Source organism: Nycticebus coucang, chromosome 18 (assembly GCF_027406575.1).
Source record: "Nycticebus coucang isolate mNycCou1 chromosome 18, mNycCou1.pri, whole genome shotgun sequence".
NCBI classification, from domain to species: domain Eukaryota; kingdom Metazoa; phylum Chordata; class Mammalia; order Primates; family Lorisidae; genus Nycticebus; species Nycticebus coucang.
In genome coordinates, this window is record NC_069797.1 from 12,751,690 (window position 1) to 12,857,602 (window position 105,913).

General features: G+C 39.9%; 1 protein-coding gene and 1 pseudogene across 4 annotated transcripts; both read left to right on the forward strand.

Moving 5' to 3' along the window:
* The first annotated feature begins 14,218 nt into the window (after nt 1-14,218).
* COPS3 (COP9 signalosome subunit 3) lies at nt 14,219-57,877 on the forward strand. Of its 4 annotated transcripts, XM_053568431.1 has the most exons (12): nt 14,219-14,373; nt 17,747-17,876; nt 21,378-21,490; nt 21,577-21,626; nt 23,546-23,638; nt 26,957-27,136; nt 30,764-30,904; nt 33,017-33,190; nt 51,793-51,879; nt 55,994-56,107; nt 57,150-57,230; nt 57,556-57,877. In XM_053568431.1, the coding sequence occupies exons 1-12, from the start codon at nt 14,319-14,321 to the stop codon at nt 57,607-57,609; spliced, it is 1,272 nt and encodes a 423-aa protein (XP_053424406.1). In that variant the 5' UTR covers nt 14,219-14,318; the 3' UTR covers nt 57,610-57,877. The 4 variants fall into 4 exon arrangements, 3 of the variants coding, with proteins under 3 accessions (XP_053424406.1, XP_053424407.1, XP_053424408.1); XR_008375472.1 differs by lacking the exon at nt 57,556-57,877 and having other exon boundaries at nt 14,222-14,373; nt 51,793-51,883; XM_053568432.1 differs by lacking the exon at nt 17,747-17,876 and having other exon boundaries at nt 14,241-14,373.
* Nucleotides 57,878-82,908: 25,031 nt separating this feature from the next.
* On the forward strand, nt 82,909-83,438 carry LOC128571014 (delta-sarcoglycan-like; annotated as a pseudogene).
* Nucleotides 83,439-105,913: the final 22,475 nt, after the last annotated feature.

Genomic DNA, 105,913 nt, shown 5'->3' on the forward strand with positions numbered 1-105,913 from the left:
CAAAACAAATCCAAAGCAAACAGAAGGGAAGAATAACAAAGAGTAGAGCAAAAATACATGAAATAGAGGCTTAGTGCCTGTGGCTCAAGCAGCTAAGGTGCCAGCCACATACACCTGAGCTGGCGGGTTCGAATCCACCCGGCCGCCAAACAACAATGATGGCTGCAACCAAAAAATAGCCAGGCCTTGTGGGCAGGCGCCTGTAGTCTCAGCTACTTGGGAGGCGGAGGCAGAAGAATCGCTTGAGCCCAGGAGTTGAAGGTTGCTGTGAGCTGTGATGCCACAGCATTCTACCCAGGGCGACAGCTTGAGGCTCTGTCTCAAAAAAAAAAAAAAAAAATATATATATATATATATGTATATATACACATAAAATAGAGACTAGAAAATCGATGACACCAAAAGTTGGTTCTTTAAAGAGGTCATAAAAATTGGCAAACATTTAGCTAGACTTACCAAGAAACAAAGAGCCCAGGTACATTGGTTCACACCTATAATCCCAGCTACTGAGGAGGCTGAGGTGGGACGATAGCTTAAGGCCAAGAATTCGAGAGTAGCTTGGGCTATATCATGAAACCCCATCTCTAAAAATAAAAATAAATTAACCGGGAATGTGGTGTGCACCTATAGTCCCAGCTACTAAGAAGGATGAGGCAGGTGTATTGCTTGAGCCCAGAAGTTAATGGCTGCAGTGAGCTGTGATCATGCCACTGCATTTCAGCCTGAGCAACACAGCAAGACTATCTCAAAAACAAAAACTGAAAAACAAGGAGCATTCTCAAATTACTAAAATTAGGAATTAGAAATGAAAGAGGAAACAACATTACCTACTTTTTGGAAACAAAAAAAGACCAGAAGAGAATATTATGAGCAATTGTATGCCAAAAATTATATAACTTAGATGAAAAAAATTGAATCAATAATTTTAAAACTTCTCTAAAGGAAATGTTCAAAAAGGAGAGCTTCACTGTAAATTCTACCAAATATTCAAAGAAGAAATAATAGCAGGCCTTCGCAAGCTCTCCCAAAAACATTCAAAAAGAAGCTAACACTTCTCAACCCATCCTATGAAGCCAATTTACTCTGACACCAAACCGGACAAAAGACGTCATAACAACAACAACAACAACAACAACAACAACAAAAAAGACCATTATCTCTTAAAAATATACATGGAAAAATTATTAACAAATACTAGCAAACCAAATCTAGCAATATATATAAAGGATTATACATTGCACCCAAGTGGGGTTTATTGCAGGAATGCAAGTTTGCTTTAACATTCAAAGATCAATCAATGTAATACAGCAAGCAGCAAGGCATGGTGCTGTGCACCTATAATCCCAGCTACATAGGTGGGAGGATATCTCAAGTCCAGGGGTTCAAGACCAGCCTGGGTAACATAGTGAGACCCCCATCTCAAAAAAGAAAAAAAAAATACATCAAGAATTTGGCAAAATCTAATAGTCTTCAGTGATAAAATATAAAAAAACTAGGAATAAAGCAAAACATCTTCAACTTGACAAAGGGCATGTATGCAAAAGCCACAACTAAGATCATAATTAATAGTGAAAGATTAAATGCTTTACTCCTAAGATCAAGAACAACACAAGAATGCTTAATTTCATCACTCATGTTCAACCGGAGTGTACTGGAAATTCTAGTTGGGTAATTAGGCAAGAAAAAAATGTATCCCAGAGAGAAAAGAAGTAAAACTATTTCTATTCACAGATAAAGTAATTTTTTTTTTGGCCGGAGCTGGGTCTGAACCCGCCACCTCCGGCATATGGGACCGGCGCCCTACTCCTTGAGCCACAGGCACCGCCAGATAAAGTAATTTTTATATAGAAAATCCTAAGAAAATCCACTAAAAAAATATAATTAATAAACATGTTCAGCAAGGTTGCAGGATATAAGAACTATTATACAGGGGCGGCGCCTGTGGCTCAGTCGATAAGGCGCCGGCCCCATATAACGAGGGGGGCGGGTTCAAACCCAGCCCCGGCTGAACTGCAACAAAAAAATAGCCGGGTGTTGTGGTGGGTGCCTGTAGTCCCAGCTACTCGGGAGGCTGAGGCAAGAGAATCGCTTAAGCCCAGGAGTTGGAGGTTGCTGTGAGCTGTGTGATGCCATGGCACTCTACCGAGGGCCATAAAGTGAGACTCTGTCTCTACAAAAAAAAAAAAAAAAAGAACTATTATACAAAAATCTATTATATTTCTACACATTAGCAACGAATAGTCAAAAAATACAATTAACAAAATAATTTCATTTATAATAGCAGAAAATAGTACAGTAAATTAGGAATAAATTTAATAAAACATATGCAATCTGTGCACAGTGACAACCATAAGACATCATTGAAAAAAATTAAGGAAGATCTAAATCAATGGAAACACATTCAATGTTCACTGATGGGAAGACTTAATATTTTAAAACATCATTACTTCCCCAACTTGGTCTAGGGACTCAAAATAATCCCAATCAGGATCACAGTTGGGTTCCTTGTAGAAATTGAGAAGTTTATTCTGAAATTCATATTTAAATTTAAGAAATCCAGACAAAACAATCTGAAAAAGAACAAATTTGAAGGACTCAGATGTTCTGATTTCAAAACTTACCACAAGCCTATAGCAAGCAAGACAGTGTGGTACTGGCATAAGGACAGATATAGAGATTAATGGAACAGAATTGAGAGTTCAGAAATAAACCTGCGTATTTATGAGCAAGAAATTTGACAAGTTTTCCAATAAGGAAAGAATAGTCTTTAAACAAACAGTGCTGGGACAACTGGATATCCACATGCAAAAGAATGAAATTAGATGCCTATCTTGGAGTATAAATAGTACATAGGTGCAACTGTTAAAATAGATAAAGATTTAAGTGTAAGAGCTAAAACTATAAAACTTGTAGAAAAGAAAACATAGGGGTAAATCTTGTGACTTTGGAGAAGGCAACAATTTCTTAGACCTAACACCAAAGCACAGGCAACTATACAAATACAGTGGGTGCCAAAAATATATATACTTTTTAAGAAAGAAAAAAACTGCATCAAAATTGTAATATTCAATATATACCAATAACATTTGTGGTCTTTATATTGTGCCTTTGTATCTCCTGTAATTTCAAATGTTAAACGTGACTTGGGTATTACAATTGTTAAAACAGGAAAATTATCTTAATAGACACTTCTGTGAAGATATACAAATGGCCAATTAACACATGAAAAGGAGCTCGGTACCACCAATCATTAGAGAAATCCAAATCTACTTTACAACACCAGTTAAGATTGATATTTTACAAAAAGACAAAATGAAACACCAAGCAAATGATCAAACATAAAATAACTGCTGATAAAGTAAAATAAAATGCTGATGAAAGTGATTGAAACCCATGTATACTACTGGTCAGAATGTAAAATGGCGTAGTTGCTATGGAAATGGCATAGTGGCGACTCAAAAAATTAAAAATAAAATTAACATATAATCCAGCAATTCCACTTCTAGCTATAAACCTAGAAGAACTGACCCAAACAGATAATCTGTACAACCATGTTCATAGTAGCATTAGAACAGCTAGATGCAACCTAAGTCTCCACTGACAAAGTGGATAAATGAAATATAGTGCATACATGCAATGGAATGTTATTCACCCTTGAAAAAGAAGGAAATTCTGACACATGACATAAGGGTGAAACTTGAAGATGTTTTACTAAGTGAAAGAAGCCAGTTAAAAAGGCCACAAATTATAGGATTTCATTTATACAAAATGTCCAGAATATAAGCAAATCTATAGAGATAGGAAGTAAATAAGTTGTTGTTCAGAGTTATAGGCAGGGTGAAATTGAGAATAACTGCTAATAGATGCAGAGTTTCTTTGTGGGGTGATACAAATACTCTGGAATTAGATGGTGGTGATGGTTGTACCGTGAAATTAACACAGTGAATTTTATATTAATGAATATAGATTAATAAAATTAATTTTCAGCAAGGTTGCAGGATGTAAGAACTATCGTACAAAAATCTATTGTATTTATATACACTAGGAATGAATAGTCCAAAAATTAAATTAATAAAATAATTTTATTTATAATGGCATAAAATGCTAAAGCAAATTAGGAATAAATTTAACAAAACATATGCAATATGTGCACATATTTATAATATTTAATGTAAATTTTATCAACATATTTATATTATTATACAATATATTCTTTTATAGTCACTTTAATATGTTATATAAATGAATATATTAACATATTAAAAGTGACTATAAAGGTGGAATAAAAGGAAACAACTTACATAATATATAAAACTGTAAAGGGGAATAGACAAATTCATAATTATTATCAACAATTTCAGTATCCTTGTCTTTTTTTTTTTTTCAGCATATGGGGCCGGCGCCCTAGTCACTGAGCCACAGGCGCCGCCCTCAGTATCCTTGTCTTAATAATAGAACAAGTAGACAGAATATAGGAGCCTTGAAGAACACTGTCAACCAACTTGACCTAATTGACATTTATATAACATCCACACAACAACAGAGCAGACATTCTTTTCCTGTGCACATGGAGCTTTTTCTTTTTTTTGAGGCAGAGTCTCACTATGTCACCCTCAGTAGAGTGCTGTGGCTTCAGCTCACAGTAACCTCAAACTCTCGGGCTTAAGCAATTCTCTTGCCTCAGCTTAATTCTCTTAATTCTCTTGCCTCAGTCCCCAAGGAGCTGGGACTACAGGCACCCGCCACAATGCCCGGCTATTTTTTGGTTGTTGTTGTCACTGTTGTTTGGCAGGCCGGGCCTGAATTTGAACATGCCAGCTCTGGTGTATGTGGCTTGCACCCTAGGTTCTGAGCTACAGGCGCCAAGGCACACATGGAACTTTTTAAAAGATAGGCTGTATCCTGGCTCTTAAACAAGCCTCAACACATTTGAATTCAGAGCATTCAAAGTATGTTCTCTAATCACAATGGAAATACATTAGAAATCAGTAACAGAAAGGTGTCTGAAAATTTTTGAATATTTATAAACTAAAAACACACATTTAAACAACTGATAGATTGACGAAGAAATCAAAAAAATTTAGTATTTTGACTAGAATGAAAATGGAAACACAGCACGTTGAAATTTGTGAGATATTGTTAAAGTAGCTACAGTTATTTAAATAGACAAAGAAGATATACACATGGACAGATGCTCAGCATCATTAGTCATCAAAGGAATGCAAATTATGAATGTGAGAGCACTTCACACCTACTGTAATAGGAGAACGAAAGTTAAAGAGACTACAGCAAATGTTGGCAAAGATTTGGGAGAACTAGAACTCTCACACTTACCTGGTAGGTATGAAAAATTAACTGGGCAAAACACTTTAGAAAACATGGGCAATTTCTTAAAAACTGAAAGCATATACTTGCTGTATGATCTGGCTATTCCACTCCTGGCTATGTACCCCTGAGAGAGGATACCTGAGAAGGGTGAGGTCTAGAAGAACAGGTCTTCTCAAGGAGACCACAAGGATACACATGCAGGGTTCTCTGCATGGTGACTCAGCTCTTGCGAATTTGTAAACTTAACTTCCTGAAACTTGGAAATTTCCAAGTTCTGTGAAATCCTGTAGTTCTGTAGGGGTGGGAATGGCATCTCCCGCTTGATTCAAACTGGCCAATGAGAAGGGTACCTGTGGGGTGGAACTTTTTGACTGTCAATAAAAAGGGAAAGACCAAGGCAGTTGGGGAGTGCGGCCATTTGGAATTCTTCTATGCCATAAGCTCCCGGTTGGTGAATAAAGCCCTTCCTCTTATAAACGTGGTGTTTGGGTGCTCTTTCTCTCCCTTGGGCCTTGCCTTCCTGCAACACCCACAAGAAAAGAAACTATGTTTATATAAAGAAAATGTTTATATAAAGACGTATACACAAATGTTCTTAAGAGCTTCATTTGTTGTGGGTAGAGGGAAGGGGATTGGTGGGATTACAACAGCGGTGCATCTTACAAGGGTATATGTGAAACTTGGTAAACGGTCTGTGAAGCTAATGAATGATGCCCCATGATTATATCAATGTACACAGCTATGATTTAATAAAGAAAAAAAAAGAGCTTCATTTGTAATAGCTAAAAAGTGGAAAAAACCCAAATATCCGTCAGTATGTGATTGGATAAGCAGAATATGATACATCATATAATAGGAACAAGTTAATGACAGACGCTAAACATGCATGGGCCTTAAACTAATAATGGTTAATGAAACCAGACAAAAAAGAATGTATGTAGGATGATTCCCTTTATATAAATTTGTAGAGAATACAAACTAATTTATAGTGACAGAAAGCAGAAGGGTAGTTGACAGGCAATTGGGGATGTGAGGGGAGGAGAAGGATTTACGAAAAGGCACAAGGTGAAACTTTTAGATTGATGGATATATCCACTATTGTGATTAAGGAAGTGTTTCCATAGCATGTATGTATGTCAAAATGTATCATATTTTATCAAAAATCTATCAAATTTCTATCAAGTTTCAAATGTGTATATTTTTTGCATGTCAATTATACCTCAATTTAAAAACAACAGTTTTAGCCAGGAAATGGAAAGAGGAAAATACATAAGTGAAATGGAAGCAATATTCAGATTGCTACATTAACAAATCTTAACTTTTCCTGAATCCACAGTCTGTTCATCTTTTTTTTTTTTTTATTGTTTCAGGTTAATTTGAGGGTACAAAGAATTAGGTTACAATTTTTGCCTTTGTTAGGTAGAGTCCCTAACATTGTGCCCATTAAGTGGGAGCACACCCATTCCTCCTCCCCTCTCCTCGCTCCCTTGTTCCCCTGCCCCCCACCTTGAATTGATTTGTTTTTCTCTTATGTGAGTGTGTATTAGATTGTCTGCTGGCTTTATATTAGTGTGGAGTACACTGGATTCCTGCTTCTCCATTCTTGTGATACATTACTAAGAACAATGTGTTTCAACTCCATCCAGGTTAATACAAAAGATATAAAGTCTCCATCTTTTTTAGTGGCTGAATAGTATTTCACGGCATACATACACCAAATGTCATTGAGATAAAATGATTTTTTTTTTTTTATTCTGGGTAGATGCCCGGTAATGGGACTGCAGGATCAAATAGGAGGTCTAATTTGAGTTCTTTGAGGATTCTTCATACTTCCTTCCAAAAAGGTTGTATTAGTTTGCAGTCCCGCCAGCCGTGTAAACGTGTTCCCTTCTCTCCACATCCATGCCAGCATCTGCAGCTTTGAGACTTTGTAATGTGGGCCATTCTCACTGGTGATATCTCAGGGTTGTTTTGATTTGCATTTCTCTGATGATCAGGGACAATGAGCATTTTTTCAAATGTTCGAAGACAGCCATTCGCCTGTCTTCATCAGAGAAGGTTCTGTTCACATCTATTGCCCAGTGGTAGATATGATTGTTTGTGTTGTGACCAGGAGTTCCACAAAGACCACATTGCCAAACAAGCCAAATTTATAGCAGAGTCCTTTTATTGAAGAGCCAGACAGTGAATGCCTCTGTGTCCCAACATGGGATTTCTGAGAGCAGCCCCTAGTGCTTAAGGGGTCGGGTTTGCATCCTGGTTGGCACACAGGCTGTCCAGGCACATTTGGGTGGGGTAGCAAGTAAGCATTGTATAGAAGCAGAATTTTGCAGTTAGTCAGTCATACATCATACATTTTTATTTTAATATTTCCCCCTATATATCTTTGTCACAGTATTCTTTCCACCTGCTATTGTTTAAAGGTCAGTCCAGGCACAGTTGGTTCATTTTCCAGGGAGTTAGTCAAGCAAGAAGTTAGTGAGTACTTTCCCATCTATCCTGGGAATGAACCAGACTTATTCCATTTTCTTCAGGGCTTGTAGCCCAGGAATTTATCAGGAGTTAACTGGTATTTTTCCATTATAGCCTAAGCCTAACATTTGCTCTTTTTTTTATTGATTAATTTGAGTTCTCTGTAGATTCTAATTATCAACCCTTTGTCAGATTCATATCAAGCAAATATCTTTTCCCATTCTGGACCCACACCTTTCACCACATGCAAAAATTGACTCAAGATGAATAGAAGATTTAAATCTAAGACATGAAATGATAAAAATCTCAGAAGAAAGTCTGGGAAACATGATGTCAGACTGGAGAAAGATTTTATGAGGGAGACTTTAGCTGCAATTGCAACAACAACAAAAATAAACAAATGGGACTTAATTAATCTGAAAAGCTTCTGCACAGCTAAGGAAGGAGGACACAACAAGTAAAGCAAAGACAGCCTTCAGAATGGGAAAAGATACTATTCTGCTGACATGGGTTGAGACTGATAAATTCCTTTTTTTTTGACAGAGTCTCACTCTGTTACCCAGACTAGAGTGCTGTGACATCATAGTTCACAGCAACCTGAAACTCCTGGGCCCAAGTGATCCTCCTGCCTCAATTTCCAGAGTAGCTGGGACTGTGGGCATGTGCCACCATGCCTAGCTAAGTTTTCTATTTTAAGTAGGGATAGGTCTTGCTTTTGCTTAGGCTGGTCTCTAACTTCTGAGCTTAAGCAATTCACTAGCCTCAGCCACCCGAAGTATGAGGATTACAAGCATGAGTTCTTCACCCTAAATTCCCTTTTGGAATTAAAACAGTTTAAACTGTGTTTTCGTCCATTTGCAACTCAGTGTCCTGGGAATTATAATCTTTACCTCTGAGTGGTCGAGATGGAGCCTAGAATGGAAGTAGTGTATGAGTGTGAGTAGTCAGAGGCTTCAAAGGCTTTTAGGCATTTTAAAGGCAGAAATAGTGGGAAAGGATAGCAGACTCTCTAAAAAACAAGCCCTTGACCGGCCTTTTAGCTCTGGACTATGTACTGCTTGTTTGGATGAGTGTCTTTTGTTGACAAATTAAGGACATTGATACCTTACAGGATGATTATGAAGCTGCCACGTGCTATCATGAAAAGACGCTTGGATGGTGATTGTAGCAGTATGGGTGACAGTCCTATCTCTGCCCCTAGATACCGTGTGACCTTGGGTAAGTCACAGTCTCTCAGTGTGGGTGACAGTCCTATCTCTGCTTTAGTTACTGTGTGACCTCAAGTAAGTGACAGTCTCTCAGTGTGGGTGGTGTCCTATCTCTGCCCCTGGTTACCATGTGACCTTGGTAAGTCTCAGTCCCTCTGGATTTCAGGTACTCAGCAGAAATAGGAGAGGGCTGATGAAGGGCCTCAGACACATTGCCAATAGAGTGTGTCCATCCTCCCAAGAAACAAATTCTGCATGCAGCTGTGGATGGAAACTCGAACCTGCTAAGTGGATAGAAGAAAGATCATGACTCCAAGAATATGAGGTGCTTGAAAGCTAGCAAAGTAGACCACTGTATGTCAGAAAGTGATTGCAAGATGATAAGGCATGTCTTTAGGTTATCCTCCTCACACATAGGCTGAACTGCTATGGAGGACTACTACTGGGCCCACATTTTCCACTCACCCAGTGTATATTATATAGTGAATACTATTGGAGTCAAGTGGATAGAAGCTCAAATCCTTGTTCTGCCAGTAACTAGCTATGTATCTTTGGCTAAATCCCTTAATCCTTCTGAGCATCAGTTTCCTCTTTGGAAAAATGGGAAATAGATATTGTATCAGATAAGAATAGGCTAGGGTTGCCAAAACACTTCCCCACCCCCGGAAAAAATAATCTCAGGGTTTAACAAACTTTCACGTCTCACTCCTTCTGGCAAACAGCCTCTAAAAAGGCTCTGATGAACCCTGTCTCCTGGGTGGTCCTGCTTTTGAAAAAATCCTTGACCTTGAGATTCAGCTGGACAGACCATGGCAAAAGGGATGAGATGTTAATCCTAAAATTAGGTTTAAAATACTGTGACTTCAGCATTCGTTCTCTTCCTCTTCCCCCTTTTCCCTCTCCCTTTCTCTCTCCTACACACTCTTTCTAGAATCCATCTGCCATGTTCCCAGCTGTCTTATGGAGAGGCCTGTGTGGCAAGAAATGAGGGAGGTCTCTGGCCAACAGCTTGGAAACAGACCATTTCCCCATCAAGCCTTCTGATGAGATCACAGCCCCAGACAACACCTTGATTGCAACCTTGGGTGAGACCTTGAGGCAGGGGCTAAGCCAGGACAGAATTCCTGATTCATAGAAACTGTGAGATAATAAATGTTTATGAAATGATAAATGTTAAGCCTCTATGTTTTGGGGTGATTTATTACATATCTACATTTCTAATGTGGACTGGGAGCAGGGGGTTCAACCTGTCTGAGTCAGGGACCTGAGCTGAGGGACAGACTCTATCTCAACACCTGCTTCCATGGTCACCCTGAAAGGGCAGATACTGTACCCTGACACTAACACTGTCACCCAAAAGTGAAATATGCCAGTTCTACTTGTGTTTCTGTGGCCAATTGAAGTCACACTGTCATATCAAATGTCAGGGGAGTGAAAGAGAAAGATATGGAATATTTGTGAAATGCTGGAATGATTCTCATTACAATAGCACCTTTCTGTAAGGACCATTATGGGGATAATGCCTTTAAACTGCTTTACGGGTATCAGGACCTTTCAGCTATGCATCAGAAACAATGCAGACATAAAGGATACAAGCTTAAACAATAAAGGGAATTTGTTGTCTCATATTTTTTGGCCAAAAGGTCCAAAAGTAGTGTTGCTTCAGGTAAGACTGGATCCAGTGACTCAGTGGTGTCACAGGCCTGGTTTCTTTCTCTCCCTCTTTTCTGTAATTTGAGATATTAGCTTCATCCAAAACAGTGCTCCCCTATGGGCCCCAAGGTGGTTAGCAGAAACCTCTCAGGTCCCATGCTTCCTTGATCAACCCAGCAGGGAAAAGAGAGAATATTATTGTTCACAGAAGTGCTGAGCTCTCCTCTGACTGGATCAGCCTAAGTCACATGCTCACTGTGGCCTGAGGGGGATGGTAGAAAGTGGGCATGGTTTCACATACATTATGACATCTTCAGACCTTCAAGTCAGGTTCCCTGGAAGCCACAGGTCTCCAGATGGAAGTGGAATGTGTTGAACATATTCACGGTAGTGCCTGACACTACTCCTGCCCCTCCCTTGGTATTATCTACTATTCTTTTTTTTATTTTTTTTTTGAGAGAGAGTCTCAAGCTGTCACCCTGGGTAGAGTGCCATGGCACCATAGTTCACAGCAACCTCCAACTCTTGGGCTCAAGTGATCCTTTTGCTTCAATTTTTCTATTTTACTAGAGACAGGGTATCGTTTTTGCTCAGGCTGGTCTCGAACTCCTGAGCTCAAGCTATCCATCTGCCTTGGCCTCTCAGAGTGCTGGATTATAGGTGAGAGCCACCGTGCCTGACCTTACTATTTTTTATTTCACCTCACCCTTGCAGAAAAAATTTCAGTGATGAATTTGCAAACCTTTCTGGATCTTCAAATGGTTTGGATTCAAAAAGCTGGACAAATCTAAGAGATTGTTAACACTGCTATAGACAAGCAGTTCTCAACTGAAACAAGCCAGGATCCTCCTCATTTTCTATATTCTAGTCACACTGGCTTTTTTTTTTTTTTCCTTTTCCTGACATACACCAAGCTTCCTTGGGTTTCACCCACTTTGCACTGTTTGTCCACCATGCACCTCCCTCTGTCTCAAATTCTCTGGCCCTAAATCTCTGGTTGTCTCCTTCTCCTCCTTCAGTTCTCAGAGATGTTTTATTTTCGTCATAACATGTAATGCTACCTGAAATTATTTTGTTTATTTGCTTGCTTAATGTCTTACTCCTCCAGCTAGAACTTCAAGTCAGCAAGACTTTCTGTCTTGTTCACAGATACATCCTCAGCATCTGGCACAGGGCTTGAAGCATATTTGATACAAAGTAAATATGTGTTCAAAGAATAAAAGAACAGATGATAAAATATATCTCCTTCATTCACTGCTGTGTCTCAGTTTATCATGAAGTATGTCTCAAGTAATTGCCAGATTTTACAAAACAATGGCTTAAAAATACAAGTTAGAATAATTCAAGGTTATCCCTGTAATCACTTCTCTTTCAGTTACTTTATTCTTGAAAGAAAGCAGGAAAGGTGGAATTACTTTTAGCTGTTTTGAAATGAGTGTAATTTGTGCGTGGGTTCATCTATAGGCCACAATCCAGATACTCTCAAATTCTAGTGTGCATCAGAATTACCCACAGGGCTTGTGAAACTCACATTGCTCAGAACCACCCTCACAGTTTGGGTATAGGAAATCTACAATGGAGTCCAAGAATTACCATTTGTAAGAGGTTCTTAGGTGATAATGATGCTGCTGGTCAGGAGAGCCATACTTTGAGAACAGCTATTACATCTAAATAGGAAACCAATTTTAAAGTATTATTTAGAAGCTGTGGTTAATCCTTTACTTCCCTGAAACATTTTGGCTTTCATTAAAATCCAAGTATATCCATGGTAGTGTACCCTATAAGTCAAAATCCAATTCCTTCCATAGAACATTCAGGAGCATTTACATCTCAGAGCACAGATATTAACATTATTCATCTAAACATCTCATATTAACCAACTGATTTTCATGTTTACTTTTTTTTATTTATTTATTTATTTATTTATTTATTTTTTTTGTAGAGACAGAGTCTCACTCTATGGCCCTCGGTAGAGTGCCGTGGCCTCACACAGCTCACAGCAACCTCCAACTCCTGGGCTTAAGCAATTCTCTTGCCTCAGCCTCCCGAGTAGCTGGGACTACAGGCGCCCGCCACAACGCCCGGCTATTTTTTGGTTGCAGTTTGGCTGGGGCCGGGTTTGAACCTGCCACCCTCGGTATATGGGGCCCGCGCCTTACCGACTGAGCCACAGGCGCCGCCCCATGTTTACTTTTAAGAGTACAATTATTACTATTTGAGGTAAAATGATTCAAGGTTCGATTATTATGTTTACATTTCATGTTAACTACTGCAATAGATTCTCAATTTGCTACTGCAACAGACTTTTAATTGGCTTTCTGAAGTTATCCATGTGAAATCAGACCAATCTTTTTAAAGTCCAAATCTGATCACACTGAGTGCTTACATAAAACTCTCCACTGTCTCCCAATCTTCTCAGAAAAATGTCCAGTATCATTAACATAGCTCACCTGATGTGGCCCCCGTCCACTTTACAGCTTCATTTCACTTTCCCCTCCAACAAAGAATGATCTCTCAGCTCCTCAATTTCAGCTAGCACAGCTCCTTCCCAAAACAGGGTCTGAGCACCATGCTGTGCCCTCACTTAACAAAAATTTCTTCTTCTCTTATGTTATTAACTTCTTGTTTTCATCAGAGCTCAATTTGTGCCATTTCCTCAAGAAAACCTTTCCTATTGTTCCCAGGTTAGGTCAAGTTCCTTGTGGCATGATTTTATAGAATCATATTCCATTCCTTTAGAGTACTAGCCCATTACTTCTATTGTCTTTAGGTGTTCTCTACCTGCAAGTGAGAAGGCCCAAGACTGTTTTACTCACCAGTGTATTTCACAAGGCATTGCTGGTGCTCAATAAACACGTGTTGGATGAAACTGTAGAATGCCTGCTTATTGTCTCAGTCCCTACTGTGTACCAAATCCTATGCAGGACCCTAAAAGAGAACTGAGAATATTTACAGAGATGCTTGACCTTAAGGAACTGCATGCCTGTTAAGAGAAAGAGATATGGTATCGACTATAGAGATGCACGTCTGTAGCAGTTAGAAGTGGCTATGTGAGTGAAGACATAGTCCCACGTGTTAGGTGCTGTCCCAAGTGGTGTATGTGGCTGAGGGACTGGGAAACCTTTACAGATGGGGAAAACTGCACAGCCACGAAACATGCTCAAAGTCACACTGATACTAAGTGGTAGAAAAAGTCAGGCTACTTGGCTCCAGAGTCTATTCCACCGCCTCGCTGGAAAAATGTCGTGGAAGGCATGGCAAGAAAGCTGTGTTTAACTGAAGGATTTGTCCAGGTGGAAAACCCCACAGCCATACCTAGCAAAATCCAGACAGGAAAATATGTGCTTAATTACCACTGTTCCTTCCTTTGCCACCATCCCCATTAAAAAGGGGAGGAATTTCACAAGAGCACGGAATAAAAACCAGGAGTAGGGGAGAAGGGGGAACTAAGTTCCGGCCACTGTGAGAGGAGGAACAGTTTCCATGGAAACAGGACCGGGTTCCCTACTAGGTGAGATCTCGCGGTGCTTGAGCCGGCGGAAGTGACGTCTCCGCTCGCGAGGCCCTCAGGTGGATAGCCGCGGCCCCTCCTCCCACAGCCGCCGACTTTTCCCGCGCGAGCTGTTTGTGCTCCTCTGGCCGTCTAGGGGGGAAAACATGGCGTCTGCCCTGGAACAGTTTGTGAACAGTGTCCGACAGCTCTCAGCTCAAGGTGAGGCTCTGGGCCGCCGGGTTGGGCCTGGGGCGGGTACCGAGGACAGGCCTGCATGCCCAGGTGCCAACGCGGACGGCTGAGATCGCCCTCTTAGTCCCGAGCCTCTTCTCCGCGGCTGGGCTTGGGATTGCGACGCATAGATCCGGGCGGGAGCGAGCGCGCTGAGTTGAGTAGCCCCTTCGCGCTCTTGGGCTCCGTTATCCCTGCCCACAGTCCTCCCCTCCTTCGAGATACCAGGAACCCCCTCCCCCCGGTCCCGGCCCCTTCCACTGGGGCTTGACAATTTGGGGGCGTGAATTCCGGGGACGCTTTCTGGAGTGGCCGTTGGCCACTTCTCTTCTCCTGCCTTTGGTGATTGGTGCAGCCCCCTGTCAGTCCCGCCGCCGCTCGGCCACCTCCACACTAGGCGGCTGGGAGCGGGCGAGAGGCTAGTTCTTTCTAGGCGTCCTCTCTCCCAGGCTTACCTGGGCCCGACTCCCCTGCCAGCAGGCTCACGTTCGGGAACCACTGCGCCTATTTTGGTCCTACGGAATGCCCAGGGAGCTCTCACCCATAGAGTACAGTTGTTAGTTACCATGGTGGTTTTGCCCTTACTTTTCCCGCTGTTCGTTTCATTCATCTCATTTGGATATACAGAATAATGGACTCGAAATTACAGTAATTAATTGCTGGTTGTGAAAGCCTTTTTATCTTGTGATTCAGTTTCTACGTCAGCAAAATAAAAGAAGTCCCTAGTTTATTACAGAGTTGTTGGGAAGATTGAATGAGATTACCATGTAAAAGTACTTGGAACAGTGCCTGTCATGCGGGGTGCAATACAGTTACATTTATCGTTGACGGCCATTAATTGTAAAGTTCTGGAAGCTTCATGACCTTGGACAAATCACCTTTAATCTCTTGAGTTGTTTTTTTTTTAAGAGACAGGGTTTCACTATGTCGTCCTCAGTAGACATGGCGTCATAGCTCACAGCAACCTCCAACTCTTGGGCTTAGGTGATTCTCTTGCCTCAGCCTCCCGAGTAGCTGGGACTACAGGCGCCTGCCATAACGCCCGGCTATTTTTTTGTTGCAGTTTGGCCGGGGCCGGGTTTAAACCCGCCACCCTCAGCATATGGGGCGGGCGTCCCACCCACTGAGCCACAGGCGCTGACCTCTCTTGAGTTTTCATTTCTTAAAATAGAGGGGTGCTGTCTACCTCACTTTTGTAAGTTTAAATGATCTTGTACGCAGTTCTGTATAATAAATATTTCTCTCTCTTTCCTTATGATCAGTAGAAATTAGGTTCATGGATAAGGCCCAGACTTGCATTTTCTGTGCATGAAGAAACCATTTGTTTGTTTTTGCCACAGTTTATACTTTTGGGTTGTAGTGTGGTTAGATTCGGGTTGGAAACGTGTGTTTAATTTTCCTGGGTCAGTTTTCCTCATTTATAAAACAAGTTGAATCATGTACCTGCTCTCTGTAAGACACTGCTTTAGAAACAGTCTGCTAGGCAGAAATATGACAGCTTTCACTGCCTTCAGCACCTGTGCCTCACATTCACTGCATCATAAATATTTCTGAGTTTCTGTTTACTTTTTTGTTCTGAGACCGGGTCTTGCTCTGTGGTGCAGGCCTCCTGCTTCAGCCTCCTGAGTAGCTGGGCCTCCAGAACGTCACCCACGCCTGTCTAATTTTTAAATTTGTTTTGTAGAGACAGTGTCTTGCTCTTGCTCAGCCTGGTCTCCAACTCCTGACCTCATGCAGTCCATCTGCCTCAGCTTCCGAGAGTGCTGGGATTATACACATGAGCCAGAATGCCCAGTCCCTTCCCACTTCTTGATTTCCGATGACTTTTACTTCTCTCTGTGCCCATTGGTTTAGTTCCAAATTATTAGGGAGTATGGGATGTTTTTGTTTTTCCATTCTTGAGACACTTCACTTAGGAAAATGGTCTCCAGTTTCATTCAAATTGCTGCAGAAGACATTAATTCATTCCTTTTTATGGCTGAGTAGTACTCCAATGGTGTGTGTGTGTATATATATATATGTATATATATACACACACACAAGTTTTGTTAATCCACTCATGAATTGATGGATTACATCAATTGATTGTACATCTTTGCGATTGTGAATTGTGTAGCAATAAACATTTGAGTACTAGTTTTTTTTTTTTTTTTATTAAAATGATTTGTTTTCCTTTGTGTTCTTTTACTAAGGAAAAAATTATGCAGTTGCTGATAGAACTATAACAGGGAAACAATTGAGGTTAATGCCTCTGGACTTAGATATACCCCCACCCGCATTACCAGAAAGAGTGTGGCCATTTTATCTGTCATAAGAATAACCGTCAAAATCAATGAGTCTACTTTGAAGTACTGAATCAGTCCTAATTGATTCTGTACCTTGGTTATTAAAACGTAGTGGTAAAGGGGAAAGACAGATGGATCAATTAGGAGATTAATTCAACAAGATGCTGGTTAATTGACTGTTAAGCTAGCACTGTATTCTGAAGCTAGACAAACAGTCCCTCTATCTGAGGATACTTTGAATTACCTGAGTACTACAATCGCATGCCATGCAAAAAGGGCCCAGAGAAGGCAGATACCCAACTTAGTCATAGGGAAGGGTCCAAAGAAGGCCTAAGCTAGTTTTTGAATGTTAAGTACGAGTCAGGTAGTAGAGGATGTGAGGAAGAGGGATTGAGAACAGCACATGTAGAAGCATAGAATGGAGAGAACATAGAATGTTGGTTTTCTGAGTTTAGTGCTGTACAGTGTGAGAGGATATAGCAGGAAGTGAGGCTGGAGAGGCTGCAGGGAGCCCTTACTGAAGGGCCTCAGTAAGCCATGCTGAGACATTGGACTTCTTAAAGTCATTGGAGTAATTTGAGTGAATTTGCATTTTAGAAAGATCAGATAGAACTAATGTGGTTGGAGGAGAGAAAGATCAAAGTAGGCAAATCATTTAGAAGATTTCCAGGCAAGAAATGATGATGATCTAAATTAATGCAGGGAGGAGAGAAAGAACGGAATGAAGCTGAGAGACTTAGGATGTAAAATTAAATCCTATTTGGTGACCTTTTGGACACAGGGAGGGAGATACAAGGGGTGGTGCTAGTAAAGTACATTTTTGGTTTGGGATATTGGAAAAGGGAATGGAGGAAAAGGAGAAACTTTAAGGGCCCAGAGGGAGATAGGAAGTCTGGTGTACAGGGAGGTTGTTTCACTTCATTGGTCTTTCTGGGTCCTCATCTGAAATGGAGGAGATTAAAAAAAAATTATCTTTACACAGTTGAAGCTCTGAAGTACAAAGTCTCAAAGTCTATGGTTAGAGTTACTTTAGTTTGGTTAGTCCTATAACTGAATGATAGTGTTTATGTTTCCAGGGCAAATGACACAGCTTTGTGAACTGATCAACAAGAGTGGGGAACTCCTTGCAAAGAACTTATCCCATCTGGACACTGTGCTTGGGGCTCTGGATGTACAAGAACACTCCTTGGGCGTCCTTGCTGTTTTGTAAGGGGCATCTTCTTTTATAGCTTTGTGCTTGTTAAAACTGAACACTGCACTTTCTGGCTTTATTTATTTTGGTGTAAAAAGTAAACTGTAAAACAATGAGCTTTTTTGCAAAACTAACATCATAATAGTTACATTTTACTCATTTTAACTAATCATTGCTTGTTATATTTTTTCAGTTTTAGCTTTTTTAAACTCTGTATATACAAACTTGAAATTTTTTTTTTTTTTTTTTCTAGAGACAAGAGTCTCACCTTATCGCCTTCGGTAGAGTGCCGTGGCATCACACAGCTCACAGCAACCTCCAAATCCTTGGGCTTAGGCGATTCTCTTGACTCAGCCTCCCAAGTAGCTGGGACTACAGGCGCCCGCCACAACACCTGGCTATTTTTTTTTTGTTGTTGTTGTTGCAGTTTGGCCGGGGCTGGGTTTGAACCCGCCTCCCTTGGCATATGGGGCCAGCGCCCTACCTGCTGAGCCACAGGTGCCGCCCACAAACTTGAAATGTTTTTAAAAATGAATGGCCATCTCAGTTGTGGTGCTATAGTTTGCATTTATTTGAATACTTTTATTGTTGTAATCCATAGGATTGTCCCTGTTTTCTAAATTGGAAAATAGAAGAATGGTGGGACAGGACATGGTGGAACATACTGAATGAAAATATCATTGATGCAAAGCAACATTGTTTAAAATTCCCTTCAAACAAGTTTAAGCTGTTTAAAACCAAATTAAATAGACTTTATTTTAATTGGGGTTCCTTGTAACTCTGTGTACTTGACAGTAGAATCTTTTTTCTCTTGATGTTTTAGTATTTTAAATTGGGATATTATGGTTGTTGTGAAATTTGAAATAATATAAATAAACAGAGTAAGAAATAGACTTTAAACGAGGGTCTGGCTTCACTCATTCTAGGATTCCTGAGACAAAAATATGTGTCAGGAACAGAGTTTAAAAAAGAAACTTTGTCAGAATGAAAGGATCTTGGCTCGGTGCCTGTGGCTTAAGCGACTAAGATGCCAGCCACATACACCTGAGCTGGCAGGTTTGAATCCAGCCCGGGCGGCCAAACAACAATGATGGCTGAAACCAAAAAAAAAAAAAAAAAAAAGTAGCCGAGTGTTGTGGCAGGTGCCTGTAGTCCCAGCTACTTGGGAGGCGGAGGCAGGAGAATCTCTTGAGCCCAGGAGTTGGAGGTTGCTGTGAGCTGTAATGCCACAGCACTCTACCCAGGGTGACAGCTTGAGGTTCTGTCTCAAAAAAAAAAAAAGAAAAGAAAAGGAAGGGTCTAGAGCTGTAATAGAATAGCCACTAGCCATATGCAGATATTTAAAGCAAAAGTAATTAGAGGCTCTGTGCCTGTAGCTCAGTGGTTAGGGCACTGGCCACAACACCGGGGCTGACAGATTCCCTGCCCAGGCCTGCCAAACAACAACGACAACTACAAAAAAAAAAAAAAAAAAATAGCTGGGCATTGTGGTGGGTGCCTGTAGTCCCAGCTACTTGGGAGACGGAGGCAAGAGAATCTCTTAAGCCCAGACTTTGAGGTTCCTGTGAGCTGTGACGCCATAGCACTCTACTGAGGGCGACTTAGTGAGACTGTCTCAAAATAAATAAATAAATAAATACATAAAATTAATTAAAGATTCAGGTGCACTTGCCAAGTTTTAAGTGCTCAGAAGCTACATGGAGCTTCATGATCTTGTCTTGGGCAGGACAAATGTAGGACATGTCCACCATTGTAGACAGTCCTACTCAGCAGTGCTGGTAAAGATTTCCACCACTGTTTTCTTATTTATGTAAAAGAATAGATGGCGTGCATGTTTTATATACACATATGCTCACATACATGTATATCAGGAGAGATAATGTACCTGAAAGCATTTTGAAGCTACAAGGTGTTTATCATTGTTAATCAGTTAGATAATGTATGGAAAACCCTGAGCTACTAGCTGATTGCCTTGGGTTTAAATCTATATTCTTCTAATTACAAGGTGTGGGGCCCTGAGATTCATATTTTTATTTATAAAGTGGAAATCACAATGCCTTCCTGACCTGTTGTGAACCCCAAATGAAATTGTTTCTAACACATTTTAATAAGCACAATGTTATTATAGATGTTAGGTGACATTGTTAAGTCAAATAATACTATAACTATATAGATGGAAGTAGACAAACTAAAAGATGTAGGAAAAAATTGCAAATGATAATATCCATTTCATTTTTCTTGAAATTAGTTTCAATAGTTTCTTTCTTTTTTTTTTTTTTTTTTGCAGAGACAGAGTTTCACTTTATGGCCCTCGGTAGAGTGCCGTGGCCTCACACAGCTCACAGCAACCTCCAACTCCTGGGCTTAAGCGATTCTCTTGCCTCAGCCTCCCGAGTAGCTGGGACTACAGGTGCCCACCACAACGCCCGGCTATTTTTTGGTTGCAGTTTGGCTGGGGCCGGGTTTGAACCCACCACCCTCGGCATATGGGGCCGGCGCCCTACTCACTGAGCCACAGGCGCGCCTTTCAATAGTTTCATTGAAGTTTATTATAGGCAATGCCTAGTGGTGGTGGCATGTATGATTTCTCCCCTAGAATCTCAAATGCCCTCTCAGAGTATTTCCTCATGGCACTTGATGGCACCATCTGCTGAATTTCTTGGGGTGGACCATCTGAGTCCTCCTCCTTTGTACCCCCGTGTTCTTCTTGTCCTGTTCTTCAGCTAGTTCTGGCAGCCTCTCCCCTACCCCGTTTCCCCGAAAATAAGACAGTGTCTTATTTTAGGTGTGCTCCCAAAGATGTGCTAGGTCTTATTTTCAGGGGACGTCTTATCTTTCCTGTAAGTAGGTCTTATTTTCGGAGGATGTCTTATTTTTGGGGAAACAGGGTAGATAGGCCACACAGCTGGCAGCAGTGTTGTCAGCCTGAGCCACTGCAATAGTCTCCAGCAGTGCATAACTCTCATTCCTGGTCCCCTTAGTACATTCTCAGAGCAGGAAAAGCAACAGCTGATTTTTTTTTTTTTTTTTTTTGTTTAAAGAGTTGGGAGTCTTGCTTTGTTGCCCAGGTTGGGGTGCAATGGTGTGAGCATAGCTCACTGTAACCTTAAAGTCCTGGGCTTAAGTGGTCCCCCTGACTCAGCCTCCGAAGTAGCTAGGACTACAAGTGCACACCAGCATGCCTGGCTAATTTTTTTTTTATTTTTGTTAGAGACGGGGGTCTTGCTCTTGCCTCGGCTGATCTTGAACTCCTGGCCTCAAGGGATCTTCCCAACTCAGCCTCCCAACGTGCTAGGATTGCAGGCCTAAGCCACTGCACCCTAGGTTCTGTATCTTGATGTGCAGAAGAACCAGGCCAGGAGAATCTCATGAACTCTGGTTCTTCATTTTTAAAAATACTACTGCTCATTTAATTTCATAGAGTATTATAGGCAGGAGAGACTTCTTGCATGAGTTGCTTCTACATTTTACTCCATGAAATATCGGGTAACTCAATTCTTTTCTCCTTATTGTAGGTTTGTGAAGTTTTCTATGCCCAGTGTTCCTGACTTCGAAACATTATTCTCACAGGTTCAGCTGTTCATCAGTACTTGTAATGGGGAGCACATTCGATATGCAACAGACACTTGTAAGCTAAATAATATTTTATTTTCCATTGAATATGGTTTTCCTTGTAGCTCTTATATTTTCAATATTTTATTATTGTTTATCTAGTTGCTGGACTTTGCCATCAGCTAACAAATGCACTTGTGGAAAGAAAACAGGTAAGAAATATTATTTAAGTATTCATAGTTCTGTTACAACATGTATCTGACTTACACAATTAAGCAGTTTGTTAAGATTTTGGGTTAGTGTTAAGTATCCCAACACTTAGATATTTGTGGTCATTTGAGAGTACTCAAAGCCTTTGTTATAAGGACAGCTGGTCCATCTGTCAAGTGAATGAATGAGTTGGTGGCACAGGATATAGTGCCCCAAGGAAGGCTACTTGTGGTGGTAGTGGTTGGTTTTGGAAACTATCAACCTAGGACTTTTTATGTTGTATTTAGGTTTTTTGTTAATTTTTTTCTGTTAACTTTTAATTATGACATAAGTTTAGTATTACAAGGAACTGTAAGAATAAGACAAACAGTTTTTATGTACTCATCACCCAGATTCTCCAAATGTTAACATTTACCACTTTTTCTTATTTTCTTTCTCTTCTTGTTTTCTGAGCTTTTGGAAAGTAGATTGCAGATAAGTTGTCCTATATCCCTAAATACTTCATTGGTGCTTACTAAATAGTCTTTTACATACCACAGTTCACGTCCATCAACATAGACGTGAACACTGATATCTATAGACTCTATTTAGATTTTGCCAGCTGTTCAGCCAATGTTTGTTATAGCAAAAGAAAACCTTTGATTGTGGGTTGCCTTATCTTACTGTGTGTTGTTAGTCTCTTTTAGTCTGAAACAGTTCTTCAGTCTTTATCTTTTTGACGTTGCCACGAAAGTTATACTTTGGGTGTTTCTTTCTTTCTTTTTTTTTTGTAGAGACAGTCTCACTTTATGGCCCTCAGTAGAGTACTGTGGCCTCACACAGCTCACAGCAACCTCCAACTCCTGGGCTTAGGCGATTCCCTTGCCTCAGCCTCCCGAGTAGCTGGGACTACAGGCGCCTGCTACAACGCTCGGCTAGGGTGTTTCTTTTTGATTTGAAATTGAACCTTAAGATTAGTAATTTGAAGGAAGCTAGAAAAAAACAGTTGGTATTTTATAAGAGTACTAAATGAACTCTTTGAAAGTGATGGTAAAAAACAATTAACAAGTCTTTGTTGAAAAAGCTATATAAATTTGTCAGCTATTTTAGTCTCCTCTGCTGTCCGGAGACTGATTATGCCTCACTTGACATTCAGTCTTTTATTTTTTGAGCCAGTATCTCACTTTGTTGCCCAGGCTAGAGTGCCATTGCCTTAGTCTAGCTCACAGCAACCTCAAACTCCCGGGTTCAAAATTCTCTTGGCTCAGCTTCCCGTGTAGGTGGGACTATGGATGCTGCCACAATGCCTAGTTAATTCTTCTGTTTTTAGTAGAGGCAGGGTCTCACTTTTGCTTGGGCTGGTCTCAAACTCCTGAGCTCAAGGGATTCTTCTGCCTCAGCCTCCCAAAGTGCTAGGATTATAGGTGTGCCACCTGCGTCTGGCCAATCCTCAGGTTTGTTATTTGTAATTAGTCCAGGAAGCAGTTTGTAACTTGTGGGATTAGTTTCAACAGTAATTTACTACTAGGTAAGGACTAGGCTGCTTTATAGGAGAATACCAACATCCTCTATGCGCAATCAAGTTTTCAAAGCACAAGCTTGTATCTATTGTAAAAAATTTGGAAAATTTTTATGTGTTTAGATGTAAATATAATGAACTGTTGAGAAAATGATGTTTTTGCTTGCCAATTATAATAAAAAAAAAGCTCATGATTTTTAAAATGGTGCTGAATTACCTAAAAATTCTAAGAAAAGTATAAGAAATGTTATGTTTTCTGACTGAATAGGGACAGAAATCCTCCTGTAAGAGTATGGAAACCTCATATTGCTATTTAAAGGAACCTATCAATTAGTGTTATTTTTTGTTTGTAAGTGACAACATAAGATTCCAATGTGCTGCCATCTTTGAGAACTTATCTGAAAGAGATGTCATTTCTGACAGCCCCTGCGAGGAATTGGCATCCTTAAGCAAGCCATAGACAAGATGCAGATGAACACAAACCAGCTGACCTCAATCCATGCTGACCTCTGCCAGGTGAGCAGCCATGGTGTATGACTCACACCAATCTCAAGTCAGAGCTGTGAGATTGTTTTGGGATTTGCTCAACATTGTATTAGACAAATGAAGGCAATTTGGTGGATTTTGTGAGATGTTTTAAAAGTTGCAACATGTAGGTACATCTATTATATTTAATAAGTCCTAGATGCAAACTGGATGAGGCTCACCTAGTAAGCTTGTAAGACGGGGTAATTAATGATTTTAACATTTAAAAAAACCCAAGTGTTTCATCTGAAGAAATCGTAAAACCTGGGAATAAACACAGGTAGCTTCTTACACCTTAAAATTTATTCATTTGTTTATCTTAAAATGTTCCAAAGATATTTTATGCACACACAGGCAGGTATGAATATATAATTTCTAATTTTTATACAGATTTTAATCTGTGTAAACTTTTTTGTGTACCTTGCTTTTTATCTATAATCTTGGAGATTATGTATAGCAGTTTTTTATAGTTTCAAAGTATTCTATAATGTGGGTAGATCATAGTTTTAACAAGTTGCATAGGGCGGCGCCTGTGGCTCAGTCGGTAAGGCGCCGGCCCCATATACCGAGGGTGGCGGGTTCAAACCTGGCTCCGGCTGAACTGCAACCAAAAAATAGCTGGGCGTTGTGGCGGGCGCCTGTAGTCCCAGCTACTCGGGAGGCTGAGGCAAGAGAATCGCTTAAGCGCAGGAGTTGGAGGTTGCTGTGAGCTTGTGTGATGCCATGGCACTCTACTGAGGGCCATAAAGTGAGACTCTGTCTCTACAAAAAACAAAAACAAACAAGTTGCATAGGGTATTTACATTGTTTCTTTTCTCGCTCTTTTTTTTGGAGACAAAGAGTCTCTTTTTGTTGCCCTAGGTAGAGTGCTGTGGCATCACAGCTCACAGCAACCTTCAATTCTTGGGCTTAGGTGATTCTCTTGCCTCAGCCTCCCAAGTAGCTAGGACTATAAGCGTCTGCCACAATGCCCAGCTATTTTTGTTGCAGTTGTCACTGCTGTTTTAGCTGGCTCAGGCCGGGTTTGAACCAGCCACCTTTGGTATATGGGGCCAGCGCCCTACCCACTGGGCCATAGGTGCTGCCCTTTACATTGTTTCTTTAATAAATAATATGGATGTGGAATATTTCAGACACATGTTCTATATATCTTTTTTTTTTTTTTTGCAGTTTTTGGCTGAGGCCAGGCTTGAACCCACCACCTGCAGTATATGGGGCCAGCGCCCTACTCCTTGAGCCACAGGTGCCGCCCCCAGACACATGGTCTAGTTTCTCATGATGATGTGCATTCTTTTTTTTTTTAATCTCTTAAAGATTTGTGGTTGAGATATAAAGTACTTTAGTAAAGTGCTAAAGTGTATAGCTTGATGAGTTTGTATTTATGTCTACACCATGTCACTATTATCTAGATCAGTGGTTCTCAATCTTTCTGATGCCTTCTAATGCCGTGACCCTTTAATACAGTTCCTTATGTTGTGGTGATCCCCAACCATAAAATTATTTTCGTTGCTACGCAACAACTATAATTTTGGTACTGTTATGAATTGTAATGTAAGTATCTGATATGCAAGATGTATTTACATTTGTTACAAAGGGGTCGCAACCCACAGGTTGAGAACCGCTGGTGTAGATAGAGAACTTTTTTTAAGTGCTTGCTTTCTTGAAAGCTTGTTTGGAGGTTCTAGCAGAGGAGTGCAGCTACTCATATACCCTTGACTAAAGAATGGTCCTCTAGGCTGGGCGCCTGTGGCTCAATTGGCTAAGGCGCCAGCCACATACACCTGACCTGGCAAGTTCGAATCCAGCCCGGGCCCACCAAACAACAATGACGGCTGCAACCAAAAAATAGCCGGGCGTTGTAGCGGGTGCCTGTAGTCCCAGCTGCTTGGGAGGTGGAGGCAGGAGAATCGCTTGAGCCCAGGAGTTGGAGGTTGCTGTGAGCTGTGATGCCATGGCACTCTACCCAGGGTGACAGCTTGAGGCTCTGTCTCAAAAAAAAAGAGAGAGAATGGTCCTCTATCCAGGAAGATTGTCGTCTTCCACCAAGCACACAGCTTCAGGAGGGACGCACATGGAGCAGTGAGGGAGGAAGGGGACACCTGCCTAGCCAGCCAGATCAGCCAAATCAACCCTGGTGATCAATGAGGTGACAGATGTCGCAGCCAGATCACTCTCACATCCAAGTGCTTCCTTTCTTGAGTTATATAAGACAAATGTAGGGTACTACACTTGCCTAAAGGATTCAAAACAGAAAAAGATTAATTAAAGAAAAGACTTATATTTTTATCACATCATGCTGGTCTACTTGTATTCCACAAGTTCAATAAGGAGAAAAAGGACATGTTTTTACCCATCTGTCAACAGATGGGTGGTGGGTGGGTTAAGTGATAACTGAGCTTTGTCTGTGGAGTTCCGTTTATTCTCAGTTCATCTGTTGTGTACTCCATCTTATAGTGGGTTAATTATTATTTTTTTTAATAAAGAAATGCTCTTTGGGCGGTGCCTGTGGTTCAAAGGAGTAGGGCGCTGGTCCCATATGCCAGAGGTGGTGGGTTCAAACCCAGCCCGGACCAAAAAAAACAAAACAGAAAGAAGTGCTCTTTTATTCTCAGTAGTTAAGAAAATGGAGTAGGCTCCTTTTCTCCTGGAGGGTTAAAAGAAAAAAGATAATGGAATAGAGATTGAAGATTCCTGATCTGAAATCCAAAATGCTCTAAAATTTGAAACTTTGGGGGTCTTGATATGACCACCAAAGGAAATGCTTATTGGAGCATTTTAGATTTCAGGTTTTTGGATTAGGGACATTCAGCTGGTTTGGATTATGCAAATATTTCAAAATCTAAAATACTTTTGGTCCCAAGTGTTTCAGATAAGAGATACTAACCTATGATGTGTTGAAATTTAATCAAGATCCTTTTAATTAATAAAATGTAAGATAGGGTGGCACCTGTGGCTCAGTGAGTAGGGTGCCGGCCCTATATGCTGAGGGTGGCGGGTTCAAACTGCAACAACAAAAAAAATAGCCCGGCATTGTGGTGGGCGCCTATATTCCCAGATGCTCGGGAGGCTGAGACAAGAGAACCGCCTAAGCCCAAGAGTTAGAGGTTGCTGTGAGCCATGTGACGCCAGGGCACTCTACCGAGGGTGGTACAGTGAGACTCTGTCTCTACAAAAAAAAAAAAGAAAGAAAAAAAAATAAAATGTAAGATAAAATTACATGTTTTTGAAATTTCTGGAATCCATGAATTTTTCTGCTCATACCTCGTAGGCTAAAATTAAAGCGATGATTTGATTTCCATTTGCTCACAGCTTTGTTTGCTGGCCAAATGCTTTAAGCCTGCTCTGCCGTATCTTGATGTGGACATGATGGACATCTGTAAAGAGAATGGAGCCTATGATGCGAAGCACTTTTTATGTTACTACTATTATGGGGGAATGATCTATACTGGGCTGAAGAACTTTGAAAGAGCACTCTACTTTTATGAACAGGTAGGTAATGATCTCTCTCCCCTTGAGATTGTCTTGAACTCTAGTGATGAAAAACATGTTCCCTTAGGTTTAGAGCTGGAGTGGATTAATCCCAGAGCCTTTGAGTGTCTTCACTCAGAGGTCCTTTCAAAGACTGATTTTCTGTGATCATGTAAGTGGTAGTAACTTGCTTCTGAAGTTGAAGAGAAGAGCAGTAATGGATAGCTTCTAATCTAGGCTTTGCCACTTACACCCTATTTTGGGGTAAGTTATGACATCTCTTAACCTTTTTAGGGAGGATTGAACTGAATGAACTTTGATGTGTCTTCTTATTCTAAAACTGTGTTTTGTGTTTTGTTAAGTCTTATATATTTTGATCAGTATAACATTCTCATGATTTAAAATTCAAAGGATATTAAGTAGTACATAGTGAAAAGTCCCTGACACCCTTGTCTGTGTCTGTGTAATGGTCACTGATCACATAGTTTGGTATAATATTTTGGAGGCTTACTGTCTGGAAAAGAGATATATAATACTGATTAATACCAGTGTTTAATTTGTAGCATGTATTAAGTAAAGGATTCTAAGCATTGGAAGAGCTCTCAGTTTGGTTGTAATTCTGACACACGACACACATACGTATATGTGGCAGTGCCACAGTGAGTAGTCGATGAGCTTTGCTGAGGGCACCTGTGGAGGGCCGCTATTTGTGCTATTAGGCAGGCGCAGTGTCATTAAAGGACGTGTCCCCAGTCAGGTAAAAATCTTCAAAGTACTTCTCTTTAAGATTGCACATTCAGAAAAACAGTACAACCATACTTGATAGCCACTGAATGCATTATCATAGCAAAGTATTGATCTTGAAATACAAAGGTGATGTGGGCATTAAAGAGGCAGGAAGGTATATAGTACGCTCAGGAAATATTTCTATGACAAATAGTTACAATATTCAAAACATTTTTTTTTTTGTAGAGACAGTCTCACTTTATGGCCCTCGGTAGAGTGCCGTGGCCTCACACAGCTCACAGCTGGGCTCCAACTCCTGGGCTTAAGCGATTCTCTTGCCTCAGCCTCCTGAGTAGCTGGGACTACAGGCGCCCACCACAACGCCCGGCTATGTTTTGGTTGCAGTTTGGCCGGGGCCGGGCTTGAACCCGCCACCCTCGGTATATGGGGCCGGTGCTCTACCGACTGAGCCACAGGCGCTGCCACATTTTTGATGTCTATAGGTATAATCCTTTTGTCTGAAAATATACTTATTCCCTAATTTTGACCTAATGACAGCATTGTCTAGTATTAGTCTCCTTCATACAGCTGTGTTTTTTATTTTTTGGTGGGGAGATTTTGAGAGACATTGTCTCAGTCTGGTCACCGGCTGGAGTGCAATGGCATGACCATAGCTCACTGACCGTGAACTCCTGGGCTCAAATGATCCTCTCTCCCTAGCTTCCTGAGCAACTGGTGGTGTACACCACCATTCCCAGCTAATTTTTTAATTTTTGTAGAGACGCGGTTTTAATGCATTGCCCACGTTGGTCTTGAACTCCTCCTCGTCTCAAGTGATCCTCCCACCTTGGCCTCCCAACGTGCTAGGAGTATAGACATGAGCCACCACATTCAGCTACAACTGTGTTTTAATGGTATCATTGCAGTTGCAGATGATTGTTAATATCTTAATTTCAGAAAGTGATTTTTTTTTTTACAGCTTTAAGAAGAAATTCCAAAAGAAGGAATATAGAGAAAAATTCAGATCATATAGCACTGTATAAAACAAAAACTAAAAATAGCTTCATTTTCTCAGATCAACATTCTTAGTTTACTAGTTCTTAGTTAATGGGAATTCAAGTTGATTATAGTATTTAAAAATTAAAAGTGTTGCAGTGGGAATCTTTTTTTTTTTTTTTGAGACAGTCTCACTATATTGCCCTCAGTAGAGTGCCATGGCGTCACTGCTCACAGCAACCTCAAACTCTTGGGCTTAAGTGATTCTCTTGCCTGAGCTTCCCACGTAGCTGGGACCATAGGTGCCCACCACAATGCCTAGCTATTTTTTGTTGTAGTGTCATTGTTTAGCTGGTCCAGGCTGGGTTCGAACCCGCCAGCCTTGGTGTATGTGACTGGTGCCATAACCACTGTGCTATCGGCACTGAGTCTGCAGTGGGAATCATTGTACATGTGCTTTGATGCACGTACATGAGTGGTTCTGTAGCTCAAAGGAGTGCCTCATAGGCTCAGTGATTTGGGTTTTGATATGTAAGACGTAGGCTGATATGAATGAGTATGGTAGTTTTCAATTCTTTTATAAATCTGATGAAAGGAAGTGAAAAGGTACCCACAAAATGAGATATTTGTGGATCATATTTCTGATGAGGAACTTGTATCCAGACTATATAAAGCCCTCTTACAATTCAACAATAAAAATACCAAAATTTAAAAGTGGACAAGAGATTTGAATAGATACTTCTCTGAGGAAGATATACAAACCCTAACCTTATTGTGGCCAATAAGCACATGAAAAGATGCTTATTATCATTAGTTATTAAGGAAATACCAGTTAAAACCACAGTGTGATATGGTTCATACATACCTTATATGGCTAAGATTTAAGAAGATAGCCAATAACAGGTGTTGAGAATCTGGAGAAGTTAGAACCCTTATAATTGTTGATGGAGTTGTAAAATGGTGCAGTCACAATTTGATAGTTCTTCACAATGTTAAACATAGTCACTATATGACCAAACAATTTCACTTCTAGGAATATACCCAAGAGAAATGAAGACATATCCACACAAAAACATAATACACCAGTGTTCATAGCAGTATTCAAAATAGCCAGAAGGTAAAAACAATACAAATGTGCATCAGTGGAGGACTGGATAAACAGTGGGGCGGCGCCTGTGGCTCAGTTGGTAGGGCGCCGGCCCCATATGCCGAGGGTGACAGGTTCAAGCCCGGCCCCGGCCAAACTGCAACCAAAAAATAGCCAGGCGTTGTGGCGGGCGCCTATAGTCCCAGCTACTTGGGAGGCTGAGGCAGGAGAATCGCTTAAGCCCAGGAGTTGGAGGTTGCTGTGGGCTGTGTGAGGCCATAGCACTCTACCGAGGGCCATGGGGTGAGACTCTGTCTCTATAAAAAAAAACAAAAACAAAGTGTGATATATACACACAGTGAAGTGTTATTCAACCGTAAAAAGGAATGAAGTATCCATATATACTACAACATGGATGAACTTTGAAAACACTAGATTGAATTAAAGAAGCCAATCAACAAAAGACCACATATTTGTATGAAGAGTCTATAGAGACAGAAAGTAGATTTGTGCTTGTCTGGTCCTGGAGACGAGGAGACAATGGGAAATGACTGCTAAGGTAGGAGCTTCTCTTTGGGGCAGGGGTCAGGTGAAAATTAGGTATTGGTGATTGTTTTGCAACATAATGAATATACTAGAATCCACAGACTTATATAATTGAATATACTATGTGAATTATATAGCTGCTATAAAAATAATGGGCTGTTTAATGTCAGTACTATTGCTTTATAATTAAAGTGACACATGTGGTTAATGGTTATCATTAGTTATTAAGGTTAATGGCCTTTTGTTCCTGCAGCATGTTCTGTCTTCACACTAAATATTCTTCTCTTGCTCAGGCTATAACTACTCCTGCCATGGCAGTCAGTCATATCATGTTGGAATCATATAAGAAGTATATTTTAGTGTCTTTGATATTACTGGGAAAAGTACAACAGCTACCAAAATATACATCTCAAATTGTGGGTAGATTCATTAAGGTAAGTTTTTAAAATAAAATGATAGCAATTTCTTATATGAGCATGTTCAGTACATAAAGAAATTATAATGATATAGTTCTTTAATTTTATTGTATAGTGAGTTTGCTCTCTTTGTAGTTTCAAATTAGTAGATATTTCTTAAATGTCCTCTGGGAGCTGCAGTCAAGTCAGAATCACTTAACTCCATTCCAGTCCATATTAATCTGGTCACCTGATTGACATAGATTATTACTCAGGAACCTGTTTTCCAACTTCTGCTCTAGGTACTTAACAGCTCTTGTAGCTGTGCTTGTTTAAGCTCCTGTAAGTGTTGACTTTTTTTTTTTTTTAATTTCTTCATTATGTTTTAGCCAAAATATAGGAAAAACAGTGCTGCTTTGATTGAACTCTCAGTTTGCACAAGTATTTGAAATCTTATTAGAGCTCTTGAATGAAGGTCTCTGCTCATTAAACTTTTACTTCACTTCTCACTGACAACTCTACTTTGAAACCATTTTTAAAAATATAACTCTTGGCTCGGTGCCAGTAGCTCAAGCGGCTACGGCGCCAGCCACATACACCTGAGCTGGCGGGTTTGAATCCAGCCCAGGCCCGCCAAACAATAATGACGGCTGCAACCAAAAAATAGCTGGGCATTGTGGCGGGTGCCTATAGTCCCAGCTACTTGGGAAGCAGAGGCAGGAGAATTGCTTGAGCCAAGGAGTTGGAGGTTCCTGGGAGCTGTGAAGCCATGGCACTCTACCTAGGATGACAGCTTGAGGCTCTGTCTCAAAAAACGAAACAAAACAAAAGTATAACTCTTGCTTTACAATTTTTTAAATACAAGCTCAGGATTTAACACAAATTTAGCAGTACAAAAGTGTTAGGGGGTCATATTCATTTTGATAACAATTTTACCCTTATTGTCTTTGTCCAGAACTCAGAATTTTAAGATACCAATCAGAGCTTCTTCCTAAAGAGAAGATTTTCATGTTTACTTACAGAAGCTAGTGTCCGTAAGGTTAAGAGCCTTGTTGTGGTTCTAAGGGATATAGGCTGCTTAGTCATAGTCAGGGAAGAGGGGAAAAGGATTCTCACAGAAAAGTGAGGGGGAAGGCAGGGCAGGCTTAGGGCAGCCTAACTCAGATCATTTTAGAGAACTCCCATGAGTCCTTCTGGTGAGCCCTGAGCTGGCCTGTTTTATGCTTTTATAAAGTAGTATTTTCATGGCTTAAGGACATCATTAATAAGATTGATGATTTATTTATGATACTGTAAATGTCAAAGAGAACCCGAGACTTAGAGGTGGGTTTAGATTCAGTTTCTACCTGTTGGTGGTTCTCCTCAGGACCCCTCCATATTCCCTTGGGCCGCTGCCCTAATTTCTTAATATTTAACTTAGAGGATAATGTATATAAAATGTCTAAAGCACTTAGGCTCTTAGTAGGTCTGCAGCCACTGCTAGTCTTTCTTCTTGGTAATGGAAGTATGAGATTGTACCATTGAATCAGGTGAGAAGGGGGTATGTGAGTGAGAGTTAGGAATAATGGACATTTTGCCTTCTTTTTTCCGCAGTATAATTTATCAGTAGAAAAAGATAGAACCACTGATAAAGACTTGCATGCCTTCATTAAATTCAGTGGGCTTTCACCCGCTGTACCATCATTTACTCTGCAGTCCAAAATTTTGTTGACAGTTACTCCATAGTGAAGTCTTAAAACCTAGGTATTTGCTTTGGGTAAATTATAATTTGTTAGGTAATAATATGTTGTTACTTACAACAATATCATAGCTCATATAGCAACCTCCAACTCCTGGGCTTAAGCGAGTCTCTTGCTTCCACCTCTCAAGTAGCTGGGACTACAGGTGCCCACCACAATGCCCAGCTATTTTTTTTGGTTGTAGCCATTATTGTTGTTCAGCAGGCCCAGGCTGGATTCGAACCTGCTAGCTCAGGTGTATGTGGCTGGCGCCTTAGCCGCTTGAGCCACAGGTGCTGAGCTGGAATGTACTTTCTTAAAATACATTATTTTTTAAAAATTATTATTATTTTTTTGCTTCTTGTGAAAATCTGAGTCTTCTGAAATTTTAATCTTTCTTTCTTTTTTTTTTTTGCCTCCTTCAAACTGTTAGCCTCTTAGCAATGCATACCATGAGTTAGCACAAGTTTATTCAACCAATAACCCTTCAGAGCTTCGAAACTTGGTGAACAAGCACAGTGAAACTTTCACTCGTGATAACAACATGGGACTGGTGAAGCAATGCTTGTCATCTCTTTATAAGAAGAATATTCAGAGGCTAACAAAGGTAAGGAAAGTGCCACACTTAGATGGCATCTCCTGACTCCCCACGGCCTTATTTCTCTTCTCTCTTTTCAGTGCAGAGGAAGGAGATATAGGGATGAAGTATAGCAGAATGTCAGTACTAAGAAGAGCTCCCTCTTGTAATTGGTTTCTTAAAAAGAGGATAATTTATACCTTTTGGTATTTTAAGGGCGAGGGCAGGGTATTTGAGAAGAGGAGCAGGGAAAGGGGACAGAAAGGTAGAAAACAGGACTACCCTGCACAACAGAGAAAGGTGACCTTAGAGAGCCAGCCTGCTCCAGACTGGTAGGTGTGGCACACTGGTGACATGACCTTAACCAGGCTGGGAATATCTCAGGCTATGCTGATCTCTATTTGAACTTCTTATTTGAGTATAGTACTGTTCTGACATTACCATTTAGGCCATGGTTTTACAAGCTATTGTTTTCAAGATGAAAATAACCTGCTGGTTTTTGATTATAGAAAATATGCTTATTATCAAGTGTTTAAGCAGCATAGAAAAATGCAAAAAAAAAAATGAAATCTTGTCTGTGTTAAGAAGGCACATACTGTCACCTCTCTGCCTTTTGGCTGAGATGAGGTGTAAGAAGGCATATGCTGCAAGTAATAGGAATCCTACTACAGCAACTTAAACAGAGGATTACTTAGATCTAGTAGTTTACAGCTGGTGAGATCATGGTGAACCTCTTTCTGTGCATATCCTCTGCCCTGTGTCAGCAGTGATAGTGTTGGGCAAAGAAACCTAGGAACCAGAATAGGTGCTGTTTATTGTAAGGTTACCTGGCAGTGGGAAAGGATGGTGGATTTGCTGGTGTGGAGACCTAGGGCTAGGGGAAGGTGACCCCTAGCATGCTGGAGAAGCTAGAGAAGAAGAGTGGTGAGTCAGGGTAGTTGTGGAGACAGGTAAACCACATAAGGATAGTATAAATGCTTCTAAGGAGAAGAAGAAGGAAGATGAGGAGAGGATCACTAAATGAAAGAAGGAATTCCTTACAAATATTCTAGTGAAAGTAACTATAACTTCCTGACTGAGGAAATTAACAATGAATTTATGAAAAGTTAATTTATGAGAAGAAAATGAAGGATATGAAAGAGAAAGCAATTCAAGAGACATCAAAAACAAGTGTAATCTGGCCAGGAGTATGGTGGCATATTCCTATAGTGTTAGCTACTTAGGAGATGGGAAGATCACTTCAGCACAGGAGTTCAGGTCCAGTTTGAGCAACATAGTGAGATGCCCTATCTCTTAAAAAAAAAAAAAAAACAAAAAAAACAAATAGAAAGTGTAACCTATCAGCCAGAGAAAAACCAACTTGGCCTGCAATTTATTTTATTTTTTAAATTTTATTTTATTATTAAATCATAGTTGTGTACATTAATGCTATCATGGGGCACCATACACTGGTTTTATAGACCATTTGACATATTTTCATCACACAGGTTAACATAGCCTTCCTGGCATTTTCTTAGTTATTGTGTTAAGACATTTATATTTTATATTTACTACGTTTCACATGTACCATTGTAAGATGCATTGTAGGTGTAATCCCACCAATCACCCTCCCTCTGCACATGCTCCCCCCTCCCTCTCCTCCCTCTTCCCCTTCCTCATATTCTTAGGTTATAACTGGGTTATAGCTTTCATATGAAAGCCATAAATTAGTTTCATAGTAGGGCTGAGTACATTGGATACTTTTTCTTCCTTTCTTGAGATACTAAGAAGAATATGTTCCAGCTCCATCCATGTAAACATGAAAGAGGTAAAGTCTCCATCTTTCTTTAAGGCTGCATAATATTCTATGGTGTACATATTCCACAATTATTAATCCATTCATGGATTGATGGACACTTGGGCTTTTTCCATGACTTAGCAATTATGAATTGGGCTGCAAGAAACATTCTGGTACAAATATCCTTGTTATAATGTGACTTTTTTGGTCTTTTGGGTATATACCTATTAGAGGAATTATAGGATTGAATGGCAGATCTATTTTTAGATCTCTAAGTGTTCTCCAAACATCTTTTCAAAAGGAATGTATTAATTTGCATTCCCACCAGCAGTATAGAAGTGTTCCCTTTTCCCACATCTATGCCAACATCTCTAGTCTTGGGATTTTGTGATATGGGCTAATCTTACTGGAGTTAGATGGTATCTCAAAGTAGTTTTGATTTGCATTTCTCTGATGATTAAGGATGATGAGCATTTTTTCATATGTCTGTAGGCCATACGCTTGTCTTCTTCAGAGAAGTTTCTCTTCAAGTCCCTTGCCCAGCCTGTGATGGGATCACTTGTTCTTTTCTTGCTTATACGTTTGAGTTCTCTGTGGATTCTGGTTATTAAACCTTTGTCGGAGACATAACCTGCAAATATCTTCTCCCATTCTGAGGGCTGTCTGCTTGCTTTACTTACTGTGTTCTTGGCTGTGCAGAAGCTTTTTAGTTTGATCATGTCCCAGTAGTGTATTTTTGAAGCTGTTTCAATTGCCTGGGGGGTCCTCTTCTTAAAATATTCGCCCAGACCAATTTCTTCAACAGTTTTCCCTGCACTTTCTTCTAGTATTTTTATAGTTTCATGTCTTAAGTTTAAATCTTTAATCCAATGTGAGTCTATCTTAGTTAATGGTGAAAGGTGTGGGTCAAGTTTCGGTCTTCTTCAGGTTGCCAGCCAGTTCACACAGCACCATTTGTTAAATAGGGAATCTTTTCCCCACTGAATGTTTTTAATTGGCTTATCAAAGATTAAATAATGGTAAGTAGCTGGGTTCATCTCTTGGTTCTCTATTCTGTTTCATAGATCTACCTCTCTGTTTTTGTGCCAGTACCATGCTGTTTTGATCACTATCGATTTATAGTATAGCCTGAGGTCCGGTAGCGTGCTTCCCTCTGCTTTGTTTTTATTTTTGAGTAATGTCTTGGCTATTCGAGGTTTTTTTCTGATTCCATATAAAACCAAGTATTATTTTTTCAAGATCTTTAAAGTATGACACTGGAGCTTTAATGGAGATTGCATTAAAATTGTATATTGCTTGGGTAGTATGGACATTTTGACAATGTTGATTCATAGTTCTCTTTATAGAGATCTTTCACGTCCTTTGTTAGGTAAACTCCAAAATATTTTATCTTCTTTGACACTACTGTGAATGCAATAGAGTCCTTAACTTTTTTCAGCTTGACTATTGTTGGTATATATAAAGGCTACCGATTTATGAATGCTGATTTTGTAACCTGAGATGCTGCTGTATTCCTTGATCACTTCTAAGAGTTTTGTAGTAGAATCCCTGGTGTTTTCCAGATATACAATCATATCATCTGCAAAGAGCGAAAGTTTGATCTCTTCTGACCCTATATGGATACCCTTGATCGCCTTTTTTTCCCTAATTGCGATGGCTAAAACTTCCATTATAATGTTAAAGAGTAGTGGAGAGAATGGGCAACACTGTCTGGTTCCTGATCTGAGTGGAAAGGATTTCAATTTAACTCCATTCAATACAATATTGGCTGTGGGTTTGCTGTAGATGGCCTCTATCAGTTTAAGAAATGTCCCATTCATACAAATTTTCGTAAGTGTTCTGATCATGAAGGGATGCTGGATATTATCAAAAGCTTTTTCTGCATCGATTGAGAGAATCATATGGTCTTTGTTTTTTAATTTGTTTATGTACTGGATTACATTTATAGATTTACGTATATTGAACCAGCCTTGAGACTCTGGGATAAAACCGACTTGGTCATGATATATAATTTGTTTGATGTGTTGCTGGATCCTGTTTGTTAGGATCTTGTTGAATATTTTTGCATCTATATTCATCAGTGATATCGGTCTATAATTTTCTTTTCTTGTTGGGTCTTTCCCTGGTTTGGGGATCCGGGTGATGTTTGCTTCATAGAACGTGTTGCGTAGTCTTCCTTCTTTTTCTACCTTTTGGAGCAGGTTAAGTAATATAGGTACTAATTCCTCTTTAAAGGTTTGATAGAATTCAGACGTGAAACCATCTGGTCCCGGGCTTTTCTTTTTAGGGAGGTTTTGTATGGTTGATGCTATTTCCGAATTTGATATGGGCCTGTTCAACATTTCCACTTGATTCTGGCTAAGTCTTGGAAGGTGACGTGCTTCCAAGTATTGGTCAATTTCCTTCAGATTTTCATATTTCTGAGAATAAAGTTTCTTGTAATATTCATTAAGGATTTTTTGAATTTCTGAGGAGTCTGTTGTTATTTCGTCTTTGTCATTTCTGATTGATGAAATTAGAGATTTTACTTGTTTTTTCCTGGTTAGGTTAGCCAAACGTTTATCTATTTAATTGACCTTTTCAAAAAACCAACTTTTTGATTTATTGATCTGTTGTATAATTCTTTTGTTTTCAATTTCATTTAATTCTGCTCTAATTTTTGTTATTTCTTCTACTGGGTTTGGGGTTGGAATGTTCTTCCTTTTCCAGTTGCTTGAGTTGTCCCATTAAGTTGTTAACTTCCTCTCTTTCTGTTCTCTTTAGGAAGGCTTGCAGTGATATGAATTTCCCTCTTAGGACTGCCTTTGTGGTATCCCAGAGGTTCTGATAATTCATGTCTTCATTGTTCTTTTGTTCCAAAAATTTGGTAGTTTCTTTCTTAATCTCATCTATGACCCAGCTATCATCCAGCATAAGGTTATTTAACTTCCATGTTTTTGTATGAGTATGCAGATTACTGATGTTACTGAGTTCAACTTTTATTCCATGGTGGTCCGAGAAGATGCAAGAAATAAATCTATTCCTTTAAATTTACTGAGGTCAGACTTGTGACCTAAGATGTGATCGATTTTGGAGTATGTTCCATGGGCTGATGAGAAGTATGTGTATTCATTTGTGTTGGGATGGAATGTTCTGTAGATGTCTGCTAAATCCAAATGTTGGATGTTTTGGTTTAAATCTAAAATTTCTTTGCTCAGCTTCTTCTTGGAGGATCTATCCAACACTGCGAAAGGAGTATTGAAATCTCTGACTATTATGGAGCTGGAGGAAATCAATTTGCTCATGTCTGTTAGAGTTTCTCTTATAAATTGAGGCACATTCTGGTTGGGTCCATAAATATTAATAATTGAAATCTTATCATATTGAGTATTACCCTTAACAAATATGAAGTGACCATTCTTGTCCTTCCTTACTTTTGTTGGTTTAAAGCCTATTGTATCTGCAAATAGAATCGCAACACCTGCTTTTTTCTGATTACCATTTGCCTGAAATATGGACAATTATCCTTTCACCCTGAGTCTATATTTATCTTTTAAGGTAAGATGTGATTCTTGTATGTAGCAAATATCTGGCCTGAGTTTTTGTATCCATGCAGCCAACCTGTTCCTCTTTAGAGGGCGGTTTCAGCCGTTCACATTAATGGAGAATATTCATAAGTCTGGTAAAATGTTGAGTATCGAGCTTTTCGAAAGTCTAGTGGACATTGTTAATCCTTTCACCACTGTGGAAGTTGGAGTTTGATCAAAAGTTTCTTGGTGAGTTTACTTTTGTGGTAGAGGATTGGGCTGGTCATTATGGAGGATAGGTCTGAGAATATCCTGAAGAGCTGGTTTGGTTATGGCAAATTTTGTCAACATGTGAATGTCATTAAAGTATTTAATTTCTCCATCACAAATGAAACTCAGTTTAGCTGGATACAGAATCCGGGATTGAAAGTTATTTTGTTTTAGGAGATTAAAAGTTGATGAGCACCCTCTTCTGGTTTGAAAAGTTTCAGCAGAGAGATCTGCAGTCATTCTAATATTCTTCCCTTTGTAGGTAATGGATTTCTTACATCTTGCTGCTTTCAGAATTTTCTCCTTCATATTAACTTTAGTGAAGTTAATATGAATGATTAACTTCATGTTAATGATATGCCTGGAGGATGTCTTATTCGGGTTGAGTCATGCTGGGGTTCTGAAACTGTCTGCTGTCTGAATTTCAGACTCTCCTGGCATGTCTGGAAAATTCTCTTTCATAATTTCATGGAGATAGGCCTCTGTGCCTTGCAAAGCTATTTCATTGCTTTCAGGGATTCCAATGAGGCAGATATTAGCCTTCTTCGAATTATCCCAGGGCTCTCTGAGATAATGATCCATTTTTGCTCTCCATTTGTCTTCTTTTTTGAAAGTTTGGGAGCATTCAAAACCTTTGTCTTCAATGTCAGAAATCCTTTCTTCTGCTTGCTCCACTCTTACGGAGGGATTCAACTGTATTTTTCAGATCTTTGAGGACTGCAAATTCTTGCTTCAATGTGTCAAAATCTTTGGTGGTTTTGTCTTTTTTTTTTTTTTGTAGAGACAGAGTCTCATTGTACTGCCCTCGGGTAGAGTGCTGTGGCGTCACACGGCTCACAGCAACCTCTAACTCTTGGGCTTAATGCGATTCTCTTGCCTCAGCCTCCCGAGCAGCTGGGACTATAGGCATGCGCCACAATGCCTGGCTAGGTTTTGTCTTTAAATTCGTTGAATTCTTGAGACAACTTTTGAATTTCTCCTCGAATTTCCAATTGCATCTTTTGAATTGGTCCTCGAATTTCTAATTCCAAATTTTCCTCCATTCTATTAATCTTGTTTGCAATAGAAATTCTAATTTGATTTCTGACATCTTGGCCATATGTTTACGAATGGGATCTTCAGTTACATCTGCCATATCTTTCCTTGCGGGGGTTGATGTACTCTGATTATTCATGTTACCAGAGTTTTTCCGCTGATAGCACCCCGTGATTATTTTACACCATTTGACTTTTCCCCTGGAGCTTTGCCGAGGAGCTATATAGTGCTACGGCCTGAGAAACTGGGGACCTGTTTGGTGTGGTGGGGCTAAGTGGTTCTGTTTTGTTTTCAGCTGGTCTCTCTCTGTCCGACCCCAGTGAAACATTAGTTAGTCTGGTTTGAAGTCTCAGCTGTGGTGCAATACCAGCAATTAAGTCACCCTGCCCCCCGCAGGCAACAATTGTAAAGGAAAATCAAACCTTCTTACAACCATACACCCAGGGCACCACTTGGATAGTCGTCCGGTGATTGGTTCAGTTCAAAAGGTCCAAATCAATTGTCTCAGTCACCACCTGTGTCAGGTGGAAGAGTTTAAAAGGTCTCCAGCAGAAAGGAAAAAAAAAAGGTCTCTGGCAACTAGATCACAGGGGTCTGGTGACAACTCAAATATGACTTGGTCCGGTGCTCTTTGAGGTCAGGAGGACCCACCCAGCAAATAGATTAGTCTGGGAAGGTTGATGCCTCCTTCCACACTTTGCACCTCTGTCATACCCAGTCACTGATAACCCCGTAGGGCTGTGACCCAGTTGCTTCCAATGAGCAAATACTCCAGGGGTTTGCACCTGCCCGAATCACAAGGAAATCTATGTCTCCTCAGCCAATTGGCCCACAATTTAGACCAGAATCTAAGAGACTGAAGGTAATGAGCAGTATAATTTTCTCCATAAAGTGTTCTTTCTGGCTAGGAGCTCATAGTACTTTTCTAAGTGAATTTCTGTTTTTAACCATGAAGAGATAGCCACTTAAAAGTAGCTGCACTCTGTGCTTAGGCTTGGAAGTAAGGACTGGATAGTCTTTCTCCACTTTGCACACCACGGAACATATACCCACTGGAGGCTGGAATGGACAAGCCAGAAGGTTGTCTGTTTAGGGTTGAGAGAAGCTACTGCAACCCCAATGGTGGCATGGTCTCTGTGCTTCAGCCTACAGGTTAGGGTCCCTTGTCCCCTCTGCCTGGTGCTGCATTTCTGGGGCTGTGTGTAGTAACCCCAAAACTTCGAACCCCAGTGCACAAACTTGGGACCCAGGTTATCCTGACACTGCTATTGCCATAACCCGTACGGCCTTGGCTGCCCAGGGACCTAAGAAGCCACTGAACCATCCAGTCTGAGCTCATGGCCCAAGAAAGAAATCACTTGGTCTTGCTACCACTGGCACCAGCATACACTGCCTGCGGGGACATCAAGAACGGGCACACTCATCCCACTGTGCCACACTGAGGCCTGAAAATTGGCCCAGGTGGTGTCTATTCCCAGCAAAACCTTGCCATAGCTTCCATTTATAACCACACCCTAAACCACCAAGGCAAGCACAGATATCACTGATGCAGTTTATAGCCAAAGAAATCAAATAGAGACTAATTGTACATTTACCCAAAATAAAAACCAAAGGGCCCTACCAAACTGCTGCATATCAGGAGGAAGTTTTCCCCTACAAAACTAAATTAAAACATTGGGAAAAGGGTTTTCTACCACCAGATACACAGATATCTATGTAAGGACACAGGAAATATGATAAAGCAAGGAAATTTGACACTTCCAACGGGACACAGTTCCCCACTAGCATCTCTGTTAAGAAGAAATTTATGAAATCTGGGAAAAGAGTTCAAAGTTATGATATTGAAGAAGCTCAGGAAGATACAATTAAATTCTAAAACAAAATATTATAGCGTGACCCCTGTGGCTCAAAGGAGTAGGGTGCTGGCCGCATTTACCAGAGGTGGTGGGTTCAAACCCAGCCCTGGCCAAAAACTGCCAAGCCAAAGGAGAAAAAAAAAGAAAAAAAAAAATATATATCTATATAAAACAAATCAGAAAAACATTTCAGGCTATGAATGAGAACTTTATCAAAGAGATGTATATCATTAAAAAAGAAAACGAAACAAATTCTGTAACTGAAGAACTCCTTGAATATTTTTATGCAAAATGCACTTGAAAGCTTCAACAATAGATTAGATAAGGCAGAAGAAAACCATCTCAGAACTTGGAGACAGGTATTTCTGAAATAACCTAGTCAGATAGAAATAAAGATGAATGAACAAAGCCTCATAATATATGGTACACTGTAAAGAGAACAAATACATAAATTGTCAGTATTCCCAAAGGTGAAGAGAGAACAAAAGGGTTTGAAAGCCTATTTAACAAAATAATAGATGATAACTTCCCAAGTCTACCAGGAGATTTAGACATCTAGATACAGGAGGCCAAGTGATCCTCAAACAGATACAAGACAAAAATGTTTTCTTTGTGGTACATTGTAGTCCTGCAAACTGTCTAAAGTCAGCAATAAAGAGGAAATTCTAAAAACAAGAGAAAATAATCACTTAAAGGATCCTCCATCAAACTAATAGGGACCTTCTCAACAGAGAGAGTGCTCCTGAATGGCCATTGAATCAATGAATTAATTTCTCAAAGAAACCTTACAGGACAAGAGAGAATGGGATACTAGATTCAAAGTGCTGAAAGAAAGGAAACTGCCACCCCTGGATACATTATTTAGCAAAATTATACTTCATAAATGAAGGGGAAATAACCTCTTTCCCATATGAACAAACACTGAGAGAATTCATCACCACTAGACTGGCTTCATACAAAGTGCTCAAGGAAGTCCTAAACCTGGAAGTGAAAGGCTATCAGTTACGGTCATGAAAACACACGTAAGAAAACAAGGTACAACTATATGCTGTCTGCAAGACATGTACTTTATCTGTAAGGGCATGTAGACTGAAAGTAATGTAATGAGAAAAGATATTACAAACAAATGGAAACCAAGAGCTGCTTGCTGCTCATATCGAATAAAATAGACAAAACAGTTTTTGAGTTCTTCAAAAACAGTGAAGAAAAAGGGAAAAGATTGTTATATAATGATAAAGGAATCGATCAGCAAGAGGATATAACAATTATAAATATGTATGTACCCACCACTGGAGCACCCAAATTCATAAAGCAAATATTACTAGATCCATTATTATATTGGGAGAGATAGACTCTTAAAATAATCTCTCTAATACAATAATACAGGGGTACTTTAAACTGAGCTCTCAGCATTACACATATCTAGACAGTCAACAAACAGTAGAAACAGGGTGGCACCTATGGCTCAAAGGAGTAGGGCACTGGCCCCATATACCGGAGGTGGTGGGTTCAAACCCAGCCCCCGCCAAAAACTGCAAAAAGAAAGAAAAGAAAAAAGAAACAGACAAATGCAGCATGTTCTCACTTATAAATAGGAGCTAAATATGTACACATGGGTATAAAGTATAGAATGATAGACAATGGGGAGTTTAAAGAGTGTTTGAGTAGGAGGGGGTAAAAGATGAGAAATTGCTTAATGTATACAAAGTAGATTATTTGGATGATAGATACACTAAAAGCCTTGATTTCATCTCTACACAATATATGCATGTAACAGAATTATACTCTTACCCATAAATTTATATAAACAGTAGACACTGGACTTAAACTGGACTTTAGAGCATATGGACCAGATACTTAGAGAATAGTTTATCCATTAGTGGCAGCATATACGTTACTCTCTTGAGCACATGGAATGTTCTCTGGGATTGACCATATGTTAATCCATGAAACAAGTTGGAAGAAATTTTTAAAAATTGAAATCATATCAAGTATTTTCTTGGACTATAATGGACTAAAGCTAGAAGTTAACACCAATAGGAACTTTGGAAACTATACTGATATATGGGCATTAAACAACATGCTCCTGAATGGCCATTCAATCAATGAATTAATAAGGGAATTAGAAGAAATTCTCGAAACAGAATGGAAATACAAATATGTTGAAACAAATATGGGACACAGCAAAAAGAGTGCTAAGAGGAATGTTTATAGTAATAAACACCTATGTCAACAAAAATCAACACACAAATTTCAAGCTATAATGAAGCGTCTCAAGGTCCTAGAAAAGCGTGCACAAATCCAACCCAAATTAGCAGAAGAAAATAAAGATCAGAGCAGAACTAAATGAGACAGAGACTAAAAAAACTCAAAGGATTAATGAAATAAATAGTTGGTTCTTCAAAAAGATAAACAAAATTAATAAACCACTAACAGGGAAAGAAGACCTAAATAAGTATGATCAGAAATGAAAAAGGGGACATTACAACTGATACTACAGGTATATAAAAACAACTATATGCTGACAAATGGCAAAACCATGAGGAAAAATAATATTTCTACAGACAACCCATCAAGATCAAATCAAGAAGTAGTAGAAAACCTGAACAGACCAACTATGAGTGATATTAAATCAGTAATAACATGTGTCCCAAAAAGGGAGAGCCCAAGATCCGATGGATGCACTGCCAAATTCTACCAAATATGTGAAAAAGAAGTAATACCCGTGCTCTTCAAACTATTCCAAAAAATAAAATAAAATAATGAAAGAGGAAAGAATTTCTCAGTAACTCTCACTCTATAAGACCAGCATTACTCTAGTATCAAAACCAGACAAGGATACAATAAAAAAAACCTGGGCCAGTATCCCTGCTGAATATAGATACTAAAATACTCAACAAAATACCAGCAAACACAGAAAGATAATAAACCATGATCAAATTGAATTTAACCATCCATGAAAGGATGGTTCAACATATACAAAACAATAAGCACAACATACCACATCAGTAGAATGAAGGACGAAGTTCATATGATCATCTCAATACACACAGAAAATAACACTTGACTAAATTCACACCCCTCACACTAGGCATAGAAGGAAGGTACTTCAAAATAAAGGCTATATACAACAAACCCACAGCTAACATACTAAGTGGGGGAAATTTGGAAGCTTTTGCTCTAAGATCTTAAGACCAAGATGCTCACTTTCACCACTTTTAATCAAAATAGTACTACAAGTCCTAGCCAGAGCAATCAGCAACAAGAATAAAAGGAATCCAGCTTTGAAAAGAGGAAGTCAAAATGTTCCTCTTTGCACACTATCTGATCTTACATCTAGAAATAAGATATAAATCAAAAAACTCCCCCAAGCACTCTTAGAACTAATAAATTCAGTAAAGTTGCAGGATACAAAATGTACAAAAAACAATAGTGTTTCTATACTGCCATAATGAAATAGCTGAAAAAGAAATAGGGAGGCTCCTTTGCAATAACTAATGAAAATGCCTAGAAATAAATTTAACCCAGGAAATAAAAGATCTCTACAAGGGAAATTACAAAACACTGCTGAAAGAAATTGAAGAGGAAATGGAAAGACATCCATGCTTATGGATTGGTGAATTTAATATTATTATAATGACCTTACTGCCAAAAATAATCTACAGATTCATTGCAGTTTTTACTGAAATACTAATGTCACTTTTTCATAGAAATAGAAAAAAATATCCTAAAATTTGTGTGAAGCCAAGAAAGAGCCCAAATAGTTAAAGCTTTCCTAAGAATAATGAACAAAGAAGGAGGCATCATGTTACCTGACTTTAAAACATATTACAAGAATGTTACAAGACTATAGTAACCCAAACCACATGATATTGGTATAAAAATAGACACGTAGACCAATGGAACAGCATAGAGAATGCAGAACTAAATCCACATATTAACTGAGCTTCAACAAAGCTACCAAGAGCATACATTGGGGGAAGGACATTTTCTTCAATAAATGGTGCTGGGTATACTGGATAACCATATGCAAAAGAATGAAGCCAGAATCCCATCTCTCACCATATATAAAAGTCAACTCAAGATGGATTATAGATTTAAACATAGGACTTGAAGCTATAGGACTACTAGAAGAAAACATGAGGAAAACCCTTTAGGACATTGGTCCAGGCAAAGATTTTATGGCTAAGACCTTAAAAGTGCAGACAACAAAAACAAAAGTAGACAAATGACATTGTTAAACTAAAAAGCTGCACAGCAAAAGAAATAGTTGATAGAGGTAAGAGATGCCTCTTGAATGGGAGAAAATTTTTGAAAATTACTCATCCAACAGGGGTCTAATATCCAGAATATATATAAGGAACTCAAATAATTCAACGGTTATTAAAAGCAAGTAATCTCATTAAAAATGGGCAAACTTATTTGGTGGGCTGAAGCAGGAGGATCACTTAAGCCAAAGAGCTCATGGGTATAGTAAGCTGTGATCACATCACTGCATTCTAGCCTGGGTGACAGACCCTGTCTCTTAAAAAAAAAAAAAAAACCTAATCGGGCGTTACGCAATTGCCTGTCGTCCCAGCTACTTGGGAGGCTGAGGCAGAGAATTGTTTGAGCCCAGGAGTTGGAGGTTGCTGTGAACTATGATGCCAGAGCACTCTACTGAGGGCAACATAATAAGACTCTGTCTCCAAAAAAAAAAAGAAACCTAGAGTTCAGTTTCTTGCAGAACAAAATATTAAAAAAAAGGCAAAGCACATGCATGAATAGACATTTCTCAAAGAAGACATACAAGTGTCCTACCCGTTTATGAAAAAATGCTAAGCATCACTAATGGTCAGAAAAAGGCAAATGAAAACAATGGTATATTATCTCACCCTAGTTATAATGGCTAGTATTAAAAAGGCAAAAAATAGGATGTGGAGGGAAGGGAACTCTTAACATACTGTTGGCAATGTAAATTAGTACAGCTGCTATGGAAAACAGTATGGAGATTTCTCAAAAAATTAAAAATAAAGCCAGTATATAATCCAGCAAACCTACTATTGGATATCTGTCCAAAGGGGAAAAAATCAGTATGTCAAAGGGATGCCTGAACTTGAATGTTTATTGCAGCACTGTTTACTGTAGCAAAGATGTAGAATCAATGTAGGGTGCATAAACGGAAGAATGGGAAAAGAAAACGAAGTATGTGTACATAATGGACTACTATTTGGCCATAAAAAATAATGAAATCTTGTCATTTGCAACAAGATGGATGGAACTGGAGGTCCTTATGTTAATTGAAATAAACTATACACAGAAAGACAAGTACTGTATGTTCTTATATGTGAGTGCTTAATAATTTGAGTTTGTGGACATAGAGAAGAGAGTTATCCATACCAGAGATTATGAAGGGTGGGTGTGGGAAAGGAAAATGAAGAGATGTTGGTTAGAGTGACTATACTTAGCAACACTATGTATGTTTCAAAGTAACTAAAATGACCAACAATAGTCAAGTTGAAAAAACAATTAAGGACTCTATCCCATTCACAGTAGTGCCAAAGAAGATGAAATACTTGGGAGTTTATCTAACAAAGGATGTGAAAGATCTATATAAAGAGAACTATGAAACTCTAAGAAAGGAGATAGCTGAGAATGTTAACAAATGGAAAAATATACCATGCTCATGGTTGGGAAGAATCAACATTGTTAAAATGCCTATACTACCCAAAGCAATATATAATTTCAACGCAATCCCCATTAAAGCTCCACTGTCATACTTTAAAGATCTTGAAAAAATAATTCTTCGTTTTATATGGAATCAGAAAAAACCTCGAATAGCCAAGACATTACTCAAAAATAAAAACAAAGCAGGAGGAATCACGCTACCAGACCTCAGACTATACTACAAATCTATGGTGATCAAAACAGTATGGTACTGGCACAAAAACAGAGAAGTAGATGTCTGGAACAGAATAGAGAACCAAGAGATGAATCCAGCTACTTACCATTATTTAATCTTTGACAAGCCAATTAAAAACATTCAGTGGGGAAAAGATTCCCTATTTAACAAATGGTGCTGTGTGAACTGGCTGGCAACCTGTAGAAGACTGAAACTGGACCCACACCTCTCACCATTAACCAAGATAGACTCTCACTGGATTAAAGATTTAAACCTAAGACATGAAACTATAAAAATACTAGAAGAGAGTGTAGGGAAAACCCTTGAACAAATTGGGTTGGGCGAGTTTTTTATGAGAAAGACCCCCCGGGCAATTGAAGCTGCTTCAAAAATACACTATTGGGACTTGATCAAACTAAAAAGCTTCTGCACAGCCAAGAACACAGTAAGTAAAGCAAGCAAACAGCCTTCAGAATGGGAGAAGATATTTGCAGGTTATGTCTCTGACAAAGGTTTAATAACCAGAATCCACAGAGAACTCAAACGCATTAGCAAGAAAAGAACAAGGGATCCCATTGCAGGCTGGGCAAGGGACTTGAAGAGAAACTTCTCTGAAGAAGACAGGTGCATGGCCTTCAGACATATGAAAAAATGCTCATCATCTTTAATCATCAGAGAAATGCAAATCAAAACTACTTTGAGATATCATCTGACTCCAGTGAGACTAGCCTATATCACAAAATCCCAAGACCAGAGATGTTGGCGTGGATGCGGAGAAAAGGGAACACTTCTGCACTGCTGGTGGGAATGCAAATTAATACATTCCTTTTGGAAAGATATATGGAGAACACTCAGAGATCTAAAAATAGATCTGCCATTCAATCCTGTAATTCCTCTGCTGGGCATATACCCAGAAGACCAAAAATCACAACATAACAAGGATATTTGTACCAGAATGTTTATTGCAGCCCAATTCATAATAGCTAAGTCATGGAAAAAGCCCAAGTGCCCATCGATCCACGAATGGATTAATAAATTGTGGTATATGTATACCATGGAATACTATGCAGCCTTAAAGAAAGATAGAGACTTTACCTCTTTCATGTTTACATGGATGGAGCTGGAACATATTCTTCTTAGTAAAGTATCTCAAGAATGGAAGAAAAAGTACCCAATGTACACAGCCCTACTATGAAACTAATTTGGGACTCTCACATGAAAGCTATAACCCAGCTACAACTTAACAATAGGGGGAAGTGGGAAAGGGAGGGTGGTGGGTAGAGGGAGGGGGATCAGTGGGATCACACCTGTGGTGCATATTACAGGGGTATTTGCGAAACTTGGTAAAGGTAGAATGTAAATGTTTTGGCACAGTAACTGAGATAACGCCGGAAAGGCTGTGTTAACCACTGTGATAAAAATGTGTCAAATGGTTTATGAAGCGAGTGTATGATACCCCTTGATCATATCAATGTATACAGTTATGATTTAATAAAAAAAAAAAAAGATCTAAAAATAGATCTGCCATTCAATCCTGTAATCCCCCTACTGGGCATATACCCAGAAGACCAAAAATCACACCATAACAAAGATATCTGTATCAGAATATTTATTGCAGCCCTATTCATAATTGCTAAGTCATGGAAAAAGCCCAAGTGCCCATCGATCCACGAATGGATCAATAAATTGTGGTATATGTACACCATGGAATATTATGCAGCCTTAAGGAAAGATGGAGACTTTACCTCTTTCATGTTTACATGGATGGAGCTGGAACACATTCTTCTTAGTAAAGTGTCTCAAGAATGGAAGAAAAAGTACCCAATGTACTCACCCTTATTATGAAACTAATGTAGGACCTTCACATGAAAGCTATATCCCAGTTATAACCTAAGAATAGGGAGAAAGGTGAAAGGGAGGGGAGGGAGAAGAAGGGGGATTAATGGGATTACACCTGCGGTGCATCTTACAAGGGTATATGTGAATCCTAGTAAATGTGGAATGTAAATGTCTTAGCAAAATAACTAAGAAAATGCTACAAAAGCTATGTTAACTAATGTGATGAAAATGTGTCAAACGATATATGAACCAAGTGTATGGTGCCCCATGATCATACTAATGTACACTGCTATGGTTTAATAAAAAAAATAAAAAAAAAATACAAAGTAACTAAAATGGAGGACTTGAAATAAAATACCAAGAACATAAAAATCACAAACACTTAAGTTACCGCAAATACCCTGATGTGATCATTATACGTTCTCGTATGTAATACTCACACATACCCTATTAATATGAAAAGTATTTATCCATAAAAAAGTTAATAGCTTTTGTGACTCGTAATTGGGGTTTAGGTAAAAGAATGCAAATGTTTAACAAGGATAAAAGATGGTACATATTCAAACAGTTAAAATGCAAATTGACAAATGAAAATTAAATCAAGAATTAGAACTTAAGAAATCTAATAGGTAGACATCACTACAAATCAGTTAACTATCTTTTTTTTTTTTTTTTTCTGTAGAGACAGTCTCACTTTACTGCCCTCGGTAGAGTGCCGTGGTGTCACACGGCTCACAGCAACCTCCAGCTCTTAGGCTTATGTGATTCTCTTGCCTCAGCCTCCCGAGCAGCTGGGACTACAGGCGCCCGCCACAACGCCCGGCTATTTTTTTGTTGTTGCGGTTTGGCGGGGGCTGGGTTTGAACCCACCACCCTCGGCATATGGGGCCGGCGCCCTACTCACTGAGCCACAGGCGCCGCCCTCAGTTAACTATCTTATGAAATACCTATAGTTCATCACTTTGGAATAAGTTGGTAGCTTACGCTTTGAGATGTCAGTATAGTAAAATGCATTTTTCTGTTTGGGATAGGATAAATCAGAGCAAGAGTTTGACCAAACAAACAGGAAGGGTCTCAAGGTGATTGTTCCAGGGCTGAGGCCTTGGCTCAGAAAGCCATCAGGTTCCTAGGTCCTTTGTGTGCTGACTCGTTTAATATTCTGGTACAATGAACATAAGCACTGCCAAAGGGAGCTGGGGAGGGCCACCATAAGGTGTAATAGGCAGGGAGAATGTCATTGAAAGGTGTGCTAGTTAAATTTTTGATGATGGCTGCTAACATTTTGGGCGTCTTGTCATACTGCCAGAACATTGGAAAGGGGGAAATATCAAAAGATTTTCCAGCTAAGTTAGTCTCCCTTGCTAGAAAATCATAAGCTTTTCAAGAAATCTCAACAGGCAGACTGTGTATTGGTGTCAGTGACAGGAACTGTGTTCCATGTCATTGCTGTCTGGAAGGCAGCTAGGAATACATGTTCAATCTGCCTGTTTGAATGCTGAAAGATTTCTCTATTAATGATGTTGTGGGTCTTTTTCTAGGTTCCTCTGGCTACTCTGTCTCTATATATATGTGTAGACACTCCCAAATGTATGTAATGGGGGTCATAATCTGCGCTAGTCTCACCCCTGCTGTTTTTGTTGATTACAGCATGAACTCTTCTATGGCAACATAAGCCTCTATCACAATTACCTTATAGAGTAGTTCTTCAATGAGTGGACTGTTATTTATTCAGACAGTCCTCTACTCATGACCTTAGGTAGCAGTTTCTATTTATTTTGATAGGAAAAAATGATAACTTTATGTATTTAGAAATGTTCACATTTGAATCCTTGTATTAAACTATGTACTTCTAAAAATTAGCAATAATTTTTATTTCTTAGGTGCTATTCTGTGAACTAAAGTATATGTAGGCTTTTTAATCATCGACTTATCAAAGGTTTTCAAGATCAGAGTTCTAATATGCCCAGCTATGAAAATGCCATTGCTATAAATATTGCCAGCTGCCGTTAAAAAAGAACTCCTTTAATTTGTCCTGAAAGGGGGCATTTTCATCAGATCCTAAGCAGAGCAGTAGCAAACGGGTTTCTCTTGTGCACAAGTGTATAGCCTCTTTTGTTTAACTCTCATTTGTTTAAAAATCTTAACTTTGAATTTTGAAGAATGAATATGAATCGTTTCAATTTTATATAATAGTACATTTACAGTATTGAAGTTAAAAAGATAAAAATGTCCATAATAATGTATATATCTTGGATTTCTTTTCAGTTCATATACTATATATGGAAAATTAACCCTTTGTTATTACTGTAGGAGACTGATAACTACAACCTCTGGGTTTATTAATTTCAAGTCATCTTTGCAAACTTCAAACAGCAATGGCAAGAACCCTGTACACGTCTACTAAAATGTCTTTCCTCTGTTGTTTTTGCCTGTGATTAATTGTGATTAATTCTACTTTTGACTTTCAGACTTTTTTAACTCTATCATTACAAGATATGGCAAGTCGTGTGCAGTTATCTGGACCTCAAGAGGCAGAAAAATACGTTCTGCACATGGTAGGTATGTTTTCGTTTAAAAACAAATTAGTGGATTTTTGTCCTTATAAAAGTTACAGATGTTTATTGTGTAAAATATCAAAAATGAGAAAGTCAAGGGGGAACTTTCAAGGGCAAAAACTATTAACATATTGGTCTATTTCATCAGTCCGTGCGGTTTTCTAGTTGTAGTGTACTTGCGTGATACACATCACGGTTATGTCCTATTCGTGTTCCTTTTTCATTATATTTACGTATTTTCATTATCAGAGTTTTTGTAAACCTCATTTAACACCCAGAAAATATTTTGGATATACAGAGCCATAAAGGAAGTAGTATGACCCTCTGCTGACCTGTGATGTGACCCCAGGCTGTGCCTGTGTATACATCAGGGGACCACAGGCCTTGCTCCACTGCATAGTGTGCTCAATTGCTTAGTGATGTCATTGATTTATGTTCTTGCTTAGCCCTTACCTCCTCGAGAGCTGGTGTTGGTCATTGATTATACTGAGAAGCATTGACATAAAGGAGGCTAGAGCACCCACCCACCCACATATTCAGCACCCAGCTTAAGAAATAAAATATTACCAGCATGCTCACCCTCATCTTCATCACTTCCCAGTTGTGTCTCCTGCTTTTAGCTCCACCCTAACCAGGCTGTTTGGATAAGCATCATTTAAATGACCAGATAATAGCCCACTAAACTAAAAAATTAAAATCTACCTACATATTCAGTTATGTAAATATATAGCTCTGATCTGGTTTCAGTCCACTGAAAACAAATGTGTTCTCAGCCCATGGCATATACGACTTCATCTGATATCCCCTATGATTTCAGGATTAGGAGTAATAAAACTAGTTTTCCACATGATAATGAGGTATTTTATTTTGATAGATAGTTTACAAATGTTCTGAAGGGTTTTTTTTTTTGGTCCCTCAACATACTCCTCAAAACATGCACATACACACCAAACAAGACCATACCTATCTGACTTCATTAGTCTTGGAGTGTCTGCTGAGAGCACCTTGCTACTCACACAGGGCTTGCACAGAGTGAGTGAGTTAGCTACAAACTCTTTCCCCAAGAAATTCGCTCACTCTTCAGTGGTGAATAAGAAGAAACACATGAGAGATTATGATACTACTCAGGACATACAAGCTAGCAAAATGCTTTGAAGGAGTCAAGGGGTGAGGGAATACATTTTGAATGCCGTGTGACCAGTCCAGGCACCCTGACAGGCTCTGAAGCTGTGGTTCTCAGCTGGGGTGAGTGTGTCTGCCAAGAGACATTAGACAATGTCTGTGGAGACATTTTTGGTGGTTACAGCTTAGAGTGATACTGGCATCTAATGGATACAGGCCAGGGGTGCTGCTTAATGTCCTGCAGTGCTCAGGGTAGCCCCACATAACAGAATTGTCTGGCCCAAGATGTCAGTGCTGCCAGGCTTGAGGAAACCGTGCTGTGGAGAGAAAGGTCTGTAAGGGCAGAGATTTTTTTTTCCTAAGTAAACCTTTGGAAAGTACACTAAGTGTGCAGTTAACCACATTTTCACTTTGGAAAGTACACTTAAGTGTGCAGCTAACCACACTTTCACTTTCACATCTTTTACTTAAAATTTAAAGTAAAGATGTTGGTGCCACCAACGTGCCTGTGCCTCCTTCCAGCCCGGTCTCTGGCTGGAAAGGTTGTTATTATTCTGGCTTCAGACGTCCTAGTTTAGTTGTTTTTGAGCTTTTTGTAAACAGAAACATTTTAGTCTGTATTTTGGGGAATCTGACTTTTTTGCTCAGCATTGTGAGGGTCATAGTAGCTGTAGTCCACTGGTTTTTCAGGACTATTATATTTCACTGTATGAGTATACCTCTCCCTTCTACTTTGGTGGATGTTTCGGTTTCCAATCCTTCCTTCCCTTTCTTCCTTCCTTACCTTCCTTCCTTCCTCCCTTCCTCCCTTCCCCTTCCCCTCCCTTCCTTTTCCTTCATTCCGTTCCCTTCCCTTCTTTCCTTTTCTTCTCTCTTTCTTTTTTTTTTAAGAGGTCTTGCTCCTGTCACCCAGGCTAAAGTGCAGTAGTGAGATAGTAGCTCACTGTAATCTCACCTCAACCTCCCGATAAGCAAGGACTATAGGCACATACCACCGTGCTTGTCTAATTTTTTAATTTTTTTGTAGAGATGGGGGGTCTTGCTATGTTGCCCAGGCTGGTATTGAACCTCAGGCCTCAAGCAATCCTCCTGCTTCAGCCTCCTGAAGTACTGAGGTTATAAGTGTGAGCCACTATGCCTGGCCGATTTTCTTTTTGGTATATTCCATCTGATTTATAGAGGCATCTCTGCGTGGTCACATAGAGAATATGCATTCTTTTTTATATGTGTTGGGCTTGTTGGAATTTTATTAAATAGTATCTGTCCCTGCTACAGCTAGAGGAGGCCAGTTTAGAAAGCTCAGTTCCACTTCTAACCAATGGATGAATCATTATTGTACCATGGAACCTTTTGTTAGGAATAAAAAATACCTGTTTGAGACTTTTGTTGCCATCTCACTTTTTAACTTCAGGACAGGATTGACTTTATGGACAGGATTTGGCTTTGAGGATCCTTCAAATAAATCCTGAGTCATTGATATAAAGAACATATGTCTTGAAACTACCATGGAATCAGTGGTAGTTTTCTCAAAGCATCAGAAGAGAGTTTCCACAGGGGTGAAATGAAAATGTGTTAGGTTTCATTCTTTAAAACGTAATGGCGGCTCAGCGGCTAGGGGGCCAGCCATTTACACCAGAGTTGGTGGGTTCAGATACAGTCTGGGCCTGCCAAATAACAGTGACAACTACAACAAAAAAATAGCCGGGTGTTGTGATGGGCACCTGTATTTACAGCTGCTTGGGAGGCTGAGGCAAGAGAATCGCTTACACCCAAGAGTTTGAGGTTGCTGTGAGCTGTGATGCCATGGCACTTTACTGTCGGTGGCATAGTGACACTGTCTCAAGAAAAAGTAATGGCAATGTAAGTTATATCTCAATGAAGTTGATGTGTAAAAATGCAAGGGAGTGGCGCCTATAGCTCAAAGGAGTAGGGTGCTGGCCCCATATGCTGGAGGAAGTGGGTTCAAACCCAGCCTCAGCCAAAAACTGGAAAAAAAAAAAAAAAATGCAAGGGCACCTAAAAATTGTGCTTAGTGAAGCCAGACACAAAAGTATATGACTCCACTTATTCAGAAAAGGCAAATCAATAGAGGCAGAAGGTACATGAGGTTGTCTTAGCCCAATAGGGGATTATGGGATTAATCAGAACCTTTAATAGCTCCGTGCTTCTGTTCAGAAGGAGAATGCTGGTATTTTTAAGACAGGAGTTTGCCCACCTGCTTGCTGGCAAATTAATAAACCTCCCTTTCTTTCTGGAAAAAAAAAAAAAAAAAAGGCAGATTAGTGGTTTCCAGGGGTTGGAGGAGGAGGGAATGGGTAGTGACTGCTAATGGATATGGGGTTTTCTTTTGGGATGATGAAAATGTCCTAGAGTAGATGAAGATGGTTGTACAACATTGTGAGTGTATTAAATGTCAATGAATTGCTCAGTTTAAAATGGGTAATTATGTTATATGGATTTTACCTCAATAAAAAATGTAAAGATTTGGCTCAGTGCCTGTAGCTCAAGTGGCTAAGGCGCCAGCCACATACACTGGAGCTGATGGGTTTGATTCCAGCTCGGGCCCACCAAACAACAGTGACAGCTACAACCAAAAAATAGCCGGGCATTGTGGAGGGTGCCTGTAGTCCCATTTACTTGGGAGGCTGAGGCAAGAGGATTGCTTAAGCCCAAGAGTTTGAGGTTGCTGTGAGCTGTGACAGCACAGCACTCTACTGAGGGCGACAACTTAAAACTGTCGTAAAAAAAAGAAAATGTAAAGTTTGTGTATATCAGTTTTGTACCTCTTAGCATCTATAACGGTGCCTAGGAAATAGGAGATGTTCAGTTAATACTTGTTGAATAAACAGTGATTAAAACTACATGTTAATTTATGAACATGTTATTTTCTCTGCTTTTCCCTGATTATATTAAGTGACTAGATATTCACATAGTGTTTGAGTCTAAGCTACTTTCCTGGTTTCTTTTTTCTTTTCTTTCTTTTTTTTTGTAGATAGAAGATGGCGAGATTTTTGCAAGTATTAATCAGAAGGATGGTATGGTCAGTTTTCATGATAACCCTGAAAAATATAATAACCCAGCTATGCTTCATAACATTGATCAGGAGGTAAACATGAATGCCAAGTTGTGACTTTTTTGTTGTATTTGTAATAATCCTATGCTCCAGGATCATTTTAGTTTTAAGTACAGGTAGTTTCCAATTAATGAACAGCTTAGTTCCTGGGACGTTAATTTCAAAATGGGCTGCTTAAAACTCTTCTAGATTGTATGGCTGTAAAGAAATGGTAGATTAGATATCGCCACAAGCACACCAAAATCTACTTTAACTCCAAAAACACTTGAAGGTTCTAGTATAATTTTATCTATACCCTATCAATACTTCCAACATAAGAGCCTTGTTTCTGTGGTGAAATGTCTGCAGAGGTACAGGTGAGGAGGCCAGGAAATGTCTCCTATATCAGGAGCTGTGGGAGGTGGCTAGAGAAGTTAAGGAGAAAGCCCTCCTCAGAGGCTCCCATCAGGCAGCAGCACAGGCCATAGGAGTGTCTCTGAGGGCGAGCTGCTCTGAGTGCTGGGCTGGGTCCTTGTTTCTTAACTTTGAGAAGGGAATACTACCCCGTTTCCCCGAAAATAAGACAGTGTCTTATTTTAAGGTGTGCTCCCAAAGATGTGCAAGGTCTTATTTTCAGGGGACATGTTATCTTTCCTGTAAGTAGGTCTTATTTTCGGGGAAACGGTAAATCTCAGAATCCTTAAAGCAATACACAGTAACATATTTCCATAATACTTTTGCAATTTTTAAATGAAAAAACAAACCCTGAAAACTAAGTTGTTTTGGTAACTCATTTGATGGCAAAATGTCACCTGAAACAATGTATAGTCTTCATTTTCCTCATTTAATATGAATATGCTTCAGTTTCACTGCAAAAGGTACCAACGTGTGTTTGATTATGGGCTGCTGCCTAGAACTTGCTGGGATGTTAGGGAATGTACCACACTTGTTCTGTATTAACTTCCTCATTCCAGAACCCATCTAGCCCCAAGGGATTTGTGAACCTCCACAGCATTTACGTTAATAGTCTAGGTTAAAAAAGATTCATCTGACCAAAACCTACTGCTCACCACATGCCAATGTGCCTGTCGTTCAGATGCTGAAGTGCATAGAGCTGGATGAGCGGCTGAAGGCCATGGACCAGGAGATCACAGTGAACCCTCAGTTTGTGCAAAAGGTGACTATGGTTCCCCTCAATATAAGAAGTGGGCTGGGTGGAAAAGGAGGGGTGTTGCCACACCAGACACGGGAACTTGGCTTCAGGTTATTAAATATTCCTTGAAAAGTTTTATCAACAAGTTCTCAGAAAAATACTCATTTTCAAATGAAGGCTTGGAAGTGTGCTTAGGGATGTTTAGTGTGGTGTCTGCTTTCATTTTTCACAGGGTGGCTTTCCCCTGGGAGGGATAGGGACAGTATATGATGTGCTTGTTTGGGGCTGGGGTGGCAGGTCCTTGGCAAGGGCAAACATGAATACATTGCCTCACTCATCCCCTTTACAGAGTATGGGCTCGCAAGAAGATGATTCAGGAAACAAACCATCCAGTTACTCCTGAAACTGACATCTATCTTGAGTTAAGCAAGAGAAACTATCACCTTGGCCGGTGGCAAGTGTTAGGAGGGCAGCAGGGAAGACCATGCCTATATCACCTGGACACCAATAAATAAAATTTTGTTTTGACATCGTCAGTCCTATGTGCTTTCAGAAAACCATTTTCTCTGCAAAGAAGGAAAAAAAAAATTCAAACTTTAAAGTCTGTTGTGGATTTATTTATCCTCAGATTATTGTTGTTCTCTGCATTAAATCTACTTTTTTGTTTTAAATTGCTTGAACATTGATGTGTTTTTTGTATCACTTTTTTCCCTCTGAAAACTTTTTAATGAACACATTTATTATGGACAGAAATAGTTGGGTTTTAGGAATTTGGGGGAGATTTGAATCTAAAATTTATTATCAGCATCCTGAAAAAAAAAATCAACCTGGGAGAGTCCAAAGAGACCTGAGCTAATTTTTTAAATTAAATGTGTATTTTACTGAATGTAAACTTCCAGTATACGTAACAGTTCTAACAATTATAACTTTACAGTATGAATTGTGCATTATGAGATGCTTTTGGCTCTAAATACTTTCTAACCTTTGGTATGTGCATTTGTGGTTTTGAATGTCTTTTTCCTTCTCCATTTCTGTTTTTAAGAGGCGAATGGGTCCAACTTTTCCTTCTCAAAACTTTTCAGGTAAGTTGCAGAGGTGCATTTTGATGATGTCCAGGGCCACATGCCAATGGCCTCCCCCCATAGGATTGGGATTCACTGGTTTAGCCTTGGAGTGCAGTAGAACAGATTAAAGTGTGGTCAGATTAAAACACATCAAATTTGGTTTTTAAAAAACAACACTCACTTTTTTTTTTTTTTTTTTTTTTGTGGAGAGACAGAGTTTCACTTTATGGCCCTTGGTAGAGTGCCATGGCATCATACAGCTCACAGCAACCTCCAACTCCTGGGCTTAAGCGATTCTCTTGCCTCAGCCTCCTGAGTAGCTGGGACTATAGGTGCCTGCCACAGCGCCCGGCTATTTTTTGGTTGCAGTTCAGCTGGGGCCAGGTTTGAACCCGCCACCCTCGGTATATGGGGCTGGCGCCTTACCAAATGAGCCACAGGAGCCGCCCAACACTCACTTTTTAAAATATTGCAAGCGGTGTAGTAAATCACATTTTCATTATTCAAAAAAGAAATTCTTAAATCTCATGAGTCATTTGAAAAGCCCTAATAGAGACCAAATCTAGGCCTTCCAGGCTATATGTTCTATTGTAAGTACTCTGCATAGCTGCACGGAAGTGTAAACCCATAAGTAAGTGGATATGGCTGTGTTCCAATAAAATTTTGTTTATACAAAAGTAAGTAGTGAGCTGGATATGACCTGAAGCCTGTAGCTTGCTGACCCCTCACTCTCCAATTCCCTAGCTCTCGAGTTAGTGCTGCTTGTGGGCTGCATTGTTTTGACTTGTTCACGTGTACCTGCGCTTAGGAAAGTGAAAATAGGTAATGGGATTTTATCTTTTATTTGGGTAGTGAATTATGAACCCTGTTTTGTCTTTTAAAAGCCAAAGTCATCTGAAATGTGTTTGAGAACTCAGTAGCTGACAATTACAACTTTATGAGTAATTTGCCTGAGCTTCTAATGATATGGACACTGTTAGGATTTTTTCCCAGAGTGGATTCATTAAAATACCACCTTGTTTGGAAACTTTGAACTCAGCAGAGGTATGGTGTTTGGAGCCTTGTCCTACTACTGCAAACCACTGATCTCACCCCTCTGTCTCAGAGTTTGAGGGGAAGTGCTGGTCATTGTCTCTCAGCTTACCCCCTTCCATGTTCTGTTTTTGTGATTCTCTGGCTAGTTCTTTACAAACCAGCAGGAAGGGGACTGGACTTTGGAAGGAGAAAGAGGCAGCACCTGGTTTCTGCTTCTGTTTAGCAGAGTGGTCCAGGAAGGATGATTCTGGTGGCAACAGTTGTTTATAGTTTCCCCCAAGCTCCTGGAATTAGCCTCAAGACAGCACCTTAGAGATACAAAATTCTATTAATCCCAGTCTGTTCCCTGAGAGATGGTATTTGCTTACTTGCAGTTATTGCCTCAAGAAGACTCTTTTTCTAATACCTGGTTGATGCCTGTTAAGTCAGTGGTTTCTCTCCTGACCAGTTAATTTTGAAAATCTTACCAGGTGAAGGAGATACATGGCCTCATTTGTTAAAAAGAATAGAGTATTTTGGGACTTCACACCTGCTGCCCACCAGAAACATGTCTGGGCTTTGTCTTGTTTCTGGAAAGTTACCAGACTCTTGTTTTCTGCACACATAGTTAAGATAGCCATAGCTGTTCCTTTGAGTTAATTCTCAGCAGCAAATTACTTTGTTAAAATGCTTGTTTATGAATAAACCTGTGCCTTTTTGATGGTGCTAGAAGATGGTAAGTTTGCACTCTGGGAATTACGGAAGTTTCTGTGCTCCAAAGATCTAATTTTGTGTTGGTTCATTAGTGGACCTACCAATTCTCTGAGGATTTTTCAAGTTTGTCTTTTTATGGTACTCTCAAATGTTAGTACTCTGGATTAAGAAGAATAACTAATGCTCTCAGAATCCAATACTTGCATTATATTTGTGTTTCTACTTAGATTGCTGCCAAGTGAACCCTGAAAGTGACAATTGAGAGGTTTAGGGGTAGAGTTTGGGTGAGGGTCCACAAGAAGGAGAGGAGATTAGTCTAGGGATTAAAGAAAGGCAGAGTGGAGCCTAACCAGCATTATAGCACCCCACTCCTTAAAAAGTGTGGAGTTGTGGAGAAGAGATTCTCACAACCCTGATGAGATTAAAGCCATTTTGGGAAACAGTGAGAGAAAGCAGATCAGAACCCAAATGGCATGACCACAGTAACCTCCTCTTTGCATTCCTAGAATGCTTCAGGGGCCAGTGTCCCTGGGAAGCATCAGAAAGCAACCTCCTGCCCTGGTCCGAGTTAACACCCCTGTGGAAGGGAGTGGTTCTAAGATTGGTCCCTAAAATAGCATCATTTACTCTGAAGAAAAAAGATGACTTCCCTCACCTCTCATAACCCCCACCCGCATTCCAACTACACAAATGAAGGTCTCTTGAAACTGTGAGCTGGGAGCTGATTCCCGGTCAGACTGCACTAGGCCTTTTCTAATAAAGCCTTTTCTTGAGTGTAGGACTGGCCTGTCCTTGCAGACTCTTATCGAGATTCTACCCCCAAACCTCTCAAAAATGTTTAGGGTTTTTTTTTTTGTTTGTTTTTTTTTGTTTTTCAATTTTGGAAACAAAGTCTCACTATGTTGCCCAGGCTGGAGTGCAGTGGTATAACTACAGCTCGCTGCAAATTCAAATTGGCCTCAAGCAATCCCAATTTAGCATCCAAGTGGCTGGGATTATAGATATGTGCTGCCACATCTGGGTAATTTTTATCGATTTTTCTTTTTGGAGAGATGGACTCTTGCTACATTGCCCTGGCTGGTCTCAAACTCCTAGCCTCATGTGATCCACTTGCCCGTGCCTTCCTAAGTGCTGTCGCTCATGTGTGTAATCCCAGCACTTGGCTTTAACTTTTAATTTAAATTCCTAAATGGGTATTCTTGGTCTGAGAAACCTCCAATATGGAATATTTTGGTATAAATTCTTCTTTAAAGAAATATTTGGTTGCACGCTTTTGAAATGACAGTAGATCTTTTATAAACCAAAGACTGGTACCAAGGAGCAATAAAGTAGTGGAATTTTTCTGCTGTGTAGATGGGAACTTTACTTTGTTTAGTTAAGTCAAAATCACAGGCAAAGTAAGAGCATTACTGTGAAAGAAACCAACTAGTCTCAGTAGCAGAACAATGCCCAGGTAGTTCAATCAAAGACAAATACTTGTACTTTTCAAATGTAGTGATTTGTTGGTTTTCATTGGTAAACCTACCTTGTTCAGGTTCCCTCCTCTGTCTATGCCAGTGGTCAAGTTATATTCCAAGTCTCTCCTACTGGTGCTTTTTCAAAGATGAAGTTTTGAGTTTGTTACTTCAAAGTTTCTAGGTTGCAACTTGAAATAGTAGACAATTTGTGAGAGATGTTATCTGCATGTAAGTCTGAGCAGTTGAAAAGGGATCCCAAAAAACTGGGTAAATCAGATATTTGTGAATGAGAAAATGTAATGGCTTTCGTTTCAGGTAGTTGAATTACTTAATGATGGTGAATAAAGACAAATCCTGTTTTCATCCTTTCCTAAAATCAAAGCTGAAACCAGAGAACTTTCACTATTTGCAAAAGGCATTTAATAAGTCTGAATTCATAGATTGGATTCATAGTTGATTATTAGACTAAAAAGAAATCACTTGACATTTCACATGTAGCCAATAGTAGATTCAAACACAAACGGCCCAGCAGTTCAATTCTAATTGGTAGAGGGAGGTTAATGTTTAAAAGCTTACTAAAATTGCTATGGTTAAAAAGGGCTAAATTAATCTTAGTGGCCTTTTTAAAAAAAAAATTACTGGACTACTTGCAACTGGCTGGACACTTTATATGCAGAGCGATTGTCTAATTACCTAAGATCTCAACTTAGAAATTGTGTATGAGTTTCATTTTTCATTACTACTATTGCTTGCTGCCTTTTAGCACTTGGCCAGACTTCTAAACTATTAAACACATCTGAAATCACAGAGAATGTTTTCTTCGTTGTTGGAAGAAATTAAAGCTTTTAGTTATTTTTATAATGGGGAATCTATTGTAATAACCTTACACTAATGAGATGTGATTAAAAATACTAGATTCAATTGCTTACAAATGAAACATCCCTTCTTCCTGAATCTGAAAACTGTGAGTAAGCAACATGGTAGTTTGGCTTAAAGATAAAGCCCAACTGTATCCTACAGCCACATGAGAGCATATGGTAAGGTCATATCTAAAAAACTTTAAGAGAAATTTCAGAGTGAGTTTTTTTTTTTAAATTAAATCATAGGTGTGTACATTAATGCAATCACAGGGTACAATGTGCTGGTTTATATACAATTTGAAATATTTTCATCAAACTGGTTAACATAGCCTTCACAGCATTTTCTTAGTTATTGTGTTAAGACATTTATATTCTACTTTTAGTAAATTTCACATGTACCCTTGTAAGATGTACCGTAGATGTGATCCCACCAATTACCCTCCCTCCACCCATCCTCCCTTCCCTCTCCTCTTTCCCTTTTCCCATATTCTTGGGCTATAATTGGGTTATAGCTTTCATATGAAAGCTATAAATTGGTTTCATAGTAGGACTGAGTACATTGGATACTTTTTCTTCTATTCTTGAGATACTTTGCTAAGAATATGTTCCAGCTCCATCCATGTAAACATGAAAGAGGTAAGTCTCCATCTTTCTTTAAGGCTGCATAATATTCCATGGTGTACATATACCACAATTTATTGATCCAAGTGAGTTTTGACTTATCTTTACCACTTGGCTCTAGGTCCTGGCAACTGATATGCCAGAGTAATCAGTCAGTCTGGAAGCTCAGCGGTAGTTCAGCCTCTTGGTTTTAGCATTAGTAGGAAGAAGCCAGAAATGCATCTTCAATTCTGATGGAGCCTGTTTCAGTAGGGGAAAAATATTTTGGACTCTGTAAGTGCCAGGCAGTAATCTAGCCAATGCTTTTGGTAACATTTCACATAGTTCCCATTACTTGATAAGCACTGAATGTCATTTGATGGCAATTTTTGGACATTATTGTCAACTTCACTTTCTGACCATCGCTGTTGAGTTTCAATTGGGTTTCCCACTGATAATGTGGGGCACACATTCTGGCTTCCAAGATGTCCCATTTGTTGAATGTCCTTGAAAGTTTATACCCTGTGGGAGCCCAGTTTAATTATCCTTTGGTACAATTCACTGGTGCAAAGATGATTTGGCAATAGGTTTATAGGTTAATTTGTGAAAACAACTCCAAAAGGTAAGTGGCTGAAGCCAGTTGTATTGGGAAGGCTATTAATGGCATAAATTGAGCCCAACTGTGGTGAATGCGCATTGAATTTTGGTGAAAATGCAGGGGTTGAAAAACCTTCATGTGAGAACGTCATTAGCCTCTCACCATGGAAATAAAGATAATCTGAGCAAGGTGTTGGCTTCCATTAACAAACTAAGAGAATTCCTGGAATTAAAGTACCAAATGAAAAATAATCTTGTTCTTGGCTTAAACCCTAACAAATATTAGGTTATTTTTTTTTGAGACAGAGCCTCAAGCTGTTGCCCTGGGTAGTGTACTGTGGCATCACAGCTCACAGCAACCTCCAACTCCTGGGCTTATGCGATTCTCCTGCCCGTGCCTCCCAAGTAGCTGGGACTACAGGTGCCCGCCACAATGCCCGGCTATTTTTTTGGTTGCAGGCATCGTTGTTTGGCCAACCTGGGCTGGATTTGAACCTGCTAGCTCAGATGTATGTGGCTGGCGCCTTAGCCGCTTAAGCCACAGGCGCCAAGCCACAAATTGGTTTCAGTAAGGCCTACCACTAAGAAAAAATGGGGAAAAGCAGGGTTATAAAAAAGAAAAGAGAAATAAAACTGTCCTCCTGATTGAAGCAGTGGAATGTCTTAACACAATAAGAAAATGCCATGAAGGCTTATGTTAACCAGTTTGATGAAAATATTTCAAATTGTATATAAACCAGCACATTGTACCCCGTGATTGCGTTAATGTATACAGCTATGATTTAATTTAAAAAAAAAAAAACTCACTCTGAAATTTCTCTTAAAGGTTTTTAGATATGACCTTACCAACATATGCTCTCATGTGGCTGTAGGGTACAGTTAGGCTTTATCTTTAAGCCAAACTACCATGTTGCTTACTCACAGTTTTCAGATTCAGGAAGAAGGGATGTGTTACATTTGTAAGCAATTGAATCTAGTATTTTTAATCACATCTCATTAGTGTAAGGTTATTACAATAGATTCCCCATTATAAAAATAACTAATAATCTAAGCTTTAATTTCTTCCAACAATGAAGAAAACATTCTCTGTGATTTCAGATGTGTTTAATAGTTTAGAAGTCTGGCCAAGTGCTAAAAGGCAGCAAGCAATAGTAGTAATGAAAAATGAAACTCATACACAATTTCTAAGTTGAGATCTTAGGTAATTAGACGATCAGCTCTGCATATAAAGTGTCCAGCCAGTTGCAAGACATGAACTATTAGTCTAATAATTTGCTCCAATGAAAGAATCAATTATTAAGCAGTATAGTAGATTAATTATTGGAAAGGAAAAGTTATAATTGATTTGGTTAGAAGACCAAGTATAATATTTCTACCAGCCTAGGAATTAAAGAATACAATAGTTTCTATAACTTTTTATTACAATAGAGGGGTATTATCATGTTATACTGTATTATTGTTACCACATATTAGCCATTATAGTATTATTATTACCATACATGCGCTGTTAATCAAAGATCCAAGTTGCATACAAATCTGATTTAAAAGACATTCTCAGGAATGTATCTCGTCTGTAACCCAGAGCCCATATATATATGTACACACACATTTTTCTAGTGACATATGCTTGCCTAGGTATATACTGGGCCTTATAGTAACTATATTTATTGAGAAGGCTTAATTGCTGGGCCTTATAGTAACTATATTTATTGAGAAGCTGACAGACTATTTTCCAAAGCCCTCATTCCATGGACAGCCTAGATTTAAAGACTAGAAATAAGACAGCTAAAAGGAAATGAATACATGTTATACCTGAGAACAATAACTGTATGCTGGGTAAGCTTTGAGGCATGAGATAACTTGAATTTTAAGGAGCTGAGCTGAGATGCAATTATTCCAGGAGATCTTAAAATAGTCCTGTTTTCAAGCCAAGGAGACTTTTGAAAATTCACCATGTTACATAGTTTCTTTAATCTGGAAAAAGATGAAATTGATGAGCTCTCATTGATAGTTCTGAAGCCTGGCTTGGCAAGGCCCCTGAGTCTCAAATGATAAAACAAATTAGTATCTCACTCATGGTTTCTGCCTTTTCTCCCCTTAATATTTAGGAAATATTTTCCTATTGCAAGGTTACATGAATGTCTATATTGTCTTCTTATATTTCTAGGGCTTTGTTTTGAAAATACAATCTTTTAAAATTTTATTTTATTTTTATGTATTTATTTTTTTGAGACAGAGTCTCATTATGTCATCCTCGGTAGAGTGCTGTGGCGTCACAGCTCACAGCTACCTTGAACTGTTTGGCTTAATCAATTCTCTTGCCTTAGCCTCCCAAGTAGCTGGGACTACAGGCACCCACCACACTGCCTGGCTAGTTTTTTGTTTGTTTGTTTGTTTTTGGTTGCAGTTGTCATTGTTGTTTAGCAGGCCTGACCTGGGCTTAAACCTGCCAGCTTCAGTGTATGTGGCCAGTGCCCTATTCATTGAGCATATAATGTTTAGTCATGTGGAATTTGTTTCGTAGGAAATTTTTTTGAATTTATTTTTTCATTGTTCAGCAAGTTGTCCCAATTTTTTCATTGAGTAATTCACGTTTTCCTGTTGATTTAAAGTGCCAACTAGTTCATCCCCATCTTAAGGACTGCTACCCAGAGAAGACCCTTGCTCTCTTTTTCTTACTGTTACTTCTCTCTGTCATATTATATGGAATATAAAATTAAAGGAATTTTGAACATCACCTACTTCCTTGGCTGTGGAAACTGAGACACTGGTCTCTCCAGTAGTGGTATTATGGATACTCAGTTCTTCATGCTATATTTGTATTTTTAAATATAATTTTGTATGAGTCAAAAACTTACAAAATATAGTGACAGTCTTTATGTCATTATAAAAGTATCAACAGGAACATATAATAATTATGAAGATGTATGAACTCGGCATAAAACACCTAAATGTATAAAGCAAACATTGACAGATGTGAAGGAAAAAAGCACACAGCAATATAATAATAGTAGAAGGTTCAGTTTCCCACATTTAGTAACGGATAGATCATCCAGGTGAAAAAATCAGTATGGCAACCAGTAGACATGAACAACATTACAGACCAAATGAACCTAATAGACATTCAAAACTTCTTACTTTGGGTGGCACTTGTGGCTCAGTGGATAGGGCATCGGCCCCATAAACTGAGGGTGGCGGGTTCAAACCCAGCCCTGGCCAGCTCAAATAGTAGTGACAACTGCAACAAAAAATAGCTAGGTGTTGTGGCAGGCGCCTGTACTACTTGGGAGGCTGAGGCAAGAGAATCACCTAAGTCCAGAAGTTGGAGGTTGCTATGAGCTGTGATGTCACAGCACTCTACCAAGGGTAACAAAGTGAGGTTCTGCATAAGAACAATTATTTTCAAATACATACAGAATATTCTAAGATCACATGCTGGGTCACAGAACAACTCAACAAATTAAAAATGCTTAAAGCATCCCAAGAATCTTTTCCAACCACAACGAAACAAAACTAGGAAGCAATAACAAATAATAGAAGGAAAACTCACAAATACGTAGAAATTAAACAACACACACATGAACAAACCATGAAATCAAAAACGAAATAAAAAACTTACAAAATATCTCAAAAAACTGAAAAAAAAAAACAAATCACAAAGCACCAAAACCTATGAAATAGAGCAAAAGCAGTATTAAGAGGGAATTGATGGGCGGCACCTGTGGCTCAAGGAGTAGGGCGCCGGTCCCATATGCCGGAGGTGGCCGGTTCAAACCTAGCCCCGGCAAAAAAAAAACCACAAAAAAAAAAAAAAAAAGGGAATTGATAGTGATAAATACGTACAACAGGTGAAAAGAAAGATCTCAAAAGCACAACCTAACTATACATCTCAAGTAGAAAAAAAAGAACAAACGAAGTCTAAAGTTAGCAGAAGGAAGAAAATAATAACGATTAAAACAGAAATAAAGACTAGAAAAACAATAGAAAAAGTCCATTGGCTCAGCGCCCATAGCACAGTGGTTACCATGCTGGCCACGTGCACCAAACGTGGTGGGTTCAAACGCGGCACAGGCCAGCTAAACGACAAGTGCAACAAAAAAATAGCAGGGCGTTGTGGCTGGTGCCTGTAATCCCCGCTACTTGGGAGGCTGACGCAAGAGAATTGCTTAAGCCCAAGAGTTTGAGGTTGCTGTGAGCTGTGACACCACAGCACTTTACCGAGGGTGAGATAACGAAACTCTGTCTCAAAAAAAAAAGAAAGAAAGAAAGAAAAAAATCAATGAAACTAAGAATTTATGGACTGCAAATCACACTTTTATCTGGCAAAAATTCTTAAATGTATCTGATTTCTTAATTTTGTATTTCTTTAAACATTTGTTTCCTTTTTTCATGGTTACTCTAAAACTTAAAAAAAGAAAACCTTATAGTTTTATGATCTATCTAGTGGTGGTTAGGTTTCTATGATTTTTAGAAAGTATCTATTTTTAGAAGTTTTAGAATTTTATAATGGCAGTGTAGAGTGAAAGTTTTCTATTTCAAAGATAATGAATTAAAAATTTTCTTAGGCTCAATGACTATAGCTCAAGTGCCTAAGGTGCCAGCCACATACACCAGACCTGGTGGGTTTGAATCCAGCCCGGGCCTGCCAAACAACAATGACAACTACAACCAAAAAAAAAATAGCTGGGCGTTGTGGCAGGTGCCTGTAGGTCCCAGCTACTTGGGAGGCTGAGGCAAGAGAATCTTAAACCTAGGAGTTGGAGGTTGCTGTGAGCTGTGATGGCACAGCACTCTACCCAGGGCAACAGCTTGAGGCCCTGTCTCAAAAAAATAAATAAATAAAATAAATAGATGAATAAATAAATTAAAATTTTTCTTAAAATTGAACAAGTCCCATAATTTTTCAGTTTCCTGGTCTGAAATGATGTAATAGTAATCGGGTTTAGGTGGTCCTAATAATTTTTCAAGTATCTTTCAGTATTTATCCTGTTCTTTCCATTTTCATTATGATTAAGGCTCTATGTAGATCCTTTAAAAATATTTAAGTGAGATTAAAACTATTAGTATACATTGTAGAATTACTGTTTTAATTTGCTCTCCTAACTACTATGTTTTTGTTTTTGATGTCTTTAGCATTTTTCTTAACCCTGTGTTATTATCCAGTCACTTTTTTTTACTTCTACATTTTAGTCTATCTTAATAACAACATTTTAGGATTTTTCTGAAGAAATGAGAAATTGCTTTTTACTCATTTACAACTGGTCTGGTTTGGAAGTTTTTACCCAATGAATAATTATTTAAGAAATCCTTGTTAACAGTTCCTCAAAGGGAATCTCAAATATTTCACTATCCTATAAACCTTTCTTCCTTCTTATGCTTAATGAAGTTATTAGATCATCAGTTCAGGGCAAGTACTTACAATTGTTACAGGAGGAAAATTACACAAAAAGTGAAATAACTTATTAAGCCTCATATTTTTTAAAATTACTGTGCCAGTTTTTAAGTATACATTTAAGGCAATGCATTTCAAAATATATACATGTAAGCAGTTGCATAAGAACAATCAAGGGTGCTTGTTAAAAATGCAAACTCATCTATGCCCTTTCTCAAATCTAACCATAGCCTGAGCCATGGGCTGGAATTCTGTATTCCAATAGATTTCTAAAGTGACTTTTATTCACACTGAAGTTTGAGAACTATTAATGTATGATTTCTATCATTAGTTAGAAGGAGAACAAGAAAATAATTCTGAATTTTAACTGGAAAGAATAAACACCTTTTTTTTTTGTGTGTGTGTGTAGAGACAGAGTCTCACTTTACTGCCCTCGGTAGAGTGCCATGGCGTCACACGGCTCACAGCAACCTCCAGCTCTTGGGCTTATGTGATTCTCTTGCCTCAGCCTCCCGAGCAGCTGGGACTACAGGCGCCCGCAACAACGCCCAGCTATTTTTTTGTTGTTGCAGTTTGGCCGGGGCTGGGTTTGAACCCACCACCCTCGGCATATGGGGCCGGCGCCCTACTCACTGAACCACAGGCGCCGCCCAACACATAATTCTTGCTCCATGAACATAATTTTAGAAGTCCAGAAGACATAGTTTGTACTCCTTGTTCTGATTTAATATGTGAACTTTGATCTCTCGGCCATTTTTTCCTAGGTTCTGCTTCTAAGAGATTAGGTTGTTGGAATGTTATCATTCTATCAAATATAAACATTTCTTCATTTTGGAAGAAGACTGTATATTTCTTGAAAGGATAAATGCTAGTTTATAGACTATTTGTTTAACAAATATTTAATAGTATCTACTAAGTGGTAGGCCATGTTTTAAGTGCTGGGATGGAACAAATAAATATCTGCCCTCATAGAGTTGAAATTCTTTTTTTTTTTTTGTGATTTTTGGCCGGAGCTAGGTTTGAACCCACCACCTCTGGCATATGGGACTGGCGCCCTACTCTTTGAGCCACAGGCGCCGCCTAGAGTTGAAATTCTAAAAGTAGGAATTGGACACTGATATAAGGAAATAATAGAGTATGTTAAAAGGTATTATAATAAAAGTGTTATGGAGAAAAAAGTACAACAGGGTAAAAAGGATTTGGAGTTTTAGGAGAAGGACTGCAATTATAAATTTCAGAGTATGATTGAGAAGGGAACAATCTAGGGAAGATTTAAATAGCAGGGGGTAAATCAAGAGCATTATCTAATGAAAGAACATTTCTGGTCAAAAGAACAGATTTAGTAAAGGCCCAGAGGTGTGTCTTACGTGTTTACTGAACAATGAAAACATCACTTTTGTATGGAATGTGGTAAATAGAAATAGTAGGAGATGAGATCCAGGAACTATAGAGGACAAGATAGTGGAGAGTTTTGTAAGAGATTATGAAGACTTTGTTTTTTTTTTTTTTTTTTTTTTTTTTTTTAGAGACAGAGTTTCACTTTATTGCCCTCGGTAGAGTGCCGTGGTGTCACACAGCTCACAGCAACCTCCAACTCCTGGGCTTAGGCGATTCTCCTGCCTCAGCCTCCCAAGTAGCTGGGACTACAGGCGCCCGCCACAATGCCCGGCTATTTTTTTGTTCAGTTTGGCCGGGGCCGGGTTTGAACCCGCCACCCTCGGTATATGGGGCCGACGCCCTACTCACTGAGCCACAGGCGCCGCCCTAAATTTTTTTTTTTTTTTGTAGAGACAGAGTCTCACTTTATGGCCCTCGGTAGAGTGCCGTGGCCTCACACAGCTCACAGCAACCTCCAGCTCCTAGGCTTAAGCGGTTCTCCTGCCTCAGCCTCCCGAGTAGCTGGGACTACAGGCGCCCGCCACAACGCCCAGCTATTTTTTGGTTGCAGTTTGGCCAGGGCCGGGTTTGAACCTGCCATCCTCGGTATATGGGGCCGGCGCCCTACCGACTGAGCTACAGGCGCCGCCCTCGAGATTATGAAGACTTTGGCTTTGACTCTGAGAAAGTACAAGAGATTGAAGGATTCTGAGCAGAGTAAAGGTATGGTTTGAAAATTTAATGACAACAATCTGCTCTGTTTATACACTCTTGAGGGAACATACTAGGCTATTATAAAAGTATAGACAAAAGAGGATGTAGATCAACATGGTTGCAGTAAAGTTGGTGAAACAAAGTTAGATTCCAAATACATATCTTGAAGATGGAACCAACAGAAATTCCTGACTGAAATTTATGCTATAAGAGGTGCAGTGCTTGTGGCTCAGTGAGTAGGGCACCGACCCCATATCCTGAGGGTGGCGGGTTTGAACCTGGCCCCAGCCAAACTGCAACAAAAAATAGCCGGGCCTTGTGTGGGTGCCTGTAGTCCCAGCTACTCTGGAGGCTGAGGCAAGAGAATTGCCTCAACCCAGGAGTTGGAGGTTGCTATGAGCTGTCACGCCACAGCACTCTACTAAGGGCAACAAAGTGAGACTGTCTCTTAAAAAAAAAAGAGAGATTCAGATTGTATATGAAACCCACACATTGTACCCCTTGATTGCACTAATGTACACAGCTATGATTTAACAATAATAAATAAATAAATAAATAAATAAATAAATAAATAAATAAAGAGAAAGAGGATTCAGCACTGACCACAAGATTTTTGGTCTGAACACTTAAAGGAAGGAATTGCTATCTTAATATTAAAAAAAAGTGGCTTGGCGCCTGTGGCTCAAGGGGCTAAGGCGCCAGCCATATACACCTGAACTGGTGGGTTTGAATCCAGCCCAGGGCCGCCAAACAACGATAGCTGCAACCAAAAAAATAGCTGGGCGTTGTGGCAGGCGCCTGTAGTCCCAGCTACTTGGGAGGTGGAGGCAGAAGAATTGCTTCAGCCCAGGAGTTAGAGGTTCCTGTGAGCTGTAATGCCATGGCACTCTACCAGGGTGACAGCTTGAGGCTCTGGTCTCAAAAAAGAAAAAAAAAAAAGAAAAAAAAGTCTGACTGCATCAGATACTAGAAATTCAGTTTTTGGTATGTTAAGTGTGAGAGATTCAAATGGAAGTGTTGAGTAATGTAGACATACCATTTTGGAGGCAAAGGGAAAAGTCTGAGTTAGAAAAAAAATTCAAAGATTTTAATTACATATATTAAATTTATGCGATCAGCAAGGGAGTGAATGTAACCATAAAACAGAAGAAGACTAAATACTGAGCTATTGAGCACTACAAGATTCACAGCACAGAGAAGAAAAGCCAGGAACAAGATTGAGAAGGAGCAGCCAGTGATGTCAGTGAGAATATCCTGCTTCTACAATGAAGCAGTCACTAGCAAAATGCTATGATATTGATGGAACGAGTGAGATTTAAATATTTAGCAGTGGGAGGTCAGCAGTGACAAAGAGCAACTTCAGTGGAGTGACAGGGGTTACATCGTGACTGTAATAGGTTTACAAGAGATGACAGAATATTGTAAGCAATTCTTGAATTTTTTTAACAGCCGAGTAGAGACAATTCATCTCATAACAGGAAAGAAAACTGAGATATTGGGTAGCCTTGTTGGTGGGAGGTTTTGGAAATATTATACACTGATTGTGAAGTCAGAATCAAAGTCATCAGTTGAGAGATTACAGATGGAAGAGGAGGAATGAGTGGTTTATGGAGGTGAGGTATGAACTTGTGTAGGAAGAAGAGAATGAATGGAAATGGGAAATAGGACTGTTGAGCGTGCTTAAAGTTTGGGATCGTGAATTTATATCAAGATTAGTCAAGATTAAATGTTTTCTTCTACTGATTTATATTTCTTTCATCTCTTTCAAATATTGTGAATAGATTCCCTGTTGGGTGGTAGAAGTCTGTGTCCAGCTGGTAGGGACTCCTCTTCAGAGAAGTTGTTTTTTCAGATTCATTGGCCCGGATGTATTCCAAAACCAACCAGCTTGGCTGTGACTTATCTCCCTCCTTTCCCTGGCTATTGCTGGGGCCAGTATACATCTTATAGGTAAGGTGGGATTCCCTCCAACCACCATAACACAGCATTTTCTGAACCCCCATTCAAATATGTTAATTTATCAAGCTTTGCTGGCCTGTCCTCATCATCATACTCAGGAATGAACAACTTCTGATTTCTCCTAAAGTATGTCCCATCCAGGCATTAGCTTCTGCAGGTGGGGCAAAGAATTCAGTGAGAATGTGGAGATCATCATGGAGGTGGGAGTACTCCACTTCTCCGCTTTTCCTCAACTCCTCTTTTGCCTTGTCTTTCATAGAAAGTTTTTACAAGGATGGGAATTGTTACCCAGGTTTCTTCTTGTAATATCTTCAGAGATTTACTATGTGGACGGAAAAGTTTTCCCACAAAGTTGAACTTAGGGAACTTTCACAGGAATTAAAACTTTCTGTCCCAGCTTCATGTTCTTATTAATTACCACACCGATACACTCTCCCCCATTTTCGCCTTCTTGTTGACAGCAGCCTCACAGCGTGCATGAAACAGGGGTCTAGGACGTCTTTCTCCCCTATAACCTTCCACAGGAATTTCTCCATGCTAGCTGGCTATCCTGGCTGCACACTCTAGGTGGGTACAATGGCGGCTCTGCAGCTTCGGTCCACACTGTGCCAACAGCAGCACAACCCCAGAGCGAGATGCCACAGCTACGGCCAAGCCGTGCATCTATCTGGGTGGTAGCTGGGCACCAGGGTGGAAAGCCCAGCACTAGCACCCTGTGTGTTGAGGAGGAACAGGCACAGGGTGGCGTGGTCAGGCGGGCCCTTAGGCTGGGTGTGTGTGTGTGTGTGGTGGGGGGCGCTCTGCGAACCTGAGGCAGTCCAGAGCGAGCCCGACAGCTCTGGGAGGCGCCTGAGCCGCAACTGCCACACCTCAGCTGCAACCGCCACAAACAGATCGCGTGAACCTCTGGCTCCGCCGAGGACACCCTTCCTGCAGGCTGTAGAGGCCTGGGTGCACACGCGCAGTGAGGCCTCAGTGAGGTGCGCACGCGCACTGGTGGTAACAGCTTGGCTCTGCCTGGTGTGTTGGTTGGTCTGAGGTGGAGACCGCGGGTTTTCTTTTCTGGTGATGGAGGTTGTGGCCAGACTGGTGTCGCTTGCTGCTGTTGGGACCCGGAGGCACTGAAAAGCCCAGGTATCTTCATTTCTGAAGCCTATGGCAGCTTCCATGAGAAAGATGTTTTGCTTTAGAAGGAGGGGGGCCTTCGGGTTCCTCTTCCAGCTGGCTGGGACCAGTTCGGCTTCGGCAGTGAGAGCTGTGCCCCTGTCTTCTGTCTGTGTAGGTATCACATCCGGCATGGGGATCTCATGGGGATCCACAGAGCTGCCTGTCTGAGCGAGGTAGGGAGAGTGCAGCAGATCCTTTCTCTCTTGAAGAACGGCTTGGAAGATAGAGACAAGAGGAACAGGTAACAGGAGCTGGGCTCGACCTAGGGGCAGCGACCCTTTCCTGCTCCAGGGATCCCGCGCCCTCCTTGTCTCTCTGAGCGCCTGGCTTAGGCCCAGCCTATGGCCCGAGCCCTCCTGTCAGTGAGGTTATTTGGCTTTCCCCTCTCCGCAGGCTCTACCGTGCCTGGGACGTAGAAACCTTGTAGAGGTCCAGTGCCCAGGCCACCTTTTTGAGCAGCAACACACAAAAAGCTTAGTTGTTCTCCAATCCACTAGTAATTTCATTTCTAGAGTGATTTGCTTGCAATTTTAAAGTGATTTAACTGTCAAAACCAGGTATATATGGCTTCTTATGTCTAATGTACACATTTTAAAACATCGTGTTGTATGGCCAGGTGCAGTGGCTCACGTGTGTAAATCCCTAGCACCTTGGGAGGTGGAAGTGGATAGATCCTTTGAGTTCAGGAGTTTGAGACCAACATGAGCAAGAGCAACACCCCAGCTCTACTAAAAATAGAAAAACTAGCCAGGCTTTTGTAGCGGGAGCCTGTAGTTCCAGCTACTGGGGAGGCTGAGAGGCGAGATCCCAAGAGTTTGAGGTTGCCACCTCACTGTACCTACTGTGACAGAGATGCTCTCAAAACACCCCCCAACTCCATAAAGTTATATATATTATAGAAACATGTATAATGAAAAAAGCAATTCCTATAATATTGTATACCAACATCTGGGCTAAAACTTCAAATAAAATGCAATCCATTTCATATCAATGTGTATGTATTCTTTACTGAAGGACCTTAGGAAGAAACTTTGAAGTGAAGAGGTAGTTCTGTGTTCTTGAATAGGAAGACTCATTTTTCCTCAAACGGGGAGCTCTTTCTATGTTTATCAACTTTACATATACGAAAAATTTTAAGTTATTCATGCCATTTTGTCTTTTACTGTTGTGATGATGTCATTAAGAATATTTTTTGTAATGGAATGAACAAAGGTTTGCCCTTCTAGATATCAAAATGTGCTATTAATTTGCATACATTAATCATTTACAGCTGAAGGATAAGTAAATAGAACAGAGTAGAAAATCCAGAAATGCCCAAATATAGGGAAGAACTTAGAAATTGATAATTGTGACTTTTTATATTGGTAGGAAAAGATGAACTTATTAACAAACCCAAGGCTCAGTTGCTTACTTTATAGGACCAGTTGCTGAGACAATGATGATTGTCAAGGAAGAAAATTTATTGTGGAAAATACCAGCCAGGAAGTAGGAAGACTACCTTAAATCCTCCTGGATTGAGGGGGTCAGAGGTTTTTTAGAAGTGAAATGCATAATGCATGAGGTAAATGAGCATTATTACATCTTTTGGGTGGAGTGCAGGCTATGCAATTGCAGTGAGAAGTCATACAGGCACACCTCATGATTTGAAAAAAATCATTAAGCCACTTTCAGGGCAAAGATTTTAGTAGTATAAAGAGCTAAGGGTTAGTAATATCAGTCATCTTTTCAGTCTTGTGTGTATGTCAGTGGTAGGGAGTATGTCGTTTAGTGGGTCCTTTGGCAAGATTTATGGTAGAATGCTGCTTATCCAAAATTGCATAATGTAATTGATTATCTCATTACTACAAAGAGGGACCACCATTTCTGAGAAAGAAATGACTCAAAAAGAAGGGAACAGTGAAACAGAAAATTACAAAGTTCTGGTCAAAAAATATTACAATGTAGTAGATGTCATGTGGGTGGGGTTGTCTCTTTACGCATGCTTCAGTCTTTGGCAATCATGATGTCAATCAATCTGATTACTTTCTGCTAAAATGGGCATAGTTGGGGTGTGAGGAACTTCGGAATGAAAGAATTTGATATGGTGCAATACACTTTCTAGCTTTCTCTTTTTATGCTGGGGAGCTTGTATTTTTTCTTCGGTCTATCAGATTTCCCAGATCTTTTAGCCCATACTTTTGTAATATTGCTGAAGGGGAAATGAAGGGACATTATAGCTATGATTTTTATGTTGACTTATATATTTTTGGTAGTAACCCAGTCTATAATATAGGCAATAGCAACAAAATTAAGTATTAAATTTGACTACTATGTTAATTAGTAAAATATAGTTCCAATGCATAGGCAAAAGATGTAACCATTTAGAAAAAGAATAAAGACCCCTAATTATTTTAAGTTATTGATCTGAGCATCTTAATATAAAGCATCAGTAACATTATCTTTTTCACTTGGAACATGTATATGCACAACAGGTGGTTCCTATTAGGGTGAAGATTCTACCGAGCTGTGGTGAGTGTTTCCAGAGCCATTCTGTTTTGTATAACTATTTTTTAAATTTGGCTAGTTTCTTGCTACACAGCAGTTTTTGTATGGTTCAGTACTTTGGTTGTAAATTCAGGATACTTAGGGGCCATTCTGACAAGTCAAAGACTTAGGGAAATGAGCTCTCAAGGCCTTTATATTATTTAGTACCATAGGCTGAGTTTCATGTATTCCTGGCAGGAAAGGCCATCCTATGCATGGTCTATTGCCCAGTCCAATTGTGGGGGAAGTATGGCCACAAGTGTGCACTGCATAGCCATCCAGCTCCAAAAAGTGAAGTATAAGCTGTAGTTCTCTTGACATGGTTTTGTTTCCCCTCCAGTAGGCTGTCTAAAGGGTAATCAACCCATTACCTGGGGTGGGAGAGTAGAGCAATTTGCACTATGATTGTGTCTTTTTATGCACAGAAGGTCCTTTTTGTATAACATCCCATGTTCAGTCATCAATCCATGTTAATCCATCCCAGGCTTAAGTGTGTTCACTGTGTGTAATGTTTATCTGATTTACCAATGACATGTTTTTTTAGTTTCATTGGCAGTTGGCAGGTGGGAAGTATTCTGAAATGTAGGTAACTGGCAATGACGAATGGTGCAGTTGATGTTCTGTTGTAGGATAACTTATTGTTCAGATCAGTTAAGGTTCATTTTATAAATGTAGGACCACTTAAAAATTTGGTGCATAAATATTTGGGATTGAAATATCTTGTTGTATTGTTCCCTTGACCCGTATATAGTGTTCATCTTTGTCCTTCTTTACTTTTGTTGCTTTAAAGCTGATTATATCAGCAAATAGATTTGCAACTTGTGCTTTATTCTGATTTTTGTTTGCCTGAAATACTGTTTTCCAACCTTCACCTTGAATCTTGTTTTGTCATTGGCAGTTGATGTGTTTCCTGAAAACAGCATATAGTTGACTTGTGCTTTTATACTAGTCATTCAGCCTGTGGTTTTTTAGTGGGGAATTCAGGCCATTGACATTTATTGAAATAATTGATAAATATGATGCAGGTCTGTTATCTTATTTTGGGTAGGTCTGTTGCCTAGTTCTATCACTTGGGCCATTGTGGAAGCTAGGCTTTGACCTTTAGTTTCTGATTAACTTTACTTTGCTGATGGTCCATTGTAATGGTTTATATGTAGTATGAGTCTGAGTACTCCCTGCAGTGCTGATATTGTAGTGGAAAATTTCCTTAATGATTGTCTGTAAAAGATTTTACTTCTCCATCAAATATAAAACTTATTTTAGAAGGGTATAGCATCCTAGGCTGGAAGTTGTTTTGTTTGAGTATGTTGAAGTGCAAGCCTAATCTCCTCTGGCATGTAAAGTTTCAGCCCAGAAATTCACTGTCACTTTATGGATTTACCCTGTAGGTCACTTGGTGTTTACTCCTGGATTCCTATAGAATTTTTTGGCCAGGTTCATTACTATGTGTCTGGGAGATGCTCTGTTTGAAATAAGATGAACCAGGGTTTGATATCCATCTAAAAGGAGTGTGTCTGAATCTGTGGTGATGATTGGGAAATTTTCAGTTATGATGGCTTCCATTAGGGCTTTCCTCCCTTTAGTTCTCTCTTCTCTTTCAGGAATACCTATAATTCTTACATTTGTATGCTTTGTGTAGTCCCCCAATTCTCTAAGAGATTGCTCTGCTTTTACTCTCTTCTGTCTCTTCAAGTGAGTTAGCTCAAGAGCCTTGTCTTCAAGCTCTGAGATTCTTTCTTCTCCATGATTTAATATGTTATTGAAACTTTCTACTGAATTTTGAAATTCCCAGAATGGCTCTTTCTATTCTTTAAGCTCCATTATATCTTTTCTAATTTCATCATGTTTTTCTTTCATTTATCAAGTCAATTTTTGGATTTCCTTTTGATGGTTTTCTACTTTCCCTTCAATGCCCTTCATTGTTTTTACCATCCATATTCTAAATTCCCTTTCTGTCAGTTCTATGATTTCCTTGTAGATGGAATTATCAATGGTAACTGCATCATAATCCCCCTCAGGAGGGGGGTTATCTGCTCTGATTTTCTATGTTGTCAGAATATTTTTGTTGGTTTCTTTTCATGTGTGGTTTCTTCTTGTTTATTTCCTCTACTTTCTTTCTTTTTTTTTTTTTTTTGCAGTTTTTGGTCGGGGCTGGGTTTGAACCTGCCACCTCTGGCATATGGGGCTGGTGCCCTACTTTTTTGAGCCACAGGCACCAACCCACCTCTACTTACTTTCTTACTTCTTCCTTATCTATAATCTTCCCCATCTCTAGTCCTTCATGTTGAAATGAGGTTTTGGCATAGGGACAAAAGGTAATGAAAAGAAAAAAGCAAGAAAGAGAAAGAAAAATATAATAATAAAAAAGAGAGAACAAGGCAGAAAAAGGGCCAACTGGTAGCAACCCTCAGCAGAGGCTCCTGACCAGAGGGAGAAAAACTGGACAGAATTGGACTCTATGAAGCCATAGGTAGGGAGCTAAGCCAAGAAAGAAGTTCAGCAAGCTGTAACTCCAAGGAAGAGCCTTCAAGAAAACAAATTACAGGTACAAAGCCTGTTATCTAGAGGACAGGAGACCCCTCCCCCAAGCAGGAGGCCCACTGCAGGCTAGCTACGAGAGAGAAGGGAACAAAAGACCTCATTTTACCTCGCTGGAGAGAGCTGCTAAACACTAGGTCTCTTTCTCCAGGGAGGTCCCACTTAGGAACGTAGACATCACCCCGCTAGGCATAAAATTGAACAGATACTTCCCCTACAAGTCCAAACTCTCAGTCCACCCTTCCCCCCTTGCATGGTGGTCTGAAGTTCTACCCCCTCCAGAGTGCAGAGTGTTTGGTCTTTCCCTAAGAGATCTGGGCATAGTGTGGACCGCCAACCATCAGGAAGGAATCTGTAACTAATAAGGAAGGAAGAAGGGGTAGAAAGAAAGGGACACTTGGTGGGAGAAGGAATTGACTATGCCCCGCCAGTGGTGGTGTTGTGTGTTCAGGTTGTGTCTGGTGGGATGCAGTGCAGAACCCGCAGCTTTGATGGCACCCACAGTGGGATAGTGGTTGCCCTGTGTGGACTGAGTTTGAGAGGCAGGGCTGGTCCCCAGCCCATGCTGGGCCTGCAAGCAGAGGCTTGCCAGGCGTGGACTAAGACCTGAGGGCAAGGGCGTGGTCCCCTGACTCCAACAGAACCCTTGAGCAGTGGTTTGCTGGGTGTGAACCAAGACCTGAGGGCAAAGGTGTAGTCCCCTGTCTCCAGTGTGGCAGTGAGCAGAGGCTATCTGGGTGAGGACTGAGACCTGTGGGTGAGGTGTGGTGCCCTGATTCCAACAGAGCCTGTGAACAGAGGCTTGCCATGTGGTGGACTGAGACTGGCAGGTGGGGGCATGGTCCCCTGACTCCAACTGGTCTGGCAAGCAGAAGCTTTCTGGGTGTGGACTGGGACCAGTGGGTGGGAGTGTGGTCCCTGGCTCCAACTGGGCGTGGGAGCAGAGAAGTGGACAACAGTGTGGACTGAGTCTGGCAGGTGGAGGCGTGGATCCCTGGTTCCAATTGTGCTGTTGGAGACCCTTGAATCCCTCTCTGTTGAGCAGTGTTTGCACTGCCTGAGATAATTTAATTGGAACTTGTGTCTGGGGCTATCCACCTGGGGACATTTTGAGGTTGACTTTTGAAGTTCTAGAGTGGAAAAGAACTGAAGGGTGGGGGCTGGGTGTCACAGCCATTTGTTTCTCTTAACAGCCAAGATTTAAACCTAATACCATGGCTTCTTAGGATAGGGTAGAAGTTGGCTGATATCAAAACAGAGCTAGCTTGCACTATATCACCAAGTAGGTCCTCAGAGTCTCCAGCCAAAACTGTGAAAGGGGCCTTTGTAAGGTTGTAGGAGATAAGCCACAATTCCAAAGCCAAGTGCTTTGGTAAGGGGCTATCTCTACTATCTGGGAACCCCAATTCAATCTCACCCTACCAGTTCTAATAACCAAATGGCAGAAAACAAACATGGTGTGGACCCAACAGAAGAACTCTGGCAACATGAATAACCAGAGTAGATCAACCCTCCCAAGAAATGACAAAGGAGATACAACTAAAGATGCCATGCGTAGATAAATGGTTGCAATGTCAGAAATCAAATTCAGAATATGAATGGCAAATAAGAGAAATAGAATGGAAGAAAAGAGAGAAATTGAATTTCAAAGAGTAGCTCAAAAGTTGTCTCAAGAAATTAATGAATTCAAAGACAAAGTCACCAAAGATATGGACATAATGAGAAAAGAGATAATAGAGCTCAAGGAAACAAAAAAGTTACTTGAGGAGGGCAGTGCCTGTGGCTCAAAGGAATAGGGCGCTGGTCCCATATACCACAGGTGACAGGTTCAAACCCGGCCCCAGCCAAAAAAAACTGCAAAAAAAAAAAAAGTTACTTGAGGAGCTCTGAAATACAGTAGAATCCCTCAGTAATAGAGTCAACCAGGCAGAAGAAAGGATCTCTGAAACTGAAGACAAAGCTTTTGAATGTTCCCAAACACTCAAAGAGGTAGATAAATGGAGAGCAAAAACTGATCATTCCCTGAGAGAGTTGTGGGATCACTCAAAAAGATCAAACATTTGTTTTATAGGAATTCCTGAAGGAGAACAGGATGGTCCTAAAGGTACAGATGCTATACTCCAAGAGATTTTGGAGGAGTATTTCCCAAGCATTTCAAGAGATACAGAACTTCAGGTAGTAGACAGTTTCAGAACCCCAGTGAGACTCAATTCAAATGAAGCATCTCCTAGACGTGTTGTGATTAACTTTGCCAAAGTTAAGATGGAGAAAATTCTGCTAGTAGCCAGATGTAAGAAAAGCATCACCTACAAATGCAGAAGTATCAGAAGCATTGCAGATCTTTCAGTTGAAACATTTCAAGCCAGAGAGGATGGTCATTGACCTTCAATCTCCTAAAACAAAACAACTTCCAGCCCAGGATCCTGTATCCAGCTAAACTGAGTTTCATTTGTGATGGAGAAATCAAATACTTTAATGACATACACATGTTGAAGAAATTTGCCATAACTAAACTAGCTCTTCAGGATATTCTCAGATCCGTCCTCCACAATGACCAGTGCAATGCTCTATGTCCAAAGTAAACTCCCCCAGAAATTTTAGAACAAAACCCAACTTCCACAGTGGTGAAAGGATTAAAAATGTCCACTGGACATCCGAAAACCATGACACCCCAAACACAACCAGGCTTATCAATTCTCTCAATGTGAATGGTTTAAATTGTCCTCTAAACAGGCACAGGCTGGCTGAATGGATACATAAAATCAGGCTGGATATCTGCTGTATACAAGAATCTCATCTTACCTTAAAGGATAAAAATAGACTCAGGATGAAGGGATGGACTTCTATAATACAGTCAAACGGGAACCAGAAAAAATCAGAGGTTCCAATTTTAATAGCAGATACGATTGGCTTTAAACCAACAAAGATAAAGAAAGATAAGGAAGGTCAGTACATATTTGTCAAGGGAAACACCCAACATGAAGAAATTTCAATAATTAACATTTATGCACCCTATCAGAATGCTCCTCAGTTTATAAAGCAAACCCTAAATGGATATGAACAACTTGATATCTTCCTGCACTATGATAGTTGGAGATTTTAACACCCCTTTGACAGTTTTGGATAGATCCTCCAAGAAGTAACTAAACAATGAAATATTAGATTTAAACCTGACCCTAGAACAAATGGACTTTACAGACCTCTAAAGAACATTTCATCCTGAATGGCTTCCTGCGCCCAGCTCAGTGGCTCAGTCTGGGGCTCCAGACAATGCCCAAAGTTTTCCACACTCCTGCTCAAGCTCTCCCCAAGGCAGTTCAACTGAGTGCCAAGTCTAAGAACACTGAAACAGTTCACAGGGTAAATTAATCTAGTGGAAGACATGGTGTTTGGCACTCAGCTTCAATTTTGCCCTCTTCCTGCTATGCCCTTCAGTTCTGCAGAGGCAAAGTCGGGGAGACTCCATGATGGTTTGGAAGTCAGGAGTAAATAAGAAGGAGGCTTTGTGGGATGTGAAACTTAAATCCTTATTATTTTATTAACATGACATCATCAGAAATACTCGGAACAACCCAATGGTGAAGTAGGAAAAAAATATATAAATAGATCATTCAGAAAAGAAGAAATGCATAAAAATAACAAACATATTCAAGAACTTCTCATAACCACCAGGATATATTCCCCCCCTTTTTTGAGAAGGGTGGTCATGAAAAGTGTTGGAAAAGTATGCCTCAGGAACAGTACACACACCACCCGAGCGCCATGACCAGCTCTGAGGGGCCACAAGTATACAAAGTGGGGATTTACGGCTGGCGAAAAAGATGCTTGTATTTCTTTGTCCACTCCTCATGATTTTAATACTGGTGAACCTGGCCATGACCATCTGGATTCTCAAAGTCATGAACTTCACAATTGATGGAATGGGAAACTTGAGGATCACAGGAAAAGGTCTAAAACTAGAAGGAAATTCAGAATTCTTACAACCTCTCTATGCCAAAGAAATCCAGTCCCGACCAGGTAATGCCCTATACTTCAAATCTGCCAGAAATGTTACTGTGAACATTCTCAATGACCAGACTAAAGTGCTAACTCAGCTAATAACAGGTCCAAAAGCAGTAGAGGCTTATGGCAAAAAGTTTGAGGTAAAAACCGTTTCTGGAAAATTGCTCTTCTCTGCAGATGATAATGAAGTAGTAGCAGGAGCTGAAAGATTGCGAGTTTTAGGTAAGGAAGTTTTAATCATTTCATGGGGTTGATGCTACTATGTACATCTTAGAGGAAAGGTGAAATGGTATTATGGACTGAATGTTTGTGTCCTCCCAAAATTCATATTAAATTGCAAGGTATTAGGAGGTGGGGCTTTTGAGGGGTAATTAAATGATGAGAATGGAGCCCTGGTGAATGGAACTAGTGCCCTTATAAGGGGGTGAAGAGACTGGAGCTCAAACTGCCATGGGAGCCTGGAAGGAGAAGTCAGCAGTCTGCAGGGAGAGCCCGTCATTGGAAGCAGCGAGGCTGGTACCTGATCTCAGGCTTCCAGCCTCCAGAACTGTGAGAAATAAATTTCTGTTGTTTATAAAAAAAAAAAAAAAAGAACATTTCATCCTAATGAAACTGAGTATACATTCTTCTCATCAGCCCACTGGCCATCCTCCAAAATAGATCATATCCTAGGACACAAGTGTAGAAATTATTGCTTGTGGCTTCTCGGACCACCATGGAATAAAAGTTGAATTCAACAGCAACAGGAATCTTCATACTCAAACAAAGTCATAGAAGCTAAATAATCTTAGGCTGAATGATAGCTGGGTCAAAGATGAGATTAAGAAGGAAATCACCAAATTTTTGGAATAAAATGATAACAAAGACACAGATTATCAAAACCTGTGAGACACTGCAAAGGCAGTCCTAAGAGGGAAATTTAAAGCATTGGAAGCCTTCATCAAGAAAACAAAAAGAGGGTGGTGCCTGTGGCTCAAAGGAGTAGGGCACCAGCCCCATATACCACGTGATGGATGTGTTAGTTCAGTGTAAGCATTTCACATTGTATATCAAAGCAGTATCCTGAACCCCATAAATGCATCAATGTACAAAATTATGATTTAATAAAAAATAATAATAAATTTTAAAAAATGAAAGAAAAAAAGATGCTTGGTATGGTAACCCACACCATCAATCCCAGCTCTGTGGCAGGACATGGTGGAGGATCACCTAAGGTTATGTGCTTGATATCTGCCTGAGCAAGAGTGAGACCCTCCCTCCACCAAATATAAAAACAAGCAACCATGCTTCTGTGGTGGGGACTTGCTGTCCCAACTACTCAGGAGACTGAAGCAGCAGGGTCACTCAGACCCAGGGGTTCAAGGCTGTTGTGAGCCAAGCCACTGCTACAGCATTCCAGCCTCAGCCCTACAGTGAGACTGTCTAAAAAAGCAAAGCAAAATTTAAAAAAAAGAGATCTTGGTTGTCTAAGGAAGTTATGAGAAAAAGATGAGAAAAATAGAAAGGTAACCACCGCCCCCCCCCAAAAAAAATCATGAGAACAACAAAAATTAATATATGTGTGTGTGTGTGTATGTGTATGGATGCCAGGAACTCCAGGACTAGGGGGGAAAAAAAGAAATAAAAACTTCTTTTAAAAAGACACTAGTTGGCACTCTTGGGTTTAAAAACAAACTAAAAACCAAACATAGAAACAAAACCTACATTTTCTTCTGGATGTGGTAGGGGCAGGAAGTTACTAGCTAGTTGCCATAGACACTGGGTCTTGTTTTTCTGATATTTTTTATTTTAGTCTGGATGTGGTTGCTGCATGAGAGTTGAATTCCTGCAAGTGCAGGGGTGCCAAAGTCCTGAAGCTTATGCCAGACTTTCCAGGTGACATGCCTCAGTTATCCAGTCAGTTCCCAGAGAGCACAGTAGGTCTGTGTGGCAGTCAGGATCTCCCCACATTAGCCTGTGTCTCCGTGGCAGGCAGCCCAGGGGTGGCTGGCTGAGCCCAGTAGGGAGAGTCAAAACAGGTCTGGGCTTAAACCCTGGGAGGCTGTTCCAAACTGGGCACCTCTGGGTTTTAGCACTCTCCTCTCCTCTCCTGCAGCTCTCCCAGGGTGGTGGGATACCTGGCAGCCAGGCCTCCCACTGAGCAAGCTCCACATCCAAACCCCACAAGATAGTGCTTCTGTGAGTTTCTGAGCTCGAACCTCTGGGTCCATCCCAGAGAAGCAGAGTATACTCTCTCCAGCCCTCTGCAGATGAGAGTCCTGTGGGACATCAGTTCCTGCTCATTTCATGCCCACTCCCTATGACTAGAGGGACAGGCCCACCTAGAGTTCAGTGCAGTCCCAGCCCACCCCTACAGGGTGCTGTGGCGGGTGGGTGGGTGGAGGATAATCTCCTGTGGACTTAATTTCCCCAGGGATTCCATGTGTGGGTTCTATTCCTGGGTCACAGTGCTCCCTCATACCTGCTTTCTGTGCAGCTCCCCCACCTGTCTTATTCTCTTTTGGCTCCTGGTGTCTCGCTGTACTATGGCAGTGTTGTTTCTGGTGGGATGGTTGACATGGAGCAGGATGGAAATTCCTCTCCCTGGCTTTACTGAGAGTAGCTAAGGAGGAGAGGTCTCTAGTCTGTCATCTTGGAGCTTCCAACACTTACACAGCATTTGGGAAGAGGGGAATTCAGGATTGGCAGACTGTCTATATTTAGCTGTGAAGTGGTTACCTTCACTGTAGTTTGTATGGAGGAGCCAGCTGCTGAGGTAATCTTTTTTTTTTTATTATTATTATTTTATAATTTATTTTTTTTATTAAATCATAGCTGTGTACATTAGTATGATCATGGGGCACCATATACTTGGTTCGTAGACCGTTTGACACATTTTCATCACACTAGTTAACATAGCTTTCGTGGCATTTCTTAGTTATTTTGCTAAGACCTCTACATTCCACATTTACTAGGATTCACATATACCCTTGTAAGATGCACCACAGGTGTAATCCCATTAATCCCCCTCCCTCCACCTACCTCCCCCCTCCCTCCCCTCCCTTTACCCCTTCTCCCTATTCTTAGGTTGTAACTAATTTTGGAGTATGTTCCGGATTATAGCTTTCATGTGGAGGTCCTACTTTAGTTTCATAATAAGGGTGAGTACATTGGGTACTTTTTCTTCCATTCTTGAGACACTTTACTAAGAAGAATATGTTCCAGCTCCATCCATGTAAACATGAAAGAGGTAAAGTCTCCATCTTTTTTTAAGGCTGCATAATATTCCATGGTGTACATATACCACAATTTATTAATCCATTTGTGGATCGATGGGCACTTGGGCTTTTTCCATGACTTAGCAATTATGAATTGGGCTGCAATAAATATTCTGATACAAATATCTTCATTATGATGTGATTTTTGGTCTTCTGGGTATATGCCCAGTAGAGGGATTACAGGATTGAATGGCAGATCTATTTTTAGATCTCTAAGTGTTCTCCATATCTCTTTCCAAAAGGAATGTATTAATTTGCATTCCCACCAGCAGTGCAAAAGTGTTCCCTTTTCTCCACATCCACGCCAATTATCTCTGGTCTTGGGATTTTGTGATGTAGGCTAGTCTCACTGGAGTTAGATGATATCTCAAAGTAGTTCTGATTTGCATTTCTCTGATGATTAAAGATGATGAGCATTTTTTCATATGTCTGAAGGCCACGTGCCTGTCTTCTTCAGAGAAGTTTCTCTTCAAGTCCCTTGCCCAGCCTGCGACGGGATCCCTTCTTCTTTTCTTGCTAATGCGTTTGAGTTCTCTGTGGATTCTGGTTATTAAACTTTTGTTGGAGACATAACCTGCAAATATCTTTTCCCATTCTGAGAGCTGTTTGCTTGCTTTACTTACTGTGTTCTTGGCTGTGCAGAAGCTTTTTAGTTTGATTAAGTCCCAATAGTGTATTTTTGAAACAGCTTCAATTGCCCGGGGGGTCCTTCTCATAAAAAACTCGCCCAATCCAATTTCTTCAAGGGTTTCCCCTGCACTCTCTTCTGGTATTTTTATAGTTTCATGTCTTAGGTTTAAATCTTTAATCCAGTGAGAGTCTATCTTGGTTAATGGTGAGAGGTGTGGGTCCAGTTTCAGTCTTCTACAGGTTGCCAGCCAGTTCACACAGCACCATTTGTTAAATAGGGAATCTTTTCCCCACTGAATGTTTTTAATTGGCTTGTCAAAGATTAAATAACGGTAATTACCTGGATTCATCTCTTGGTTCTCTATTCTGTTCCAGACATCTACTTCTCTGTTTTTGTGCCAGTACCATACTGTTTTGATCACTATTGATTTGTAGTATAGTCTGAGGTCTGGTAGCATGATTTCTCCTGCTTTGTTTTATTTTTGAGTAATGTCTTGGCTATTCGAGGTTTTTTCTGATTCCATATAAAATGAAGTATTGTTTTTTCAAGATCTTTAAAGTATGATAGTAAAGCTTTAATGGGGATTGCGCTGAAATTATATATTGCTTTGGGTAGTATGGACATTTTAACAATGTTGATTCTTCCCAACCATGAGAATGGTATATTTTTCCATTTGTTAACATTCTGAGCTATCTCTTTTCTTAGAGTTTCATAGTTCTCTTTATATAGATCTTTCACATCCTTTGTTAGATAAACTCCCAAGTATTTCATCTTCTTTGGCACTACTGTGAATGGGATAGAGTCCTTTATTGTTTTTTCAACTTGACTATTGTTGGTATATATAAAGGCTACCAATTTACGAATGTTGATTTTGTAACCTGAGACACTGCTGTATTCCTTGATCACTTCTAAGAGTTTTGTAGTAGAGTCTCTAGTGTTTTCCAGATATACAATCATATCATCTGCGAAGAGCTAAATTTGATCTCTTCTGACCCTATATGGATACCCTTGATCGTCTTTTCTTCCCTAATTACTGTGGCTAAAACTTCCATTACAATGTTAAAAAGCAATGGAGACAATGGGCAGCCTTGTGTGGTTCCTGATCTGAGTGGAAATGATTCCAGTTTAACTCCATTCAATATGATATTGGCTGTGGGTTTGCTGTAGATGGTCTCTATCAGTTTAAGAAATGTCCCTTCTATACTGATTTTCTTAAGTGTTCTTATCATGAAGGGACGCTGTATATTATCAAAAGCTTTTTCTGCATCGATTGAGAGAATCATATGATCTTTGTTTTTTAATTTGTTTATGTGCTGGATTACATTTATAGATTTACGTATATTGAACCAGCCTTGAGACCCTGGGATAAAACTGACTTGGTCATGATGTATAATTTGTTTGATGTGTTGCTGGATTCTGTTTGTTAGGATCTTGTTGAATATTTTTGCATCTATATTCATTAGTGATATTGGTCTATAATTTTCTTTTCTTGTTGGGTCTTTTCCTGGTTTGGGGATCAGGGTGATGTTTGCTTCATAGAACGTGTTAGGTAGTCTTCCTTCTTTTTCTACCTTTTGGAACAGGTTGAGTAATATAGGTACTAATTCCTCTTTAAAAGTTTGGTAGAATTCTAATGTGAAACCATCTGGTACTGGGCTTTTCTTTTTAGGGAGGTTTTGTATGGTTGATGCTGTTTCCAAACTTGATATGGGCCTGTTCAACATTTCCACTTGATTCTGGCTGAGTCTTGAAAGGTGACGTGCTTCCAAGTATCGGTCAATTTCCTTCAGATTTTCATATTTATGAGAATACAATTTCTTGTAATATTCATTAAGGATTTTTTTGATTTCTGAGGAGTCTGTTGTTATTTCATCTTTTTTGTTTCTGATTGATGAGATTAGAGATTTTACTCTTTTATGTCCTTATTAGGTTGGCCAAAGGTCTATCTATTTTATTGACATTTTCAAAAAACCAACTTTTTGATTTATTGATCTGTTGCATAATTCTTTTGTTTTCAATTTCATTTAATTATGCTCTAATTTTGGTTATTTCTTTTTTTTTCTTTTTTTTTTTTATTGTTAGGGATTCATTTAGGGTACAATAAGCCAGGTTACACCGATTGCAACTGTTAGGCAAAGTCCCTCTTGCAATCATGTCCTGCCCCCATAAAGTGTGACACACACCAAGGCCCCACCCCCCTCCCTCCGTCCCTCTTTCTGCTTCCCCCCCCCATAACCTTAATTGTCATTAATTGTCCTCATATCAAAATTGAGTACATAGGATTCATGCTTCTCCATTCTTGTGATGCTTTACTAAGAATAATGTCTTCCACTTCCATCCAGGTTAATACGAAGGATGTAAAGTCTCCATTTTTTTTAATGGCTGAATAGTATTCCATGGTATACATATACCACAGCTTGTTAATCCATTCCTGGGTTGGTGGGCATTTAGGCTGTTTCCACATTTTGGCGATTGTAAATTGAGCTGCAATAAACAGTCTAGTACAAGTGTCCTTATGATAAAAGGATTTTTTTCCTTCTGGGTAGATGCCCAGTAATGGGATTGCAGGATCAAATGGGAGGTCTCGCTTGAGTGCTTTGAGGTTTCTCCATACTTCCTTCCAAAAAGGTTGTACTAGTTTGCAGTCCCACCAGCAGTGTAAAAGTGTTCCCTTCTCTCCACATTCATGCCAGCATCTGCAGTTTTGAGATTTTGAGATGTGGGCCATTCTCACTGGGACTAGATGTTATCTCAGGGTTGTTTTGATTTGCATTTCTCTAATATATAGAGATGATGAACATTTTTTCATGTGTTTGTTAGCCATTTGTCTGTCATCTTTAGAGAAAGTTCTATTCATGCCTCTTGCCCATTGATATATGGGATTGTTGGCTTTTTTCATGTGGATTAATTTGAGTTCTCTATAGATCCTAGTTATCAAGCTTTTGTCTGATTGAAAATATGCAAATATCCTTTCCCATTGTGTAGGTTGTCTCTTTGCTTTGGTTATTGTCTCCTTAGCTGTACAGAAGCTTTTCAGTTTAATGAAGTCCCATTTGTTTATTTTTGTTGTTGTTGCAATTGCCATGGCAGTCTTCTTCATGAAGTCTTTCCCCAGGCCAATATCTTCCAGTGTTTTTCCTATGCTTTCTTGGAGGACTTTTATTGTTTCATGCCTTAAATTTAAGTCCTTTATCCATCTTGAATCAATTTTTGTGGGTGGGGAAAGGTGTGGGTCCAGTTTCAGTCTTTTACATATAGACAGCCAGTTCTCCCAACACCATTTATTGAAAATAGGGAGTCTTTCCCCCAAGGTATGTTCTTGTTTGGTTTATCGAAGATTAGGTGGTTGTAAGATGTTAGTTTCATTTCTTGGTTTTCAATTCGATTCCAAGTGTCTGTGTCTCTGTTTTTGTGCCAGTACCATGCTGTCTTGACCACTATGGCTTTGTAGTACAGACTAAAATCTGGTATGCTGATGCCCGCAGCTTTATTTTTGTTACTAAGAACTGCCTTAGCTATATGGGTTTTTTTCCAGTTCCATACAAAACGCAGAATCATTTTTTCTAAATCTTGAAAGTATGATATTGGTATTTTGATAGGAATGGCATTGAATAGGTAGATTGCTTTGGGAAGTATAGACATTTTAACAATGTTGATTCTTCTAACCCATGAGCATGGTATGTTCTTTCATTTGTTAATATCCTCTGCTATTTCCTTTCTGAGGATTTCATAGTTTTCTTTATAGAGGTCCTTCACCTCCTTCGTTAGGTATATTCCTAGATATTTCATTTTCTTTGAGACTATGGTGAAGGGAGTTGTGTCCTTAATTAGCTTCTCATCTCGACTGTTATTGGTGTATACAAAGGCTACTGACTTGTGGACATTGATTTTATATCCTGAAACATTACTGTATTTTTTGATGACTTCTAGGAGTCTTGTGGTTGAGTCTTTGGGGTTCTCTAAGTATAAGATCATGTCGTCAGCAAAGAGGGAGAGTTTGACCTCCTCTGCTCCCATTTGGATTCCCTTTATTTCCTTGTCTTGCCTAATTGTACAGCACTACATTCAATAGTAAAGGTGACAGAGGACAACCTTGTCTGGTTCCAGTTCTAAGAGGAAAAGCTTTGAGTTTTACTCCATTCAGTAAAATATTGGCTGTGGGTTTGTCACAGATAGCTTCAATCAGTTTTAGAAATGTGCCACCTATGCCTGTACTCTTCAGTGTTCTAATTAGAAAAGGATGCTGGATTTTATCAAATGCTTTTTCTGCATCTATTGAGAGGATCATGTGATCTTTATTTTTGCCTCTGTTAATATGGTGGATAACGTTTATGGACTTGCGTATGTTAAACCAGCCTTGCATCCCTGGGATGAAGCCTACTTGATCATGGTGAATGACTTTTTTGATGATAAGCTGTAATCTATTGGCTAGGATTTTGTTGAGGATTTTTGCATCTATATTCAGGAGTGAGATTGGTGTGAAATTCTCCTTTTTGTTTGGGTCTTTTCCTGGTTTTGGTATCAGGGTGATGTTTGCTTCATAGAATGTATTGGAGAAGATTCCTTCTTCCTCAATTTTTTGGAATAATTTCTGCAGTACAGGAATAAGCTCTTCCTTGAAGGTTTGATAGAATTATGGTGTGAAGCCATCTGGACCAGGGCATTTTTTGGTTGGAAGATTTTTTATTGTTTCTTTGATCTCAGTGCTTGAAATTGGTCTGTTCAGGAGCTCTATTTCTTCCTGGCTAAGTCTCGGGAGAGGGTGTGATTCCAAATATTGATCCATTTCCTTCACATTGTCAAATTTGTGGGCATAGAGTTTCTGGTAGTATTCAGAGATGATCTCTTGTATCTCTGTGGGATCAGTTGTTATTTCCCCTTTATCGTTTCTGATTGAGGTTACTAGAGATTTTACTTTTCTATTCCTCTTTAGTCTGGCCAATGGTTTATCTATTTTATTTATTTTTTCAAAGAACCAACTCCTTGTTTCATTAATTTTCTGAATGATTCTTTTGTTTTCAATGTGATTGATCTCTGATTTGATTTTGGATATTTCTTTTCTTCTACTGAGTTTAGATTGTTCTTCTTTTTTCCAATTCCATAAGATCTCTTGTGAGATTGTTGATGTGCTCTCTTTCTGTTTTTCGAATGTAGGCATCTAAAGCGATGAATTTTCCTCTCAAAACTGCTTTTGCAGTATCCCACAGGTTTTGGTAGCTTGCGTCTTCGTTGTTGTTATGCTCAAGGAAGTTAATGATTTCCTGTTTTATTTCTTCCTGCACCCATCTGTTATTCAACAGAAGATTGTTTGATTTCCATGTCTTTGGGTGAGGTCGAGCATTTTTGTTAGTGTTGAGTTCCACCTTTAGTGCCTTATGGTCTGAGAAGATAGAATGTAAAATTTCAATTCTTTTGATTCTGTTGATATTTGTTTTGTGTCCCAGGATATGATCAATTTTGGAGAATGTTCCATGGGGTGATGAGAAGAATGTATATTCTTTATCTTTGGGATGGAGTATTCTATATGCGTCTGTCAAGCACAGTTGTTCTAGGGTCTCATTTAAATCTCTTATATCTTTGTTTAATTTCTGTTTAGAGGATCTGTCCAGCTCTGTAAGAGGAGTGTTAAAGTCCCCTGTTATTATGGTATTATTAGATATCATATTGCTCAGACTGAGTAAGGTCTGTTTCAAGAATCTGGGAGCATTCAAATTCATTGCATAGATATGTAGAATTGAAATGTCTTCTTGTTGTATTTTTCCCTTGACCAATATAAAGTGACCATCTTTGTCTTTTTTGACTTTAGTTGCTTTAAATCCACATGTATCTGAAAATAAGATTGCAACTCCTCTTTTCTTCTGAATTCCATTTGCCTGAGAAATTGTCTTCCAACCCTTGACTCGGAGCTTTAATTTGTCTTTTGAAGCCAGGTGTGTTTCTTGCAGACAGCAAATGGATGGCTTGTGTTTTTTAATCCAGTCAACCAATCTATGTCTCTTCAGTGGGGAATTCAAGCCATTAACATTTATTGAGATAATTGACAAGTGTGGTAGTATTCTATTCATCTTATTTTGTGAGAGTCCATTGCTTAGTTTTATCTTTTGCATCAGTGTGGAGGTTAGGTTCTGTCCTTTAATTTCTGAGTTCTTACTTTGCTGCTGATCCATTGTGGTGGTCAGTGTGCAGAACAGGTTGAAATATTTCCTGTAGAGGTGGTCTTGTTGTGGCGAATTTCCTCAGTGTTTGCATATCCGTAAATGATTTGATTTCTCCGTCAATTTTGAAGCTTAGCTTAGCAGGGTACAGAATTCTGGGCTGGAAATTGTTCTGTTTAAGTTGATTAAAGGTAGATGACCATTGTCTTCTTGCTTGGAAAGTTTCATTAGAGAAGTCTGCGGTCACTCTGATGGATTTGCCCCTGTAGGTCAACTGGTGCTTACTCCTGGCAGCTTGCAGAATCTTTTCTTTTGTCTTGACTTTGAACGGGTTCATCACAATGTGTCTTTGAGAAGCTCAGTTAGAGTTGAGGCGACCTGGGGCCCGATAGCCCTCTGAAAGCAGTGTGTCAGGATCTTTGGTGATATTTGGGAAATTTTCTTTTATAATATTCTCTAGTATGGCTTCCACTCCTCTGGGGCATTCTTCTTCCCCTTCTGGGATTCCTATAACTCATATGTTGGAACGCTTCATAAGGTCCCATACTTCTGCTTTCTCTCTTCTTTTCTGCCTCTTTTACTATCTGAGTTATCTCAAGAACTTTGTCTTCTACCTCTGAAATTCTTTCTTCTGTATGGTCTAACCTGTTCCTGATACTTTCCATTGCATCTTTAAGTTCCCTAATTGACTGTTTCAGTTCCTTCAGCTCTGCTATATCCTTTTTATATTCTTCATGTCGTTCATCTCTTATTTGATTCTGTTTTTGGATTTCCTTTTGGTTATTTTCCACTTTATTAGCAGTTTCCTTCATTGTTTCCGTCATTTCTTTCATTGCTTTCAACATGTATATTCTAAATTCCCTTTCTCTCATTCCTAGCATTTATTCATATGTGGAATCTTCTGCAGTAGCTACCTCATGGTCCCTTGGCGGGGTTGTTCTGGACTGGTTCTTCATGTTGCCTGGAGTTTTCTGCTGATTCTTCCTCATGAGTGGTTTCTTTTATCTGTTTCCTTGCCCTAATTTTCCTTTTACTTCCTCTTGCTCTTTAAGTTCTCGTGCCTGTGGACTAAGGGTTACAGAACCAGAGGGGTGAGAAGGTTGAAGAGCAAAAAAGGGATGAAAGAAAGGAGGACCGAGCGATAAGAAAAAAAAAGAAAAGTAGAGAAAGGAGAGGGGGTGGGTAAAAGGAATATTGACAAAAAGAAGAGAGGCACAGAAAAAGGGAGACAGAACAATATAGGTGTACAGTAGGGTACTTTGACACAACCTAAAAAACCCCCCACCTTCTGGGGGTGCCTAGTTGGGTGGTTCCCTTGAGGTCAGGAGCTCTTTGCCAACCTGATCAGACACAGTACGCCACCTCCACCCAGTAGAGAGGAAAGACAAAAATGCTATAAATCAAACCAAAACAAGCAAACAGAAAACTTTATGGGATAAAATTGGGTGAAAAACCAAATAATAGCAGTAGAAACACTAGGAAAAATGAAGTTCTAATTATTGAAAAAGACAGCAATGGGAAATTATAATTAAACTAGAAAAATTGAGAAAGAAAAAGGATCTGTATGGAAAAGATTGAACTTATAAAACAAAACAACATCAAAAACATCAAAATAAACAAAAAAAACAACCAAACCAAAAAAAGAAAAAAAAGAAAAAAAGAAAACACAACCAAAAACAAAGGAGTATGTATATGTTATTGAATATTGTCTGGGCAACACATGGTCTTCTGGGGTATGAGATGTTAATCACAGTTCTGATATGACTGGAGGGTGCTGATTTCTCAAACCCCAGCAGGTAGACACTCTAAATCTCTCTTCAGCCCACTTAAAAGGCACTTTGAACTTGTTCACTTGCTGAGCAGAAGCTTTCCCAGGAATGTTCTTGTTGCTGGAATCACTGCTGAAGTGGCTATCCACTTACCCAGTGTGCCAAAACTGGTCTCACTCTGCCCCTGAGGGTTAGGGCTACAAGGCGGCCCAGACCCCGCCCTTAGGCTACTTGGTCGCTGGGTTACCAGCTCCCACCCAATTCTAGCTCTGCGACCCTGAGGGCGGGGCTTGCCGGGGCAGATTGCTCACAATGGCTCCCTGTGACCCACCGCCAAACACCATTAGCTCTGTCTGGCTCAGCGGCTCAGACTGGGGCCTTAGACAATGGCCAAAGTTCTCCGCACTCCCGCTCAGGCTCTCTCCAAGGCAGTTCAACTGAGTGCCAAGTCCAAAGACACCAAAGCAGTTCACAGGTAAGGCCTTTCTCGTTTGCAGTCTCGCTGCTACTGAACTTACAGTTGCGGGCGGGTTTAGACTGATGGAACACATGTGACCACTTGCCGGTTTTCCACTGTTTTAGTCCTCCTCTTGGGGTCCAGAAGTCTCTCGCTGACTTCCTGTATCCGCGCAGGGGTGATGATAGGCAGGTCCCACCAGCCAGAGATGCCTGGAGTTCTATCTCCCCAGACTCACGGTGCCCAGATGCAAGAAAGCTGTTCTAATTTTGGTTATTTCTTATTTTCTACTTTGTTTGGGGTTGGAATGTTCTTCCTTTTTCAGTTGCTTGAGATGTCCCATTAAGTTGTTAACTTCCTCTCTTTCCGTTCTCTTGAGGAGGGCTTGTAGTGCTGTAAATTTCCCTCTTAGGACTGCCTCTGTGGTATCCCAGAAGTTCTGATAATTCGTGTCTTCATTGTCATTTTGTTCCCAAAATTTGGCAATTTCCTTCTTAATCTCATCTCTGACCCAGCTATTATTCAGCATAAGGTTATTTAACTTCCATGTTTTTGTATGAGTATGCAGATTCCTGTTGTTACTGAGCTCAACTTTTATTCCATGGTGGTCCGAGAAGATGGAAGGAATAATTTCTATTCCTTTAAATTTACTGAGGTTAGACTTGTGACCTAAGATGTGGTCGATTTTGGAGTATGTTCTGTGGGCTTATGAGAGTATGTGTATTCAGTCTTGTTGGGCTGAAATGTTCTGTAGATGTCTGCTAAATCCAAATGTTGGATGGTTAGGTTTAAATCTAAAATTTCTTTGCTCAGCTTCTTATTGGAGGATCAATCCAACACTGCCAAAAGAGTGTTGAAATTTCTGACTATTATGGAGCTGGAGGAAATCAAGTTGCTCATGTCTGTTAGAGTTTCTCTTATAAATTGAGGGGCATTCTGATTGGGTGCATAGATATTAATAATTGAAATCTCATCATATTGAGTATTACCCTTAACAAATATGAAGCGACCATTCTTATCCTTCCTTACTTTTGTTGGCTAAAACCTATTGTATCTGCAAATAAAATTGCAACACCTGCTTTTTTCTGATTACCATTTGCCTGAAATATGTATGACCATCCATTCACCCTGATTCTATATTTGTCTTTTAAGGTAAGATGTGACTCTTGTATGCAACAAATATCTGGTCTGAGTTTTTGTATCCACTCAGCTAATCTATGCCTCTTTAGAGGGCACTTTAAGCCATTCACATTAATGTAGAATATTGATAAGTCTGGTTAAATTTTGGGTATCGAGTTTTTTGAAAGTCCAGTGGACATTTTTAATCCTTTTGCCATTGTGGAAGTTGGAGTTTGATCAGAAGTTTCTGAGTGAGTTTACTTTTGTGGTAGAGAATTGGGTTGGTTGTTATGGAAAATGGGTCTGAGAAGATCCTGAAGGGCTGGTTTGGTTATGGGAAATTTCTTCAACATATGAATATCATTAAAGTATTTAATTTCTCCATCATAATGAAACTCAGTTTAGCTGGATACAGGATCCAGGGTTGAAAGTTATTTTGCTTTAGGAGATTAAAAGTCAATGACTACCCTCTCCTGGCTTGAAAAGTTTCAGCAGAGAGATCTGCAGTCATTCCAATATTCTTCCCTTTGTAGGTAATGGCTTTGTTACGTCTGGCTGCTTTGAGAATTTTCTCCATCATATTAACTTTAGTGAATTTAATTATGATATGCCTGGGGGATGTCTTAATGGGATTGAGTCGTGCTGGGGTTCTGAAAAACTGAAGGAAATTGACTAATACTTGGAAGCACGTCACCTTCCAAGACTTAGACAGAATCAAGTTGAAATGTTGAACAGGCCCATATCAATTTCTGAAATAGCATAACCATACAAAACCTCCCTAAATAGAAAAGCCCAGGACCAGACGGTTTCACATCAGAATTCTACCAAACCTTTAAAGAGGAATTAGTGCCTATATTAATCATCCTGTTCCAAAAGTTAGAAAAAGAAGGAAGACTATCCAACACATTCTATGAAGCAAACATCACCCTGATCCCCAAACCAGGAAATTACCCAACAAGAAAAGAAAATTATAGACCAATATCACTAATGAATATAGATGCAAAAATATTCAACAAGATCCTAACAGAATCCAGCAACACATCAAACAAATTATACATCATGACCAAGTCGGTTTTATCCCAGAGTCTCAATATCTGTAAATCTATAAGTATAATTCAGCACATAAACAAATTAGAAAAAAAGACCATATGATACTCTCAGTTGATGCAGAAAAAGCTTTTGATAATATCCAGCATCCCTTCATGATCAGAACACTTAAGAAAATTGGTATAGAAGGGACATTTCTTAAACTGATAGAGGCTATCTACAATAAACCCACAGCCAATATCATATTGAATGGAGTTAAATTGAAATCATTTCCACTCAGATCAGGAACTAGACAAGGCTGCCCATTGTCTCCACTGCTCTTTAACATTGTAATGGAAGTTTTAGCCACCACAATTAGGGAAGAACAGGCAATCAATGGTATCCATATAGGTCAGAAATGATCAAACTTTTGCTCTTCGTAGATGATATACTGTATATCTGGAAAACACCAGGGATTCTACTACAAAATTCTTAGAAGTGAGCAAGGAATACAGCAGCGTCTCAGGTTAAAAAAGCAACACTCATAAATCGGTAGCCTTTATATATACCAACAATAGCCAAGCTGAAATAACAGTTGAAGACTCTATCCCATTCACAGTAGTGCCAAAGAAGATGAACTATTTGGGGGTTTATCTAACAAAGGACATGAAAGATCTCTATAAAGAGAACTATGAAACTCTAAGAAAAGAAATAGCTGAAAATGTTAAAAAATGGAAAAACATACCATGCTCATGGCTGGGTAGAATCAACATTGTTAAAATGTCCATACTACCAAAAGCAATACATAATTTTAATGCAAGTTCCACTGTTATACTTTAAAGATCTTGAAAAAACAATACTTCATTTTATATGGAATCAGAAAAAACCTTGAATAGCCAAGACATTACTCAGAAAGAAAAACAAAGCAGGAGGAATCACACTACCAGACCTCAGACTATACTACAAATCGATAGTGATCAAAACAGCATGGTACTGGCACAAAAACAGAGAAGTAGATGTCTGGAACAGAATAGAGAACCAAGAGATGAATCCAGGTAATTACCGTTATTTAATCTTTGACAAGCCAATTAAAAACATTCAGTGGGGGACACAACTCCCTTCACCATAGTTTCAAAGAAGATGAAATACCTAGGAATATACCTAATGAAGAAGGTGAAGGACCTCTATAAAGAAAATGATGAAATCCTCAGAAAGGAAATAGCAGAGGATGTTAACAAATGGAAGAACACACCATGCTCATGGATGGGAAGAACCAACATTGTTAAAATGTCTATACTTCCCAAAGCAATCTATCTATTCAATGCCATTCCTATTAAAATACCAACATCGTACTTTCAAGATTTGGAAAAAATGGTTCTGCATTTTGTATGGAACCAGAAAAAACCCCGTATAGCTAAGGCAGTTCTTAGTAATAAAAATAAATCTGGGGGCATCAGGATACCAGATTTTAGTCTGCACTACAAAGCCATAGTGGTCAAGACGGCATGATACTGGCACAAAAATAGAGACATAGACACTTGGAATCGAATTGAAAACCAAGAAATAAAACTAACATCTTACAACCACCTAATCTTCGATAAACCAAACAAGAACATACCTTGGGGGAAAGACTCCCGATTCAATAAATGGTGTTGGGAGAACTGGATGTCTACAGGTAAAAGACTGAAACTGGACCCACACCTTTCCCCACTCACAAAAATTGATTCAAGATGGATAAAGGACTTAAATTTAAGGCATGAAACAATAAAAATCCTCAAAGAAAGCATAGGAAAAACACTGGACGATATCAGCCTGGGGAAAGACTTCATGAAGAAGACTGCCATGACAATTGCAACAACAACAAAAATAAATAAATGGGACTGCATTAAACTGAAAAGCTTCTGTACAGCCAAGGAGACAACAACCAAAGCAATTAGACAACCTACACAATGGGAAAGGATATTTGCATATTTTCAATCAGACAAAAGCTTGATAACTAGGATCGATAGAGAACTCAAATTAATCCACATGAAAAAAGCCAACAATCCCATATATCAATGGGCAAGAGACATGAATAGAACCTTCTCCAAAGAAGACAGACGAATGGCTAACAAACATATAAAAAAATGTTCATCATCCCTATATATTAGAGAAATGCAAATCAAAACCACCCTGAGACACCATCTAACCCCAGTGAGAATGGTCCACATCACAAAATCTCAAAACTGCAGATGCTGGTGTGGATGTAGAGAGAAGGAAACACTTTTACACTGCTGGTGGGACTGCAAACTAGTACAACCTTTCTGGAAGGAAGTATGGAGAAACCTCAAAGCACTCAAACTAGACCTCCCATTCGATCCTGCAATCCCATTACTGAGCATCTACCCAGAAGGAAAAAAATCCTTTTATCATAAAGACACTTGTACTAGACTGTTTATTGCAGCTCAATTTACAATCGCCAAAATGTGGAAACAGCCTAAATGCCCACCAACCCAGGAATGGATTAACAAGCTGTGGTATATGTATACCATGGAATACTATTCAGCTATTAAAAAAAAAATGGAGACTTTACATCCTTCATATTAACCTGGATGGAAGTGGAAGACATTATTCTTAGTAAAGCATCACAAGAATGGAGAAGTATGAATCCTATGTACTCGATTTTGATATGAGGACAATTAATGAGAATTAAGGTCATGGGCGGGGAGGAAAAGCAGAGAGAGGGAAGGAGGGAGAGGGGGCAGGGCCTTGGTGTGTGCCACACCTTCTGGGGGGCAAGACATGATTGCAAGAGGCACTTTACCTAACAAATGCAATCAGTGTAACCTGGCTTATTGTACCCTCAATGAATCCCCAACAACAACAAAAAAAAAAAAAAAAAGAAAGAAAGAAAGAAAAGAAAAACTGCCTTTGAATGAGTTGTATAGCAGCAGTTTAGAAAAGCAAATAGAATAACTATCCAGAAGCCAGTTATTGGCTTATTTACACCCCTGCTCAACTTCCTGTGCCTTCTAATATATGCAGTAAAGATGCCAACATATGTACCTTCACTTTTTGGAACAGATTTTGCAGAAATTAAGAGTCTCAGCACCCAGATTTGTAATCCCTACCACTCTGATGTGACCTTGGAGAGCATGGGTAGTGTATCTTGACCTGACCTGCCATTACTTAGGAGTGTACTTTTAGTCTGTGAGGACAGAATAAACAGATTCTTCCTTAGGTCCCAAGACGAAGCCACATCTTGGTGTAGCTAGTTCTGAGACACTAGAGTTATGACTCCTGGTAGGGAGATAGCAAGTCGGTCTGAACAGAATGGGAGAGTGTGGTCAGAGGTTGTAACAGACCTTCCTACGACTCTACCTGGATCATTGCAGTATTTTGCTCACCTTGCTTGTCTTTCATGATTTGTATTCATCCAGGATTTTCTCTGCTCTCTGTATCCCCCGGCTCTCATGTTTACTATCCCTGTTTTCTCTGCTTTATGAATTCTCTGTCAGGAGTTGTGCAGCAATTCTCTGGCCTCTTCAGAGGCTTTTATTGGTTTCTAACAAAGGTGCATATGCCAAATGCAAAAATGCCAAAAGATAGCATTGACAGAATCCCATGTCCCCAGGAAAACTGGATAGAGACAGAGGTAGGGGGTTGCTAACAAAACAGCTGATGGCGTATTTAGAAAGGGGGAGGGAAAAACCAGTTCTATCCTGGCAGGGGAAGTAAGCCAGGTTTCTAACTGTATATAAGAAGCTCAAAGGACTTAGCCCTCCCCACCTGTCGACTGCACACAGTCCAGCTTAGTCCGTCTGGTCCCAGCGCCTCCGGGTTGTTTTCATCTTCCATGGTCTTGATGAGCCTCCAGGGATCAGCGTCTGTGTGCTTTCCCTTCCATACCCTAGATTGAGGCAGGGCACCCTGCTGAGAAGTCAGCCTATTTGCCTTCCACAGCTAACTGTGGCCAAACCTGACACTGAATTTACTTTCTGGCTTAATCTGAGCCCAGGTTCCCCAAGGCTGTCAACTTCACCATTGCCCCTTCTCTGCCCCAGTGGAGAGAAGGGAGGTGGCCTGGGTGCCTCTTTAACATTACAATGGATGTCCAGCCCTTTTCCCACTTTGTAAGTCTCAGTGTCTGAAATCTACCAGTGCAAGCGTTTCTGAGTTACAGCTGCCACCGTGTATAGCTCCTGGAACCCATTTTCCTTTCACAGATGATCTTCAGCCCCATTTCAGTAGCTGCATTTCTTCAGTTTGCCTTCACTCACTCTGGGGGAGCCCACTAGGTGTGGGTTTAGTCAAGCATGGTCCCCTCTCTTATGGCCACAAGGGCAACTCACGATCTGGTACTGCAACCTGGGCTGACGACAGTGCTGCCTCAGACCAGAAACAGGGTTAGGTGACCCAGGGATGGGCAAGTAGATAAACAGGACAGATTAGCAGACTTGCATGATGACATTCATTGCATGGAGGGGGTCGGGAGAATGACTTCTCCCTTTTTGGATCCCAAGCCATAAGATACACCTGGGACCCTCTCTTTGGCCTCTTTCCTGGCAGGTGGAGAGGATGTGTCCTGGGATGCTTCCAGCTGGAGCAGTAAAGTCATTTATTATCTTAGATGACTTGATGCTCAAAACAATAAGTTTCAGAGCTAGTTTATTAGCTCAGTGTTGTTGAGGATCTTTCCATTTTTCTGCCCTGTTTGCTTCATCTTGCTGACTTGGTTCTGCGTTGGTCCTCATGATCGCAGGCAGGCTACTGAAACCTGAATGCGGAGCTACCTGTCAGGTCAGAAAGGAACGTGGGATTCCAGAGATGCTGTGAAGATAGGGCTGACAACTGTCCTCTTCGTGGGCAGGATGTGTGTCATATTCTGTACTTATTTTGTGACCTCTATAGCATCAAGCATTAAGTGTCTAATGGGTGCAGAATAAATACTTTATGAATGACTGACATGATTCTGAGTGGAGAGGAAACAGTCACATGGAAATATTTTCCAAGTTATGTCTCAGGCCAGCATGGCTCTGAGATAAATGGACACGCTCCAGAGGGCATTTGAGCAGTTAGGAAAGAGTTAATAAAATGAGGAAAGATGTTTCAGGAGAGAGAGGAAATGCCATTTCTTTGGGGGATACTGTGCCCACCCATGTCCTCTTCTCCTGGGTGTGAGAAGACTCTTGGAAAACAGAACTAAAGGGTGGATGGGGACAAAGGAAGGGACAGCCCAGCTTCTCCATGACCAGCCAAAGCTAAAAAAACTCACAAACCTGGTGACCACCTTACTGTCTACTGGGAGACTGACAGATGTCTAGCAATGGACCTGTCCTGTTCCAGGATTAGCCAGAAGGTCTCCCCCTCCCCCCATCCTCTGTCTACCTGGGGCCTTTTCTGGCTTTGAAGTCACAACTGTGCATTTAAATTCTGACTCTATCATGTGGAGTAAAAGGGGAGCGGCCATTTCTGACTCTACTGTGGGGAAAAAGGCTGGTTTCCCAAGTATCTCTTTTAAGAGCTAACAAAACTCCAGCCAACATCTCATATATCATGGGCCTAAATTTAGAAAGACTTCTCCATCTCTGACCAGTCACCACTGGCTGAAGGGCCATAGTGGCCTTCTTTGGTGTGGGCAGACAGAGCCCGTCTCAGGAGCTGGAGTAAATGGATGTTGGGGAGTCATGTTTTCCAAACTGTGGAGGAAAAGAAAAAGCTACATTCTGATTTAGAATGGAAGTTGAATTTGGGATTCAGATGTCTGGGCCTATCTAGTGAACTCTTGGAGACTCCCACTGGCTACAGGACAGACTGAGGAGCCCCTACCAGAAAAATCCTGAGGAAGGGAGTTAATTAGGACAAAGTTAGCTGTGCCTCAGGATTTCTGGGTCAGAGTGTAAAGTAGTTCTAAGTACAGCAGAATCCATCACTGGGATGAGCCCTAGAGCCAGCCTCCATGGAATCAAGGAGTTTTAGGGCCAAAAAGGCTCTGAGCAAAAAGAGAATGGATGAGCAGTTACAGTGACACCAGAGGGACCAAGTGTACCAAGCACCCTTGCTTTGGGATTGTTCTAACAAGCCCAGTGTATTACACTTCATTTCCAGGCAACCTGGGCAGCCTGGCTCTAGAGCATCAGAGGTAGCAGTGGTGGAAGCAGAAGTGCCCGGTGGATACAGCAGTACCCCAAGAGACCTCAAGAAACACAAGAAACACTGGGAAGAGGGGGTGGGCAGGTCTGGGACCCTCACCTTGGTACACAGAGGAAGGAACTATGAGCATGAAGCTTGACTGGTTTATTCACAGACTTCTGGGGAAATTAAGATTTCCTTTTCCTTTTCTTTTTCTTTCCTTTCCTTTTTCTTTTTTTTTTTTCTCTTCTCTTCTCTCTTCTCCACTCCTCTCCTCTCCTTTTCTCCCCTCCCCTCTCCTCTTCTCTCCTTTCCTTTCCTCTTTTTTTGAGACACAGTCTTGCTCTATTGCCTGTGCTAGAGTGCACTGGTGTCATCATAGCTCACTGCAGCCTCCAACTCCTGTGCTCAAGTGATCCTCTTGCCTCAGCCTCCTGAGTAGCTGGAACTATAGGAACCAGCCACCATGCCCGGCTAATTTTTCTATTTTTTGTAAAGATGAGATCTTGCTCTTCCTCATGCTGGTCTCAAACTCCTGAGCTTAAGGGATGCACCTGCCTCAGCCTTCCAGAGTGCTAAGATTACAGGCATGAGCCACTGTGTCTGGCCAAATTAGGGTTTCTTAAATTTTAGAGACAGGAAGTTTATCTTTGGCCCATCCCTTGTGTTGCAGCTTGAGAGAATTCATTTGAAGGATTCTACAACTCATCAAATCCTGGTGCATTTGTAATATTCTGCGTATACAAATTCACTTGCATTTCTATGGTGTCTTCACTTCTGTTTTCTCATAAAACACATGTAAAGTGGTTGGAACAGATAAGAGGAGGAAACTGAGATTCAGAGAGGTTAAGTTACTTAGCAAGGTCACACAGCTGAAAGATTGGGGATTGGATCTCCAGCCACATATTACTAACTCTAGATTTCTTTTCTAACCATATCTATATCCCTCATAAAACATATATAATATATAACAAGCCTCCTGTTTAATAAGCCTGTTTGCTTCCTCCTAAAATATTCTCAGGAAGGCAGTGATGATATCACTCTTACAGAGGCAATAGCATCTTTTATTATTATTATTAAATCATAACTGTGTACATTAATGCGATCACGGGGCACCATACACTGGTTTTATACACCATTTAACATATTTTAATCACACTGGTTAACATAGCCTTCCTGGCATTTTCTTAGTTATTGTGTTAAGACATTTATATTCTACATTTACTAAGTTTCACATGTACCCTTGTAAGATGCACCACAGGTGTAATCCCCCCAATCACTCTCCCTCTGCCTATCCTCCCCCCTCCCTCCACTTCCTCTCCCCCTACCCCATATTCTTAGGTTATAACTGGGGGTTGTACCTTTCATATGAAAGCCATAAATTAGTTTTATAGTAGGGCTGAGTACATTGGATACTTTTTCTTCCATTCTTGAGATACTTTACTAAGAAGAATATGTTCCAGCTCCATCCATGTAAACATGAAAGAGGTAAAGTCTCCATCTTTCTTTAAGGCTGCATAATATTCCACGGTGTACATATACCACAATTTAGTAATCCATTTGCGGATTGATGGGCACTTGGGCTTTTCTATGACTTAGCAATTATGAATTGGGCTGCAATAAAAATTATGGTACAAATATCTTCATTATAATGTGATTTTTGGTCTTCTGGGTATATACCTAGTAGAGGAATTATAGGATTAAATGGCAGGTCTATTTTTAGATCTCTAAGTGTTCTCCAAACATCTTTCTAAAGGAATGTATTAATTTGCATTCCCACCAGCAGTGTGGAAGTGTTCCCTTTTCTCCACATCCATGCCAACATCTCTGGTCCTGGGATTTTGTGATATGGGCTAATCTTATTGGAGTTACATGATATCTCAAAGTAGTTTTGATTTGCATTTCTCTGATGATTAAGGATGATGAGCATTTTTCATATGTCTGCAGGCCGTGTGCCTGTGTTCTTCAGAGAATTTTCTCTTCAAGTCCCTTGCCCAGCCTGAGATGGGATCACTTGTTCTTTTCTTTCTTATACGTTTGAGTTCTCTGTGGATTTTGGTTATTAAACCTTTGTCAGAGACATAACGTGCAAATATCTTCTCCCATTCTGAGTGCCGTCTGCCTGCTTTACTTACTGTGTTCTTGGCTGTGCAGAAGCTTTTTAGTTTGATCAGGTCCCAGTAGTGTATTTTTGAAGCTGCTTC

Coding starts and splice junctions, on each gene's coding strand:
- COPS3 (XM_053568431.1), top strand. CDS start 14,319: ATGGCGTCTGCCCTGGAACAGTTTGTGAACAGTGTCCGACAGCTCTCA. Junction 14,374..17,746: donor CCGACAGCTCTCAGCTCAAG/GTGAGGCTCTGG, acceptor TTATGTTTCCAG/GGCAAATGACACAGCTTTGT. Junction 30,905..33,016: donor TTGTGGGTAGATTCATTAAG/GTAAGTTTTTAA, acceptor TCAAACTGTTAG/CCTCTTAGCAATGCATACCA.